General features: G+C 39.1%; 4 protein-coding genes and 1 non-coding gene across 6 annotated transcripts; 1 reads left to right on the top strand and 4 right to left on the bottom strand.

Moving 5' to 3' along the window:
- Positions 1-50787: 50787 nt before the first annotated feature.
- Positions 50788-64741, bottom strand: C1D (C1D nuclear receptor corepressor). 2 transcript variants are annotated; one of them, XM_026668471.2, is made up of 5 exons: positions 64600-64741; positions 59930-60082; positions 57743-57809; positions 57190-57245; positions 50788-51016 (listed from the first exon to the last, which is right to left on the bottom strand). In XM_026668471.2, exons 2-5 carry the CDS (start codon positions 60059-60061, stop codon positions 50831-50833), a joined length of 441 nt encoding a protein of 146 aa, XP_026524256.1. In that variant the 5' UTR covers positions 60062-60082; positions 64600-64741; the 3' UTR covers positions 50788-50830. The 2 variants fall into 2 exon arrangements, with proteins under 2 accessions (XP_026524256.1, XP_087805005.1); XM_087948879.1 differs by lacking the exon at positions 50788-51016 and adding an exon at positions 54160-54986.
- A 1671-nt stretch (positions 64742-66412) lies between these two features.
- Positions 66413-80365, bottom strand: DNAAF10 (dynein axonemal assembly factor 10). The gene is made up of 8 exons (XM_026668465.2): positions 80094-80365; positions 76686-76786; positions 72787-72917; positions 70032-70133; positions 69128-69243; positions 68554-68688; positions 67471-67568; positions 66413-66941 (listed from the first exon to the last, which is right to left on the bottom strand). The coding sequence occupies exons 1-8, from the start codon at positions 80283-80285 to the stop codon at positions 66734-66736; spliced, it is 1083 nt and encodes a 360-aa protein (XP_026524250.1). The 5' UTR covers positions 80286-80365; the 3' UTR covers positions 66413-66733.
- Positions 80366-80639: 274 nt separating this feature from the next.
- Positions 80640-88435, top strand: PNO1 (partner of NOB1 homolog). Its single transcript, XM_026668466.2, has 7 exons — positions 80640-80917; positions 82858-83007; positions 83578-83661; positions 84607-84667; positions 85484-85601; positions 86874-86944; positions 87657-88435. The coding sequence occupies exons 1-7, from the start codon at positions 80732-80734 to the stop codon at positions 87722-87724; spliced, it is 738 nt and encodes a 245-aa protein (XP_026524251.1). The 5' UTR covers positions 80640-80731; the 3' UTR covers positions 87725-88435.
- Positions 88436-91994: 3559 nt separating this feature from the next.
- Positions 91995-128414, bottom strand: PPP3R1 (protein phosphatase 3 regulatory subunit B, alpha). Its single transcript, XM_087952793.1, has 7 exons — positions 128385-128414; positions 121941-122087; positions 110579-110618; positions 106065-106241; positions 102370-102429; positions 94436-94620; positions 91995-94049 (listed from the first exon to the last, which is right to left on the bottom strand). The coding sequence occupies exons 1-7, from the start codon at positions 128412-128414 to the stop codon at positions 94002-94004; spliced, it is 687 nt and encodes a 228-aa protein (XP_087808919.1). The 3' UTR covers positions 91995-94001.
- On the bottom strand, positions 99490-99596 carry LOC113412778 (U6 spliceosomal RNA). The gene has a single exon (XR_003370968.2). It is a non-coding gene; the product is annotated as a U6 spliceosomal RNA (small nuclear RNA).
- Positions 128415-144179: the final 15765 nt, after the last annotated feature.

The raw sequence follows: 144179 nt of genomic DNA, 5'->3' as shown, positions 1-144179 counted from the left end.
TAACAATGATATAACCTACTTCCCCTAGATCAGCCTTCTTCCATTCTTCTTGATGCAGGAGGGAAAAGTTTTCTCTCTGGGTGCCAGATGTATGGAGATTTTATATATATATATATATACACAAATATGTCTTCAGTCTGCAATGAACATTTGGTAACTGTTTTGCCAATACATTATGTTGAACTAGAAACTGATGGGCATTTTCATAAGATTAAGATGGAAACTATATCAAGAAGTTACCCGTGTAAGAATGTTGAAAATTGATGGCTTGCCACAGGAACCCATTTGATGCTTTCCTTTCTGCTATTTTGACAGACATTCAAAAATAGAACTGTTGAGAATAGCTTTTGAAGCTATGTCTTATTTTTGGGAGGTTCCAGTGTACAGCACAATTCTAGTATTTTAGCTATTGAAACTTTATGTAATTTTTATTTCATATTTTACTATGTGTGGTTTTATTTTAGTGTACACTACTAGGAATCTGTTGTGAGTGTGGCAGCATAAAATTAAAGCAAATAAATACATGTAAATAAAGTGAAATATAAATAATCAAGCTATCACATATCTATCAATTCCTTTTTAAAATATCCATTCAGTGTAAAATAAGGCCTTTTTTTACAGTAACAATGAAGAGGATTGGTCTGTAGGAATTCTGATATAATTTCAATTTTTACTTCATTTCTTTTTCTGTTAGGCAGTTGCTATAGCCAGAATTCCTATTGTTTCTTTACAACCTTAGAAGACATGAAATCAGCTGTAAACTTCAGATAGGAGACATCTGGGATTAAACAAGCAACAGAAAACAAGCCACAGAGAAAGTTCGTAGGTACATCAAGTACAAATACAGATACATACAAATGCTATTATTGAGACAAATTCATCCATCCTACACTGTTGGCATTATCAAGGTAAACTCCGGATGTAAGAATTTTGGTGGTCAAGGGCACTGACCAGCCCATAAATATGGTTAATGAATCACATTAATTTTGTTGCTCCCTATGACCTCATTGTTTTCAGATTCTTGTAATAAAAAACATTTGGGAATCAATGTGTTGCAAAAAAAACATTTGGGAATCAATGTGTTGTAAACTAAAGGACTATCTTCATCTTTATTTCTAAGAATGCCACTTTAGATCCCACCTTGGCCATAGTAAGCTTTAAAAATGTACTATTAATTTTAAAAAAAATACTGTGCTTGCGGCCCTATATTTTAGAAAAACCTGTCAAGAGAAAAGATGGAGTCAAACTGGAGTGATGCAGAGTCTACTGAATGTCTAGAAGGTGTGGCAACAGGCAAGTTAATCCATTCACTTTTTGGGGAATGAACATTTTATGCCCACCATGATAGCTCTTTTGTTCATCATTGAATTCCTTCCAGATGGCTGCCATCTTGTGAAGGAGCCTGTGATGTATTCTGACACCATCTTCACTACCCCCACCTCAATAACAGCTTTTCTCATCCCCCAAAACCTGGTCTCAACCATGTTTCCAATCTGAACGTGAAACTGATGCTTACAGATTCCTGATTTTAAAATGCAAGTGCAGAACAGTTCACAACCAGGCGTTTAAAGACCAAATATAACATTCTTTTTAGATGAATGCAACATTTTCCTTGAAGTTCCTATAGAAGGAGAAAGGTGAAAGAAAAGGAAGTAATCAAAATCCGAAAGATTTTGGAGAAAGAAAGTGTTTAATATTTCTCTACTTTTGCTTTTGCTGGCTTCCAAATACCAGTTAGCCCTTTTTATCCAGGAAGAAGGTAGGCAGAGGATGATTAATTGCTCAACATCCTCCTTCATTGTTTTCCCAATTACAACTTCCTTCTAAAAATAGTTTGTATTATCTAAAATGGGTCATAGAATAATCACTGATAGAATATTGAGATTTTTAAATGAGTCCTAAAGATAACCTGGCTTACATACCCAGTCAGCCCTGAAAACTGGCTAGGTGATCTTGAGACAGTCATTCCCTTCTGCAGTCCAAGCTCTCTGCAAGGTTATTGCAAGGGCAAACTAGAAGGGAATCATGAATGCTGGATATACAAATCCTTTCTCTAGCAGCATGAGGGATGATCAAGTGCCCTGTCCATGCATTTTTATATAACTTTTATTTTCATTCTAATAAATATTTCAACCCCCAACATCCTGTCAAGTGAACAAATCAAGTCTATAAAATTCGAGAAAAGAGGAGGCTGCCGTGTTTTCAGAGCTTGGATGTTGGCTGAATGGGCAGAGCTGAAAGGCTCCCACTGCAACAAGAATAAGGGAGAGGAAGACAATATCTTCTTTGCTTTCTGCCTTGCAACTGACCTTGAGGGCAGGCAGCAATTGTCTGGAAATGGCTTCATCACCAGGTCCCGAAAGCCGGCTTTTCATAAGAGGGTTTGGAAGGAGCTCGCCTTAAAATATGGACAGCTGAGTTTCTGCTCCAGTGCTTTGCAGCCAGGTTCTGAATAGTTACAAAGGGGGAATGGGCAAAGGCAGCTGGGAGAGCTCCAAAAATAGTTTTAATTACTATACAGTAAGACCCTTTGTCCAGCAAATAGATTAGATAATATTACTGATAACCTTTGCTGCATTAGTTCTCGCATAACACAGTGCCGTTCTCTTGAGCTAAGGACATTTTCTGAGGTGAGTCCTGCCATTTTTGCAATTAAATAATAATGACATGAAGCTTTTACAGAAGCTCAGGTGAGATTCTTCTGTTTGATGCCCGCCACACAATCCCGGATCCGATCCAGCAGGGCTCATCTGCAGAGCTGAAGAGGAATGAGTTAAATCAATCTTGCCTTCTGCCAAGTCCAGCTCATGGTTTCTATTTACCAGGCTTTGCAAAGTTGGGATGCTACTTCAACACTTCATAAGAACCAGATTGGGAATACCTTGCCCAATGCCCTTTGTGCAGTCATAGTTAAAAATGACACTCTGAGGAACTAGAGTATAAAAACTGGCTATGAAATCAATTCGGCAATAAAAATAATAGCAACAACAGCTCACTGTCTTTATTGACTATGTCCTTCCTTCTCCTTTTTCTCCCTCAAAGAGGGGTATGATTAAAAGATGTGGACCAGTGCAGAATATATTTTAAAAAATATTCAATGTGTAATTTTAGGTGCTCCTAAGGAACTGTGCCTTCATCAGGTTGTTGTTGTTTTTTAAGCAAAAATGTTTAAAGAAGGCCAACAGGTTTTATTTTTTTACTTTGATGAGAAGAGACTTTTAAATAAGGTCTTATATTCCAGTCAGTGGTGGGAACTATGGGAAATAAAGCCCTGTTTTGTTTTTTCACTGTAGAATTCATTTTATGTCTTGGCCAAATTGATAAAGGTTGACAGGGCTGGTAATTCACTCAAAGTCAGCGGGAAATTGATCCAATTCTATGTCGTAGAACATTTTGTTGTCTACCTTTAAAATGTGAGCAGCAAATTTTAGTCAAAATGTACAGTTTACATGAGTTTTACACTTTGAGTGCAGGTTGCTCTTAGAAAACTTTTCTTTCAAGAACAGAAGATTTACTTCAAACTGTGGCCCAAAAAAGAACCATAAATTTAGATTGCAAGTTAGTTGGAAGATTTTGTGGGAAGATTTTAATACAGCTGACTTTCTTCATGGGCTAAATGGGGAATTGGTCGGTGAAGATAAAGATTGGGACAAAGGAAATGGTGGTCCCTGACTGCAGGTAGAGGAAAGAATTGATTTTAAAAGCCACCTGCTTTTCTCCACTTTTGCAGCAGCAGGAATGATCTAAAAAAGAAATTGGATGCAATCCCCTGACATTAATTAGGAGGGAGGAATTCTCCCTAGGAGTCTGCCATTGTTCACAAAATGAAGTTCTACTCCTTACTTGAACTAGGTCGCACCATCTCAAATGGCAGATTGGGATTCATCCACATAGAAAAACTGAATGTCAAAGGAAATGTGCTCATTCGAAGCCTCTTCTTCAATATTTCATCTTCTGGAAATAAATGTCTTTATAGAGCAGCACTAACAACAGATAAGCGAATAATTCATATGCAAACTGAGGTGTCTCAATCAGGGCTCAGATTTACTACTGCAAGCATGGGCAAACAGATGTACGAAATCCTTTGCCATTGGTCAGACTGGCTGAAAATGATGAAAATTAAAATCCAACACTTCTGGAGAACACCGAGAAGTCTACTTTTGAACTATTGTGTGGGTCACTTTTTCTCCAAAAAGTTCTCCAGTTTTATTTAGCCTGTTGAATTTTTTCCAATTATAGAACTTCTCTTCAGATCAGATCATGTTTTTATATGTATGTTTTGGGACTGGCTAAACTATCATTTATGGGAGAGTACTTATGAATAGATATAGAGTTAGCAACAGAACAAAAAAGAGTGTGACTGTTCAGGGTCAAATGTTAGATTAATAGGGGAGAAAAAGAAATCAAAATGTTATATTTTAGTTAGTTGGCAAATAGTTCCCATCCATAATAAAGTTCATTCCCAAATTGACATGTTTTCAAATGTTAATGGTCTCTGGAGGAAGAAATTGCATTCTAATGATAGAAAGTATAGCTTCCAGGCTGAGTGTTCTACACAATCTGGATCCAACCCTTGGCATTCAACATGTGTAGATATTAGGTTTTACTTTCCACCAGAATGAAGAATTTCAGCTGTGTAGTAGAAATAACTATAAGAAAAAAAGGAATTATTAAGAGGATCTGAATCATGAAGGACTACTTCATCAGTGAAAAACAATGAATAATGAATAATGGTGGTCCATAATGTGGCTTGCATTTTATGAAAACTCACATATTGATTGGAGCATGGTGCATTTTGGAATGCTTTATTAAGTCACACCCAGGGTCAGCTGCACATTGTGTGTCTGCACTTCTCCTTTGTTCTTCTCTTTCTCTGTCTAGCTTTTGGGGTGAGGAAATAAAAAATAGGTTGGGGGGGGGAGAAGAAAAAAGAAATAACTCTGTAGGAAACAGTAAATTCTATACCAAATGTTGAAATTCTCAGATGAAAGTCCATGATCAAAAATCCACTCTTTTTTCTGGACTCCTAAGATATTAATCTGGTTACATGCTAAATATCCCCTCCTTGAGGGAAATTGATGGTCTAGAAACATGACAAAGGAAGTGTTCTGTACAAGTCAATTTACATACTCGTAGCCCGCGTCGCGATTGGCTAAAAGCGCGGCGACCGGGTTGGTCGAGCGAGCCGCACTGATTGGCCCGTTCACGAATCCCCGCGATTGGTGGAAACTAATCGCGGGAGATTCAAGCGGTGTCATTGGCGACGCCACCGCGGCTCGGAAATAAAAAGCCGCAGTTTTCCCTTCAAGCTTAAGCTGTATCCGGAGCCAATAAAGAGCTGAAACTAAGTCACTGACTCCGAGCTTCCTTTCCGCGACGGACACGACACTGGCGCGAAGGTGGGATACAGAGAATAACCACCGAGCACGTGTCGAGGAAGACAAAGACCGACGAGATGGCCAGCATGACCCCACCAGCACCCTTCAACCCCGCTACCGAGGAGTGGGAATCGTACACGGATAGATTCCTGATGTTCCTCGAAAGTAGCAATTTGAAGGATGGGAACGGGCAGAAGAAAAGGGCCGTCTTCCTCACACACTGCGGGCCCGCAGTGTTTAAGATGGCCAAAGCCCTCGCGAAGCCCGAGGATGTGAAGGCGATGGACTGGGCCGATCTCGAGCCACTCCTTCGGAACCACTACGCCCCGCTGTGCCCATCCTCATCCGGCGGGATGAGTTCTATCGGCGGAACCAGCGGCAGGGCGAGAGCATTAGCGACTTCACAGCCGCCTTGCGAGACCTAGGGGATGTGCGAGTTCAGGGACCTGGACGATGTCCTCCGAGACCGCGTGGTCCTAGGCCTCAGGGATCAGGCACTAAAAAGTCGACTGATGGCAAAGGCAACATCGACCTCGGGACGCCTGGCCGAAGCTTCCGCAGCCGAAGCCACCCGGAAGTCAGCAGCCAGACTTCGGAGGGCAGACAACGGGGACCGCACTGAAACCCCGAGACAAGCCGACGAGAAACCACCACACACCACGGGGACCTGGACTCCGCCTCCGATACCACGGACGAGGAGGAAGACGTCCACCGACTACAAACAGGATGGGACCGGCGAGATCAACGGGTCGTAAGTCGTGGGGAACCAGTGCGCCGGGTGCGGGGGAAATCACCTTCGATCAGAGTGCCGTTTTATCGACGCGATCTGCCGGCATTGCAACAAGAAGGGCCACATCGCCCGAGTCTGCCGACTCAGAAAGACACACAGCCCCGCCGGCGAGAACCAAGCAACCGGGACGACGACACCCCCCGAGAACCAGAGATCGCCAAGCCGACTATCGCTGGAACCGAGACAACCGAGGACGACGGAGCAGGGAAGGCCGCCAGAGAGAAGAAACCACCAGACGGTCACCATCGGCCATGCCGAAACCACGGATGCCCGGAAGGTCTACGTGGAGGTGAGCATCGAGGCGAGCCATGCCGGATGGAGGTAGACTCCGGATCCTACCTCTCCATGGTCGCCTGGAAAGAACTCAAGCGACTGGTGCCAAACATCCAGAAAAGAGGACTGGAGAACCAGAAGCTGATCATCAAGGACTATCAGGGGAACCGCATCCCCGTCATTGGGACCGGACAGTTCGAGGTGACTTTCAAAACCGCACCATGAAACTTCCCTGACTATCGTGGACCGGAACCGACCCAGCCTCTTAGGACTCCAATGGTTCGCGCCACTCGGGATCGAGGTCACGGGAATAAACCACACCACAGAGGCCGACTGGGAGCAGCAGCTGGCAAGGGATTTCCAAGAAGTATCGACGGCACCCTAGGCAAGTACAAAGGGCCCCTATCTCTTTCAGCCTAGACCCAAATGTCGCCCCATACGCCTAAAACCCAGACGGGTGCCTTTTGCACTCCGGAAGAAAATAGACGAGCAGATTGACAAGCTCGTCAAACAGGGGGTTTTGCAGCCAATCGACCACGCCCGGTGGGAGACCCCTATAGTCACCCCAGTCAAGCCAGATGGGTCAGTAAGGATCTGCGGGGACTATAAGGCCACCCTCAATTGCGCCCTGCAACAAAGCGCCTACCCCGTCCCAGTAGTGCAACACCTATTACACTCGCTGGGGGGCAAAGTCTTTGCGAAGCTCGACCTGGCGCAAGCCTATCAGCAACTGCCGGTCGATGAAGAAACCGCCGAGGCGCAAACAATAGTCACCCACCGGGAGCGTTTCGTTGTAACCGACTCCAGTTTGGAGTCAGCGTAGCCCCAGGAATTTTCCAGAGCCTCATGGAGAGACTGCTGCGAGGAATCAAGGGGTGGTTCCCTATTTTGACGATGTATTAGTGTCGGCAGCCAACCAGGAGGAGCTAGAGGGTCGCCTAAGGGAGGTACTAGAAAAATTCAAAGGGGTCGGGCTAAAGGTGAAGAAAGAAAAATGCCAGCTATGCACAGAGCAAGTCGAGTTCCTGGGGTACCTCCTAGACCGACATGGCATCCACCCAACCAGAAGCAAGGTCAAAGCCATAAAGGAAGCCCCCACACCCAAGAACAAAACAGAGCTGCAGGCATTTCTGGGACTGCTAAATTTTTACAATGTGTTCTTGCCCTAAAAGGCGATCGCGGCGGAGCCTTTGCATAGGCTCCTGGACAGGACGGCCAAATGGACCTGGGGGGAAACGGGAGGACACCGCATTCAAGAATACCAAAGACCTGCTCACCTCGGATGCCGTTCTCATTCAGTATAATGAGACCCTACCCATCGCCGCCACATGCGACGCCTCACCATTTACGCCGGCGCCGTCCTCAGCCATACACTCCCAGACGGAAAAGAAGCACCCATCGCTTTCTTTTCAAGAACACTCAGCAAACCCGAAAGAAACTACAGCCAATTAGATAAGGAGGCACTGGCCATCGCCGCAGCAGTAAAGAAGTTCCACGAGTACCTCTACGGCCGCCGATTCACCCTCATCACGGACCACAAGCCGCTGCTGGGCATCCTGGCGGGGAACAAGGCCACCCCAACATCCTATCCCCCAGGATGACAAGGTGGTCTGAGTTCCTCGCCGCCTACGACTACTGGCTCACACACAGACCCGGTAAGACGATTTCCCATGCAGACGCGTTGAGCCGCTCGCCGCTTCCCGACCAGACGACGATCCAGCTCCCACACGACGACCACCCTCAGCATAGAGACATTGCCGGACCTACCCATAACCGCGTCAGACATTGCCCGAGAGACTAATAAAGACAAGCGTCTGGCGCGGGTATTACATTGGGTAGAAAAGGGATGGCCAGAGAAAGACAACGATGAAGCATTCAGGACATTCCGAAACCGGCAAACAGAACTGTCACTACAGAAAGGTTGTTTGCTATGGGGGACAGGGTGGTCATACCGGAAAAACTGCAAGGGAAGGTATTAAAATTATTACACGAAGGGCACCCGGGATTGTGAGGACTAAAGCTTTGGCCAGAAGCTATGCTTGGTGGCCAGGTATGGACAAGGAGATCGAGGCCTGGGTAGCCAAGTGCTCGCTGCCAAGAAACCAGACCAAATCCCCGCAGCACCAATATTAGAATGGGAAACGCCCAGGGGACCATGGTCGAGACTCCATATAGATTTTGCCGGGCCCACAAAAGGGAACACATTCCTCATCACGGTGGATGCTTACTCCAACTGGCTGGAGGTAAGCAACATGAAGACCACCACAACAGATGCGGTAACCAAGGTCTTAAACAAACTTTTCGCAACCCACGGTCTCCCGGATGTCATCGTGTCAGACAACGGACCCCAGTTCACCTCGCTGGAATTCGAAAGATTCCTAGCGGAACGAGGCATACGACACGCACTGACAGCGACGGCGCATCCGGCGGCCAATGGTAGGGCAGAACGGATGGTTCAATTTACAAAAAGAACCCTCCAAAAGATCGAACACGGGACATACAAGAAAAATAAATAAAATGCTCCTAATACAACATATCACCCCAAACACAACGACAAACAAAAGCCCGGCAGAATTACTAATGGGAGAAAACTAAGGTCACCACTCGACAGACTACACCCCACATACAACCCGGAAAAACCCCGGACTCATCTAGCAAGCACCGGGTTTTTGCACCAGGCGACGCAGTCTATGCAAAAACCTTACCGGAGACCCACTATGGGTACCGGCAACTATAACCCAACTGACAGGACCCCACTCCTACCGCTACAGACAACCGACGGACAAACATGGAAACGCCACATCGATCAAATAAGATCAAGAACAAAAACACAACCGACACGCAACCAAACACAGACGACCCCGATAACACAAACCAAGAGGGGAGGGAAGATACAGGGGATCAAATAGGAAATAACCAGCAATACTCACCAGTCAACAGCCAGCCCGAAGTCTCACCAGGAAGGAACAGCCAGGCCAGCTCAACCAGCCCGGAAAGACCAGGCAGGAGCGGCGAAAGTCGCAGTTTCGACCAACCCGGGTAGACCGGGAGGGAGCTGCAACAAGAGGCCCAGCGACACCTTCCAGGGGTTCCATCGACAGGGCCAAGAGAACAGAAGTCCCGACCGAACCGGCCGGGAGCCAAACAACAACTAAGCTGCGCAAGTCAAGTAGACAAGTACGAAGCCCCGCCTACCTACGGGACTACGTTACGTAGGACCGAACCAAGAGGGGAGGGTGTTCTGTACAAGTCAATTTACATACTCGTAGCCCCGCGTCGCGATTGGCTAAAGCGCGCGGCGACCGGATTGGTCGAGCGAGCCGCACTGATTGGCCCTTGCAGAATCCCCGCGATTGGTGGAAACTAATCGCGGAGATTCAAGCGGTGTCATTGGTCAGCGGCCACCGCGGCCGGAAATAAAAAGCCGCAGTTTTCCCTTCAAGCTTAAGCTGTATCCGGAGCCAATAAAGAGCTGAAACTAAGTCACTGACTCGAGCTTCCTTTCCGCGACGGACACGACAGGAAGGAAGATAGGAAGGAAGGAAGGAAGGAAGGAAGGAAGGAAGGAAGGAAGGAAGGAAGGAAGGAAGGAAGGAAAATGAAAAGAAAAAGAAGAAAGAAAGAAAAAGAAAGAAAGAAAGAAAGAAAGAAAGAAAGAAAGAAAGAAAGAAAGAAAGAAAGAAAGAAAGAAAGAAAGAAAGAAAGAAAGAAGAAAAATACACCCTTGGCAACACAGATTACATAGTACTTTCTCTTTTACTGCCCAAAGTGTTAGAATAAATGTTGTAAATAATCTACATACCCAGAACTTTATTTCCCTGGATCATAGATTCCCTGAGGATGTGCATCTAAGAATGTCAGGTGCAAGGGTGGGGAATCTGTTGCCTGAATATGGCCAAGTGAAAGAGGTCAAACTGCACAGTTTTATATCTGGAGCTTTGAATCATCCTTTGAAAAGCAGAAATATAGAGATCACCTTTACCAGTGTTTCCCAACCTGAATAATCTTAAAATGTGTGGACTTCATCTCCCAAGTTCCCCAGCTGAGGAATTCTGGGAATGGAAGTCCATACCTCTTAATATTGTCCAGGTTGACAAATACTGATCTATAACATGGCTGTTTGAAGTGAGAGGGTGGGAGGGAGGATGGGAAGGAGGGCTGTATGGAGAGATAGCACTGATGAATAGTCTGCCTGATTTCAGACAGTTGGATTACTTTGTCAATTGAATGCTTTTGATAAAGTTTAGTTGTGCATTGTCTGTAGGCAAAAGTTAAAGCCTCGGTTAGTGTTTTGCTCTGAGCTACTTACTGAAATGTAAGTCTGCCTTGGAAAACACTTCACGGAGTAGGAAATTCAGCCTTTTAGATGTTAATGGTGACCAGTGTGCCAAAGCATATGATACCACTTCTTTTGCCCGTTGAAACTTCTGAATTTCTGAGCCTTATTCCAACTGTTAACTGAGATGAAATAGAAAGCTGTTGCATTACAAGAATGCAACATTCCCCTTATCAAAAAGGCCAGAAGAAATATTAAAGAATTTAGAGAGAAAGAAATAGCATTTAGAATTAGGGTTAGAAGATAAGCAGGTTATGTAAAAGAAAAGAAAAAATAATACTAGAAAATAATGGAAGTCCCTACCAAACTCATTGTGTAATTAAGTACTTTCTCCTTTTGACGCTCTGTAACCTGTTGGTTTTGTTGGTTTTGTTATAGGCTGTCTTTATATCCCTGCCTATGAAGTCATACAGGATAAGCAGCATGAAGACAGGGTCTACTCAGTGCGAGTCTACAGTTGTCACACTGAGAACATTCTTTCAAAGACAACAGTCAAAAAGACACATGAAAACTGTTTAAAATAAATATTGGTTTTTTTATGGATAGTGTAATATAAAGCAATTCTCTCATCTTTCTGTCTACTTCATGCTTAAATATGTTAATATCCATTCCTTATTTATTTTATGTCTATTGCTTAGTAAATATTTGATTGCATAAAGCAACTAAGAAGCATTTAATTAACTAATTAATTAATTTAATTAATTGTAAAAAGTACAAGCAAATACATCCAATTAACAACACGGTTATGTTGATGCTCTATCAGTGGGTCTCTCCAGATCATCTTAATGACTTGCCATAGGAGAACCTGAAGTTGGATCAGTTCAGCAAAGAAAAAGGATCTGTTCCTTTTCAAGACTACAAAAAGGAACTTTAAACTTGGACTAATGTAGTATTTTAATGATAAAAATGAGTTTACTTGGCCAAGCTAAGAAAATGTAATATCATAACTTGTCACATCTCTATTCTAGATGTCACTTCAAGTACAGCCAGTCTTATTTTCTTTGTGAAAATAACTAATAACATGTGATCTTGCCAGTGAACCTCTTGTATCACAGTTCAGATGTCCCTTCTGAAGTGCCGCTTAGCAATCAGACAGAGAAAACATATGCTATTAATTTAGCAATTTTGCAAATTTAGAAATACAAATTATATTGTTTTCAACCCAAATAATGAGCTACCAATTATTCTGCCAAAGAGATTGAATCGCGCCTTTTGATATTTTTTCTTCCCATTGGCCATTGTTTTTTTAGTTATTAACAGGGTTACAGTTGGTCTTTCTTGACCAAAGACTTTTTGCCACAGTTTCTGCTAAAACTTTTTAAAAAATCTCTTTAAACTGAATGCCTTCTGAAATCCCTTTGAAATTAAATCTTACCCCTCTTATAAGTAGAACATTTTTCTGCAATTATGTGAATGTCACATTTTGCAACACCAGGGTTTTTCAAAATCCAGCTTGTAGCCAAAAGATTTTTCCTATCTCTAACATACAAGTTTAATAAAAGATCCTTCTGAGTCATTAACCTTTGTAAATGAATTTATGTTGGGGAATATTCAACAGAGAATTAAAATGGTAAAGTTCAGCGGTCTTTCTCAGAGTACTTCAAAGGAAGAAAAGTAGATATGGAAATCAAATGAAATGTTTGTCTCAACTTTTCCCAACTGGATCGACAGCATGTTCCAATTGTAATCAGATAAGAGATGTTGGAGTAGGGCTGAGAGGAGAGCTCTCAACTTCAGCTATGCCTCTCCAGATTGGAGTTTTTCTACAACCTTATTTTCCCCTTCCCATTTTCACTTCAGCGTGTTTTGCTTTTATGAAATGTTCTCATGCAAGTTGTTCTTTTCAGATTTTGGCTTACAATGTCATCCTTTCTGGGTCTTCTCTAGTGATGAAGTAATAAAATATAAATAGCAAAATATGGCACTCACTCCCAGAATACTGTTCTGATACTATGGTATCTTCAGATTGCATAAAACGCATGAACCTATTTCTCCAAACTTGGTCCCAGATGAATCATAAGTGAGAAAGAAAAATAGAAAGCTAGCTGTCAGTCACTTCATAGTTATCCAATGGGCTCATCTATATATCTTTCTTGCCCTGGAGCTGAGATGGCCTCTTACTATTGTTGAGAATGTATCTTCACAAAGAAACTTCATCTCCTTGCCAGCATGCCAACATCTTCACTTCTTCATCCCTTTGAAATCTCCCAGCTGCCCGTAATTCTATTCAAAAACAACCAACTGGAAGAGGGTTTTTTTTTCTGATTGAATAAAAATATGAGAAACCAGGGAGGCTGCAGATCATTATACTGCATATTGTACAATCTTGTGTGCTATCAGAGGAAGCAAGGCATGGGTCAACAACCATATATCATGAAAATATTTATGCACATGTATCAGATACTTCATAAAAATGAAGTATCTGATACATCTGGTACATACAAAAAAAGACATTTTGGAAGCAAATTATTTTTCATAGTGTGGGAAATAAGCATAGAATTCTTAAGTAAAGCATTATACCAAATTATGAAACAGGTTGATTCAACGCCAAGCTAAGCTGTAATATGATTTGTTTGACTTACAATGTTGTGTGAACCCAGCTCCTGTCGTCTGTAGAAGTGAGACCCAGAGCAACACTGTCATGGAACTCCCAAAAGCCTTGGACCTAACCTTACTTTTGTCATTTATACACCTAGAACAAAATAAAATAAATTTATTTGAACAGGAAGGAAGATCAGAAGACAGATAGATATGAATGCACACGTAGTGTCTCTCATAATTAAAATCATAAAGTGAACATTGCTAAAATGATATCAATTCATTCAGAGAATATTGCAAAATATTATTTCATATTTAATAATATTCCATATCTTTTTTCTTTTCTCATTACATTTCTAATTCTTCTTTTTCTTGCTTTTCTTTTTTTAAGTTTTCTTTTACCTCTGTATTTTGCTAGTTTTTTAAATTCAATAGTTATATTAAAAAAAGAGAATATTTCAAAATAAAAAGTTTCTTTATACAAGTTGTATATTGTCAATTAAATCAAGCAAGGGCCTAAATAATAAAGTATATATTGCACATTGCGCAAACTTTTAATTAATCTCATGAGAGATTTTATATCTGTTTGAAAGTACTCAAGTGGCAAGGAGTAAAAAGCCTCAACATTAAGGAGGTCACTGGGAAGAAGTGAGAACTGGTCTTTATAGAGAAGAAGTGAGGAAGACTCTCTTATGCATTATCCCTGTCTATATTTTATCACTGAATTCTGAACTTTCACCTACTGGGTAATTGTTTTGCTTTGATCAGTTTGTAGAAAATGTCCATAGTACTTACTGAAATAAACACACTAGAAACAAGAAAGAAGATGAACATCTGGGAAGGCAGCCTACTGACTTTTTAAGGAGATACAATGTCTTGTCATGAGAAATGAATCAGTAAAGTTCAGAATGGAGAATCTGTGGTTCTAGAGATCGTTCAGCTACAGATCATTTTTGTTTGTTTGTTTGTTTGTTTGCATGTGTACACATGTGTTTATTTTAAATACAAATTTAAATACTAATATAGCTAATATAGAGCAAGGAAGAAAAAAGGGAAAAAAAATCAAAGAGAGAGTTAAAAATAAAGGAAAAATAGAAAAGAAAAAGATATACAAAGAAAGGTCTTCCAATGTATCTGTACAACAGTTATAAATGCAATTATAAATTTACCTCTCTCTCTCTCAAGTTACATCATGACTCTCTCCTTTCTATGATCTGTCCTGTCTAATCATCAAAATCATAAATTATGTTCATTTTTTCTGTTTTATGCACACACAAAAAGTCCATAAGGGGTTTGCAGTCAGCAATGAATGTAGATATGGTATTTTCTCCAATCAAACAAGTCAATTTGACTACCTAAGCACGCTCTATCGTGTTCACCAACCCTTCCCTTCCCTGTACAATGGAAATTGTGAAATGTTTCCATCTTTGAGCATAGAATAATCTTGCTGTGGTTATCCTACACAGCAATAGATATCATACAGGATCTATGAGAAATTAAGTCACAATTGGAAGAGAGCAATTTCCTTCAGAACAGTTTGTGAATGTGGTCAGTGGATATGCATTTATTTTATGATCATTGAAGATACTTCCTACCTTTCCTATGAAAAAACCCTCCTTACAGCAACAAATCCTGTAAAATGATTAGGCTGAAAGAAGGACTTCCAAGTCCTTGACTGGCCCACTGGTGTGAGTGGAACTCATAAACTTTAGAAAGTTAGCCAAGAGTCTTGCCTGCTTTCCGCATTTGCCCATGTGAGCATGCAAGGATGAATAATGATATGGTCAGTGGCAAAATTGTTTGAGGAAAAACAATTTCATATAGCTCTACTGTGCTGCAAATAGACTGAGGTAGAAAAGGAGACCAAAATACAGAGGACATTTTATAAAATTTATAATATAATTTCTGCCCTCAAAATTGATAATTTTTTCCTATATTTTTAACAAAAATCAGAACAAAAAATTGCCAGAACAGACATCTATCACTGAAAGTGGTCAGAGATGGAAATCCTTGATCCCTTAAGACCTAAATGTAACAAAGCAATAGCACTTAGACTTATATACTGCTTCACAGTGCTTTACAGCCCTCTCTAAGAGGTTTACAGAGTTAGCATATTGCCCAACAATCTGCGTTCTCATTTTACCAACATCAGAAGGATAGTAGGCTGAGTCAACCTTGAGCCTGGTGAGATTTGAGCTGCCAAATTGCTGGCAGCTGGCAGTCAGCAGAAATAGCCTGCAGTACTGCACTCTAGCCACTGCATCACCATGGCAAAGGGCCTTTGTTTATACAAATAAAAACATGCATTTTTTTTTTTTACCAAAGAAGCACTTGTGGAGAAATATTTCATCTGCAAATACTTTTGTCTGAGTAATGAATGTTAAGTATCCCATTCTGCAGTGGTGGTATTCAAATTTTTTTACTACCGGTTCTGTGGGCATGGCTTGGTGGGCGTGGCAGGGGAAGGATCCTGTAAAATCTCCAATCAGAGGTGGTATTTGCCGGTTCTCCAAAATACTCAAAATTTTCGCTACTGGTTCTCCAGAACTGGTCAGAACCTGCTGAATACCACCTCTGCCATTCTGCCATGGAGTGCTTCAATACAAAGTCTTCCAGTCTTCAATGTAAAGTTTTTCAGTTCCATGAAATAAAGACAAAATGAAAATCCTATCAGGAGCTCACCATTTGCCTCCCTTTCCCACATGTCATTCTGCTGACAAATGATATCCTTGTGTTTGTCACAAGACACAGCTCTGTCTTTCTCTGCTATTAATTTTAACTAATGTTCAAAGTGATCCATTTCTGGGGCAAGCAGACGTGCTTCCTTATAAAACTACCACAGACGGAGTCAAATTTTCTTGAGGTAGTGAATACATTAGACAAGGAAGAGCATTCAATACTGATGCAATGAAGCTGGCCTCTACCCAAAATGTAAAATTGAATGCTAAGAAAATATTCTTAACATCAAGAGCAGCTCAGCAGTGAAATCTACAGATTTCAGGGCTCCCTTTTGATAGATGCATTGAAGGGAAGGCTAGAGAGTGCTTTGTCAGGGAAGATTAAATTTAGATTCCTGTACTGAGCTGGAGATTGGACTGATTGGTATAGATGGATCCTTACAGCTCTGTGATTCTATGAAAATGGCTGAAATGGTGTAGCTTGGTTGTAAACAAAATGGCTGACTTTTGACTTCGGAAATAATCCTAGCCCCAATACGGGCTGATTGTAAGCTCTCCCACAATAGGATTTACTACCCATGAATGTTCCAATATATTTTGTCACTACAAATAAATAAAATAATAAGTTTCAGAACCTTTTGTTGCCTCAAGTTAATCATTATATTTTGCATTATGCACAAATATTATAAAAAAATACCTGATATGATCAAGCAAGAATTTTTAAAATGTGCTATATGTAACAAGAAAGGAATATGTTTTGTTTTCTCCAAGACAATAGATGCAAGATTCTTTCTATTCTAAGCATTCCCTTTCTTTATTGCTAATAAAGATAAAACAACCATAAAAAATAATTACATCTGCGACAAAGTACAATAGCTGCCATAAATCAGCATAAAGCCATTAGCTTTAAGGGAATTATGTTGTTGATTTACATCTGACGAGGATCAGATACTACAGCTTTAAGGACTTATCTACCTAATCATTAAAGACAGCTAGAAAATTATATTTAGCTAGAACCAGCAAGCTCACCTTGTATCATTGGGCTGTATTTGTAAATTTCCTGAACTCATCCATCATCGAGATTTAATTAACCTCCAATCAAAATTATATAATTTGAACATGGGTGGCATGCTTCTGACATAGACTGAAAGCTCCCCACCTTATTTTAGTGGGCCTGAAAATGTCTATAGGCACCTACCTCATGTTTGAGGCTAGCAACCATTAATTCACCTAGGGCAGTAATGGCTAACCTTTTCGTTGTCGTGTGCCGAAAGTGCCTGCACCCATAATGCAATGTGCACGCGACCCCCCAGCCCCTCTGCACATGAGTACATGACCTCCCATACCATGTGCCTCTGCACATGCTCACATGACCCCACTGCATGTGTCTCCCCTGTGCATGCGCACACATCTCCCACGTGGGCATCTCCCCTCACACATGCATGGCAGATACCAGACAATCAGCTGGCTGGCAGGGGACACACACACATGCTCAGTGGATCAGTTCCAGGCAACGGCTCGCATGCTGGCAGAAATGGCTCTGCATGCCACTTCCGGCATGCGTGCCATAGGTTTGCCATCACGGACCTAGGGAACTCACTGCCTTGAGAAACACCAAAAAGAGTCCTGTTCATATAAGCCATAACAAATACAAGGGGGAGGGGGAATTAATCAGAGATACACTATTGCAAAGCTTTGGTTTGCTGTAATAAGAGTATTATTGTTTTAATTAAGAGTCCATCTTGACTAGAAGGATGATAAAACTGTTAAAAATACTTTAGCTAACTCAACAGTAAAAAAAAAAAAAAAGATTGCTATTCTTTCCAATTGAAGAAAAACCCATCAGTGAATATAAAGTCGAGGACACATCACTGTGAGCTTTCAGACACAAAGAAGTTGTGCATATAAATGAGAACTCAAAGATGACTTAGCATTTGAAATTTCATTTAATTGAGAGCAACTTCTTCCTATGTTAAATAAATGGCAATTGATACTCTAATTTTAGAGTGTGAGAATGTGAAAAACCTTGCAGAATAAGACACTAAAGGAAACTTGGTTTTTTTTCACTTTCCAGTCCTTTCCTAATTTTGCAATAATAAAAACTAGTTTTTGTTTAATTGAAGCTGCAATTCAGATCTGAGACACAAAGATGCATTAAAATCTTGGGCATGCTCCTTTCAACTTATGTGCTCTTTCCTTAGGAATCCCCTTAGAATTTGTAAAATGCTGTTATGGCAGAACCAAAGAATTAACTCCCTCAGTCCTTCAGTTGGGCACCATCAGCAAGTAAAATCTTGTGCTGGATGGTAGGTCAGTCCCAGGCCAGATAGAATCTAAAATTCCTTTTCATGCCAATAGATTGCTCTACACATAAAGTAATAATCAAAGGATCAAGAACATTATTACAATCTCAAAGTTATTGCCTTCAGGTGTAGCGACAACCACCATTTTAGCAGCTTTTAAAATAGATCTAGACATCTTTCTGGACATAAGCTATTACGAGTACTGTTCTTATGAGTTGCTCCCTAGCTCCAAATTCAAAAACAGAATGCTTTAGACTTCCGGTTGAAGCTTCTTCGGCTACAGACCGAAGCCTCGTCTCTGCGAGGCTTCGATCCATGCTCGCCGTTGGAGCGCCCCGAGCCAGCTGGTTTTGGGGCTAAGCCACCCCGTAGAGGCGGTGAAGAAGGGGGAGACTGCCTGCAGGGTTGAGGAGAGCCGCATCTCTCCTCCCCAGCTGGCCATTACTCCCTTTCCTGAAGGCGGTTTTAGCGGTGGTCAGAAATGGCCACCACAAAGAAGAACTCGACCGGAAAAGAATGTGCAGGAGGGAGATAAGAAGAGAAAGTTTTGGTTTACCGGGTCAAACAGCAAAAGCAACAAATAAGGTACCCTGGAATTGAAACTATTAAAAAAAACCAATAACATTGTTCCCTAAGAAGATTTTTAAGCTGCGAAGGAGAGAGAAAAGGGAAAAATATTTGTTTTTTTTTCTCCTTTTCCTATACTGACAACTAAGAGACTTAAGCAAGAAATTGGAAAAAAAATCCACTTTGACATTAATAGGCATTTAATGCTGAAAATAAAAAGTCAAAGGGATAATAAAGATTTCTGGATAATTAAAAGTTTTTGAAAACAGGAAAGGAGAGAAAAAGAATAAAAGGGCAGGATCTGGAAGGGAGGAGACTGCCTGGAATTAAAAAGAACTTACAGCAAAATCTCAACACGACTTCCAAAAGATACATTTTAACTGAAATATTGCAACAAAAATTCCAGGAAGAGAAGGTGGAAAAAGAAATAAGAAGAAATATCTTGAGACTATTTGGATTACTTGATGATTTCTGGATTTTTGGTTATTGTATTTGAATGACTAAAATCAATTGGGTGGTTGTTGAAAACTATTTAAAATGGCTCCACTTTTAGAAGAACTGAAAATGGAACTTAAAAAGTACAAAGAAGATGCACAAGAAGGGAGAGGTTCTTTTGGCTTCGTATTTCAGTTCTTAGAAATGGAGATTTGGAATTATGAGAAACAACAAGAAATGCCTGCAGAACAAGAAGATTGCGACAAATAAGAAGCCATCTTTAATGAACAAGTAATCTTAGGTGGGGGGAAAAAGGAAAGGGGGGAAGAGAATGGAAAGTTTAAGATTGGGAAAAACAACTCCAAAAAAAAAAAAGAGTGAAAAATAAGTATAAAATCAGAAAGCAACAGAAGAGGGAAGTGCAGAAGAGAGAATTAGAAGTAGAGAGACAAGGGGGTAAAAAGGGGAGGGAGAAGATGAGAGGGAAGAAAGAAAGGAAAAGAAGTTATAAAGGACAGAAACAAACTATAGAGAAACAGGGCTATTTAGAGATAATGGGTGAAAATTTAATGGAAAAAGGGATTCTGCAAAGGTACATAAGATAGTATTGTTATATTAGAAACAGAAATAATTTTAGAAAATATGAAACAATGTATGATTAAAATGTCTGATAAAATAGCTATCATAATTCAGTGGAATGCTTGTCAATAAACAAATGCAACAAAATGAATATCTAATGATTTATAAAACATATGTGAAGAGAAATAAGGGAAAAATTAATTATGGAGATTATATGTGTTTTTAAGGAAGTATGATATTTAATTGAAAAGAAGTGTTAAAGATGTTAAGATTTTAATGATTATTAATGATAGAACTGAATTGGAATGGAATGAGGGTTTATAATTACATATATTTATAATCTTTTTTAAAAAAAATTTAAAAGAATATAGTGTGTACTATAAGAATGTACCAAGCAGAATTTGATTGGAAGTTATGTATTATGTATTATATTGAAGGTCATAACCTTAAGATATATATTGAAGTTTAAATAAGAGTTGAATGGATGTAATTAAAAGATATAAAGGTGTCATACTCCAATTAGTAACTACAGGAGAAAATTTGTTTAATGAGAAAAGATAATATGAAATTGAAACAGAACAGACAAAAGTATAAATATAATGATTTGAATTGAGATGAGATAATCAAAATAAAATTTGAGAAAATTAAAAGAGGGGAAAAACTATATAGAAAATGTAGAATAGTATAAGACATGTAATAGAGCACAAAAAGGAGCATGAAATTGAGGTTTGTGTAAAGAAGTTCAACCCGGGACCATGCTATTTTCAAAAGAGATGTTTACTTGTATTTTGTATGTGTGAAAACCCAAATAAAACTTTATTAAAAAAAACACAGAATGCTTTAGATGTCATCTTCTACAGAACAAATGGAAGAAATCTGTCATCTTCATCTCCTGCTCATGAATTTCCTGGATGGATGCATCTGGCTGATCTGTGGATGATCCAGATTAGGCATTTGTCTTGATTCAGCAAAATTATTGATCTGTGTCTAAGCAGTTTTGTTCTTCTTTCAGGTGCCACAAAAAGATGCAAGAAAATCCAACCCATGAATCATATCACTAATGGTTAGGACTTTAACATTTCCAAGGGTGTGCTTTTGGCTTCAACACAAAGCTCTGGAGACATATTTCCTGTGTTTCTAGTAGTTTGTTCCAGTCATCATAACTTGCAGATAACTTTGCTATGCCTCACTTTGCAAAGTTCATAACAGCCTGAACTGCACCTCCACTCTGCTATAACTTTCATTTAACCTATATTCTGATTTCCATTTATTATTTCTCATGATGGGAAAAATCTAACAGGCTCTCAAGAGTCAATACAAGATTTCTGCTCATTTCAATAGGCTACAAATCTCACCTGGAGCTTTCCTGACACTCCATTAGCAAAACTAAAATCCACCATCATGTTTCAGGATTGATAAGTGGTACATTTGTGACTACCTTATTTATATCTCTCACCCATCCATAGACCTACATTCTGCTTGGCACCAGCTCTTCAGATTTTTCATCAAAATGCTATTTGCTCTGGCTCACATTCCCTTTTATGTGAGGTTCCTCATAGTTCAACACTCTTCCTGTTTCTATTTAACATCTATGAAAGGTCTTTGGGTGAAGTCATCCAACAGTATGATATGAGATACCATCAGTATACTGGTGATACTCAGTTGTACATCTCTGCCCAGGATCAACCAAGCTAGACTCACAGCTGCTATTCAAGGAGCAATTAGCAGCCATGACCAGGAGGGCTTTTACACAGTTTCATGTTATGGGCCAGTTGTGCCCCTTTCTGGACTAGAATGTACTAAGCATAGTCACTCATCTCCCATCTGGACAATTGTTTTCCACTCTATATGGCAGTGCCCTTGAAAAACATCTATAGCTGCAATTGATCCAAAAGGAATGGTAAAAACAATCTAGGTATACTTTGAGAAGTGCATCCTAGGTGAAATTTAAGGTGCTAGTTATCACCGATAAAGCCCCTCATGACATGGAACCAGATTATTTGAGGAACTGCCTTTCTCCAACTGTTTCAATTATGTCAGGAAGTTCATGTTGTAGCTTCTATCTATTAGAAAACGTATCTTGCAGAATCTAGGAAGCATGTGCTTTCTGTTGCATGGCACACCACCATATTGCACATCATTAGGTTAGCCTCCACATGTTAGCTTTTCAGACAGCAATTAATACCTCACAGGCATGGAGGCTGGGAAGATTGTTGAATCCAGGTAAATTGATTACTGGTTTCCTCAGTTGCCACAGGATATTTCCCTATAGTTATTGATTTTATTTTGTTGGTTGTATTATTTTTCAATTTTGTTAGCTACCCAGAGTTGTACACTGCTCAAAAAAATAAAGGGAACACAAAAATAAGACATTCTAGTTCTGAATGAATGAAATATTCTTATTAAATACCTTGTTCATTACATAGTTCAATGTGCTGACAACAAAATCACACAAAAATTATCAATGGAAATCAAATTTAGCAACCCATGGAGGTCTGATTTGGAGTTACACTCAAAATTAAAGTGGAAAAAAACACTACAGGCTGATGTAATGTCCTTAAAACAAGTCAAAATGAGGCTCAGTAGTGTGTGTGGCCTCCACATGCCTGTATGACCTCCCTACAATGCCTGGGCATGCTCCTGATGAGGTGGCAGATGGTCTCCTGAGGGATCTCCTTCCATGCCTGGACTAAACCATCCCCCAACTCCGGACAGTCTGTGGTACAACGTGACATTGGTGGATGGAGCGAGACATGATGTCCCAGATGTGCTCAATTGGATTCAGATCTGAGGAACAGGCGGGCCAGTCCATAGCATCAATGCCTTCGTCTTGCAGGAACTGCTGACACACTCCAGCTACATGAGGTCTAGCATTGTCATGCATTAGGAGGAACCCAGGGCCAACTGCACCAGCATATGGTCTCACAAGGGATCTGAGGATCTCATCTCGGTACCTAATGGCAGTCAGGCTACCTCTGGCGAGCACATGGAGGGCTGTGCGGCCCCCTAAAGAAATGCCACCCCACACCATTACTGACCCACTGCCAAACCGATCATGCTGGAAGATGTTGCAGGCAGCAGAACGTTCTCCACGGCATCTCCAGACCCTGTCACGTCTGTCACATGTGCTCAGTGTGAACCTGCTTTCATCTGTGAAGAGCACAGGGCGCCAATGGCGAATTTGCCAATCTTGGTGTTCTCTGGCAAATGCCAAACGTCCTGCACAGTGTTGGGCTGTAAGCACAACCCCCACCTGTGGATGTCCAGCCCTCATACCACCCTCATGGAGTCTGTTTCTGACCGTTTGAGCAGCCACATGCACATTTGTGGCCCGCTGGAAGTCATTTTGCAGGGCTCTGGCAGTGCTCCTCCTGTCCCTCCTTGCACAAAGGCAGAGGTAGCGGTCCTGATGCTGGGTTGTTGCCCTCCTACGGCCTCCTCCATGTCTCCTGATGTACTGGCCTGTCTCCTGGTAGCGCCTCCATGCTCTGGACACTACGCTGACAGACACAGCAAACCTTCTTGCCACAGCTCGCATTGATGTGCCATCCTGGATGAGCTGCACTACCTGAGCCACTTGTGTGGGTTGTAGACTCTGTCTCATGCTACCACTAGAGTGAAAGCACCACCAGCATTCAAAAGTGACCAAACCATCAGCCAGAAAGCATAGGAACTGAGAAGTGGTCTGTGGTCACCACCTGCAGAACCACTCCTTTATTGGAGATGTCTTGCTAACAGCCTATGCTTTCCACCTGTTGTCTATTCCATTTGCACAACAGCATGTGAAATTGATTGTCAATCAGTGTTGCTACCTCAGTGGACAGTTTGATTTCTACAGAAGTGTGATTGACTTGGAGTTACATTGTGTTGTTTAAGTGTTCCCTTTATTTTTTTGAGCAGTGTATTTACATGACAGGTGGCTACATAAACCAATGAAATAAAAATAAAATAAAATAAAAGATACCAACAACTGACCTACACATGTGTTTGCATTTTGTTGATGGTTATAGATAAAGGTTTCTCTTCCTCACTTCTCAAAGTTATATAGCAAGTATCTCCAGTGTAGCTGTAGCTGCAATGTACAAGAATGAGGCAAAGCTGAATTTAAGAGAAATTTAGAAGTAGCATTGCCAAAAGCCTTCTGTGATATATTAGAGTAAAAATGAAATCTGGCATTCAAATCTTTAATGTAAGATTTCCACTTTTTATGTATCCTCTAGTCTTCTTTTCATTCAGATCAAAGCATCCAGTGAAGAGTGATATAGCCGATGATGATCTGTTTTCAAGATTGTTGATTGACTGTAGCCAGCATAAATTTTGATAGGGCATGATGTAAATTCCTCATGCAAAACGAATGCCTACAACCAACAATATAGTTCCTTTCTAGAAAAAGATATGATGGGATTCAGCATTCTCTATTTTGTGGATCTGCTACTCTTTTGCATCTAAAAAGGGGATGCATTCTGTACTATAAAGAGCTTTTAAAAACTATCCTCACGTTGTATGTTCCAGAACTGAGTCCCGACACTGAAATATATTTGAAGTTGAACTTAATGTAGAATACATCATCAATTAAAATGGGCATTGCTATTCAATATAAACAGTCCCTTGTTTTAACAAAATTTAGTCTCTAGGAACATTTGGGATTGTCTCAGAATTCATTGGTTTGAAGGAACAGCAGGATCCCATATCATAAGCTTTAACTTTCTTCATTCGGAAAAAGTGTTGGAGTTTCCAAGTTTAAAACTATGGGAAGATTTACATATCTTCCCATATTCTAATGTATTAATGTATTTGTGTTTCATATTTTAAACTCATGCTTTAATCCAGTCTTTTCATTGTCTCTAAACTTTAGAAATGTTCCCAGGCTAATCCTGTAGCCAGGGTAGCAGTACATAAAGAATTCCATGGCAGGGCATGGATGGAACCCAATTTTCACAAATATAAAGGAAACACACAACAGGAGACTCGTTCTTTTGAAATCAGGCATTTCTTCCACATGACTTCGGTAAGAAAAGGGAGCTATAGTCAATAAGTCGTGTTTATTTGTTTGAGAAAAATGAAATGGTAGTTATGTGCTATGTTGGTTGAGCTCCATTTCCTTCTTTTTGTTGGTGGGTTAGTGTCTGAATTGGAGTGGGGGTAACCTTTGGCAGGAGTATTATAAGATAATTGATAAACTTTGGAAGCTAAACTTTTGTGTTCTGATTCTGACGTTCACAGCATAAACAGAAAGCATTCTTCTTATATTTTTTTTTTTCCAAGAAGTGAAACTGAAATGGTTACATAAAAGAAAAAAAAAAAAAAAAAAAAAAAAAAAAAGAAAGAGAATGAGGACACGCTAGGGGCCCTTATACCCCCCCCCCCCGGCGGATCTTTGGAATGTAACCTTATCTGAATGAACTGTGTTGAAATGGAGATCTTAAAAGAGACATATCTTCTGATAATCAGCTGAGATAAAGTTCACTGATGCTCAGTGAATTGTTTGTTGTTATTTTTGAACGGTGTCTCTGAAAAATGAAGGGCATTGCCCTATATTACTTTGTACACAAACCCTCATTTGAGCTGCGTTAAGAAATCCACAACAGCTGTAAAATTCAGCCCAAGACACTATTCTCCTTATTTGTTTCTATTTGTTTCCACCTGTTATAGTGGGCATACTACTGATTTGCACCTCTTGGGTGAAAAACACAACAGGGACTTTACTTCTTCCAATATTTTTTTCAGAAAACCCATGAAACTGATGACTTTCATATTCAGACATTCAGTTTCAAGCAGGGGTCCCAAAATTCTTCTGTTCATTGACTCTTTCTTGAAGTTTCAGATTTTCATCAACCCCAAGCATTTACTTTATGAAAACAATTGCAATAAATATTTAATTAGTAGTACTGTGAATAATAGCAACAACAACAATGGACCTTGGGGGTCCATGGTTTAAAGAATGCGCTTCTACTACTTAGTTCGCTCAGGGTAGGGCATCTTTTGATAGTTTCAAAAACATCTCATAATTTGTAGTTCAAGCAAAAACACTTGACCACAACTGAGCCCAAAATTTCTGTTGCTAAGTGAAACACCCTCAAACTAATCTCTATTGACCTCACCCCATTCCTAAAAGGTCTGGAAGGGGCGTGCATAAGCACACAATCATGCCTACCGTCCTTGTCCTATTGTCCCCAATTATTAGTTCCTATTTCTTGTATTTAAACTTATGTTTATTCTTGTTTCTGTTGTATTGTAAGCTTTTGACAAATAAAATAAAATAAAAATAATAAATAAAACATTTGTTAAGTGAGTTTGCCCCATTTTACAACTTTTCTTGCCACAGTTGTTAAGCAAATCACTGTAGTTGTTAAATTAGTTAAACTACTGTTAAATGGCCTCGGGACACTGCAACCGCCAATTGCCAAGTGTTTAAGTTTTAATCACATGATGCTACAATGGTCGTAAGTGTGAAAACTGGTCATAAGTCACTTTTTTCCAGTGCCATTGTAACTTTGAACGGTCACTGCTGTAAGTCGAGGGCTACTTGTACTGAAATTTACTAGCAACAAAGCTTATACTGAATAATTAGTTGTCTGACATCAAAATTAAATTGGTACTCTGCTGTATTTCACATCCAGAAGCAGTCCAGAATGGACAGCTGAATTTTTCTTCAATTGTGGAATTGTGTTGTCAACTATGTTCAAAGGACAGGGTGTTACTTAAAGGACCCAGAAAAAGATATACAGTATGGTACACACACAGCTGTGGTTATGAACAACTTGCTGCTGCTCCTAGCATTTGCCATCTGAGGGGATCTGAGGATTTTTTAGTGGTAGAGATAGTTTATTCTTAATGATAATAAGAATGTCCACATTTCCGTTGATTTTGAAGAGCTCTACATAAAAGGTTTTTTTTTTAACTGCTCTAATTTCAATCTTACAGTCACAGAGGTGCTGAAGAGAGGTTTCATAAAAATTGGGAGAAGAGATTTTATATCTGCAGTTTAGGAGACTTCACATTATATAATTGCAATATACTTCTTAAGAAGAGAGGTTCTCACTGTACTGCCAAACAATCGTAACTGCCAGGAATGAGGCTACTGTTGCAATAGTAACAAGCAATTTTCAGAAAGCAATATAGTAAACACTTTTTAGGCAATAAACACCATGCAGACAAGTCAATTTAGGCTATATTGTAAAAGATATTTGATCATTTGCTGCACGTCTAAATTTTGTGTATTTATTTTTGGGTGCTGAACAATTAAAATGCTGACTGACTCACAAACCCTCTGGATAGAGATAGATAAATAAATATACTCACATGAGATATAACTATACTATGAACTTTTGTTGCTTTTATAACACACTAACTGTCATGGCCTTTCCTAAACAATTCTGAAAACTCTGAAAATGTTAACTTGGAGGTAGAGAGAGAGAGTTGCCAGATTGTAATAAGGCTATATTTTAGTTTCTGAAAACTGTGAAATATTGTCAACTCTTTCTTTTTTACAAAGACAGGGTAATATAAGAATAATATATATTAAAAAACCCAGGGCTATGTGTTAGTGATATCAGAAGAAATATGGGTACACAGTATACCTGTGAGTAAATAAGAAAATATACTACCCCACAAGCGTTTAAACTGAGCTATGCCTTTCGTTCACTAGTCTTCTTTCCAATGGAGAAAATGTGTTGAAATATTCTGGAAAAGCTTCCTTCCTTTCTTCTCCCGGATCTCTCTTCACAACCATACTTTACCATGTAAATTTCTAGGGGCACCCCTAGGTTGCTGGACTCTAGACCATTTGTAACTAACTAGTTCTTGTTGCTATTGTTGCTCTTATTACAGTTATTGTTAGGTTTTTATCCATCTTTTTAATGTATAACTCAAACTGGTGAATATTCCTGTCTCCTATTTTCCCCACAACAACCCTAGGTGTGAATTCTGCTGAGTGAGACCGACTGGCCCAAATGTAGGATTGCATAAGGGAAGATTTCTACAGTATAAAAGATGGCATACATTGATGAACTGTTTGATATTTCTGAAAACACCCATTCATTTTCAAATGACAAACCAAATAATAATAATAATACTCAATTTCATTGTAAACCCCCTAGAAACCTTCAGTTAGTGGGTCATTTAAAAATTGTAATATGTGTATTGCTGAGGAGGAGGAGGAGGAGGAGGAGAACACAGCCAGTTATTTAGACTAGATTTGGCATTTTTATTCACCTAAGGACCTGGGATAAATAGATGTTGTTGTTTTATGGTATTAGAGGTATTGTCGTAGAATATAAGCTGTCCTGAGTAACCTGTCTTTTGCAATTGATTGGTAGTGATTTTGTCAATTGTGATAGTGTTCAAGTGGTGCTCTAGATGTTTTGGGATTGCACCCAAGGTGCCTATCACTCTTGGTATTGTCTTTGTAGATAAAATTCTGCCTTTGTAGATAAAAGTCAGTTTAAAAATACCTGTTGAAAACATATTGAATAAAAAGAGCTCAGAAACTTTAATTTCAGCTATGATCTCATAAAAATATTATGGGGTTAGGGGAGGAGGTTGCTGGATTTGCAACTATAATGACCTGATAGGAATGGAAAATGCCTGCAGGTATCTCACATGTTCTAATTATGCACAAATTTCCTTTTTAGGTAAGTATTCTATCCTTCTTTTCTTCCCCTGCCTCAATAACGTAGGAGAATCTTTCAGCAATTTGTGAAGCTGTAGCCATGGCCTGAGCATTCAGTGTTCCTTTGCTGCCACCCAGTGCAAAATGGATGTATGAAAAATCCCCATCTAAGTTCCAACACATTTTCATAGTTTTTGATCTTCATATTAAAATATCTCATCTGAAAAGGCATTTTTAAAATTAGTTGCCTGCTTTTTTAAAAAAATGCACCTGCATTTCAAAATCATTTACCATTCCTATCTGAATTATCAACAGTTATGAGAGAAAGCAAAAATATTGGCTGCAAGAACTCCAGATTTCTTAAGTGTACACAGAAATAAAAACAGGAATAACATTTGCATTTGCTGCAAATGGTGGGCAGGTTTCCAAGCAGGGGGCCTCTTGTGATACCAGATGGAGCTGTTCAGTGGTGGGATTCAAAAATTTTTACTACCAGTTCTGTAGGCGTGGCTTGGTGGCCATGGCAGGGGAAGGTTACTGCAAAATCCCCATTCCCTCCCCACCCCACTAACCTGCTTTCCAGCTCCATTCTCCTGTGCAGAGCAACAAAAGAAGACCCAGACAATCAGCTGGGACTCAGGAGGCAGAGAATAGATGAGGGTGGGGCCAGTCAGAGGTGGTATTTGCCGGTTCTCTGAACTGCTCAAAATTTCCACTACCAGTTCTCCAGAACTGGTCAAAACCTGCTGAATACCACCTCTGAAGCTGTTACAACTTTTCCTCCATGGATTCTGCCAAAGCAGGGGAAAACTGAAAAAATGCAAGGAAAAGGAAAAGTGTTACAAGGGAGAGCTCATATCAGCCATGCCCATACTCCACAACACTTGCATATGAGGAGTAGAAATCAAATACATGTTTGTTTGGAAGACTTCTCTCTTTAAAAAGGAAAGGAAAAAGTTCTCCATTACAGACTATGAATGTGCTTCCTTAGTCCCATTAAAGGGATCACACATGAATTGTACTCTTACTCACTAAAGCAAGACTGGGACAACCAACGTCTTTCAGATAGTTTAATCCAGCCACCATTGGCATGGCAAGGAATTGTGGGAGCATTACCAGTGAGAGCTCCATTGAAAGGAATCTCCCAGTGGGATGAATGAAAAGTGAACTACCAGCGAAAGGCATGGTGGTGCAGAACATCTCGTTCCAGTTTATATTCCAGAGGGAGAAGAAACTAAGCAGAAGGACATTTGGGAGGTAGTGGTGGAAGGACAGGCCTGAGGGAATTGTAGCCTAGGAAAACCTCCATCTGTTAGGGAGACTCAATAAGAATGTTTAGTATTTAGTGCTAGGGAAGGCAAGCACTGACAAACTATAGATACCCTCTGATATTATTCAAAGCTATTGAAAGCCTTTTTTAAGTTAGTTAGCAAAGGTGAATTTACTTCTACATTTAAATGTTAACAAAGAGATTGTGCGATCCTACATCTTTCACATTCTACTTAACCACATCCTTCAAAGACACAGGAAATAGAGGGAACAACAAACGAATTTCTAAGCCAGAAAAAAGTTTAGTGGTAACAGCAAGATAAATAGATCCTTTTAGTGGGCTTCCTGAGTTAATGGGATTTTGCTTTCATTTGGAAAAACAAGAAAATAAGAAAAAAAAACCTACAAATGTCTGTGATACATTATTCCAGAAGGCAGGTGCCACAACAAAGACAGTGCGCCTCTGAATCATAAAAGATAACACTGTTCAATTGATGGGACACAGTTCCCACTCTGTTTGACCTCATCAGTTAGACAGAAATATTTGGAGATAAGCAGTTCTTCAGATAGCCACGTCTTATTCCATGAAGGGCTTTAATTGTATCCAGAAACTGACTAGTGTAACCAGTGTAGCCAACGTGGCTCACAAAGCAATGGAGTCACATGAGCATAATGTGATATACCCATCAGTGAATGTACTATCACATTCTGGATCAGATATAGATTCTGCATGGTGTTTGAAGACAATCCCATGTAGAGTGCATTACAATAATCCAAGTGTGAACTAACCAGGACATGAGTGTCTATCTGAAGGACCTCCCAGCGCAGGACATGCTGTGGCTGGCATACTAGCAAAGGTTCTCTTGGTCAGAGCTTCCACCTCCTGTTTGAGTGGGAACTATGAGTCTAAACATTGACAAATCAAAATAAATAAATAAATAATAAATAAATAAACAGTAGACTGCACACAAATTTCATATAGAGAAGAGGACTAGCAGCAGAATATTCTCAAAGCTGGCAGGCCTGAACAAACCTAGCCATTAGGACTTGTCAGGATGGAGGTTGAGTCTCCCAATCCAACCTCCAGATACTAAGCCAGGACTTCAATAGCTTTGCTTGAGCAGTCTGGTCTTGATATGTACTGTGCTATTGGGTATCATCATCATATTGATGGTACCTGACCCCAAAGTGGTGGATGACCTCTTCTAGACATTAAAGAGAATAGGACACCCCACAAATGAGGGATTGCAGGCAAAATCTCTTCCCACCTTTCAACACAATTCACCACAAGAAAAGAGATCTATGATCAGGGGTGGGATTCAAATTTTTTAACAACCAGTTCTGTGGGCATGGCTTAGTTGGTGGGTGTGGCTTGGTGGTCATGTGACTGGGTGGACATGGCTTGGTGGTCATGTTACTGGCTGGGTGTAGCCAACTCAATAACACATCGAGGCACGCATCTCCTCACCTGGCCTCTCGTGACTGTGGGGATGCTGCAACAGTGTGAAAAATGGTCATAAGTCACTTTTTTCAGTGCCATTGTAACTTTGAATGGTCACTCCACACAAGCAAAGAACCAGCAAAGGAGGAGAAAAAAAAACTCCAGAGAAGTTCCAGAGACAGGAGGTCTAGTCCTGCCAAGAATGTAATAAGGGTTAACGGAGAGGCAGTTTCTGTAAGCAACACCAGAATGTTTCCTTCCTGCCTTCCTTACAGGATTAGGCCAGTAATTTCTTCTAACAACCGGTTCTTCAAACTGCTTAGAATGTTAACAACCGGTTCTAGCGAATAGGTGCGAACTGGGAGAATCCCACCCCTGTCTATGATCAAATTGTGGGTGAGGACAGAGGTATTACACACCAACCTACTGTAAGAGCCACAGCCACAGCCCAGGTCCACCAAGGCTTGAGAGCCAGTTTGGTCTAGCAGTTAAGGAACCAGGCTAGAAAGTAGGGGTCCATGAGTTCTGATCCTGCCTTGGCCATGAAAGTCAGTTGGAGGAGCTAAGGCCAATTACTGTCTCTCAGCCCAGCTCACCTCACAGGATTGTTGTTGTGGGGAAAATAGGAGGAGGAAGGTGTGTTGAATAAGTGTGTTGAATTATTTGTAAAAATAATAAAGGCAGGATACAAATTTTTTAAAAAATTAACTTGACCTTGAGAAGAGATCCCAAAGATTGAATATTGAGATCACTTTTAAACAATGAGCTTGACATTCCCTAGAACAGCCCACTGTCAGGATCTATCCGTATCTCCCACTGCCTAGTCCTGATGTTCAGTCTGTTTCTAGCCTTCTCCCAGTTCCCTCCTACTCATTATCCCCTACTCCAGCCAAGGCATCCATTCACCACACTCAGTTACCACCCACACTAGATCACTAAACACACTTCGGTCATGCAATCAAACCCACTACAATCATCCCAGACTTTTACAGCCACACTCTAATTACATAACAAGTTGCATCTGCCCATGGAGGCATCACAAAGGAGACAGTTCTTGTGGCAGATGGCAGTGCTAGATGGCAGTGAAGCCCTGAAAAAAACTATATTTTTATTTATAATTTCCATTTCTAAGGCTGAGTATTCACCAATGAATCCCAGAGAAGGTGAAAGGGAAATAGCAGGATTCATATGTGTGTGTTTTCAGGATCAGAAACATGAGAATGGGAGGGGGGAATTCTAATTATGAAGTCAGGGAAGAAGAAATGACTTTATTGGAAGAAATTAAACATATTTTGTGTTCTCAAAACAAAAATAGAGATGAGGCACAGAAACTGCAGTTAGTTGAGGTACAGCAAGTGTGTTCAATGTTTTGGACTGAGTCCATATATTGTCTTGGGATTTCATTTCAAAAAAGAAGGAGAAAAAGAATAAGAGGGCCAGGAAGCAGCTTAATTTAATTTAGTTTAACTATAAGAAAATTAAATTAAGTTAATTAAATTCAGTTAATATGATTACTTATGAAGTATTTAAGAACTTTCCCCTTCTGTCACATTAAAATTAGAGTTTAGGAAAATGTTTTGGATATTCTCTGGAGGTTTGAGCTACAGTCAGAAGGCTCTGAGCCTCGAATCAAGAGTCACGAATAGTAGAAACAAAGAGGGACAAGAACATGAGACCAGGAACATATGGAAGTGAGGCAAGGTACTCTCCACTCTTAAGCATAAGCAAGTGAGTGGTCCAGGACATAGCTGATCCTGGATTCCATTAACTACATCAAAATTTTGATGTCTCCGTAAAGACAAAAGAGAAAAAGGTCTTATTGTAATAAGACCAAGTTTTACTCACCAAATAGGAGAAAATCCTAAAAGTTTCCTTTTTTCCCCCCTTCCTCCCTCTCTCAATAAATCTCATGGTACTCCCACTACCAAGTATACAAATGTCTCCCTTAACAATTCCATTTTGGCTCTAACCCCATTGGCACTTGACCAATAGTATTCATCAGTATCCAAATTATTGCCAGAATAAAATATCTTAGACCTTTCAGTCTGCAACCTCGGTATATTCATTTGGAAAGAGAAAATTAGATTTAAGCTAAAAAAACGTGTGTTCAATTGTACTCTTAACAGTCAAGATTAAGTTAGATTGCCATGTGATTTCTTTTTCATAAAATGTTTGAGAAATCATACAATTGTTCTAGCTATTTTCCCTCTCTTTGTTCTCCAACAGTGTTAATCCCTATTAGATTCACTTGGCTGCATAATGCATATGCAGTCTTTCAAATGCTGTGAGAAGAAAAAAAAAAGTTCTTTCCCAGATAAGTCACTACCCTTTATTTGATCTGCTATCTTCCACATTAAGAAAAGTACGGAGAAGAGCAACCAGGATGATTAGGGGACTGGAGACTAAAACATATGAAGAACGGTTACAGGAACTGGGCTCGGCTACTCTAGTGAAGAGAAGGACCAGGGGAGACATGATAGCAGTCTTCCAATATTTGAGGGGCTGCCACAGAGAGGAAGGGGTCAAGCTATTTTCTAAAGCGCCTGTAGGCCAGACAAGGAATAATGGATGCAAACTGAACAAGGATTTAACCTGGAAATAAGGAGAAACTTTCTGACAGTGAGAACAATCAACCAATGGAACAGCTTGCCCTCGGAAGTTGTGGGAGCACCATCACTTGAGACTTTCAAGAAGAGATTGGACTGCCATTTGTCAGAAATGGTGTAGGGTCTCCCACTTGGGCAGAGGGTTGGACTAAATGACCTATAAGGTCCCTTCCAACTCTGATTATCTGTTATCAGTTGATTCTTTGGGACTGAGATAGGCATCATACAGAGAAATCAAACATGTAGAGCTAGTTGTCACTAGTACACTAACTGTACATCTTGTCTATTTCTATAATGGAGGTTAAGCTATTTATTTGTTTATTAGCTTTATATCTTGCTATTCTAGCCATACAAAGCTAAAAGCATATTTAAATAATCAAGAATAAAAATAATTAATTGTAAAGATAAAAAGCAATACAGTTAAAATGAGAGACAAAACTAAAATCAATGTCCTTAAAATTCAGTCTAATTAACAACTGAAAGCTTGGTTTTGCCATTTTCCTGAATTCTGGGAGATTAATGGTGAAATGCATCTCTTTCCACACACCAGGTAGATAAGCCTCTGGCCCTGGGAAGAATTTCAGAAAGGCCTCTCTTACTGATCTAAGATACAGGGTAGAATCATAGTAGGAGCTGCTTGGGCGGGGGGGTTGAACTAGATGACCTACAAGGTCCCTTCCAACCAGTGGTGGGATTAAAAAAAAATTTACTACCAGTTCTGTGGGCATGGCTTGATGGGCATGGCAGGGGAAGGATACTGTAAAATCTCCAGTCAGAGGTGGTATTTGCCGGTTCTCCAAACTGCTCAAAATTTCTGCTACCGGTTCTCCAGAACTGGTCAGAACCTGCTGAATACCACCTCTGCTTCTAACTCTGTTAATCTATAATTTGAGGAGTGGCAAACCCTCAGGGAAGCCATTTGGGATTTTAAAGACCAAGAACATGTTGAATCCTCCCTAACAAGCAATTGGCAGCCACTGAAGTTCTTTCCATTCAGAATTCATAACATCTCAGTACCTTGTATCACTTAGAAGCCATCTGATTACTACAAATAATAGAAAAATAAGAGTGTTGAGAAAAGTAGGCAAGAGCCTTTATTATGTGAAAATATTCCCTGAGCTATGTATTTTTCAAACTGGATATTAAGTACACACTAACCAGTAGAACTCTGAGACATCAATAATTTTCTATGCTATGTCTTTAAAGACCAATTTTTATCCATGAAAGTGTCAGTGTCACAGGGATAACCACTGCCTGCACAGTTTTGTTCTCTATAGGTATACCTCTTGGCATCTGAATATGTTTTCCAAGACCTTCCAGGACTATTGGTTCCTTTACTGTTCACAGTTGATCCTAAAAGGCAGAAGCTATCCATCTCTTCAGTGTCTTCATTGTCAGTTCTAAGGCTGATTAATGTACATGTTGTCATTGTTTGATCCCCTTTGTATTTAATTGGGGCCCCATTGTTTCACAGAGTAATTTAATTTTCATTGCAAGAGTTTGCATATCATTTGTATTTTCAGTGATCAAAGAAGTTTAGCTATTAGAAGAACAAGAGCAACTTTATGGATTAACCATAAAGCCATATCAAAATACGAAAGATTGAATAAAAACATTTATAACAATACAGCAAAAACAAAATTTAAGCTCATATATCCTTATTACTTTTACAATTAGCATAATTAAATCTATGGATAGTTCTCAGTCAATGATAGAAATTGAGAATAGGAACTCTGTTGCTAAACAACATGGTCTTAAAGTGTGACATCACATGACTGCACCAACTTATGATGGCACTTTCATTTCAGTTGTAATTGTTAAGCAAATCCTGTGTGGTCGTTAAGTGTGAAGTCACATGATTGTCATATGCAAACTCTTGCTGGCTTCCAAATAAACATTGCTCGTCGAAAGCCAACAGGGAAAGTTTGAAAATGTCAATCACATGACTACAGGGTGCTGCAAGTATCGTAATTGTAAGCCAGTTGCCAAGCACGCAAATTGTGGTCATATGACCAAAGGAGCACTGCAACAGTCACATCTTCAGGGACCATTTATAAGTCTTCTTGTTCAGCACCATCATAACTTTGAACAATCACTGAACAAATAATTATTAACTGAGGACTATCTGCACATATGCAACTCTCAATTACATTGTTTTATTCAAAAAGATGGCTTGAGATATTTGAGTTCTGGCCACACAAAATGTCATTCTGAGGCATGGGGTCCCAGAGAGTTGTTCATCTTATATATGGTTCAAAATAACGATCCCTTTCTGTGATATAGAACTGGCACTAAAATAATATATGTCCTGTATCTGCGGTATCTGGTGCACCACAGCTAAATGCAAGTTCCTGATAACGGCCTTGATTAAATTTTCCATGTTTTACAGTTAAAATTTCTACTCAAATTTCACATGGGTAAACATCTTCCAAAGATACTTGAAAATTTGAATAAGTGAATACCTTTCAGTTTAAATATTACAGTTACAAGTGACTCATTCATTTCAACACACCAGCCTTAATGAAAGTAGCTGAAATTTTTTGAGTTCTGTGCCAAGGATTCTTTGTGCAACAATTTCCTTAACTTTTTGTCCAAATACTACTAAGCAAGAGGCAAGAAACCCAAATTCCTAATGTAATTTGTAAGTCGTGCTACCTTTGGTATTGTATGAAGACTGACCTCTTCCAATCTGTAGGCTACTGTGCATGGTTTTCTATTCCCTGCTTGAGGAAAGTTAGGTTTTGTAAGCAATTTTATAGGTTCCCAAGCAGCCTTATTTATCCAATTTCTGCTAACTCTCAGAAATCATTATGTACCTTCCTGGGTTCTTTTTCTTTCTTGACTCTGGCTTGGCTTTCCTTCTCTTCCCTCTTCTCAGCAATTTCCAGCTGTCAGTTTTGGCACTTAGTTTGCTTTCTTCTTTCTTCATTCTTAACAACTTACTTAAGTTCATTTCACAGGTCCCTATCTGGATCCCTATCATTAGAATTCACAGTGATTCCTGATGTTGAAAGTAGTAGAATATTGGTCAGGGAAACCGGTCAGTTTTGTTCTTTTACACACAATTTGTACATGGACTACTCTCTATTCTATAGTCAGCCCCCATTCACATCTTTACAATTATAACTGAGATCTTCCACCTCCTTTTGCCAATCATATAGTCAATTGATTTCTGGATGCTTTGTTTGGTGATACCCAAATATGTAAGAATAAATTTCATTAGAAACATGTGTTAGGAATGAAGAAATAATTGGATTGGCAGAAATTGATATATTATTCTCTCGCTTCATTCCAGTTTCCTAGGCCATTCAATCCACCTACATTTTCCTCCTTACTATTTTCAATTTTGGCATTCCAACCACAGGCAGCATGTATTGCTTGCATGTTCTGCTGATTTCAGATTGAACCTCATCATAATATTCATTAGCTTCCTCTTCTTCTGTATCAGTATGTAGGTTTGGATAACCATCATACTTAAGGGCTGTTCATGAACCAAATCGGTATTATCCAACTATGAAAAGAATGCCATTCCTTGTTTTTTATGCCCTGAATAAAAACAGTATGGCTTTCTGACATAAGTGACTATTTGTACTCCGTTTCAATCCAATTCAATGCCTAAAATGCCAATTTGTGGTTAATTCATTTTATCCTTCACGGTGTTAAACTTACACATGTTCATGCTTCTTACATTCCATGTACCAACTGTAATCCTGCTTTTATAGCTTCAGATTTTCTTTTGCTGCATGGCCACATCAACAATTGGATGTCTGAAAGGCTATCTCAGGGGTGTCAAATTCAAGGCCTGCGGGCCGGATCTGGCCCACAGGGTACTTAGATCTCGCCTGCAGGCCTGCCTTGGAAACAGCAAAGGATTAACCTGCGATGCCTCTGCCAGCAAAAATGGAATTCAAGAGGGCTGCACATGGCCTCCACGAATTCCATTTTCACTGGCAGAGGGTTGCAGGAAGCCATCGCAGTCAAAAATGGAGCGTTGATGTCTGATGGCCACACTCACCCTGGCCATGCCCCCCCCCAGCCCCCCGAGTTCAAACACAATCCTGATGCGGCCCACAATGAAATCAACTTTGACATCTAGGTGCATCATAAACACCATTAGCACATCAGCTCTTCCTCTGTAGAGGTTTGAATGGCATCCAACATAATCCATTATCTGGCACTAAATCATCTATTTTGTTTATCCATGTGGTTTTCTTGGTAAAACACATAAGTGATTTACCATTGCCTTCTGCCACACAGTACAAATTAATGCCTTTGCCATTGTCACTGAATGATCGTTTGCCTCTATCATCTCTCATGTAGCTGGTCATCCCAGCTTCCCAGCTAAAGGAAGCAGACCACTATATTGGGCAACTGGGATATCTTTTGCACCTTGTACATCCACAGTGTTCTTCATTCATTCCTCCAAGAACGTCCCCTCCAATGATAAAGCAGCATTCCTCCTTGGGAGAGAAGAATGAAAAGGAGATAGAAAAAAAAATCAAAGTAATTTAAAAGGTCAACTTTTCCTGCAACTAGTCCTTCCAAAAGAGTGCTGGAGGACATGAGAGATATTTTCCTGGCTTTTCAGAAAAATATAAGCAGGTCTCTTAAGGAAAAGCAAAATGCCTGTAATAAGGTATTAAATTAGGCTTGGTGACCTTACATACTACATTTAGTCTACTTTTGTCTGATGCTAATGTTTTGGATCTCCTGTGTTGGTAAAAGAAGGCATCCTAATAAAACGGATTAAAAATAAATCATGCCTTGTGCATAGACACATAGAAAAATTGCTCAAACCAGGTCATAAATAGGAACTGAGAATGAGGGAGTTCACTGTGAGAGTCAAGCAGGCTGGGACGTTAACGGGTGTGATGAAAATGTCTCTCCATGGAAACACCATATGTTCACTCCTTCTTTCTTCATGAAGGAGGTTTCATCAGCCTGAGGCAGCAAATTAAAAAGGCTGTTTATGTCCTCCCCGACAAGGTTCACCAGCAAGATGCCTGGATTTTTCATTTTATAAATAAGACAACTACAGGAATTTGAACAGTGACTAATTCTTCCTCACTGGAGATGAAATGTAAGAGGGGATAATAAAAACAGGTATTTAAGGAGAAGGGACAGATCATCACATGTAGGAAAAAGATAAGGCCTATAATAGTTATCCCCAAAGTTTTCCTCTTTCTGGTCTATATTTTTCATTCATGAACCAACTTTTATAAACAGCATTACACAGGATGGTAGAAATAGAATTCTCAGCATAATCTAAATTCACATTTTTAGACCATATTAATAAAGCAGTAACACAGGAGTCAAACAAAAATTATTAGAAAATTTTTCTTTTCTGCTACTCCCGATCACATTGTTGTTGGGTTCATGATTTTTCTTTCTACAATTTCAGCCTTATTTCAAAATTCATAATTATAAAAACAGTACAGGTATTTACATCCCATAATTAAGGCTAAAAGATCGATGTGATTGGAATACACGGTTGCTAATCTAGTCTGGTTTTTTTGTTTAAAAGATTTTGCTGTGAGTCTGGAAAAAGCCTGATTCAGAAAACCATGAGATTTATACTCCATAAATATACCCCATAAATTAATGCATCATTTGAGATTTATAGTTTTATTTATATGTTCAAGCCAAAATGAAAGGAGCTTTTGTAAAATGATGAATTATTCTCTATAAACTGACATCAATATTTTCCTTTCATCACTGATCTATCTATCTTAATGGAAAATATGCTTTTGGATTGCTCAAATATACAACTATTCTAAGAAAGAGCTCTTGCTCTTCCTGTCATACAGATTAGGAATAGAAACTGAGGAAAGGTGAGAGATTATAGCTCTGCAGCCGAGTATGGTGTACACTTAGCTGTCAAAGATTCCAAGTTGAATCCCAGGTATGTCTGGAAACATGTATTTATTCATTTATTTATTTAGTTAGTTAGTTAGTTAGTTAGTCAAACAATTATTAGATAACAGGTATAAGTATAAACATGGTTATAAATACATGAAATGGATACGAATAAGAAAAAAAGAAACAATAGGACAGGGACGGTAGGCATGTTTTGGTGCACATATGCATGCCCTCTACAGACCTCTTAGGAAAGGGGTGAGGTCAATAGTAGACAGTCTAAGGTTAAAGTTTTTAGGGTTTGGGGAAGAAACCACAGAGTCAGGTAGAGTATTCCAGACATTGACCACTCTGTTGCAGAAGCTGTATTTCCTGCAATCAAGTTTGGTGTGGTTTACCTTGAGTTTGTATCTATTGTGTGCTCTTGTATTGTTATGGTTGAAGCTGAAGTATTCATTGACAGGTAAGTCATTGCAATGTATGATTTTATATACTATACTTAGATCGGACTGAAGGCATCATAGTTCTAGGTTGTCTAGGTCTAGAATTTCAAGTCTGGTGGCATAAGGTATTCTGCAACAAGTAGAGGAGTGGAGAACTCTTCTTGTGAAATATTTCTGGACTTTCTCAATTGTATTAATATCAGATATGTAATGCGGGTTCCAGACTGATGAGCTGTATTCAAGTATTGGTCTAGCAAATGTTTATATGCTCCAGTTAGTAGAGTGATATTACCGGAGAAAAAGCTACGCAGGATTAGGTTGACAACTCTTAATGCCTTTTTGGCTATGTAGTTACAGTGGGCTCTAGCACTTAGATCATTTGAGATTAGTACTCCAAGGTCCTTGACGAAGTTTTTGTCATCAACAAGGTCTTGACTATTCAACTTGTATTTTATTTTTTATTTTTTTTTGGCCAATATGTAAGATAGAGCATTTATTTGTTGAGATTTGAAGTTGCCATTTGTTTGACCATTCTGACACATAGTCGAGGTCTTTTTGAAGGGTAGCAGGATTGTCAGTGGTGTTGAATAGCTTTACATCATCAGCAAAAAAAAACACAGTTGCTCTTAATATAATCACAGGACTCATTAATATAGAGTATGAAGAAAGTTGGTCCTAGAACACTGCCTTGGGGGACACCACTGTTGACAGGTACAGGATTTGATAGGACACTCCCAATTTTGACCGTTTGTTGACAGACATTCATCTGTCAGACAATGTTGGGCAAGGTCCACCTTTCATCTGATGTAAAGAGTAAGTTCACACATGTTAAACTCTCTTCTTTTGATAGTGGCTTGTGAATAAACCACAGTTTCTGTGTCAAAGCCAAAACCATATACTGTACCCAGCATTATGGATTTCATTATGTGAACCTAATGCTGAACCTGATTCATGAAACCATGGTTAAAGGAAACTCATTGAGTTCTTAGATGGGGAGTCATTTGAACAAACAGCATTAAACGTCTTGACTTCTACTGTGTAATTATGTTATCATATGGAAGGAAAATAAAACTTCAATCTGATGAAAAATAATACATACGGTATATGCTTTTGTAGAGAAGAATAATGCAAATGTACTTGTGTCAGAGAAATTGACCCTTGTGTTTATCTGAAGGTTTATGATCTTGATCTTGTCCTCCACAGTTTTGTCATGTTCCATCATGACAGGGCTGAGATCACCTTGGGCAGACTGAAAGCCTATGCTTATTCTGACTATGATCCCATTCAGATGCGAGCTGCTCAAGTCAACTCATATTCTCATTATGCAAAATTGAGTTGTGCATCTCCACTGCAAATTAATCCAGGTGGCTGCTAGGAGTCTAAAATGACTTGATGGCACGTAATCAATGCATCAATCTTCAGCTACAAATTCTTTCTATATGCACAGTGTTATGTGCAATTATGTTTGAGAACTTTGCCTTTTAAAATATTTTTAATGTAAAAACATTCCATGAATACTGTACAGGCAGTTCAGCTTTAGTTTTTAATGATTTCCAACATGTAGGTTTTTTTAATCAACAGGTAGATATGACCCTGATTTCCACCAGGACTTGCCATGGTTAAAAGTGACTCCTTTAAGATATTCATATGCTATTTGCTCAATTTCAGAATTATGAACCAATCCTTCTTCACCCTCAGTGCAACTAATAAAAGGCAAATCAAACAAGCTCTGCTTCATTTATTATTAACATTCCACTGCAGAAAACATTCATGGATGGAATCTGGATTCTATGAAAATGTCATTTTAATGTTTGAATGGCTACACTATCATAATCAAATATATGTGCAGAGAAGCAAAAATTAGAAAATTCAATTCAGGAGGCTAGCAGGTCTTTAATTTGTCTAAAATCCCGAAATAACAGTAAAGGAAGGCCTAGCTATTACTCAATACCAGTTTAAGACTATAATACGTAATCTACCTTACTATACTATACTATAATCTACCTTAATCTTGCTTACTTGCTTTCCATTGTGGGACAGAAAAACAATAACATCCATTACATATACCACCATAATTTCAGGGACCTTGAATTGTAGTATAGAATTATTATGGGACAGCAAATGCCTAGGTTAATAGATACATTTTCGGTACATATCTGGATTATATTAATCCCGTGATCTTTACTTTTAAGAGAAGAATATTAGGAAAAATGGTGGCTATAGCAAAACAAAAAACAAAAACCCCACCTCTTCCTGATGTATGCCAGATTAATTGAGATTCCACCAAAAAGGCCTTTAAATCATAACGATCTCAAATTCCTTGAGTCCAAGTGATTTGGATGTTTATAGTTAATTATAAATGAATACATGGTCCATAGCAAATGTGCAGCAAATGTCCTTTCTTCTGTAGTAATGTTATATGGCAGTGACTGGCAAGAAGTCTAAGCAACAATCTTTCTTTTTGCAACATTTCTTTTTTTTTTTGCACCAAAGACATTTCCCAAGCCCACCCATACAGTATATTAAAACAGTTGGAAATTACAGAATTAAAGAAGTGATTACAGTTGTTACCCAACAATCTAAGTCTGCATAAGTACACCTGATGCCAGCTGGTCTTTTTCATTCAGCCCAAACACTCAACACATGGTCACATTCCAAGCAATTGCAGTAATGTGGGTGCACAAGGCTACTGGGCATATAGATTTGATTTGTCTGTCTCATCCTTCTAGTTTAGTTCTCTTTTGTTTTTCAAATAAGGCTACTTGTGCACCAAGACTTTCTGGAGCAGTGATGGTGACATGCCACAACATTTTGGATAATGTACCAGCATTTACCAACACTCAGAAACAACTATTCTCCCTATTTGAGTTTCCAAAGAAATTAAACAAACACAAATATAAGAAATATACAAACCTGTATCATCCAAAGCGTAAGATGGATTCTCACCATCAGTATCAACAAGGGATCTGTCTTCAGAACTGTGTTTGGTAGTGACATGAAAGGGAGAGCAACTTGCAAAATGCAATAGGAGCATGGCAGATGCACAATTAAGTGGACAACCAGTGGTTATTTGTGTAGCAAAACTCATTTTCAAGGTGCAAGTGTAGAAGATATCTGGGACCACAGTTTCCAAAGTGAACGCACCATCAGGGATGGTGTGAAATCAACTTTTGCAAGAAATATGTTGAATTATACATTAATATACAGCATAAAGAATTGTTTTTCTTTTGTTCAGAACATGGGGGTGACACACTAGCAGAATCAAGTTCGTCATTTTCCAAACTTTCGACACACAACAAACACAAAATGTTCAACATCACTGTCCTAGAGTGTCCTGTTGTTAGAAAAAAAAAGAAAGCCATTTATACACAAGAAGGGGAAAATAAGGTTGGAGCAGGGATTTACCTTTATCTCATTAATCACAAAGCCTTCCAGAAGAACTCCAGTGTTCAAACCAGACTGGATTCAGCTGGTTAAAACTTGCTTTTCTAGGCATTCACTCTTAGTCATTTCTGTCTCAGGAGGTGGCAGTTCCTAGCCTGAACATGAGTAAATACTTCTTGGATCCTTTTGGAAGTTAGGAATGAAGGCTAGAAACAAAAAGCTTGAGGTCAGATTCAGTGGTTACAATCCAATAACATGCGCAGCAAAGGTGAGAAAGTTTTAGTCTGTTATACCACAGAAGAGAAGAGACATAAAATTAGAACTTCAAAACTGAAGTTAGTGTAGATATTAATAGTATGGATGGATTGTAGCAGAGGTGGTATTCAGCAGGTCCTGACCAGTTCTGGAGAACCGGTAGTGGAAATTTTGAGTAGTTTGGAGAACCGGCAAATCCCACCTCTGACTGGAGATTTTACAGTATCCTTCCCCTGCCAGGCCCACCAAGCCACGCCCACAGAACCAGTAGTAAAAGAAAATTGAATCCCACCACTGGATTGTAGCTATTAACTACATTGGGTGGGGGGGAGAGATAGAGTGAGTGAGAGAGATGGCTTGCTTTTTATACTCTGAAGCCGTTAGATTTCTTCTCTGATGGCTTTTTAGCTCTTGTAATCAGCATTGCTTATCCAACAGTTGTGTCCTCCAATCATTGCCTGTGAGACTCCTAATTCCTGTAGCAATCAAGGTCACCTACATGCTAGATTGGGAAGCAAAACAATCAGCACCACAACTTCCCAAAAGAAAGTAAGGGCAAACCAGAGGTCTCCTTGGGATCCTACACTTTCCTCAAAATCACAAAAGCTGCCAGCACACTTTGGCCCCTTTCATACACACATATAGCAATAGCACTTATATTTATATACCACTTTACAGTGCTTTACAATCCTTTCTAAGCAATTTACAGAGTCAGCCTACTGCCCCCAACAATCTGGGTCCTCATTTTTACCAACCTCAGGAGGATGGAAGGCTGAGTCAACCTTGAGCCTGGTGGGATTCGAACTGCCAAATTGCAGCCAGCAGTCAGCAGTAGTAGCCTCCAGTACTGCACTCTAACCACAGTGCCACCATGGCTCGTATACAGTATGTATTATCATGCACTTACAAAAGGGACAGAGCTTGAATTTCATCAGCATGACCTTGTTTACATAATTTGCCTTCCTTGACACCCTACACATGGATGCTTCTGCATTTCCATAATACTTGCAAAACAGTTGCATGGATGCAGTTACTAGAAATCAAACTGGTTTCTACTTCTATTCTGGTTTTTCTTCAGTTCAGAGAAACTCGTCTGACTGATGTTTTTAGAACTAATTATTATGGGGAAAAGTTTGAGTCGATTAAAAAGCAAAATGAACAAGGACAATGTCCAACTCTTAATTTGGATTCTCCAAACCTTGTCTTCTTCAGATATGTACTGTAATTCTTAAGCAACTATCATTATGAAAGTATTGTACTCCTTTTCTGAGAAAGCACTTCCTTTATGGTTTTTTAAAAGCATGAATTATGATCTGAATAAGACTTACAGAGCCTACAATTCAGTTTTCTAATGGACTTGGGCAAAACATCCAGCTGGCTATGAAAGTTCAAAGCGCAGGAAAGGAAATCAGTATGATGATCCTGAAAGCGTGAAAAACAAACCAGTGTGTGTGACCAGTGTGTGAAAAACAGATCTTTGTAAACATTTTTATCTTTTTAACGTTTTTCCTCAAAAACATTGCCTTCTTAAAATTAGTGTTGGGCTTGATTGTATTCATTCATTTACCATTTTTAGTTCTATACCCATGGAGCTCATTATTTAGGGTCTAGCCACTTCTTAAAAATAACTGGGAAGATTGATTGGGTGTGATTGCCGATTTCTCAGGCAACAATCCCAATCTTCCTTGTGATTCTCTCCACCACACGTCTTGAAATCACACTGCAAAGCAAACAATTGTGACATTACATTCAACCCTTCTTTTTCCTGTTGAGCAAAACCCCATCCAAGTCCTATTATGCAACTGTGGGGATTAAGAAAACCAGACAGATGCTCAAAAGCGCATCTGTTATTGAGGCCCACATATTTGGAAAAAGTCATTTTTCCTTCCTCAGGGGAAATTCAGAAGACTAGACTTGTCATTCCATATCAACCTTCCTAATCTGGTGCCTTCCAGGTATGCTGGCCTCTAATTGTCATCATCTCCAGCCAGCATGCCTTTGGGAAATGTACTGCACCATACCTGGAAGGCAACAGCTAAGGAAGGCTGACTTACCTTCCATCCCTCAGAGTCAAACTAGGACAGCTAAAAATGTAAGAAGAATCACAAAGTCCCAACATATTGGATTTAATAAACTTGGGTCGTCCTTTGTTCCAATTGTTCTCCTTCCTATCTGTCAGCTATTTCCTAGCCTCTGAGTCCTGCCCAGTTCAAGATTAGATCCCATATTGCAGCTTGAACCATTTGGATTCCTAGAATTTCTGCCTATATCCCTTTCAGCAAGATTGATGCCCTGTCAACAATTCATCATCTTCTTTGTCAAAAGGAAGTGCTATTTCAAACTGCTAATTTTTCTTTAGGAACATACATGCTCTTTCTTAACTTCAGGAACCTGAAAGAAAGAGAAGTGTCTGTAAATTATTATGAGAGGTCATTGATGCTCTCTGAGTTTGCTTGTTTTCTTGCAGATGTTTCTTTACCCAAACTAGATAACATAATTATTATACATGGAACATATAAAGGCGGTAACAGTAGTCCACTGAGCCTTTAGTGGAAACACTGTACAAAGTGGATAAAATGTAGCACTAATTATGCATGAAAAAATAATGCCACATCAATTATCTTGGCACACACACACCACACACACATGGCTGGCAGGAACATGTCCACAGGATGTTGCAAAATCCACCTACCAACTACCTGCATCAAGCTTGGCAGTTCGAAATTTACTTTTGTTGCTTCCTGTCCAAGCATTGATCAGTGTGCTCACTGCATCTAACAGAGTTTTTGATTACACACCTCTAATGGTCTGCAGAAAATCCAACACAGTGACAAACTTTATAATGCTGTATGTGTCCAGATTGTAGTGAATGGCACTAAATCTATACAGATGGCATTTTGCATCTACAAAGGGAGGATGTGGCGTTGGACTTAACCTCCACATGTTACATATTATGGGCCAACACTGCAAGCTGTTGTCTACCATCTTTATTTTTCTTTGGGAAAGACATAAAATCACATGTGTCAGTGCCAACAAGACATGGGAAATCAGAAAGCAGATATAATCTTGGTTTTCCAAGATGACCAAAAATGTCACTTATGCATTACACATTGCACATCACATGTCTATGTTTGCTCCCCCAGCATGAACCATCCCCCCCCCCATTTTTCATTGGTATAGAGTTCTCCCTGTTTAAATTCTTTTAAATTACATAGAACCAGCTTAATGAAGTGGCTAAGGTATCAGATTAGAAACTGAGAAAACCCTTTTTCCCAACCAGGTGAGATTCAATAATTTCTAACTAAAAAAGAAATCCAGCTTTGCATAAAGTAAGCTAATCCTGATTTATGTTTATTAAAAAGAACCTTTAAAAAAAGAAATCTTTGTAAAACATTTATTATGGTACACCACTGAAAAAAGAAATAGCCTCTTTGCCCATTCAGGGAAGGACAGGATATTTCAAGACATTAAAATAATGCAGAGAAGCGTCACTACATTATCTCTATGCAGTCATGGAGTTTTCTTAATATTCTGTATTAGTCCAGTTTTAAAATTACCTGCATTCTGTGCTAAGCTGAAATCTTATATTTTAGTTGTGAGTTGATCTCCCATTTATTCAGCAGTGGATTTTGAATTACTTGGGTTGATCTTTTGCAAATATGTTTGGGAGGGGATCAGGGGTGGGTTTCCACCAGTTCGCACCTATTTGCTAGAACCAGTTGTTAACTTTCTAAGCAGTTTGGAGAACCGGTTGTTAGAAGAAATTACTGGCCTAATCCTGTAAGGAAGGCAGGAAGGAAACATGCTGGTGTTGCTTACAGAAACTGCCTGTCCGTTAACCCTTATTACATTCTTGGCAGGACTAGACTTCCTGTCTCAGGAACTTCTCTGGAGTTTTTTTCTTCCCTCCTTTGCTGGTACTTTGCTTGTGTGGAGTGACCATTCAAAGTTACAATGGCACTGAAAAAAGTGACTTATGACCATTTTTCACACTTACGACTGTTGCAGCATCCCCACAGTCACGAGAGGCCAAGCGAGGAGATGCGTGCCTCGATGTGAGTGTTACTGAGTTGGCCATGCCCAGCCAATAACATGACCACCAAGCCATGTCCACCCAGTCACATGACCACCAAGCCACACCCACCAACTAAGCCACACCCACAGAACCAGTTGTTAAAAAAATTGAATCCCACTCCTGGAGGGGATACCTTATACATTTGGATAACTACTTAATGCTTATTTAACAGTGTTAAGATATAGTTGGCTGGAGAAAAGCTTGTTACTAAACAAGAAAAAAGATTAAAAAGAAAAAAGTGTAGGAAAATACTCAGAGACTGAAAGCTAAAGAAAATTAATACCAGCAGACTGAAGTACCATATAAATAAAATGTCCAAATATCTCTATTTGCAGGCAAACTCTGCTCACAGTCTTGAGTTTGATCCTAATGGGCTCAAGGTTGACTCAGCCTTCCATCCATGCAAGGTGAGTAAAATGAGGACCCAGATTGTTGGGAGCAATACGCTGACTCTCTATTCGCTTAGAGCTGTTAAGCATATGAATCGATATATAAGTTTAAGTGCTATTGCTAGTTTAAATATTGGCTTTCATTTAAACTAGAGAGAGGTTATTATATTGTGCTCCTATACTTGCATTGAAAAAGTTAAGGGTCAATTTTGTTTTATATTTTTGGTGTATTTTTTTTGGTCACTTTTTAATCTATTATTCCCCTTCTCTGTTTTCCTCTTTATATTAGTTTATATTTTAATGTTTATGAAATATATTTGTTTTAAAAAGCAACTTATTAGGCTGATTTCTAACAAGCCTCAAACAAAAGATGTGGCTTTTCCCCATGCTTTTAAGCATCCCAAGATCCTTTATTATTTATACAGTTCCTAGTCCTGAAGTTGCACATAATCTTAAAAATACTTAGATCATGAAAAACTCAGGAGGCAAGACAAGTTTCAGTGTTCCTGCTAGCTATTCCCCCAGTCAATTGTAAATACATATGAGTCTATTTACTTTATATGATTGGATTGCTGGCAATTGTGGTGTCCTGTGTTAATTATGCTTAGCATAAAGTGTGCATGGCCAGCTTTCCACAGCAGGTCACTGAAACAGAGCATCAATAATGGTACTCTTTTCCAAAGAAAATACCCTCCTAATAACAAACTTCAATTTTCATGGAGAATAGGAAAGGGAAACCTAATCTGACCTCTGAGAAGTTCCCTATTTTTTAATTTTAAAATGTCTAATATATGTATTCCATATAATGTTTGCATTTTACCTTACAGATGGAGAACATTGACAGTATTTTTTTCTTAAAATAAACAATCACATCCTGCTACGCAGCACTGTATTGTAAATCTCTAGCCCCAAGCAGCGTTGTATAATCATTTGTGATGGCCTACATATCTATCCTCCATGTTTGAAGTCTTATGAGTCAAATTTATGAGGTGTAATGTTGGAAGTGATTAGAGTATCCTGTGGGTACTTTGGCAAATACTTTGATCTTTATATGAATTGACAATTCCTGCATTTCAACTATTCACCAATGTTTAGAGATAATAAGTAACAGACATTGTTTATATTTTTTTAATCAGGGAGGGAGGGAGGAAGGAAGGCATGACAATTAGCTTTATTTGGAGGGGTATGATTTAATTGACATTTCAGTGAATGGGCAGAATGCAGTAACAGCCATCCAATTCATCTAGAACAGCAGGGAAACTGAATGGCTAAAGCCTTCCTTCCATTAGATTATTTGAAGGAACTTGATAAATACAGCTGTTTACATATTGCAATGTTAGTTTCTCCTCCAGAACACCCTTCCAACACCTCCTGCCAAGTAAGTGATGTGTTTAAACACTGACAGACAGCCTGCATGCACTGATGAATTTTCTCTTAACATACCTCCTTAATTCATCAGATTTATATCTTGACCTTCCTTCAAGCAAGACAGCATACATATCACTCCCTCATCTAATTTTCCACCCCCACCCCCTATGAATTAAGAGTTGCTCTGAAGTCAGGCAGCTTTAAATCTAACAAATGAATGAATGGGTTGACATTGTGATCAACCCAAAGCCACCCGGTGAGTTCTATGATTGAAGGTGGACTTTTGAGTCTTCTCTGTCCTAATCTAATACTTGAAGAACTATACTGCACTATGTACATGTTCTTTTAGATCCAAGATGGAAAATGATAACCATGTGAAATATTTCTAAAAATGTCCCAAACACAAATCTGGGTATCTATGGAGATTCTCAGTCATCCAGGTCATGGTTGTGTCAGGGTTCCAAGTAACATACACATAGCAAACAAAACTCTGAGGCAGGCAATTTCCTCAAAGAATAGGTTTATTGGATATGTCATATTGGCACAGGCTGGTGAAAACTGACTCTGAATATTCCCGCAGTTTTCACCTAATTAAAAGTGAAAGTTTGTCACTTTCTCAAAACAGTCAGTCACATGGTCCAATCAGGATACTGTCCAGTTGCTAGGCGACTCAAGTCCCCTCCTTCTGAACACCTGCAGGAATGCCCTGGGTTCCCACGAGAACACCCCAACTATCTCTATTCCCCCCTCCCCATCTCTCTTCTCTGGTGTGTCAGCACTGAAGTCTCAAAATGGCCTTAGTCAGGCCAACTTCAGGGTTGACAGGTTGTCCCAAAGGTGCTTTTTTTCCAAGAGGCAACTGGACTTTCTGGTTTTTCTTTGAAGACGTTTTGCTTCTCATCCAAGAAGCTGAAGAAGAGCTGAAGAAGCTTCTTGGATGAGAAGCAAAACGTCTTCAAAGAAAAACCAGAAAGTCCAGTTGCCTCTTGGAAAAAAAGCACCTTTGGGACAAATATGGGTAGATTGCAACACGATACTTAGTGACATATCTGTCTGTGAAATACTAAAGATTTTAAATTTAAAAAATGCTATTTTACCAATCATTTTGAGAATAACCTTTTCTGGACATCCATCATTTCTATTGGAAATAAAAATAAAGATCAGATTTTTTAAAAAAAAGTTATAGGAGGAAAAAACAGAAATAGCAAAGCCATTTTATTACATATAAAACTTTATTAAAATAATCCTAATTCATATCAAACAGGGAGATTCTCATGAGTTTTTTTCTTTTTGGCTGGAATGGGACTTTTCTTTGCAGGTTTGCTTTTTGGTTCGTACAGTGCATTTCGTAAAAATCTCGATGCTGCGCCTTTATCCAGCTTGGCAGCTTTTTTCTTTTCTTCCATCTCTTTTACTTTGTTCATGTATGTTCTTATTCTCTCCTGAAACACATGAAAATGTAAAAAAAAAAAAAAAAAAGCACATTTCCTATCATACCGAAAAGAGCAGAAATATTTTCAAACTCAAGTCAGCTGGGAAAAAAAGGCTAATGGTGAAGTTATTGAGACATTCAAGCAGTATTTCAAAATACAATAGAGAGTTTCGAATTATCAGGGATACGTTAAAAAAAATCCAAGTAAGAGGGCCTTTTCCTGAAGGAGGTTGCATGAGGAGGTTTTACTGGTTACATGAGTGAACAATTCTCTGTGTGAGCCCATATCCAACAGCAATCTCCTAACCAAGGGTGTCAAATGTGTGGTGTCACGTGGCATATTGTGACTTTTTCCCCCCTTGGTTAAACTGGGTGTGGGTGTGGCCAGTGCGTGACACATCCAGCCCACAGGGGCTGCGAGTTTGAAAGTCCTGTCCTAGGCAGTGCTACCTGTGAAATGCCCATGTTATTCAGCTACTCTCTTTCTTTCAGATCATCCAAATCTCAAACGTTATTGCTAATATAACAGATAGAAAGGCCATCTGACTCTGCTGTTTCCTTCAATTGAAGTTGGCCAAAATAATCAAAAGGCAGGTTTTAAAACTACCAACCGAATCAAATTGTTGTAACCTAAGCAAATATAATAAGTATCAATTGTTCTCAATTCCAAAGAAAAGGTTTAATTTTAATCCTAATAAAGTGTAGTTTGTGTAAAAATTTTCACATACTCCATTACAAACAGAGTCAGTGTGTTTTATATCTTAAGTTCTTCTGCAAGATTACATGAGAATGAGGACCCCAATTCACTTAGGTTCTTTAAAAGAAGGTGAAACAGTGGATAAACACCAAAATTTTATCTCCAAACTGGAAGAAATACACAAATTAAAACCTAAATCACTTCACTTTACAACATAGTGTAAAGTAATATACATTGGGTTGAAATAGACACAGACACATATATGTATATGTATATATTAATTAATTAATGAAAAAATAGATTTGGACATCACAGAGCACGTGACAGTTTCAATCTACTGAGCACCTATTAAAAAGCATGAAGTTGCAAATCTGAAGGAAGTAAAATTGTTAAAAGTGACTTGCTCCAAATCTATTGTGCAATTACATTTAGCATCTGTATACTGAAAAAGGATATTGTATTGCTAAAAAATACATGCAAACCCCCATGATTAAGGAATTGGAGAAACCATCCTAAAATAAAAGGCTATAGTAGACCTTCCTATTTTAGAAGAAAAGCAAAATAGAGGTAAAAATTATATTTGGGGTAAATCATTAAGGTAGGTTTCCCCCCCTTCCTCTTTTCTTAACACTACAAATCGATATTGTTTAATAAATAATGAGAAATTCAGGTTGGATAACATCGTACTTTCTTGACAATATACAATTTGCAAAAGGTGTAGTGAAGATAATACCAACATTTAACAGGAAAGAGACAAGGAAACAACATCAAGGTGAATGGGTTCAGTTACAATGGATATACCACCAGGAGCTTTGAAGGGCCAGGATGGGAAATATCTTTTTGGAGCATGTCTATCAACATGATTGCTAAGAATGACATTGAAATAATCAGTTAATAATCAGTTAACTGATCAATGGCTCCTTGCCACAGTAATAACTATGTATGTAATGCTCCACTAAGTGCCTTGCTGGATAACATGACTAGGAATCTTTAGCATCTGAACTGTCATTTCAGAATCAGAATATGCGTTTGCTGAACCAACATGGTTCTTCTTATGATATGCTAGCATGGCTGAAGTGTTGCTAAGTGTTGCTTTTACGAGCAGAACAAGAAGCAGCCACTTAGGTAAGCTGCTATGTGCAGTATAAAGCAGTGTGGCCCAGACAAAGCTCTAGTAAATCCAAGAGAACTCTGCTTCCTTTGACAGTTGTATGTCTAGACTAAGCAGTCATGTACAAAATAGGAAGACAGCTTTGACCTCCATTTTGGTCTCAGTTAATTTCCCCATGCTCTCAGCCATCACTTTTGCCCCAAGGCCAGACTTCTGAGGTAGCCCTCAGCATCTCTGAAAAGGATTGTTTTTGGAACGGGGAAAGAAATGGGAGATTTTTCTTCCACTAGAACAGTAGGACCAACATTTTATTTGATTCATACTGCATGCTTCTACTCTACTTTATCTCAATCATTCTGTCAAGGATATAAGAAAGAGTATGATAGGAAGTAGAACTGCACCACTAAAACTAAAAAATAATCAGATTTTTTGGGGTCCTTTTCTTCCTTTCAAGCGAGCTGTGAAAAGATGATCAAGAACTTACAATTGTATAATACCTGGTTATTAAAAATGGATATAAAATTAAAAACTGCTTCCTGATTGAACTTGTTCCCTTCCCTTTCAATCCTTCCTTTATTTCATCCCTTTTTAGATTTAGGGGAGGGACTCCTGAATTATCAGTAACCTAGTTTAGGAGACTCTCTGGCAAAAAAAAGGATGCATAAATTATAATTTTAACTCTTTGATCCAAGTCACCAGCATTCATTCCCTTAACACAGTGATCCCCAACCTTTTTTATGCCGCGGCCCGGTACCGGCATCAGCTGGGCGCCGTGGCCCGGTACCAGCATCAGCTGGGCGCCGCCATCTTTTTGATGAAAAGTGCTTCCGGTGACCTCACCGGAAGCACTTTTTATCAAAAAGATGGCGGCGCCAGCTGCTCGTGAGCTTTTCCGGGTAGAAATGGCTTTCTACCCAGAAAAGCTCATCGAAGGCTGGCGCCACCATCTTTTTGATGAAAAGTGTTTCCGGTGAGCTTTCTACCCGGAAAAGCTACCGGAAGCACTTTTCATCAAAAAGATGGCGGCGCCCAGCAACCAGCGGCCCGGTAGGACTTGTTCCGCGGACCGGTACCGGTCCGCGGACCGGTGGTTGGGGACCCCTGCCTTAACAGAGGAATGCCCTATTTCTGTAAATCTTTTTAAATATTTTAATAGCAATTAAAACCATCTTTTACTTCTCCTTCCCCAACATGCATGGGTGCATGTGTGCACGCACACACATACACAAAATAAATGTAAATTGATGGATTAATTATGGTTTTCTTTTAAGGGAATTTAGAGATTGCTAAATGTAATCACCCAATTGTTGCAACTCTCTCTGGAAAATTAAATGATTTCCGTTCATTCAATCAAAGCAATTGCTTTATTTTAAATTTGTCTGCTACCAAACCTTAGTACTACTGCCTTTTGTACAAAATGTGCAAATTTATTTTGACAAAATTACTTGTAAAAGTACATTCTTTTAATACAGCCTTTTATGTTACAATTACCTAAATAAAGATTTCAAAACTCAACCAAATCTGTCTGAATTCCATTTCATTTGTTATACTAATGACACATTAATCAAATAACAGAATAAGGCAGGAATGTTCATCAGTCATGCAATACTGCATCCTGAAACATCACTGCAAAGGTTGTTTATTATATTGCTTTTAACGTTCATAATGGTTAATTATAATATTACTGCAAAAGTCCTCATTTAGCAACTGTGTTGTTTAGTGATCACTCACAATTAAGATGGCAGTTAAAGTGCCATTTTACTTAGTGACCACTTCATTTAACAACCAACTTCCTTGTGCCAACTGTTGTCACTAGATGAGGAATATGTGTAGCACTTTTAAAGAACGGATCCTGTTTCAGAAGGGAACAGTCAGAAAAGAAATTCATACTCTACTCTGAGCACCAAAAGAAGACTAATTTTTCAAATAAGGTGCCTCAAATTAGGAATATACATAGGCACTGGATTTCATTAATGATCGGATCTTTCAGACTTCAGAAAAGTGGTTGGAAATCTACACTGTGCAGTGCCTTCCAAGATTATGGAAGCCACTGTTCACGCAAGTGTAAAGCCGGTTTCATTCTTCATACTAGGGCATGATTTATTTTGGATTAGGTTGTGTGGATCCAGTCCTTGTATCTTATTCAACAAAGTGTGGTCTAGTTAGTACAACCTGCAAACCAAACCAATATGTTAGTGACTACATTCACACTTAATCCTAAATCACAATTTATTAATATGTGGATAAGCCTCCATAAACTTGACCAGATAGCTAGGCCTTGAATTTCTTTATTGTCACTTTATTAACCCCAACTCAGTCACTAAATATATGACAAAATATTTGGCTTAACTTTACATAGACTGTTTAACTGAACAAATCAGAGTCTGATTTATAGCATGGTTCTTGATTCATATATAAATAACAAACCAAGATAAATGTTCTTTCTTGTTGCAAGGGGGAGTACAAATCAAGGCTTGTACAGACTTGTATACATGGTCCTGTATGTAGCAACCAGGTTAATTAAAAAAAAAAAAAAGAGCCAGCAAGAAATGATACGCAAAATGAATTCTCAGGCAACATGAAATAATTATTTCACTGAAAATATACTTTTCTCTCCAGGCAGATGAGAAGTCAGTTCTTAGAATCAAGCTAATAGCAAAATAAAAAGGACTAGCTGATTGGTCTTTTAGATGTACAACATGGATATTAAACTGAACTTTAGAAGGAAATAACACACATTTCACACTGCATAAGTTATCAAGTCTGTAAAAAATTAGAGAAGCTGAAGAATAACTGCTTTCCTCTTAAGAAGTTCAAGATAACAGCAAATATAACAGTGATTCACTAGCATGACATACTTTTCATACTGATGTGACCTGGGAAGGAGTTTAAAAAATTGAGTGGCAATTTGGTCAATCTTGAGCAAAAGCAGTTTTGCTTTAAAAAAAAAAAAAAGCAATTTACTGCCACAAACAAATATGTAAATATGTATATACCTATATTTCCCTATGAATTTTATTGCATAATTGGTTTTATTTATTACTTGTATTTGTAGTTACCATTTTATTGTCTTAACAATGCAGCATATCTGGATAGGTGTAATATATACACAACGTAACAATTCTGGTAGCCAACTGTAGATTTGATCTGTAGTTTTTCTATCTGCCAAGCTAAATCATTTGATCTGTTTCTTCCAGTCAGCAGAATTTCTACGATATCCAGCCTTATACACTCTACTCATGCTTCTAAATGGATTATAAGACAAACCTCAAAGATTTATTGTAGGCAGTAAATATGTCACTAATGCAGAATTACTGGACAGAACACATATAACTGGTGCCAAAAAAGCTTTTAGCTTTGTTGCTGAACTGGATTCTTTACTGCTGAGAAAATGAATTAATGGAGGGCTTGGAGTAGGGGAGGGGGAATCTTTCCCGTCTTTGCTAGTAAATCAAACACATGATACTTTTAAAGGCAGGCAGGAGTAAGAAAAGGTAGCCTTAGAGATTAACACCAGTCCAAGTATTTATAGGAAAACATACTGTACTGGAAGTTATAAATAATTATTAGACACGTAACATTTTTCCACTCCGCAAGGAAAGAGTCAGTTGGCACAAAATTCAAACTATTAAAAAAAAATGAAAAAGAAGGAAAGGATCATCTTATTTGAGAATTGAACTCAGATCAAAACGTCTACTTTGAAAACGACAATATCATTTTGAGCAAAACCTATGCCTTGGTATTACTCCTCAAGGTTTTGCAAGGTAAACAAATGAGATGAAGAACAGATTAGCTCCAATGGCAGCTTTGTCTCAAGGGCTACCATATCTGGTCTGCAAAACTGTGGATAACCGGATTAAAGGGCAACAAAGAAATACCGAAAGCTCCGTTTTGCTGCCATCTACAGGTCATCAAGATTTTTACAACCCAGATATATAGAAGCAGTCCAGCGTTTTGCTACAGGAACATTTGCAACAAAGTGATCCCTCAAACAAACAGCAAAAGGTGTGATTCATAGTACCATCTGTGTTCTCCACCACGAATATCGAAAGGTTACGCTAAGTGAGACACAGGTTTGTTGTTCTCCAATGCTACTCTGTTACCTTCACAGTTTTTCCTGTCACAATACTGACTGTCAGTTAAACCAAACAGACTTTTAGGGGGTGATTAACAATATGACAGAGCTGTACTGCAGTGTTTTCTTACTCTTGACAATTTCATGCTTTGTGGAAAAAGCAGACTGAAAACTGCATTTGTAACGTGCAATAATTAATATTTAATTAAATTATACTTTGTTTGGAATTCACAAAAATTCTGCAAACCATTTTCTCAACATGAGAAGAATTTTGCGTGGTAGTGAACATAAGAAACTTACCAATTCCTGTTTGACTGGATGTTCCTTTGGATTTATTCCTTGTGTAGCAAGGTACACTGCAAAGTGAATTTATGGTTATCAGAATTAATTAGAAAGATATAGCAATATATTGTTCACTATGTATTTAAACTACAGAAATACATTATCACTTGCATGACTGGAAAAGTCCTTTGCCAAATCCTTAATAATCAAAATATAAAATGTTTAAGACTTGGGGAAAGAGTATATTTTTGTATTACAAAACTAAATGCAGGTGTAAGGAGCTACACAAGAAATAGTTTTTTTGCTTATTTATTTATTTGCTAACATCTCACACAAGTAGCAAAATAGTTTGATATTTATTTAATTGCTAAGACATCATTCAGTTCGAGATTCAGGCAGCTGACATTCCAACAAAACTCATAAAATATCATAAATATCACAATAGCAATATAAATATAATGAAAAGGGGGAATTAAAACTTATGAGTACTAAAGATCATTCATGTTTAAATATGCCATTAAACACAATTCACCCATTATGTCATTATACATTTCTTACTCTGCATACTTACCCCAAAACATTGAATTCAATGTATAAGCAGAGACCAAATCTATTTTGGCTTGTCCAAGAGGATCCAGCTAAAATGAGAAAGATAAAATTATCTTTATAACATTTTATTTTGCACTAATAATCAGATTAAATGACAGCCTTGATGAAATCCAGAGAATGCCATTCCTTCCTCAACCTGAAGCTAGATGGACAATAGCATTTTGCAGGGGAAATCAAGCATAAGCATTTTTAATTTAATAGAAATTGGAAGGGACTTTGGATGTCTTCTATCTAGTCCAACCCCCTATCAAACCCTATGCCCGTGATGGCAAACCTATGACACACATGCCCTCTCTGCGGGCATGCGAACCGTCGCCTCAACTCAGCTCCGCTGTGCATACACGCAGGCCTCCCGCTGGCCAGCTGGTCTTTGGGTCTCTGCTGCGCATGCATGGGGGGTGGGGTGCATGCACATGGGTGGAGATGCACACACGTGCGCAGAGAAACACGTGTGGGGTGGGGGATATGCGCAGGGTGGGGCGCCTGCACGGGGACGCATGCGCATTGCATTTTGGGGGTTGTGTCATGCACACATGCTTTGGGCACTCAGTGACGAAAAGGTCATTTCCCTATACCATTGCAGACAAATCATTGTTCAGTCCATTCTTAAAAACCACCAGCGTTAGAGCACCCACAACTTCTGGAGACAAGTCATTTCACTGATTAATTGTTCTCACAGTCAGGAAATTTCTCCTTAGTTCCAGGCTGGAAATTTCACCTTCTTGTTTCTGACATCATACTTTCAAATAGTTTAAGAACATTGGGAATGAACAGAATTTAATCTCTAGCTAGGTGAGCAAGTGGGAGTTCTGACTTTGAGATGTCTATTAAAATATTCTGTATCTTGTATCCCATATAAACATAAATATAGCTATTCAAAATTCAAAAACACCTCAGTATATGAGTAAGCTTAATATCAGCTCTAAAATTAAATGGAAATAAGTTTGTTCCCTAGAGACCACTTGGACTCCACAGAGCAGTTCTAAAAGCATACATTTTGCATGCCTTGTAATGTTCATAATACATAGCTAAGGTAGGCCTTAATACTGCAGAACAAGACATTCATTCACCTAGGCCAAACAAATGAGTTTACAAGTCTTTGAAAAATATTCAGATAGGGATTCCCTAGCTGTAGTTTAGTCTTTTATCCATTATACTGCCCTTGTTCTCACCTAAAACAGAGTATATGTTCTTTCTTGAAAAATGAGATAACCTTTGTTTGAGTTGGTTCTCTCCTCCAATGCCTTCTAGTTGTGCTGAGCATGAACGCACAAAGCCCATCAGCCAGCTAAGGAATTATGGGAATAAAGTCAAGAACCTCTGGTGGGCACTGGTTGAGGGACCCTGCTCTAGACTACCTGCCACTTGTCATTTTTTGCACAATTCATGACTCTAAAATATCACGACCGTGCATTAAAAGGCAAACACAGTTTTGGCTGCCAATGCCAATCTATCATTTTGTTCCTCTAGGACTTCTAAAAACACAGCCTACAAGTTTGGACAGAGAACCTGTCAAAGAGCTGTATTGTAAAGCTGTTGTGCTCATAATTTATTTTTGACTGAAAGACTGAAGACTTCAGGGGTGAAATTTCCTGATATATGAGCTCCCTTTTTGCCCCAAAGAAACGACAAATTGGATGTACATAGGTACTTGTACAAAGAACTCAGGCAGCATCTGCATTGCTGCAGATTAAAAGGGGGAACAAAGGACGCCTTATATACTCCTTTACTTAAAAAAAAAAAAAAACTTTCTTTGATTCGTAGCACAAATCCATCTAAATTAAACATTTTTGACTTTCCATACCAGAATTCCCTTCTAGAGGCAAAGGAAAGCATGAAATATACTTTGCTGTTTAGTCACTATGCATAACCCACTCAAATGTTAAGAAAGCACCGAGCCCTGTCATTTTCATTTATTCTTCTAAATCTCTGTAACTGTAACTCTGTAATTGGCGCCATCCAGATATATTGTTCTACAGCTCCAACCCATCCATCAGAATGGATAACAAAGAATTATAAGAATCATAATCAAAGAAATATGCCTATGTGCAGAAAGTCAAGCTGGGGTGTCTCTCCAGGCAAGTTCATCAAGGCACCAAGCAAAAATTAAACATCAGCAAACTGTTTCTTACTCTCCTCCTCTTCTTACCTTCTGGAGGAGCTCACTTCTAGATATGGACATCATTGTCTTCAACATTGCATCTACTGAACCAACAGCTGTTTCAAAGGCTAAAAGGTAATCGTGAATCTCTGTGGGGTAGTCTTCTTCAGAAGGATCCATTTTCAAGAAGACACTGACTATCTGAAAAAGTACCAAGAAATAAACAAGAAAACAAAGACTGTTCACAAATGGTGCCAAACCATACTGAATAGGTCACAGCTGTCTGGATTGACATGTGCTATAGAAACAATATAAAACACGAGCTATACTGGTTCATGAAGTAGCAAAACAGTATGGCATTAGGGCTACCACTGCCCTTAACTTGTAGGATATAAATCAAAGAACTTTTGGGCCCTTCAGAGAAGGGTAGTAGAGGTAAGACCTCGACTTACAACAGTTAATTTAATGACCGTTCAAAGTTACAATGGCACTGAAGTTAAAATGGCACTGAAAAAGGTGACTTATGACCATTATTCACACTACGACCATTGCAACATCCCCATGGTTACAGGATCAAAATTCACACGCATGGCAATTGACTCATACTTATGACAATTGCAGTGTCATGTGATCATCTTTTGTGACCTTCTGACAAGCAAAGTCAATGGGGAGGACAGATTCACTTAACAACTGTGTTACTAACTTAACAACTGCAGTGATTCACTTCACCACTGTGGCAAGAGAGGTCGTAAAATGGGACAAAACTCACTTAATTGTCTGGCTCAGCCACAGAAATTTGGGGCTCAATTGTGCTTGTAAGCCAAGGACTACCTGTAGTATCAACAACTTTCATAACGAACTTGTTCTATTGCCAGGTTTAAGTGCGATATAGGCAGTGTGTTCATGCCTCTTAAATGCAGGAGGTCTGGTAACATTTGAGATTAACATCCAAATGAAGACTCAGTTACATGGTCAAACACCACTCAAGGCACAACACTCTACATAGCAGAACACCTATTCTGGAATAGGAGGTACTTCTTTAATAAATAATCAGATAGTACTAATATGTTGAGAAATAGTAAATACTGAAAGTACCATCGTTGTTTCACAACACTTAGGACCACACAGGCATATTAAGTTTAAATCCTAATAAAAAAATACCTTTTGAAAAATAAAGGTTATCTACCCTGCATCATCACCATCTGCTCAACAATAGTCATTCACAATGACACCCTGTGTGATCTGAATTCCCACCTTTAATACTCAAAAATGAAGTTTGCTCTGATCAAGAGTTATTTCATACTTTGAGAATCAAAGTGCTGGGTTCATAAAACAGACAAAACTAAAACTAAACATTTCATATTAAACTTTTGCACAATGTATGAACTGTGAATGATAAATCATGTTTCATGATCTAATATGATGTGACTTAAACACTGATGATGAATAATGTGATGTAAAGAGTTTTGATGGGAGAGGTTGGGATGTAACTTCAAAAATGTTAAAACAAATAATGACTTAAGGCAGTACGAACATGTTGCTGCAGTTATAGAAGAACAATTACTTAATTTAAAAAAAACTGAAATGGAGAAATGATTAGTTTGTCAATTAATCATTTAGAGTAGTTTCACGATATCTTCAGACAGAGAAAAATATTTCTAGTTAATTAGAAAGTCAATATATTTATTAAACATGCTCACAAAAATTGCCAAATGCACAGCTGATTGTTACAGAGTTTGCCAAAATATTTGTATCACTCAGCACAATATTTTCACATATAATGAAACAAATTGTATTTCACCAAAGTTCATGATGATTTCTCCCGAAATGGCAATCTCTCAACATCACGAGTCCTTATGGAGTCAGATTTACTTCCACCTACACAAAAAGTCCTGAACTTTCTCTGACCATTTGGATTCACTGAATCTTAATTTACTTAATGTGCATTCTATGTTATGGTATAAACTGCTTAACATTATATAATTGAATTGGCATAGAAGCACTGGTAATAAATAAGCAACAAACCACCTGAAAAGGCTATTCTACCAAAAACAGTAATTAGAAACCCAAAAAATATTTATGGGTTTCTAAATACTCCCAGTTATAAAGTGAAAGACAAACATATAATTAAGCTAATACCAAATGGAGAAACTAGGCTGAATAAGTTATCATTTGAATCTGATGCTATTCAATAATTGATAGATTTTGCTAAAATAAAGAAATACGATTCTGTAATTCTTGATTAGAGAAAAGACAATGTCTACATTTATTGGTGTCAGGAAGCCTCCTGTCTTTTGCACTTTTGGTGCAAAAGTGAACTTGTGATTTACTGCTATGCTTCCAAATCCCAATTGGAAGGGAGCAATGGAGGATGTTTCCCTCTGTTGCTTACAAAAGAGAAACTGTGAAAAACCAATACCCAACCAAAATGGAGGCTGGATTTAGAAAGGCAATTAGTCTATACTGCAGCAGGAGGCTTACCATCTAAATATCGGTAGTCATATCTGTGACATCCTGAAAACAATTGAACGGATGCCAATTAAGCAAAGTGACATGAGTGTGGTGCATACATAAAAAATAGAAAAATAATAGTACTACTAGTTCATAAAAACATGTCAAGTGAACTATGAGAGACACATGAAATTGTAAAACCACCAAGCATATTTCAAAATCATGAAACTGCACACAATTACAGTACTTAGGATACAACATGGAGACCAAAGAAATCTCTTGGTTTTTAAGAGACAAAGCAAACATTTAAAAATACATCTTTTTGTTTTCTGAGTTTGGTGATTCCTTAAATATTGGTTTTTGGAATATGAATAATGCCAACATTTAAAAAGGGTTTTCCCTTGCAAATTGCTATTTACCAAACATCAACTCCTGAGAGTTACTACACTGAATATATACTTCATAGGCTTTATGGTACTGTTTCAAATATTTAATACATAGGCCATATTTAAACCTCTGTTAAGCCATGATGTTTAACCACTGTATGAATAAGCCACAAGCTGGATGTGTATATACCATAAATCTTGGTTTACAAACTACAAAGGTTAGATTGCATAACTAGACTTATGAAACATTCAGAGCCCAATTATAAAAAAACACAACACTGAAATAAGGGAAAATCATGTCCTATTAAAACTCTTGAATCCTATGAAGCATAAAAATGTAAGCATTCAGGAAACTACCACTTAATCAATAGTTTCAAATGGCAATTGATGGACTCTATACAATTATGAAGCAGAACAAAAAGTATAAAAATTGGCTTTTCAATTGGATTCTGACATCTGGTAACTTTTGCTTGTTGAAATACACACGCACACACTCACACACCTTTAACAAACTGGGTTCACATATTACACTAAACGATGACTTAAACTAGGACTACCAAATCTGAGCTGCAAAAATCCAAATCACTAGATGAGAGCAGACAACTCTTACCATTTTGTTGCCATTTTGTGGCCATCCAGATTTGTGTACCCCAAATGTGTAGCCTCAATTAAGCATGGTTTATTGAATGCACCCAACTAATTAGCCTCCCACATTCTGCCATGCAAAAACCAGGTAAACAACATTATCGCATGTAATGCTGTATGAACCTAGCCAGAGTTTTATTTTGGAAACTGGTAAGTAAAACTGACCCAATTCCTCCACGTTGAATAATACTGAAAACCACCTTGGCATCTATTTTCAGTTATACTGTACAGGATAAAGCATCATGTTGGAGATTGGATTTGCTCTAGTGGACCAAAGTGCACCAGTTCCACTGATACAAGATGGGGTGCTTCTATTTTACCCATCAGTCTCTCAGAGATATTACAACGTGGTGCTTTATACTGGCATAGTCCAGATTGTTCCAAGATCCCCCCAAATCCATAGCAGCAGCTTTTCAAAGTGATACAGGGGATAAAAAAGGGGGCTAGAAAGTAGTTAAAATTAGGCATCCAGTCACCTGCCACAATCAGAGCAACTAACCAGAACTTCCAGCTAAAGCACTACCTTAGCAACTACCTTTGTCCAGCAAAGGCAGAAATGATGGCACTAACCCCGCATGGTGTAACCTCTCCCTCAAAAGTCACAAAGGTACTTTTTTTTTTTCTTCAAAAGGTAACTGGACTTTTTTTCCTTGAAGATATTTTGCTTCTCATCCAAAGAGCTTCTTCAGTTCCGGCTGTCAGAACTCATCCAAGGAGCTCCTCATCCAAGGAGCTTCTTCAGTTCTGGCTGTCAGAACCGAAGAAGCTTCTTGGATGAGAAGCAAAATGTCTTCAAGGAAAAAAAAATCAAGGAAGTCCAGTTGCCTTTTGAAACAATCACCTTTGGGACAACCATGACCTGGATGACTGAGAAGCTCCATAGACAAAGGCAGGGGTTTCTAACATTGGCCACTTTAAGACTTTTGGACTTCAACTCCCAGAATTCCTCAGCCAGCAAAGCAAAGGCCAAGGCCAAAGGCCCAAGCCAAGCCAAGCCAAGCCAAGCTGGCTGAGGAATTCTGGGAGTTGAAGTCCACAAGTCTTGAAGTGGCCAAGGTCGGAGACCCCTGCTCCTTAAAGGCCTGTTCAGCTGGCCCGTCCTTTGCGCGGCTGGAAAGGGACAGTCCGGCCACGGCTGCTCCCAACCTTTAGGGCCGCGCGCACCCCGTTCTGAGGACAAGATCAACGTGGCCAAACGAACCACCCGCGGCAAAGCGCCACCTGCCCTCCACCTACCCAGCCTTCTGCAACACTTCCGCGCGAAAGGAAGGGCGCAACCTACCCCGCACCGGCCTCGCCTCCCCTTGTCACCTCCACGTGACGGAGGCGAGTACGAAAGACGAAACGTAAGTAGGCGGAGCTACAGTCTTTGTTCCGGACCGGCGAGTCCTGCAATAGTAATGGAAGTTTCTTACTACATAGAAAGAAAAAAGATAGAAAGGCGATTCAATCCGATCCTTTTTCCTCTCCCCTCCCACCCCACTTCACGAGCCGCGAATGGGATCAAGCTGCCTTAGTAATACGGTGTCTCCCTCCGGGTTTGGCGCAGTAAGGAAGAAGCCTGGCAAGGAAATATAGCCGGTCGGCTTGCTTTGAAATGGTGATTATTTTAGAGCCAAGCACGGGAAGGTGATTGTTTCCCACTTTGTAGACCTGTGTGGAAGGCATTTCGGCAGGCTGTGTATTTTCAGCGGAGGAAAAGGAACAAAAAAGGTCGACAGGAAGCCTAAGTGCTACTGCTATGAAAGGAGCTGTCTCGGCTTAACGCCCTCCCTAAAAGCCTTCGGAAGTGGCTGCAATGCTCCTGATTCATTGGGGCTTGTGGGGCGTTTTCCTCAGGGATTATAGTTTTTCCCAAGCGTCCTGGTCTCTTTCAAGGTTTGTTCGGTCGTGAGAAAGCGTGTGCAATTACATAATTCAATCCGATCTTATTTCTCAGCTGCTAGGGGCACTCGGATATTACCTTCACTCCAAACTCCAGTAGCATGGTTAGTTGTGGCTGGGGGGAATCACCCAGGACTCTTGGGGGCTCAGACTAGAGTGGGAAATTGAAAACCCTTCCACATTAATGCTTAGAAAACTGCAGGGGTGTGCCCATTTAATTATCCATGCCAGTTTTATCACAAATGTGGTTATTACTTGCTTCAGACAAAAAAAGAGACACAAGTGTGAAAGGTAAGACACAGAAAGAAACCCCATCCCATATAATCAGTTTTGTCCTGCAAAGACCTAAAACCAATCAAGTGTCCCATTTAACATACCTAGCCCATCAACCTAGCCCAGGCTGCATTCAGTCAATTTAATAAATCCTTGAGTTGGGTAGCACAATAAATTATTGTTGCTGTTGTTGGATTTACAAGGCGCTCTGAATCATAAGCTAAACAAGCTGAGTTTGCCAGCACATTTGATTAAAATGCAATTGGCTAACTGTATTCAGTGTTATTATATCCATGTAATTCTTATCCATGGTTAATCATAGCTTTAATTAATCCAATTAATTACATTTCAGATAATGTGCTGTCCAAATATTTATAGGTATAGGGTATAGCTGTGATTTGTGGTTCAATTTGTCATGTAAACCGTTATATGTCCATACAGCCATACAAGTCACTATGATAACAATTTCTTAATAAATTATTGAGAATCCTTAGAAATTCTATAGCTTCTCTGACATCATTTTTTCTCTGGCTTCATTTTTTTTCAATGTATGTCACTCAAACCCTGTTTTATTTTGCTTAATTTTCTGTAATATGCCCAATTTGCCACTAGAGGACAGGATGACTATATATCTTGGCTGTTTCACACAATCTATCATTATACACTGTACTTAATGTACTTAAATAATCCAAAAAACATTTTTTTTATTTGACACTCTTAAGAATTATATATATCAGGTAAATTACATCTATTTAAATGACATCAATCTGATTACATCTATAATATCTCAATCACACATTTTAAGGATATTTCTTTTTAAAGGCAGAATATTTACTGATCTGAACACATGTTAATGTATAAACAGGTAGTCAAAAGAACAAATCTATTAAAACAGTTGTTCAAATTTTAATCAGTGTAATCTAAAACATAGTAATAAACAGTATTTAAAGTACTTACAAATTCAAAATAATGAAAATAATTCATTTAAAGAAAATTTGTTATACTGCAATAATTTTACTATAAGCATTAGGTAGTTTGGATTTAAAAGCATCTATAACAGTGAATAGGTCTTAATATGTTAAACTACAAGTGCATTTTCTAGAAAGGTAAAATCCACAGTTGATGAAAACTTTTTCACATCTTCTGACTTCTCATTAAATTTCTAAGTGTGTTCAAGGACACCCATGAAAGTTTTTTGTTGTTAGAAATCCTGTCAAATTTTGTTCAATTTTGTGACTATGAGTACCCTTACAGTCTGATCAAATGAGCTGCAAACACAGAGACCACGTTTGTCAGGACTCCAGTCTAGACTCGAAATTGGCTGGGTTGATAATGTCACATTCTGTAAAAGGCTAACTGAACCCGCTACTCCCATTTCTGTTCCTTCTGAATCCTTCTTAGAGCGCTGTGCAGGATACTCACTAAAGTAGGGAAAATAAAATGAACAAAACCACTTTATGAATATGTACAATGCAAATTGTTTTATTCTACCTTCCTACATCTTCTCCAAAAGTGACATTGCATTTTATCTTCTGAATCACTTTCTGACATGTGTTAGATCAAAAGAAAGAGCTGTGCTCAAAGAAAAGGCCTAGAGTAGATCTCTCAGTGGTAACTTGCATCTCACAAAGCTCTGCCTGCTTTTTCTTGTTTTGATTTGGGGGGAGAATTGGCACCATATTACCTTGTACTATTTTTACTCTCTGATGAGTTTATGTAATTTTAATCAATGTTTTGTTTTTTAACGTGCTGCTGTTAGAAACTCTTTATTCCAACTGCTGCTTTTTTGTTTTGCCTTTTAATTACTTGTGTACTTTTACGATTTTATTCTATTGTAAATCTGTAAATATATAGTACTTGCAATGTAATGTTGTACGCCTGTACTTCTGTAAGAGGTACAACATTTGCATCACTCAAAAACATAACTTTGATGGAAAGTAAAATACTTACTACTTCCAGAGATGAAGGTTTCCAGCTCCTCCACTTGTCACAAAGACATCTCTGTTCTGTGGTAAGTGCCGAACTTGCCACATAGTGGATTTGTGAGCCTGCCAACAAAATTATGTAATAAAATGAGAGAGAAAATAAAGAGGTTTATTTTGTAATTTTCTATAACTGACTGAAAGCAAGATGCAAGAAAATCAGTAAAGTGAGTGATTAGAAATACCCAAAAAGTTATGTTCATGCCCCAGATTTAATGTGCAATAAAGAATGAGCACACATTCATCTAATCACTAAGCAGCACAAGCCCTTGAGTTCGGAAGTTGTTGTAATTCTGACAGTCACATGCCTGTAACTCTATAAAGCGTAAGAGATTTTCCCTTACATTTTCTGCTTGTTACAGAGAAGATGGAAGTTGGGGGAGTTTCATTTCATGCTTGGTGAAAGAAGACAGACTTTTTATACTGCCTAAGTTGTTTAATAAAAAAAAAGAAGTGAGACAGTTATGGAGAGGCAGCCAGAGCATGCAAAGAAGGGCTGATTTCCTGCCTGGGCAAACTCTGAAAAAAATAGAAGCATCAAAAGTCTCTCTTCCAATTCACAAAGTCCAGGGTGAATAAGAAAGCATTTTTCTCTCTACAGTTCTTCTGGAAATACTAGACAACTTAGGATTCATCACAAGCACAATTATTCCTTTTTAGCAATTTAGTTCAATATGTAAATGCATATTTGACTCTTCTTGGTGGCTCATTCAGTTGTAGCACTCCATCTGGGAGATATTCATCTTATTCAATGTACATTTTCCACAGAGAAGGCTAGATACAAATACAAACATAATCTCCTTTTTCTGGATTAGATGTGCATCTTGAGATAAATTGTTCTCCACATCTCAAAGGGCTTTTAACCTTTTAGCTAAATGAATAATATTCCAATCCATTCTGAATTTAGCTTTGCAGGAGAGAAATGTTTCAAGGATTAGGGCATGAGTGCTTTTGAACTACCCTCTACCTCCATCCCCTCCTTCAATGGTATGTGGCAACAGAACATCTCCGAGTATAAATTAGCAACCTCTTTTTAAACAAAACAATTTACCTTCTCTGAAACAGAAGCAAAACCTTTAGTTGGATGCTGAGTTCTCATATCAAAAACATGAAATTTTCCTTCAAGCGATGTAGCTACCAATTTGTTCATATTTATATCTTTCCTGTCAAATTCAACACTGCAGACCTAGAAATTTAAAGTAAGCAACCAATAAATTACAACTGAATAACACACTGCAAGAAAGAACTATGATGCAGTTTATTTAGAAGCACATTTTATCAAGGTTGCATAATCTAGACAGAGGATAGCTAGCTGGATCCTTTTCTAGTTCTCTGCTTAGCCCTAATGGAATCAAGAATTATGCAACAAGATTTCACAAAATTTTTGCACTTCAACAATATTTCTGAATTTCCCATTTAATAGTATCACTGAAACTACAATTTGTTTTTATTTTCATGTTTATTTTAAAGAGTATTTGGTCTGGCATAACACTCCATTATAGATTGACCATACTGATAATCTAATCGTCAGATAAAACAAACTGATTAACTTACAAAAAGAAATTCTAAAATGGTACCTATCCCCACAGAACTTTGAAGACTTGTGAAGAAAAAAAAAGTCTAACCCCATTCTTAATGTTGGTCTCCCATCGTAATGTCATATTCCTAAGGTCAAACAACTTGATGTCCCCATTGTCATAGCCAGCACATACAACCCGTTCTTCTTGATTATATGCATTGCCTAATTAAAATAAGATGAGATTATTCAGATAAAGAATCAACAATAACCAAAACATTATTCTAACAATCCTGTATTTGTACACCAATTTTAAGGAAATATACTGTATTTCTAGTAAAACAATTTTGTAATGAGATAAGACAAATCATTTCATTTCAGAAAACATAGAATTAAAGCAAAAGAAGTAGCGATTGCAGAATTTATATGTTATTTTAAACAAGACATTAATGCACATATTTTTGCCTCTGAATAACAAGATTTGGAATATTTAAGCTGGCTGTTTGATATAAAATTGGCTGTTTGATATAAAATTGGCTGTTTGATACCGGAGAGGATTAACGGTAATAGGTTGATGCCTAATTTCTGGAGGAATAATTTTACAGGTTGCATTTCAAACAAAATTTTCAACTTTCCCTAATAATTTCTATCTGCTTTCTGTGTCAGAGCATCTGAAAAAAGGAATATTGTGATATTCAATAATACCGTGGGTGATTTGAAAATTATTCTGAAGAAATGCTTTGGACCATGCACAAACAGTTTATTTCAATATAGCACAAATTCTGCATACAAATGTCTGCATTTCAACACTGCTCAACAGAGTTTTCAAGTTTTGAAGCCTGAAAACAGGCTGTTTTAATGAATATTAGAGAAATATTACATTCTAAAAACTTTTTCCATTTTTTTTTTTTTTAAAGTGCAAACAGCCATTCAGAGAACAAAGTAATGGAAAGCAAGATAAATTCCATGATCAATTTCTATATGGCATGAACAGGTTAGAAACTCAGACCTACCAAAGGCAACTGTCCAACAGTCTCTTGTACTCTCTCCTTGTGCTGGCTCCATATTGGCAACTGGAAAATCTTTTTGTCTTGGGTCCCAGACTTTCACTGTCCCTGCAACCATCAAATGAATTTGTATTTATTCTTCTACGTGACACTTTCAGTTTGCTTTTAAGAAAACATTATGCATATATACGCAGTTATCTGTAGGTGTGTAAAGTATGAGTTTAGTTCAGCCCCGGTGACTTCACAAATAAATCCATGTAATTTTCTTGGTAACAGTACAAAAGCAGATTACCATTTTGCTTTCTACAACTTCTATGCCAAGTTTATGCAAGTGAAAAATGTTTATGGAATGTCAAGCATGAACTGAAATGATCAGCAAATTTAATCTGCTTAGCTAGAGTTGTAAGATTGTTCACTTTCAATCCTTCAGAATTTGCTGGATTAAAAATAAATCTGTAGCTTCTTATCATTGATATTCCATAAAATATTTGCCTGTTTAATAAATGTGATAATAGTGATAATTCAATTTCAAGAAAAAAAAACCTTTATAAAGTAAGGTCATACTATTAAAATTCTCTAAAATACAAGTATTCTTGATTTACAACCATTTGTTCAATGATTGACATTACAACAGTGATGAAAAAAGTGACTTATGAATAGTCCTCAAACTTACAACTATTGCAATGTTCCCACAGTTCCTTGATCAAAATTTGGCCGCTTGGCAACTGGCATCTATTTACAACAGTTGCAGAATCCCAGGGTCATGTGATCATCAATTACAACTTTCTCAGGTGCTTTCAACAAGCAAACTCAATGAAGGAAACTAGATTCATTTAACAATCATGTGATTGACCACAGGGGGAAAAAAATATCATAAAATATTTAACAACCACTGTTGTTATGGAAGTTCTGGTCCCAGAACTGTTTCTGTTATGGAAGCTCTGTGATTGTACATCAAAGACTACTTACAGATCTAAATCAGACTAACTTGGCTGTGGCTGGGAATAGTGAGAAATTAGTCCATCGTATCTATTATGTTCACAGTTTGAGAAAGCTGACCAAATTAACTTGCTTGCTCTAATGTTTGGATGCAATCCAGATCTATTATGTCATAGTTTCAATGAAATGTGAACTGTTCAGAAAAACTTGTCTTTTCTTTAAACTATATGCAACTAATTGATTCATTAGCTGACATGTGAAAACGTATTAATATCTTAACAGGAGGCATGAGCATTGAACCTCAGTGATCTTCTGATTATAGCAATACCTAGATTGATTTATTTCAAAGCTATGTATCATTTTACAAAACATGAGATATACCTACACATTAGATTTTTACAAAATATGAAAAAATAAACTAAGGTTCAAAAGATTCTTCAAAATAGCATACACAATTCTGAATAAAGATTGTTGCTTTTGCCTCCCAAAAGGAGAGTTACTGCTGCTCCATCTAGGAAAAAAATATACAGCAGTTATCAAATTAATTTGCCGAAGCTGCAGGCATACAGCTAGACAGGCCAGGAACAAAAGATTACCTGTAATTTGGGGGAATTGCCAGGGAGATGATGGTCAACATAGGAACACAGATTCTCATTCTTGTCTTCTTTTTACATGTTCTCTCCCATCCATTTTTATTTATTAGATTTATATTCCACCTTTACTCCAAGAACTCAAGATTGTTTGTCTTTCTTCCTTTTATAATTATGTATCTTGTTCTTCCTCTACTGAGAGGGTCAATCTCCTTCTAGCAGCTCTGAAGCTATTATACAGGAAAAGCTATACCAATGCTCTTGAAGTCAGAATCAACCCATCCACCAATCGCAGGCCAGAGAAGAGCTGGGGGCAGCTCATGCCAAATGAGCCAGGACAATGGCCTACTCCCCAAGGTATGGATAGTTAATACAGTAGCATAAGTGCCTGGGTTATAAACCATGTGTTTTTAACTCTGTTAAACCTTTGTAATGGGGATTAGGCAGAATATAGAAGTGAAGGGGTATTTTTTATCTCATGCTGTTTTTTTTAAAACAATGAGATGCCTCTTAAAATCTGTATTTTTTACTTTCTCACCATCAACATCATGGAAAATCTTAATTCTGAAACAGGTATTTAAATACCTTAGGATTTCTTATACCTTAATACCTATTATTAAATACCTAATTAAAAGCACTGGATATTTTAAGCATTCAATTATATGCAACTTATTTCTGAGTTCATAAAATGGACTTACATATACTACTTTTGCAAATGAAGTCTTTTAGGAATAGAAATAATTGTGTGGCAGTTTATTAGTAGGACTTCTATAACATCTAATGTGTCATAGCTTGAGTCATATATAATAATCACTTCTTAAATGGGCGGTGAATTCCATACAGTACATGTTATCTTAAAAACAAATTCTATTATGTTCACAGGAATTGTTCACTGAAGATTATATTGTTCAGCCAATGAATTGTATCATTTCCATGAGAAATCATAATATTTGACACTGAATGCAAACCAAATATATTATTCATTGAAACACATCTGAATGCAGATTTCCAGAACAAGATTTGATAGACTTGATAGTCTGATGGGGAAAAAAACCATAAGAAACTCATCAATATATATTTTCCATTCAATTTAAAACTAAGGTGATCTTAAATTTAAAATCAAAATTAATTCATAATATTGCAGATTTTTACAGATTTAAATTATCTGTATTCTAGTCTAACCTACTTCCCTTGTTCTCCCCTTTGAGGGCATTGCAAGAGGACTAACTTACCATCACGACTTCCTGTCACAATTTCTGGGGCTCCTTCACCAATTCCCAGACCACCAACTCCATCAATGCTATTTATGATTTCCTTATGCCCCTTCACAGAATATACTGGTATTTCTGGAGCTTCCAAATTCCTAAACAGCAGAAATGGAACTGTTAGTTTGTGTTTGTTCATAAACATCTCCTTCATCTAGAATTCATCTCTTGATGACTACATGGATACCAGAGTTTTCTTGATGCCAATATAGGAGTTTGTATCATTTTTTTTGAAAGTTTTACAATTTCCTAATTTGACCTATTGCCCATGACACTTCCTGGTAGTCCATAAAATCTACTTAATACCCAATAAAAGATCAGAATCTTATGTTTATATTTCTCAGTAAATTTACTTAAGAGATGTAACATTCAATACTCAAAATATAATTAGTATAGCTATGCATTAGAAAATAATTCTGGAGAAATGTTTCTGTCTTCCTGAGGTCACAGCACATCTCTATTATTCATTAAAATAGTCTGGGTTTTTTTTTTTTTCAGAATTTCATAAGCTCAGAGAAAAGATGCAGTTCCTTTAAGGAAAGTTTATTAAGGTTAATATCATTCTTGAAGTAACCACATTTTTAAGAATCATATAGAAACTTTCAAAAAGACAGATTGCTTTTACTGAATATCAGAGAAACATGTTTGCAAAAGATTCAACGTGCTTCTGAACTATTTTTAATGCGTAAGTCTAAAAACTAGGCTCATCTATTCATACTTGGCACACCAGTATATCAAATTGATACCTAGTGCCTACTTTATAAATTTTCTAATGAGAACCAATGGCAAAATAGTTACAATATACTCATTTGTCCTTTACTACATAGAAAACTGAATACTAACACGAAGCTTTTTCTTCTTTAAAACATGACAGAAGTCAAAAGAAAACATTTATTTTTATTTTATTTATTTATTTATTTTGTCAAACGCTTACAATATAATAGAAATAAGAATAAACATAAGTGTTGTGGTTCGCTGGTAGCATGTGCGAATGGCTGAGGTCTCCGAGACGAAGACTTGGATGAGGGGCCTACAGGTGATGCAGGAATGGGGCCAGGACTATCAGAGAGTGGAGTGCTGCCTTCAGAGCTTGTGGAGGCTGGCAGCAGTGATGCAGAGGACCCTGAGGAGCTTGTGCCCAGTGTGCATGCGCGCAGGACTGCTCGAAGGAAAGAGCAGCTGCAGCAGCACAGGCGACTTGGGAATAAGGCTGCAAGGTGATGGCCCCTCCCTTAAGGGATAAAAGCCAGCCCTCAGAGGTGGGATTCTTTGCAGGAAGCGAAGAAATTCTTGTACTTCAAGTCTTGTGGAAGTTCGGACTATCCTGGTTTGTGTTTGGAGACTTTTGGTTTTGATTATTTCCTTGCAATTTAATCTTGTGCTCTTGGCAGCCTTGCACAACCTTGCAAGACTTGTTCTTATCTGGGACAGTTAGGTGTTGTTGTTTTGAAAATTTGTGTTTTCACACAAAAAAAACCATAATACAAATAAAACATCTTTTTTTGAAAATAGCATGGTCCTGGCTTATCACTTCTTCATACAGACACAAACTCAATTTCATGCTCAGTTTTGTGTTCTATTCCATATCTTATTACTGTTTTACATTTTCTACATAGTTTTTCCCCTCTTTTAATTTTCTCAACTTTATTTTGATTATCTCATCTCAGTTCAAATCATTATATTTATACTTTTGTCTGTCCTGTTTCAATTTCATATTATCTTTTCTCATTAAACAAATTTTCCCCTGTAGTTACTAATTGGAGTATGACACCTTTATATCTTTTAATTACATCCATTCAACTCTTATTTAAGCTTCAATGTATACCTTTAAGATTACAACATTCAATATAATACATAACTTCCAATCAAATTCTGCTTGGTACATTCTTAAAATACACACTATATTCTTTAAAAAAGATTATATATATATATATTATAATCATATATATATATATTATAATCTTAACATCTTTAACATTTCTTTTCAATTAAATATCATACTTCCTTGGGAACACTTATAAACTTTCCATAATTAATTCTTTTTTCCCCCCATATTTCTCTTCACTTATATTTTATAAATCATTAATAATTAAAATGTTCCCATCCTTTCCTAATTTAATTCTCTCATTCACTTTATTTCATTTATTTATTAACAAACATTCCACTAGATTACGATATTTTATCCATCATTTTAATCATATTTTCTAAAATTATTTCTATTTGTAATATAACAATACTATCTTATGTACCTTTGCAGAATCCTTTTACAATTAAGTTTTCACCCATTATCTCTAAACAGGCTTATACTTTCAATTCTTATACCTTTTCCCTGTTTCTCTATATCTTGTTTCTGTCCTTTATAACTTATTTTCCTTTCCTTCTTCCCCCTCTTCTCCCTCCCCTTTTTACCCGCTTGTCTCTCTATTTCTAATTGTCTCTTCTGTAATCCCCTCTTCTGTTGCTTTCTAATATTATACTTATTTTTCAAACTGTTCTTTTTCTTTTTGGTTGTTTTTTCAAATCTTAAACTTTTCATTCTCTTTCCCCCCTTTCCTTTTTTCCCCCCACATAAAATTACTTGATCATTAAAGATGGCTCCTTCCTTGTGGGACAATTAGTTTTTAATAGCATTTTACTATGAATGAACGGAATTCACAGAGAAGCATTAAAAAGGTTTTGCTTTTATCTCTGTTTGGTGTGTTTGCTTTGAACGAGGCTTGGGTCAGAACAATAAGTTTAAATACATGAAATAGAAACTAATAATTGGGGACAATAGGACAGGGACGGTAGGCACGATTGTGCGCTTATGTACGTCCCTTACAGACCTCTTAGGAATGGAGTGAGGTCAATAGAAGTTAGTTTGAGGGTAAAGGAGTGGGGGTTTGAGCATGTGACAGTAGAATCAGGTAGTGAGTTCCAGACATTGACCACTCTGTAGCTGAAATCGTATTTCCTCCAATCAAGTTTGGAGTGGTTTATGTTTAGTTGATATCTGTTGTGTGCTCTTGTGTGTATTAATAACCTCATGATGTAAAATGGAAAGATACAAAATTATAATTTAGTTACAATGTGAAGTTTTAAAAAAATGTTTTTACATTTATTATAGATCTTCACATAGGATCATAATGGAGCTTGCTCATTACAATCACGTTACAAATAATAAATTGCCCATAACAATCACATATTCTAAATATCATAAATCAGTTCGGTCATGTCACCAACCCAATTTTACAACCATTTTTGCAGTGGTCAATAAGCAAACACGGCGGACATAAAAGGAACACTACAGTATTAACTGAACACTTGTCATGAAGCAAAGTCAGTTTACTATGGTTTGGAAGTTTACCATGGAAGTTACTTCTGGTTTTTAGCAAAACCATTGTAAAATGCATTTACCGTATTTGTATGTGATCCCGGATAATGGGCAAATGGGCAAATGCAGCCATGCTGTGGAGCACTCAAAGTATAGACATATGATGGGGAGAAGCAAGAGGCAGCTGTCAAAACTTCAGAACTTGGTCATAATTCCCTTTTGCAGGTAGGTTGCAATTTTGAATTATTGCTAAGTGATCAATCATAAATCAGGACTACCTGTACTGCATCACAGACTGGTCTAAAAATTTACCTGAGCTTTGAAACATATTTTATAATTGAGGCTGGAAGATTCAGAAAAAGAAAACCATAAAAGATAATACTATTAATTCAGTCTTCTTCAAAGTAAATGTTTTATTGCTGTCTAAAAACCTAACACTTCTACATTAAGAATATTTAAGACAGTGAACAATACTGATTTTACAGTGACTCTTAAGTTGTCCAATAAAAGATAAGGCCCTATCTTTAAAATTTGCAAAAAAAACATTTCTTACCATATATTTAAATTTCCACCAAAATCTCCGGTAGCTAAGTATCTTTGTTGCAAAGAAGCAGCCCCAAAGGTTGCACATTTAATAGGTCGTGATTTTTCAATCTGGAAGTAGAGATAAATGTTTACATTGAATGATTGTTATTTTCAATTTATGTCTTGTTCTACCTGTTAGATCATATTAGAATCAAACACTGACTAAACATATTTTTTTCCATTAAGGTTCAAATGAATGAACAGGTTTGACTTTCATACTTAGATTTTAGGATATAAAGATTGCAATTCTATACATACTTTTTGGGGGAGGATTCCAAATAAGTCAAAGAAACCTATCATTGCAGAGGCATAAAGATTAGCACTCCCATGCACTTTCTCCTTTATTTTCTGTTTGTAGAATGTATCTACAAATTATTAGCCTAGTTCTTTCTAGATGCATAATCTAAATAGACATGAAACAGAAAAATTAGAAGCTGCCATCCAAGTTCCATAATTAAAAAAAACAGGGTACATTTCACATTTAATTTCTTGAGAAACAAAGTATGTACTGCTTGCTTTTATAGATTACTAAATCTCTTTAATTTGTAAATTTGTAAAGAAAAGGTGTAAACCACACCAAAAGTCATTTCTTAATTGCAATTCGTATCTCAAGCTTCTAAGTCTTCAACTTACAATCATTCATTTAGTGACCATTCAAAGATATGCCACTGAAAAAAGTAACTTAGGACTGTTGCGGCATCCCTAAGGTCATGTGATGAAAATTTGGACACTTGGCAACTGGTATGTATTTATGATGGGTTGCAATGTACCAGAGTCATGTGATCATTTTGCAACTTTGCCAAAATCAATGGGAAAGCCAGATTCATTTAACAACCATGTTACTAACTTAACAACTGCAATGGTTCACTTAACAATTGTGGCAAGAAAGATTGTAAAATGTGGCAAATCTCACTTAACAACTGTCTTGCTTAGGAATGGAAATTTTGGGCTTATGCGAGTCCTACCTGCACACCCCTTACAAATCATACATGTATTTAAATTATGTAAATTTATACACAGAAAGATAGCATTAAATTCTGAATGACTAACATTCACATTTGCCAGAACAATAACATCCAATTTCTTTACAGAAAATCAAGTTAAGATGCTATATTTTTCTATAACTTTTGAGCCAAGATGAACTTTCTGTAAAAACATGCAATTTATTCTCTGTTTATATTGCCACTTCATATGGGCAACTTCATATATTTCTTTTTTTCCCAAATTTACATTTATTATGTTCTTGTAGATGATTTAATAAAAAAGTCCACAAAAAATAAATATAGATCCCTGTCCCCACATTTCTTATAAGGTATATTCTAATATACTGTGCTTTCCCACATACTTTTCTTCACAGCCAGTATATTTTGCATGCACTTCAGTTGCAAACAGAACATTAAAATATTACTATAATTGATTTAGCCCATCCAGCTAGTTTGGGGAAAGGATACAGTATGTAGATCTTCTAAAGAATGCTACATTTCAAAGTAGATATGCCCCATTTCAACTCACTGCCAACAATTCACCAATACCATTCATGGTGATCCTTTCATATTAAAAAAAACTCTTATAGATTAAATATGCTTCTTTTTGGAAAGTAACACTAAAACTAAAATCTAATTTCATTGTTCCCGAAGTAGAAAAAATGAACTGTTTGCCCCTTGTGAGGATTTAATTATTGTATTTTGTAGTCTACAAAGTCAATCTGTGCTATAGAAAAGGATTTTATTTCTCCTTAAAGCTTTTTAAGACCAATAGGTAGTGCATTTCTTGCACTGCTATGGCTACAGTAATTAACTGCACTGTGTTTAGTAGAGTGTTATGTATACAAGAACAGTTAATGCCTATTTCCATGGTGAGCACTGTGGCATTCTTTATTACTCATTTCTTAACATGTGTGACTCTTGAATATAGTGCTTTGCCAAATACTGGGTGTTGACATAGCTAAGAGGTATAAATGCCAATACTGACAGTCCTTGTGGACCTATGGCCACAATTGACCCCAAGATGTATGTTGCTAAGCAAGACAGTTGTTAAGTGAATTTTGCTGCATTTTCCCATCTTTCTTGCCACGGTTGTTAAGTGAAACTGTTGTTCAATCCACCTGTTAAATTAGTAACATAGTTGTTAAATGAATCTGGATCCCCCCTTGAATTTGATTGTCAGAAGGTTGCAAAAGGGGATCACATTACATGACATCACATGCAACTGTCATAAATATGAACCAGCTGCCAAGCATACAAATTTTGATCACATGACTATGAGGATACTGCAATGATAATAAGCATGAAAACTGCCGTAAGTCACTTTTTCAATGCCATTATAACTTTGAACAGTCACTAAATGAATGCTTTTACATCGAAAACTACCTATATATATTTCTTCACTATTTATTTTAAGGAACTGTTGTATGTATTCTGTTAATTGGAATTCAGCCTTCCAGTATTAAAAGGTTAATACTGAAATGATCAATAGTCTTAAGCCATTTTCCTGTTCCTCCTTGTGCATGTATTGGCATCATGCCTTTGACTCTACAAACGCTCCACTGCAATTAAATGCCACTGCAATTAAATGCCAGCGGAGGCAAACTCCAGGCATCTTACTTGTAAGAAAATGAATGTTAAATGCACCCAACATAGGGCAATCTTTACTAAGTACACAAAGAGTGATAGCCAATTCCTGCTGTTACTTCTTGATAAATTTATGTAATTCACACAAGACCTCAATCTTGAGATACCTCATTTGGTAAATGGTAAAAGGACTCATTAAAGGACTCTGTATCAGTATCAGACACATACAGAAAAATAGACAGACAGACACATTTAGATACAATTCAAGAGACAATAAAACAGGAAACAAAAAGACCATAATGCATTCTCTCCACTAACCCACTTCTAGATAGCAGGGATCAACACTAGGCAAACCATAAAGCAAAACAAACAAACAAACCCTAATCAGGGAACTATCAAAGAGAAAACCACATCCCACCAACTATAACAGGGCATGAAGAGGGAACAAACCCTACACTCAATAGCACTGATGGTGTTACCTAGTTAAGTAATGAAACGCCTGCGTGCAAACAATCAAGCCCAGAGAGCACAAAGAATTGGTAGTTCAACCCTGACCTATACATATTTTCTTCTATTGGAATTAATATATCAGCCCTCGATCTCAGGCGGGGGAAAAAAAACTAAGGGAATCTACGGTTGAGCTTCCACTTAAGCCCAGGAAAGTATCCTGAGGCCCGGGCAAGGGAGCAAAACTAACTAACACCGTGGGTGGCAACTGTATGGTGCTTGGGAGTGAGGCTGGTATTCATGGGCTGCTCCTGTGGGAAAACCGGGGCTGCAGCCCGGTGCGTTGTTCTCTTCCTTACTTCACGGAGGAGGACGAGGCGGCCGCCTTGCAGCTCGTAGAGCTGAATGACGCCGGTGCCGCGCGGGAAATTGCCCAAGCAAAGGAGGCGAGCGCTGCAGGGCACCCATTTGCAATCGAAGACGGTGTAATTCAAGCTGTGTTGTGTATGGGCGATGATCTGAGGCTTCTCCAACAAGCCTCCCGCAGACATGACGGCAAGAACCCGCCCCTGAGCCCAACGGCACCCGACGGGGCCAGAATCTTCGCCACCACTTCCACCCCCCCTCCACCGCCCCCGGCTTCAGAGTCTCTGCGCATGCGTAAGCGGCGGAAGGGCCACACATCCGGGACACTAGATCATAGAGATTCCGAGGGTTGTGATCCATGCTCCTTTCTTGCGCAGCACCACCTTTCCACCTGAAACTCCCTGGCAAGGGCGCGGGAGGAGCAAGGTTAGGTCTCCGGTTTTTGTCCCGTTCCTCCACCCCACCTCTCTTTCTCCATTATAGGGCGGGAAAAGAGAGCGCGACCTCCGACCATAGAGCGCGAACTGGAGGAACGGGAAAGGCTTCTATGGCAGCTGTCTTGCGTGACTCGAGACGCAGCTCCGCCTCTTCCTGTAGATATCGTGCTAGATAGGTCCGGCGAAACGTGGAGATGGAAAGCGCCGGTGAAGTGGGGCTGCCGCTGCCTCCGACGGCGATGGAAACGCAAACTCAGCCAGAAGGCTTCACGAAGGTCCTTAAGCGGAGGAGGCGTCGGGAGCCCCAGATGGACACGAACGAGAGCCCGGTGCCTAGGAAGCGGCCGGATTTCCCTCCTCTTAGCGGGGAAGCCCTCGCCGTAAGTGACTCACTCCAGTGGCTCCTGGCGTGGCTGGTCTGGCCGAAGTAGAAAAGGGTCGCCAGGAATCGTTTCTTAATGCCCGGGAGCAAGTTAACGTTTTCCGCTCCCGGCCAGGCGTTTCTCGTGGAAAGGCCATTGCGTTTTGAAACGTGAATGGCAAGCATTGACAAATGGTTAAACTGCGGGCGTTTCAGTACCACGTTAATGCTACATTCCAGTAGTAAGCCGAGCCAGTGTGGGCTTACTCTGGTTTTAAGCGCCGATTTTAATCTTCAGTTTGATTTATTATAATTATATATTGTGGGTGGGTATGTGTGAATGGAGGCATCCCCATCTTCCCATTCCTTGCTTTGGTGTTCATTCCGAGAGAAAAGCTATTTTGGTGGATTCCAAATCAGGTTTCAAGCAAGGGTGTAGTACTGAGATGATAAGTCTTGGTCGACCTTGTCAATGACCTGTGGCAGAGCCAGGATGGTGGTGGTGCATCCCATCCTTGTGCTCCTGTATGGGGGTGGGGAATGTGAGTGGGATGGATGTTCAGATGGCCATTCATGTTCTAGGCACCTTATGGCTTAGGTAATGCAATGCACTCTACATCTGAGAGAGAGAGAGAGTTTCCTCCTTTAAATTCCTGGGAGTCTACCTCAGCGAAGATCTTACCTAGAAAATCAATACAACCCAGGTGGGCAGAAAGGCCCAACAGAGACTCCATTTCCTTTGGGTCTTGCGAAAGAAGAAAGTGGAACAATGACTGATGACCTCCTTTTACGTGTCCACAATAGAAAGTATCCTCACATATTGCATTATAGTGTGGTATGCTGGCTTGACCGCCGTGGATAAACACTACAGAGGGTGGTGAGCACAGCACAAAACATCGTGAGTTGTTCCCTGATACCACTAGATGACATCGCTAGGGCTCGCTGCCACAGAAGAGTGAGGAAAATCCTCAGGGACGACTCACACTCCTGTCAGCACTTCACTTTCCTACCATTGGGTAGGAGATATAGAAGCATAGCCAGCCGCACCAACAGGCTGAAGAACAGTTTCTACCCGTGGGCTGTCAGACTTCTGAACGGAAAATAACTTCATGTCAACATAGCATGATAGACTTGCAGGGCCGGCACGTTGTGCAACAAGGTCACATAGTGTAATAAGATTGGGACTGGGTTAGGACTTCTGTCCTCACTGTTAGTTGTGCTGGGGGGGAGTGCACGAAGGGAGGCTCAGCCAATCTCACTGTACACATGTTGTACTCTGACAATAAAGGTAATAATAATCTGGCTGCCCTTTGAAAAACCTCTTGGAAGCTTTCAACTGGTCCAAAATGCAGTGGCACAAATAATGATGGCCCTGCCTCAATATACCCAGGTAACACCTCTGCTTTGTGAGTTGCACTGATGGCCAGTATGCCTCCCGGCGCAAGATAAAATGGTGGTTATTACCTGCAACACCCTGTGATTGGAAGTAAAGGGGTTTTTATCATTTTACGCTGCTTTAGCATCTTTTAACAAATTTCTGTTTGATCGTTAGTATACTGTTACTAGCAGTATTGTATACTGTTTGATCGTTAGTATACTGTTACTGAGTTGACTTGACGGTGACTGAGTTCATCATACATATTATTGTATGTAGAAATCAGGGTCTTTGTTAGATCTGTATAAGATGGGCATCAGTTTATAGTCACAAAAATCAGAAGGGATCTGATGCAGTCAGAATAATAGAGACTAATACTAGTATAAACTAACACAACTCTCTAATTTTGAATAGGGTAGAACTTTAAAGGCAAGAATCTCTGATATATCTAATATTAGAAAAAACTATTTACATCTCATATTTTCTGGAGTTTATTATATGTAAACAGACATAAATGAACTGAATACATGGAATTATTTTATTTGCTGAACATTTAATTTTATGATGGTTACTATGTTTTCTAGTGTGGAAAAGATGAATTGAGAAAAATTCCTGTACCAGCAAATAGATATACTCCTTTGAAAGAGAACTGGATGAAAATTTTTACACCAATTGTAGAACATTTGCAGCTTCAAATTAGATTTAACTTAAAAACAAGGAATGTAGAGATAAAGGTAACTAGTAAGTCTACTATTTCTGAAAAGTTAATATTGTCTAATATTTGTGTCTGCTGTTGGAAAAAAAAAATCACTCCTAAATTTATTTTTGGTATTAGAAATATTTTGCTAAAACAAGTTGTCATCTTAATGTTTTGACAGTAAGCCTTAATAAACCTCATTATTTTGGTCAATAAAAATTCCAAATAATCCAATTATGTGAGAATGCATTCCAATGAAATAAATAATCAAATATAAATAGATAAGGCAAATGTGTATTTTTTAAATAGGAGCATATACCTTTCTGCAGATTCTTCACATAGGGGAACTTTTTAATCTGGAATATGTTGCAGATTTAATAGTAACAAATTATATTGCAATTATACTTGGATGCCACTGGCATGGATAAACAGAATTTTCCCCCTTCTGTTTTTGTCCTTGGTAAATGAGGTAGAGTAGACCTTATAAATTAATATTTAGAATTAATTGAATTAAATATTTAGGAGAGTTGATTGTAGTGCTTCATGTAATATTTTATGAATCTCCCCAAGGATCACTTCCTAAATTTTAACTTATTTTATTTTCTAGACTTGTAAAGAAACAAAAGACATAGGTGCTTTGACAAAAGCAGCTGATTTTGTAAAAGCTTTTATACTAGGATTTCAAGTTGAGGTAAGTTCTTGTCTGCTGTAGTTCACTTCATTGTGTGAATATTGAATGAATGTTGCTGGTACTTGAAAAGATCTAAGAAGTGTCTTCATAGGGGGTTGAGGGAAGAATTTTGTTCTTTTTGGATAATTAGCTGTGGGATTTAATATTTTGTGATCCCAGTTGCTGAATCTGTAGAGAAAATGTTTACATTTATTTGTAATTAGTGTTTTTTCTGGTTTTTATCCTTTTGTACATTACCTAGGTCAGTGATGGCTAACCTTTTCAGCAAGTGCTCAAGGTGCGCGCGCGTGTGCGCATCCCCAAAATGCAATGCAAATGCATGCCCTGTGCTTGTGCAGCCGAGACCCAAAGATCAGCTGGCCAGTGGGAGGCGCACGCACACATGCACAGAGGAGCTGAGCTGGGGCAACGGTTCACGTGCCCAGAGAGAGGGATCTGCATACCACCTCTGGCACATGTGCTATAGGTTTGCCATCACGGACCTAGGTGGTATTGCCAGTTATATAAATTATAAATTATTTAAATAAATAAATGTCTCAGGGTTTCATATGCAATATAGATGAAGTGTTAAAACTTGCTTTTACTTTGCCTGGTCAAGTGTACCATGAGCATATGCAAATAAATTGGGAAACAGTCTGGAAAGTATTTTGAGATGGTAAAACCCATGGGATAAGAACATTTTAATTGGCAGGTAATTTCCTGCCAATTGATGACTTGCAGGATAATATGTAATGGTGGCAGTATGTAGCGGCATGTATTTGTTGAAGTATTTTTATAAGTGTGCATGTTAGGGAACTTAGTACTATTGTCCATTAGTTCAGATTTCTAGCCTATTTTATTGTTTTGGTAATGCGGAGCTAGAGAATCTCTATACTATGGCGTCTTACTAGTGACTGTTCTTGATCCTATATTTTTAAAAATCAGTTATTATTTACTGTTTTTCAGGATGCACTTGCATTAATCAGATTAGATGAGCTTTTTCTAGAATCATTTGAAGTAACAGATGGTAAGTATGAAAATCAGTATATCAAAAGATCAGAACAATAATGGGTATTAGGAGATGTGAGATGCATATAGTTAAGAACTGTTGTTCATTGATAGGAATACATCTGAAATAACCTCTGAAAATAATTTTGAAACCTGTATTCACCTTGTTTGGTCTGAAATATCATTTTCCACTGATTAATTTTTTAGTTGAACCATTCCTCAGTTAAATCTGCCAGCCTTCATTTCTAACTGTTAATTTGACTTGTGGATTTCAAAAGATACATTAAAATTTTAAAGAATCAACTATTGTGTGTTGTTACTGTTAGGCCTTCTGCTAAGTTATCATGAGAATCTTTAATACAGATTGAACAGCAAAAGCATTGTTAGAGGTAAATTGTTATGTTACTAGAGTAATGATTTGTGATTACAATTGTGGAATTTATTCTAGTTTCATATTTTTTGGTTCTTTATATGTATACAAATATATTTCTAAATGTTGTTACAGGCTTTCTATATCAACAAAGATTTGTTTCATTTCTATGAATTGCCTTGTTTCATTAGTGTGCCTGAAACAAGTGTTGAGAAAATGGTAGAATCCTGACATCTTAATTCTTGTATTTATCAGCATAGCCCATTAAAATGGGGGGGTAAATAAAGAGTAGAACTTTGGGAATCTTTTTGAAATATATATTTGGAAAAAAAATAACTGTTTCTCACTTGACTGTTAAGTGAAGTAAGTCGCACTTACTCAGTTTTAGCAATCATTGGATTCCAACATAGACAAATGGCCCAGGGAAATGGTAAATAAATAATTAAAACAGTATTTTCTCTTTAGTCAAACCTTTAAAAGGAGATCATCTTTCAAGAGCAATAGGAAGAATTGCTGGAAAAGGAGGAAAAACCAAATTTACTATTGAAAATGTAACAAGGACACGAATAGTTCTTGCAGATTCGTAAGTGTTATACAATTCCCAATTTTTTAAATTTTGATTCTTGGCTAATAAACTTCCAGGTTTTAGTGTAATAGCCTTCTGTGTTTTTTAAGCAATTGCAGAACCTCATAATTTTGTCGTGCTTATTATACATGCTGGATATATTAAAACGGAAGATTGGATTCTAGTGATAAATTTCCAGGAATAAGACACTACTAAGATGATCTTTTAAATACTGCCTTGAAAACACAAAACATATTTATTTTTCATGTTTCTAAAATACCTATATCCCTAAGGACTTTATGGTGTATCTTCTGGCTGAATGTAGTATATATACAAATTGATATGCTTGCATGCATCACTTGGACAGATGGATCCTCTAGATATGCTGCATTGTTATTACTCATATAATGATAATGCCTGGATTTGATTGGCTCAGAGATTCCAAATATATTCAAGCTGTCAAGATTTCTAGCCTTCATCAGTCAACATATTACGAAAAAAACCCATGTACAATAGAAATGGTTTATTGTTTAATATCACAATCAGATGTGTGTGTCTCAGTGTCTATAGCAGCTGAATCTATACTATTAAAACTCTCCTTTAACTGAATGAAACATCATAGGGTAATGATATTTGATTCAAGGTACCTCAAATTAGCTAACTTTTACAGAATACATACAGAATCCAGATCCATGATTCCCATGGAATTGAAATTTGACAATGTTTTATAAAACATGAGATAAAAATAATCATAAAGTGTTCTAGGATAATACAAAATTTCATAAAATATTTCCCATGAGCAACTTTTGATGTTTGACTATGCTACACAGTTCAACATGAGCTACTTTCATGTCCTATCCCTCTGAATTTTAAGAACTTTTTAAGTACTTTATAAAAGTTCTGCCATTATTGAAGACATTAAGGAATCTGGCAAGGATCTTAGAAATGACCCAAAGAGGTATGGGCTGTCTAACTATATTTAAAAGTAGAATAGTAATTGTATTATAATGCAATAACAATCTTAAAGAGTTAATGAGCCTCAATTAAGACATTCAGTGTGTTCCAACAGAAGGTTTCGGAAAGTAGATCTGAAATGAAATAAATGGGGATGACATTATATCATGAACATTTCTAAAGATTTGTAAAGGCATATCCTGTTGCTGAAACTTGTCCTTATGGAAATAAATTTAGCTTAGAGCTACTTTTGTATAAAATATAAAGTGCTATATAAGATTGTGTAGTGAATAAAATAATTCTTTCAGATGTTCAAACTTTTCATTTTAATTACAGGAAAGTTCATATTTTAGGATCTTTCCAGAACATTAAAATGGCACGGACAGCCATTTGCAATCTCATTCTAGGTAAAATTTATATTCCTTTTGTTAACATTATATTTTGACTATGCCAGTTAATGAGCAAAGATTTGCAAGTAGGAAGTGCTTTTGATTAGAGAAATATAACTTGACATTTCTGTGAGGCGAAGGAGCCATAATTACAGAGTTTCCCTATGCAACTCAGTTTTCAAGGATGGGTAATCAAACACAGAAAAACTGAGATGCACAAAATGGTTGCATTCCAAATATGTCACACTAGAAGGTATTTTTGGAGCAAGAAATGAAGTTATTTTTTCATATCAAATTGATGGCTCATTAGTGGACTTCATTGTTACTTTCGTTCTGCATCTGCCATTTAAATTCTAACCTAAATATATAGAATTTTGTATTTAATGTAAGCTAGCATATATTCATTTATGAGTATTCTAGTTAGAAAAAGGTCTAAGCTGTACTAATTTTAAATATATATACATATACATGCATGAGTGCATATACACACAGATGCACAGACACACACACACACACAATTTCATGTTTAGAATGCCCATCTCCCTCAGAAGTATGCATGACATAGCCTTATAAGAACTTGCATTGAGAACTAAAATACTATTTTTTAAATCAATACTTTATTGTTTTTATTATACTAATTATAACTGTAAATCTTTTGCTGTATTTTAAATATATATTGTATATCATTACCTATAAATCAGTTGTATGAATGCACTGTTTTCTTCTACAGGGAGTCCTCCATCTAAAGTTTATGGCAATATTAGAGCAATAGCAAGCAGAGCAACAGAAAGATTTTAAGACCATGGCTTTTGAAGTCACACGCTTCTACACAAGATACTGGAAAACACTTGAAGAAAGCAGTGTCAAAATACAGATTACAGAAAAAGTGTGCTTTTCTTTAAAACCCAAAACAAACACATTGTGCTTCAGAAGCTCTGCTAAACCATTTTAAGCGGGTGGCATTTCAGCCAGACCAAAATTTGGAATATTTTCTTTGTCCAGAGTTTGGGCTGAAACAAAATTCAGAAGGATTTAAGGGTGAGTTGGGCAAGGCTGATATGTCGTGCCTCTTTTTTTCCTCCAGGCTTGTGGCAGACTACCTATTTCCCAGTGTCCCTCTTGCCCTTCTTCCTGCTAGCTTCCAGTGGAAATACCCATCTGAAAAGCTCATTCCTCTGATCTTTGCACTTTGTTTCTAGTTGCCACCAGTATCCATGCCCCAAAACACTTCTTTCTGAATTAATTCATGCCTAGGTCACTCAAAACTAGCAGTTCTATGCATGGAATATTTTTCACATCCCTAGTAAACTTAGCAATTTTCAGTTCCAATACAACTGGCATTTAATAGAACTGCTACAGCAATGTTCTCAAGCAAGTATCTTATCAAGCATTCTAAAATGAAGTTATGTCCAATAAAAATTGGTACATGAATTTCATTCTAGCTAATATTATGTCAGTTTTTGAATTGAATGGATACAAGGTTAACCAAATACAGCTGTGAACAGAATACTTTGCATAGTATGCTGCGAAGTCATTATTGTAGACATGATATTCTTCCGATTAAAATCGGAATTCCGATTTTTTTGGGAATCCCCTGGGCCGGTGCGAGCGGAGCCCGGGCGGGCGGTGCGAGCGGAGCCCGGGCAGGCGGTGTGAGCGGAGGCCGCTGAGCGGCAGGAAAAGGGAGCTGGGCAGCGATTTCTTGGCACGCGGTGGGGGGTCTCTTTTGGCCGGCCCCGATTTTTTTTTCAGAGGGGAATATCATGCCTGTTATTGGATGCATTGTATTTATCTCAGAAATTCCCAACTGTTTTAAAATGCTAAAATACAAAATGTAACAAAGATGACTGGGAAAGGGGCTATTCCACTAAAAAAAAAAAGCAGAATGGGGCTGCTCATTGTATTTAGCTGACAAATATATTTATGGTTAAAGTTTACTAGTAAACTAGCAAACAAGGATCTAACTACATCTATCCAGATGTTAAAATGAATTGATTAAATGTTTCCAATCATAAATATTTTTCCCTTTTTGGGGAACATTTCAGATGAAGGGGGGAGGAAGCTGTTACAATGTTGATAATCTCCCTTCCTGGAAGAAGAGAAAAATAAGATTTTTTCAATATTGTGACATTATAGAGGGAGATATGCAGATCCTAGAGTTATTTGCTTTTCAATGAGGGCCACCTGCCTTTCTAATTCTGCAGCATAGACAGAATGCAAACTAGACTTGAGAGGGCACCAAAGAAATCGAAAGCAAAAATGGAGGGGAAGGGAATCTTACACCATCTAATTAGTCTTGACTCCTGACAATTGCCTGAATGAGTCTTTGCTGTTTTGTTGGCAGACATTTTAAGAAGTAGCTTGACTTTTCTAGAGCTGTGAGAATGGTATTGACCCAGAGTTACCTATCTGCCTTTCTACCTAAAGCAGGACTAGAACTCGGTCTCTCCCTTATGTCTTTAACCATTACCCCAAACTATATCTCAGGACATGAATATCTATCCATTATTAAAGAACTTGCAGGATCTCTTCCTGTTAATGTGTAATTTTTAGTAATTTGGTATCAAAGCATTTATAGATCACAGCCCATTTTGTATTATTTCATGGCCCAAATGTGTGGACAATTTACAGCTTTTGGAATAACTGTTTTTTTTGTTTTTTGCTGCACGATTCTGCAAAAAGCTAACAAAAGATGTCCTACCCCATGAATGCACATGCTAATAAGGACTTGCTAATAGCAAACTAAAGATCCTTTTATAGTAAATTTTTAATTTTAGTACCACCAACCAGTCCTTAAACTATGTAAATTCCCAATAAATTATTCAAGTTTAATGCCAATTTGTAAATCAGACTGTTGAGTATTTGACTTATATATTATATGTATGGTGCCAGTTCTTAGTTACAGCCCCCCCCCCCCCATGTTTTGTAATAGCTTCAGAAATAATACAGGAAAAGCCCACTTTTCAGATTTAAGGGGACTCTTAAATTACAGGTGAAACTCGAAAAATTAGAATATCGTGCAAAAGTTTATTTATTTCAGTAATGCAGCTTAAAAGGTGAACCTAATATATGAGATAGACTCATTACATGCAAAGCAGGATAGTTCAAGCCGTGATGTGCTATAATTGAGATGATTATGGCTTACAGCTCATGAAAACCCCAAATCCATAATCTCAGAAAATTAGAATATTGTGAAAAGGTTCAATATTAGCTCAAAGTGTCCCACTCTAATCAGCTAATTAAGCCATAACACCTGCAGCCTTTAAATGGTCTCTGTCTGGTTCAGTAGGAATCACAATCATGGGAAAGACTGCTGACCTGACAATTGTGCAGAAAACCATCATTGACACCCTCCATAAGGAAGGAAAGCCTCAAAAGGTAATTGCAAAAGAAGTTGGGTGTTCCCAAAGTGCTGTATCAAAGCACATTAATAGAAAGTTATGTGGAAGGGAAAAGTGTGGAAGAGAAAGGTGCACAAGCAGCAGGGATGACTGCAGCCTGGAGAGGATTGTCAGGAAAAGGCCATTCAAAAGTGTTGGGGGGACTTTCACAAGGAGTGGACTGAGGCTGGAGTCAGTGCATCAAGAGCCACCACACACAGACGGATCCTGGACATGGGCTTTAAATGTCGTATTCCTCTTGTCAAGCCACTCCTGAACAACCAACAACATAAGAAGCATCTTACCTGGACTAAAGAAAAACAGAACTGGTCTGTTACTCAGTGGTCCAAAGTCCTCTTTTCTGATGAGAGCAACTTTTGCATCTCATTTGGAAACCAAGGACCCAGAGTCTGGAGGAAGAATGGAGAGGCACACACTGCAAGGTGCTTGAAGTCCAGTGTGAAGTTTTCACAGTCTGTGTTGATTTGGGGAGCCATGTCATCATCTGGTGTTGGTCCACTGTGCTTCATTAAGTCCAGGGTCAATGCTGCCATCTATCAGGAGATTTTGGAGCACTTCATGCTTCCTTCCACAGACAAGCTGTATGGGGATGCTGACTTCATTTTCCAGCAGGACTTGGCACCTGCCCACACTGCCAAAAGCACCAAAACCTGGTTCAATGACTATGGGATTACTGTGCTTGATTGGCCAGCAAACTCGCCTGACCTGCACCCCATAGAGAATCTATGGGGCATTGCCAAGAGAAAGATGAGAGACATGAGACCGAACAATGCAGAAGAGCTGAATGCCACTATTGAAGCATCCTGGTCTTCCATAACACCTCAGCAGTGCCACAGGCTGATATCTTCCATAACATGCCGCATTGAAACAGTAATTGCTGCAAAAGGGGCCCAAATCAAGTACTGAGTACATATGCATGCTTATACTTTTCAGAGGTCTGAGATTGTGGATTTGGGGTTTTCATGAGCTGTAAGCCATAATAATCACAATTATGACAAATCACGGCTTGAACTATCTTGCTTTGCATGTAATGAGTCTATCTCATATATTAGTTTCACCTTTTAAGTTGCATTACTGAAATAAATGAACTTTTGCACAATATTCTAATTTTTCGAGTTTCACCTGTATATATGAGGCTCTTAATATTGTTTTTAAAAATCCTAAGATTCTGTGCTGAAATAGGCATAGACAAGTACATATATTCAATCCTGAATTCATTATTCCCTGATGTTTACAGTAAATGATATCTTTCAGGTGGAACTTTCTCTTATATGTGCAATGAGTCAAGATTGCAAAATTAGAAAAAATGCTATACTTAAAATAAAATTGGTGTTACCATGGAACTAAGAATAAAACTGGCCAATTCTCCCCATAATGGTGCCAAAAATTTCCATAAAATTACAGTTTAATGTGTCCTAAACTTACTGTTCCTATTCACTAATACAGGATAATTAACATGTCCACAAAAGAAAATTTACTTTGGGAACTGGTTATCCTTATAAACTTTGAATCTGATGTTACTTGATGTTAAATGAACTGTCACTGAGAAAAATGGGCAAATATTGTTACAGGTATTTAATTATACATAAAAGCATCAAATAATTTTAGTACAATCAGATCTGAAATTCAGAATATTTTTTTTCAACTGAAACTTTAACACCATGCAGTAAAGTTCAAATAGTTTATTTTTATTCATACATTATGAAGGTTCCTATAGTTCCAACAATGTATGGTATTAGCATGCAGAGGAAAAATCTAAACATTCAACATAACCCTTTTTTTTTTTGCGCACAACCTAAAAAAGCTCATTCCCCCAGTACGAAAGTAACATTAGCACTATTTTCTATTATGCCAGGAAGGATATGCCCAAGCAATTAAGAAATAAAAAGCAATTGCTAAAATATTTGTAACAAATATTTATGTACAAAAAAATTCACAAAAGACTAGTTCCCCCTGAAGCAGAGCACATGGCAGTTGACAATGGAACAAATACAACCACTGGCTGGGATTATAATCCACATACTGATCCAAAGGAAGAAAGATACATGTAGTGGAGATTTTTCTGTTTTAACATTTACCAAAAGTTTGGCAACATCTTTTTTAAATTATGCAAATCATGTAAACAAGCGGAACATTTCAAATCGATCTACATGCAAAACTTCATGTCATGCAAGGACACCAAGCACCTGGATTTCTCACAGAGCCCATAATGTGCAGCACTCAATCGAAGGAACAGCTATGGCTGGCTGGGAGGCAATCGATTTTAAGTTTGGAACAACCTGCCTTTCCACTGCGGATTATAAAACATTTTAAATAGCAAAAATTGCTAGAGAAAAGGGCGTGCTATCCTAAAAATCTAACAAATTTCTTCTAGCCAATAGTACCATTGCAGAAAAAGAATGATATAAAGTTGTATAACATGCCTTGCTACTTTTATATCACACATACATAAAGTTACTGTCAATACAAGTCATGATAAAAACAAATTTAGAAAAAAGAACTCTCCAACTGAAGATCAGGTTAAAAAAAAAAAGAAAATGTGAACCTTACCCCTTTTCCTATGGCAGAGGTTAATGTTTCTCCTGTAATAAACCTATATACACATATATAAAATATTACCAGGTTTTATGCAACTTAAATTAGTATATTAAATGCTTTAGAGAAACTATATAGTTGGAAAATATTTTAATGGCATGAGAGGTTTGTAATCTCACTGCACGAGGTATCCTAGGAAATGATTCCTAAATTCTTTTGTATTAAGATTAGTACTGAAAAACAAGTATGTTTACAACTGTTTTATCTAAATGGCAAGAGCCAATGTTTACTAAGTTTATTTTATGTAGTTGTGTTAAGTGAAAAAATGAAATGATCATAAGCATATTTTTGCATATACAACCTAGTTCTTGGCAATTAAATTTTTATAACATGCCTCACTATTTTAATACCCATAAATAGTATGTGTACGTACACATACATGCACATACTATTAAATAGTGTACATATATACACAAACTAATCTATATTCCTGTCATACAAAAATGTAATTAAGATAAATTAACAGGAAATGATGCTATTTCAGCCAGTCAATATATAAACATCTGAAACAGTCACAGGAAAAAGTTGACCTAACATCCATTAAAACATTATATTCTTCTAAAGTATATCTGCCTGTACGTGTATATCTGTGTGACATAAAAGTAAAGATGTATATTTATATGTGTTGTACTATATAATAATCTGCTTGGCACTTTTGTACTCTAATTTTATGCCTAAATCAAGTATATTAAATTAAAGCTTGCCTAACTACTAAATAGAAAGCACAACATATATATATCTATATATAAATACACACACACATATATATAGATAGATATTTTCTTGTTATAAAAGTTGAGAAAAATAAATTAAAAAGCCAACCCCCTTCCCTTTCTCCACCACACTGATATGCTCTTTCCATTTTGCTGTCCTTCAGACTTTTAAAGTGCTACACTTGCGTTATTGAGAGAATGAAAGTTCAACAACACTTAGTTGGCTTCATGAGGCTCATGTTGGAAAATGTGGTTTCACAGAGAAAAATACTTCCATTTAAATACACAGAGAGCATTGCTGGACGTCTTGAGCAGATCTTCAGAGATGGAGAAGAAAGCAAAAGTGTTGGGTAGTATCATAAAGAGTCACACATCTACCACCATCTTTTTGTGAATATCTAGGCCTCCTACAACCTGAAATATTAATAAAAATACTGTGAGAATTAAAAAGACATGAATAATCAGATTTAAAATAATAATAAATGAGTAGCATAAGTGTTAGATACAATTGATGTAATTGGCCTAGAATCCAATTATATAATAGGGAAAAAGGAACTATAGTCCTGGGTTTCTTTCAATTCTTCCTAATCAACCTCCTTATTTTGAACTGGGGATGGGTGGGTGTTGAAAAAAATGTTTTAGAATACTTATATGCATAATCGTTATGAAGCACACACCTTATAATGACACATATAAGTGCACATGCCAAATAAAGGTGACATAGCAGTAACATTCGTTGCTGAATAAACTACTGGATATCTGAAAATACTAACTGCAATGATAGGGAAAAATACACTTACAGCACAGAACTCTTCAAAGGATATTCTTCCATCACCATCTTTATCTGCATTTATTATGGTTTTGTCTACAATTTGCTGCAACTGGGTATCTTTGAGATTGTTCCCAACCATCATTTTCAAAACCTGGAAAAGCTCCCCATTGGAAATATAACCATCTTTGTCCATGTCATAGATGCGAAAGGCAACTATCAAGGGAAAAAATACAGTTCTGAATAAGACTTTTTAAGAGACTGGGAAAGCTGAGGATATGGCTTTTGAATGTTTATTTTAACAGAAGCAATTCAATTCAGCTACTAAGAGAACTTGGAAAAAGTTTCTAAAGAGATTTTGCCTTAGTGAATCAGTATAACTCAGCCTTGGAAATTCTTATGTTTTTCAAAATTCAATACTTATCATAGCATGAAAGAAATCTTAACTGAAATCTGGGTCATTTTTGCTTTTTTGGTCCTATCAATTATCTGTGACAAACTTGGGTAGAAAAGGGTTTTCTATTTATAACACCTTGTCAAGCCTGTTTTCCCATTCTTTCATACTCAACTCTTCGTCCATTCTGACTACTACCTGCAATAGAACTACTGGCTCAAGGTTGACTCAGCCTTCCATCCTTCTGAGGTGGGTAAAATGAGGACCAAATTGTTGGGGGCCATATGCTGACTCTGTAAATCGCTTAGAGAGGGTTGTAAGAGAAAACTTTGGTGGGCCGCAGAGAAATCTCATCCCCAGAGCACCCCCACAAAACAATTAATCCATGCTGCCTAGAAACACAAGGCTGTGCCGCCCACATGGCCCACAGCAACCCTCCCCGCCCACTCCTTATCCGGTAAACTTGCCTGCTAAATTGCTATTTTTCCTTCTTCCGACCATCATCTGTTCTCTTGTGCCCGGAGATTTAGATTAGCTAGGAAGCAGGAAATGGTTGGATTTCTTGCTTTCTAGCTAGTTTTTAGATCTTCGGCTCAGCCAAACCTCCCTTAGGACTGAAAGTTTGCTTGCAAGCGAATTCAGTGCAGGCTCACGGCAAACAAATTTGAGAGACTGAGCAAGCCGATGGCAGATAGATCACTGAATGATTTTGTGAGCAACTCAATCTGCCTGCTTTGCCTGATTTTGGGTAAAAGTTGCTCTTTTTTAAATAAAAAATTCAATATTTACATGCATGGTGTGTTGTGAGTTAATTTTGTGAGTTTGCTTGCAAGCAAATTTTATGTGACAAATTGAGCTAGCCAAAGGCAGATAGATAGATCTCTGAATGAATCGGTGATTCTGTGAGCAACTCAATCTGCCTGCTTTGCCTGGTTTTGGGTAAAAGTTGCTCCCTTTTATAAAAAATTCAATATTTATATAAATGTTTATATTTACATACAAGCCATGCCCAGCCAGTCACATGACCAAGCCACACCCACAAATTAGGCCACACCCACAGAACTGGTTAGTGGTCCCTGGGATCTAAAATTATGAGTTTCTGGTCCCTGAGGTCCAAAAGGTTGGCAACCCCTGCTGTAGAGTGATATATAAGTCTAACTGCTATTGCTACTGTGATAAAACTACCTGTGCAGATATGCCATGTGTGGTCATGTGTGATTCAGCAGCAGTCCCCAACCTTTGTGGCTTGGTGGCCGGGTTGGGGGGTGGGGGGAACCGGGCCATACGTTGCCTGCCACTTGCCTGAATTGAGCTGCGTGGATGCATGCTGGCCCACTGCTCGTGTGTCCCGGTTCCAAATAGGCCACGGCTCAACAGTGGGCCACTTAGGGACCCGTTCTTAGGAATAGCTTAGGGAATTAGCAGCTTAAATGGGGTGTTGGTACTTACCTGACATACCCTTTTTCTGTGAGCTGTGAAGAGCATCCATTGTTTGGGATGATGCTTTTGTTGCTCGTCTGATAGGCTGGGCTTTCAGAGGACGCTCCTCCTCCTCCACGGGACTCCTCCCTAGCATCCCCAGTTTTGGCAAAGTCGAAGTGATGAAATATTTCTTCTCCTTCACCCTTTCTAATACTTGGCTGGAATAGCATCCCACGAGACGAATAAGGGTGGGGATGGATGCTCTTCACAGCTCACAGAGAAAGGGCGTGTCAGGTAAGTACCAATGCCCCTTCTCCAGATGAGCTGTTCAGAGCATCCATTGTTTGGGACATACCAAAGCTTGGAGTGTCCTACGGGAGGGATTCCGTCTGGTTCGGATTCCCCTTTTTCTTGGTCCCTGTGGACCCTTTGTAACACTCTCCTGTCAAAGGCAGCCTCTGTAGAGGCAAAGACATCATTCTAATAGTTTCTAAATAAAAGGCGATGGTGAGGCCCATGTTGTCACCTTGTAAATTTCCTCTATTAGCACTTGTGGACCATGTTGTCAACATCGCAGCGCTCCAGGTCGAATGAGCAGTGATGCCCCTGGGTACAGGAAGAGACTGTGTCTCATAGGACTTGGGAATTGTGCTCTCAGCCACTTACTGGTCATTGAGGAAGAGGTCTTGCACCCAATGGTGGGTGGTTGAAAAGAAACCAAGAGAACCTTCGTTTCCTAACACACATCGTGCGGTTGAAATATATGCAGAAAGCTCACCTTACATCTAGATTGTGGCATTGTCGTGCCAGATTTTATGTTGGTTTCAGACAAACGTATGGGAGTATCAGTTCCTATGGTCTGTGGAAACCCAAAATTATCTATGGGTGAAAGATGGATCTGGACTAAGGACCACTTTGTCTGTGTGAAAAATACAGAGCTCTTGTCTAACTGACAAGACTACTAGATCCAAGATGTAACTGGCCGATGTAATGGCAACCAAGAGAATCACCTTGTACGTTAGGAATGGAGACTCATGGTCTACATGGGCTCAAAGGGAGTTTTCTTGAGTGCGGTAAAGACCTTGTTAAGGTCCCACGTGTGATATCAATGCACTACAGGAGGTGATAAGATTGTAGCCCCGCACAAGAAACTTGCATATGCATGGTTGATGAGAAATGGACTGCAAGTCTCTCCTAGTGATGACCGATGCTAAGGCCGCCCCTTTGCCTGTTTATATGAACAAGATAATAATGAAATGTCATTTAAATAACACCGTCGTCTAACAGGTGTTCCCCTGAGATGGACAGCCAGAGCCATCAGAACCTTCGTAAGAACCTTGGGCAGATGACAACCCAAAGGACAGTGCAACGTATTCAAAACGCTGAGTATTATAACAAAAACTAAGAAGTTTGCTATGTGAAGATCTAATTGGAATGTGGGGAAGGGCCTCCATTAAGTCAATGGAATGTAGAAAGCCGCCCCTTCTGAAGCTCAGAAATATGGAGTTCAGTATACTCATCTTAAGCCTCCTATAAACTAGGGACCGATTAGGTCATTTTAAAACTATAATTGCCCCTGCTGATCCGGTGCCACAGGTCGGTTGCCTGGATCTCCAATAAATGAACAATAGCTGTCTCCATCATGCTCCCTTTAACAGGATCCCCCGAGAGAGGGCAAGTAATGCAAAGGTTCCGGGGAGAGGATGGAAATTCTATAGCCAGGCCTGATCTTCTAATATCTCTAACCCAGGAAACAGAGGTAGAGGCATCCCATCTGTCCGTGAAAGGCTTGAGCCTCCCACCAATAGGGGCACAGTCGTGAGACCTATGTTGTGCCTCGGAGACCTCTATTTCATGTTCCTCAAGAGATTCTTTTGGTCTGCCCTCCACTTCAGTATCTATCTTCAGATCGGAAACTATCCAACTGTTGGTGATTCATGCGTCCAGACGGTCCCTGGAGTCTAGAGAGAAAAAGTCCCTGGTAGAGGGAACGAAGGAACCCTCCAAAAAGATGGGAAGGACTATTTTGGGGTCTATGAAAAGAGAGGAACTTATTTTCTGCTTCTAGTCTCTATCAGAGAGAGGTCAGGGGCACCACCAACCAAATTATCTCCCTATATTGGGGAGGAAGCAAGCTTCCATTAGTTGTGTGATATCTGCTTGCCAATGTCTGAGCCATAGCAGAAGGCGAGGAGAGATCTGAGATGCCCTAGCTCGAGCAGATAATTTAATAGAGTTTTGCGGTGTCCTTGTGTGCCCTGATACTGGAATTTGAGATAATCTCCCTCAGATGGCGGAGCTACCTGAGAGGCGATCTAGTAAAAAAAAGGGGGGGGGGATGTGGCTGACTCCGCTCTTATGGCCCCCACATCAGATCGACATGCCCTACATGGAGACAACTCGACCCTGTATATCCTTTAACTTGACAGCCTCTTCTGCTTCCATTGGAATTGCAGAGGAGGAGGATAATTGCCATTATTGTTTTATCTACTATCGTGGTGATGAGAAATTTAGCAGAATCAGAAAACCAAATTAAAATTTTTCTATCATATTCTGTAAGAGGGGTATACGCCACTGAAGAGACCCCTTGTTTCTGGACAAGGTCCAAGAACCTCTGTGGGACAGTTATGACTTCCTCTTACATTATTGGTTGGGAAAAGATTAAATCGTCTGACCCCCCTTACAGTAACGATTGTTGGGCCGAGGGGAATGGAATATCAAGGCAGGCAGTAGTTTTTTGTTTTTTGAAGCAACAGACTTGAAGAAAGTCTGAGGGCAAAACAGACCTGAAGGTTGGTGGTCTGGCTTAATGCCTTCAATATCTGACATGCCCCCCTTTTTTAGGGGATCCGCCTCTGACAGATTTTGGTCACTGTCGTGAATAGACTCTTCCTCAACCTGTTCCATCTGGTCTCTAGTTCTCCCTCATCCTGTGAATGTGTAACTGGATTATATAATACTCCCCTGAAGGAGGTAACTGATGGTAATGAAGGTCCGTTCTGCATAGTAACTAAATCGAGTGAGAACCGAGGTAAGATTGTGGAGGCTGCCTAGCCATCAACTTCTACTGTACCCCAGCTGCAATGCCTCTTCAAGTCTTCATATCCCTCCAGGCCTTCAATTTGTCAGGGATATCCTCTGGGAGGAGGAACTCTGGCGTGGTCCCACAATTGTCTGTCAGGCAAGTAGCGTTGCTGAAGGCCTGGGTTGAACCGGTCCCTCTGAGGCTCTCCTGGATGGCGTTGAGAGATCCAGGGATGGAGGCAAGGTGAAATATGGAACACTTCAGAAATTTGCATGTCATCCTTGTGCAGGGGCCATGCTAATCTTCTCTGTATCATTCCAATTTTAGTATATGTGCTGCTGAAGCAAGCACTCTGGAACTGGGACCAGCCTGGCTGGGGAAGAGGACTGAGACTTCTGTTCAACCTCCCTCATGCATTTTTTTAAAAATATGCTTATCTAACGCATTTTGGCATCTCTTGGCATCCTTTGTTGCCTTAGAGGTCTCTCTAGGACGTTTTGACCTACTTTGAGTTGGTTTATTGTCCTCTGGGGGGATTTTTGGTTGCCCTTGAAGATTCTGACCTAAAGCCCATGAGGTGAGATATCTATATCTATATATCTATATGTGTATGCGATATTAATGGACCGTTGACTGGTCCAGAGGCCTGATGTATACAGAGGCAGGGAATTCTCTTGATATTTGCTCCCCTCATTTTTTTGGTAAATTCAATTTGTTATTATGTTATTATTCATAATAATATTGATATCATTAATATTATATTATTGATAATATTTTGTTATATCTGTGTACAGCTACTAACATAAATTGTTGTGCTGTTACCAAACTCATAATTAGATGACTGAATATGGAATCAAATTGTGAAGCCAAATAGAGAACACCTTTCAGGACCTGTATTGCAATTGGGTGATCCTGCAGTCACTGGCCCTCAACAGCTTCCTGCCCAGGCGGACACAGGCCTTGGCGCTCGCTGTTACTGTGCTGCTATATTCTATGAGGGCTGCCAACTTAAAAAGGAAGCCCGATAGTCAACCTCAGAAAGAGGTCCGCAATCGGCATAAGTGTCCCCTGGACCCTCACGGAGAGATCCTTGTGAGGGGAAGTGGCCTCTCAACAGATAATGCCATGGAATTCTTATAAACAAAATGATGCTGGCGTTGTTTTAGTCGTCAAGATGTAGCATCAACCATCACCTCTTATTGTAAGCCAATGCGAATCTGACTAGAATTTGAGCAGAAGTCTGAGTCCTCTGGCTCCACCTGATCAATAGCCCTTGCTTCTTCTATATACCTTGCGGGAGTATATCTGAAACTACAGAATCTCCTGTGGAGAGATACCTGAGGGTAAGGATGCTCTGTCCTGCTTAGTGACTGGAGTTATAGGGAATTCCAATCAGAAGGAGCACTCTGTTGTTGGCCAGAGCAGTACACACACACACACACACACACACACATATATATATTAGGGTGATTTCCCCCCGGGTTCCAAGAAGGAGACCCCTGCTTGGGGAAAGAAAAGCCTCTCACAGTTCCAGAAATAAAATGAAGATCACTACCACATGGTTAGTGAGTCTGCATGGGCGCCAGCCGTTATCTCTTTAGGCACGTAATGAGTTAAATCGGCTCAGCAGCACTTCCACGCCTTGTGGGGAGTCGATACTGCAGTTTCTCCTTGAATAAAAAGGCACGGTGGGGCAGATGGGCGCTGATGCCCCCACCCCAGATGGTGTTCCCAGGGGAGAGAAAGAAGCCTTGGACCGTTTTAAAATGGAGCTTCTCCCATCGGGCGCGGGTGGCACTATCGTAGCGGCTTGGCTTGAAAAGATCGTAATGGTATGGGCTAAGAAATGTGAGTTGTTATCCATGCGGCTGAGGCATTATCGCCTCTGATCGTCCTGGGGGCAAGAGATCATTATCTGAAGCTACGGTGAGCTCCGCGGCTCGAGTTATATGCCGTAGGGAGCTGCTTGACTCACTGAAACTAAAAGCCTTAAAGGATTTGTTTAGAGTTTAAAAGCAAACCTTTTTGTTGTCTCCTTTTGAAGCCTTTGCTATTCCGGCCAAGGGAAAGGAAATTAAGCTGCCTATATCCACGAAGGCTGAGCAAAAACTGGGGACGCTAGGGAGGAGTCCTGTGTAGGAGGAGCGTCCTCTCAATTAAAGCCCAGCCTATCAGACGAGCAACAGAAGCATCATCCCAAACAATGGATGCTCTGAACAGCTCATCTGGAGAAATTCCTAGATATTTCTTAACATAGTAGAAATCAGCAAGTGAGGTCATTAATTAAATAAGATTGTTCATGTGTTCCAAACAACACTTTGTATGTTCCAAAACTGAAGTATGATTTTGAATATCACAACAGAGGATGTTTTGAAATTTCAGTCAGAATAACAGATGGAAGGGATCTTTGAGATCTTCCAGTCCAACCCCTGCAGAAGCAGGAGATCCTACACCGTTCTGAGCAAATAGCTACCCAATCTCTTCTTAAAAACTTCCAGTGATGGAGCCCCCCAACTTCTGGAGGCATCCTGTTCCACTAGTTATTTGCTCTCACTGTCAAGAAATTTCTTCTTAATTCTAGGTTGCTAAAACTAAACCAATAATAGTTAGTAATCTCATAGTCTGATATCACTATACAAATAACCAACAGCTACTTTATTTTACATTTTATTTTATATAAATCCCTACTTCCATGGGATGTATATAAATTATGATGTAATTTGCACCATCTAAAGCATACTTTGTATATCTTGTCAAATTCTCATTGCTAAAACTCAGCAAGAATAGTTACATCTATGGAACTGTATAATTTCCTCCTATATGTTATTGCTAAGGAAGAAGTTAAAAAAAAATTCTATGCACTATTTCTTAGCAAATATCTCACTGTTCAAAGTACCAAAAGGAAAAAAGAGGGATGGAGAAGTACTAGCATAGCTATTTTTATGTAAAAGCTGTTTACTTCACCTCAGAAATACAAAAATCATGTTGATGAATCTTCCAATTGTTATCTAACCCAAGGTATATTACAATTTATAATGGCTTATAAAGTAAGATTAAGTGAGGAAAGAACAGAAAAAACAATTTTCTAATAGAGCTTGTAGTTAACAAAATATAATATACTTACACCTCAACTTCTGCTCCTTGTCACCTTTGACACTGAACTGGGAGACTCCTTCTATAAATTCTACAGAATACAGGTATACAGAGAAGTTAAAAAATATTGTATACTTCCCAAACTTTGGAAAATACCCTCAAATTTTCTTCCATAGCAATCTTAAAAGTAGTAAGTTTGATTTATTGTTTTTATGACCCTGAGCTAGGTATTATGTACTTACATTTTCATATTTGACAAGTTCTTGGGACGCTCAGAAGACACATGAAAATGCAGCTTTTAAAGATAATTGTTGACTTACAACCATTCTTTCAGCAACTCTTTGAAATTATGATGGTAGTGGACCAAGAGACTTATGACCCATGTGCAAAAAGTTACAATCATTGTACATCAACCACCAATTATCATGCAACAATTCAGATCCTTTGCAGCCCGCCTCCACTTTCAACCATAGGGATACTGGAACTTTCTTCACCTGCCTATTTCATTGCTCACTTGGCCCAGAAGGCAAACAAGGCTACTATGACCTGAAAAGATTCACCGCCCACCCGGTTTGTCAGCTCAAGCAAAGCCTTCCTGAGTCTGGGCAGCTTTGTTTTTGCTGACAGGCTGGAAGGAGATGAGGCTTTCCAGGCCTAGGCAGCTTTGCTCGGGTTGATGGCTGGGTGAGCAGCTGAGGCTTCCATGGGCAACTCTGGTGTTTACATGGGATTTCATCTGCTTAACAACTGCAAAATCATTTAATAGTCATAACCAGGTATACCAGGATTGCAGGCATGTGATGTCTTGCTAAATGACTACTTCACTCAGTAACCAAGATTCTGATCACAACTGTATTCTGATTTCAACTATAAGTTGAAAACTAACTTATTTAATTGTTAAAAGTGTCATATAGTTGGATGTAGGTGTAATTAATGTTTTTGGTGTTGTTTCTCCCTGTAAGTGTTAAGGGGTCTTAAAACAATGCAACAGAATGCTTTAATTTTCATCTTCCTATGGCTCTCCAGAATTCAAGAGTCAAGGGATTCTGTGGAGTCAGCAATGGTTGAAAGGGAATGAATACAAAAACATAATCTCCTTGCATTTTAACCATATCAAACATCCAACTGGCTATTGGCTATCATTTACATTTTAAACGCAAGTATCTAGAGCCAACCAAAACCAGCTATGGGACATATAAAATAATGGTCTAATTACTGACAGAAGAAATCTTTGAATTAGGACCTAAACAGTGCCGTTCTGAAAAACCACTATAATTAGGCAGAAAGATGAAAATATGAAATGGAAAGTCAGGACACTTTATGATCTGTATTAAAGAACTGCAATCTGCTCAAAAATTATGTCAGTTGATCAGAATAGAGATACTCCTTTTTTAAGCAACTGCTTTGCTTTCACAGTTATGACAGTGATGAAAAAGTAACTTTATGACCAACCCTCACATTAATGACCTATGCAGGGCTGTAAAGCAAAAGAAAGCTGAAGTAAGATCATAAGCAGTTGCAGTTTCTCTTAGCAACTCCTTTACTTAATGAATTTGTTGCCAGTCCCAGTTGCGGTCACTAAATGAGGACTAATTGTTGTAACAAGTTTGATGCTCCAAGGTCCAATGATTAATCCTAGATGACAGTGAAAACTGGTGGCAGTTTTACCTCAAAGATTTTGAGACAGAGGCAGGGAGATTCCTGATTTGGGCAATCTTGGTGTGTGCAAGCTTGCTTGAGAACTAAGTTTCAGAAAATGCCTTCATAAATCTATCTAAAATGAAACTCCAAGCATAAAGGAAGACCTAAAGTAGACTGAATAATCCTCATCAGAAAAAGGAGCAACAATCCAGCAGAGATGGAAAAGATTGGCATGCCTTAGGAACTGTAATTGTTGGAAATATTATTGGGAAGGCCTAAATCCTTATTCATTTTGGCTGGACCAAACCTGAGTGGGGAAGAATTTTTTAGTCTAAATGAAGGTTGACATCATTTATGCCCCAATTCTTCCAGTGCCAACAGTGTGATTGAGATTTTGGGATTTTCTGGTGAAAACAGAAAGTTCCAACATGCTCAAGGTTCCCATGCAATTTGTAGGAGATGAGTTCTTGAAAAAGTCAAAGAGATTTGCAGGTTTGGAATCTGCCATTCTAAAATATTGCCTCCAAAGAGGGGCCTGGCAAATGGGATGAATCATTGTGATGAGCTGGTTATGTTCAACAACATCTGCAAAAAATTATTTGTTCTTTACTACCTCTTTCACCACTTTGAGCATCAAGGGAGAGTTCTGGCTCTTGCTCTTCTGGTGGCCTCAATCATTGTTAACTGATGTTGTTGTAGTATGTCTTTGATATTGTTTCTCCCTCTTCCTATGTTTTTTGACCTACTCCTCTTTTTGTATATGCTTTGTAAAGTATGGAAGCCACAACAAAAATGTATGGCATCTTTCTTTCAGGAGCTCAAGATGGCATATATAGCATTTCATCCAATTTCTCCCAACAATACTGTGGGTTCAATTTACAACCATAATTGGCATCAGAACTTCCATCATTAAGTGATACAGTTTTTAAATGAGTTGTGCCCTGTGAGGGTTCTTGGTGTTCCAAAGACTAGACACTCTAGAGTGTAGCAAATGTCATGTTCATTAAGTGACTCACATGGTTTTAAACAAATCCAGCTTCTCCCATTGACTTTGCCAGTCAGAAGTCCACTGAGAAATTGTAAATGGCTATCACATAAACCCCCCAAGCTGAAACTGTTGTAAATACATGCTGGCTGCCAAGTATCTGAATTTTGAACAAGTGACTGCAGGACACAAGGATTGCTGTAAGTCACTTTCTTTGGTGCCCTCATAACTGAACTATTTTTAAACGAATAGTCATTGAGGATTATCTGTATAAATATTCTAAGTGATACAAGGAACTTCCATAGTAGGGATGGAATAAAATTTGTGTCCCTCTAACCCAATTACAACATTTTAACTGTCACATCACATTAGGGCTATATGGAGATGCACCTAAAACCAAGCCTGGAATTTCTGGGCTGCAAATAAGCTCCGTGTAAGTACATATATTGGAATCATAGAGACCTGATAAAAAGTATTGAATGTGGAGGCTTAAAATCCTGTTTCTTTAGGATGATTATTTAAATATGCTCCTAAAAATACACCCTGGAGACTTTTATTTTACTTTTTGATACATTTTAATTTTTCAAATTCTGAAGTATTATGACTATCTCCAAGATCATTTCTTTTCACACTAACCCAACACAGCATTAAAACTTTGCATGGCTTTTTTTGTAATCTCTGTGCCATCTGAAATGATATCAGGGATAAGTAGGGTTTTCAGCTGTGGTACAACTGTCCAAGAGACTAATTTCTAGATGGGTTAACCTATGGTGATTAGAACTTTTAAAAATTGAATCAAATGCGGTGTTTCCACTGAAGGAATTGCAGGACCATTTCTTCCTTTCTCCAAACAGATTTTCAATTACCAAATTGTTAAATGCTTTTCAATATTTCAGAGAAACTATTTATTAAGCATTATAAATCTTTCCTAGCTCATTATACAAAACATTTCTTAACTGGAAAGCTACATTATGACATAAAACATGAATAACTGAAGCTTATAACTAATTTAGAAAAACTAAAAAAAATCTGCATCTTATTACATTAGGTAAAAGTTGACAGTTTGAATATGTATGTTTAACAAATTAAACTTTTCTTACCTTTGAAGTCTACTTCTCCATTTCCATCAGTATCAAATATATCTATTACTCGTTGTACCAAGGGATTCTGTTGTAACTCAGGCAAAGACATAAATTCTTCCACACTTAAAGAACCAGAGTTATCTAAATCAAGCTTCTTAAATCTCTTCCCCAATCGTTTAATCTCATCTGCATCAACTGGCAAAGGGGGATGGGGAAGACAGAGAAACATGAAATCCCAAATGGAATATATAATAGTTCTTTCTTCTAATACAATTTCTTGTTCAGATCCAAAAACAATGACTATTTTAGAATGTATATATCCCCCTGCTCTTATACACAAACAGCTTTTAAATGTAATAAATTAAAATGGATTACCTTTTACAGGACGGGCCATTGCACATTTTACTTTACAGCTCTATAACCTAATATACGCTGACTCAAGTGTTCAGAGGACTAACAGTGCTTAGTTAACTTCAGCCTTATGTTTACAAGCATCTGTCAGATACAAATCTCCTTTTAATTATCTAACCACGTCAGTTATCTTTTAAATAGGAGGTAATGAGATGAGGTCAGCTGCAATGCCTGCAAAAATGAGTTTATTTAAATCTTTAGTTTTAACCCCTCATGAAACTGAACTGGTGTTGATCAAATATTAAATTTATAACACTATAAAGAAATTATCAAAGGAAATAATTAAATATGCTATGTAAATTTTAGTCAATTCTTGATGTAATGGAGCACTTTCAGAAGGTTGCATGCATGTGTCATAAGTTGAGGACTACCTATACAGCAAATTGGAGAACAATTCAAAGTTAACATTTTTTCTATGCCACCAGCAATCTTGATCAAAACTTTGTTTTGTATTAAGTACCCATTGGATTATGAACACAAGGTTACATAATACAGTTTTTAAGTATATATTAGCATCTTATAACATCCATTTTTTTCTCCCCCAAAGAGGGCATAATATAGTAAAACACTTTCTGTGAAGATGACAATATGGAACTCTGAAAAATAAGAGTTCTCATCTAATTATACAATAGCCTTCTGGAGTAGGGGAAAAAGTTGTGCTGTCTCATTCCAATTTGGGAGCAAAAAGAAACAAAACCATACTGGGACTATTAGCATTTGTGCAAAACAAATTTGAAATCATATTAAAAGTAGTACTATCAATTTTCAAATATCATGCACTGAGATTCAATCTGTCTGATCACATTATTGCCTGGATGCTCGGAACAGCACACTAGAGAAACATCCATTAACTGTTGAACATATACTTATCAATCCTGAAAGCATGTTCTTCCAATATGATTTCAGGAACATCATATACATAACAAAATTTTAATTCTAGTGTACAATTAGAATTTACTAGAAAAAAATTCTTTAGAATTTTTTTTGAATGCAATATTGTTAATATAATGTTTAGCAAACTGAGAAAAAAATCAAAAGACTTAGGACTTGGGGATTCCCTTAATCATAAAGCAGAAAGTTATCAATGCATCTGGTTCATCCTGCGAAGAACATGACTGGATGAAATTGCTCCCACAAGGCCTCTTTTCAGTTATCAATCCCTAATAATTTTGAAGAGTATTGGGAGATAAAATACCGTGTTGCCGGCGTATAAGACGACTTTTTGCCCTAAAAACATGCCTCCAACTGGGGGTCAGTCTTATACGCCGGTCGTCACGTGTGGCCAGTCAGGGCTCCTCCTGCAACCGAAGCCCTGAGGAGACACTTGGCTTCAGACGCTCCCGTCTTCCCTTTGCTTTCAAGGTAAAGCGAATTATTTTACAAAGCCTCCCCTGCCCGAGAGGGCAGCCAATAACGATGGGAAGCTAATTTCCTGGGGCCTCTTCCATTCCTCCCGACCTCCCTACACTGCGCGCCTCTGACGCGCCGGTCCCTTCAGCCCAGCGACCTTTTCCACCTCAAAGAAAGGCCAGGCGGGAGCTGCTCCAGCGGAAACAGCCACCATCCTTAGCCCGACGCGGGAGAGCGGCGAGGTTAGCGCCCGCCAGCCCGTCCTTCCTGCCTTTGGAGGCACCTGCGGAGCGCCTCCGGCTCGGTTTCCCCTACCGGCGGGTCCTCCTTTCATGCGGAGGGCTGCGGGGGAAGGCGCTCGCCGAGAGGATCTCTCCCTCTCTCTCCCCGCAAGGTCAACATCTGCGCTGCAGAGGAGAGGGCTGCAGCCGGTTCCTCCTGCTTGCTGAGTGGTGGGAAGCGCGGCCCGCCCGTGTGCCATTTGCACGAGGGGCAGGAGGAGGCACGCACACACCGCGGCTCACTTTCCCAGCTCTGCCCAACCCTTATGGCTCTGGCGCGGCCCTGGCAGGATGAGCGGAGGGTCCAGCGGGAGGTGCTCGCTGCCCGCCAGGGCGCGCCAGAGCCATAAGGGTTGGGCAGAGCTGGGAAAGTGAGCCGCGGGTGTGCGTGCCTCCTCCTGCCCCTCGTTGCCAAATCTCGCACGGGCGGGCGCGGCTTCCCCACCACTCAGCAAGCAGGAGGAACCGGCTGCAGCCCTCTCCTCTGCAGCGCAGATGTTGACCTTGTGGGGAGAGAGGAGAGAGTCGTCTTATACGCCGGCAAATACGGTAAATGAAAAGTCAGTTTGACCAAGCAACAGTTCAAGAAGATTTTGGGATTTCACAGTAGTGATAAATGCAACTATTGGCTTTGCTATATCTGCAGATTCTAATCTAATCTAATCTAAATATAATCTGTAGCATTTTTAGGGTTTGGTTGAGTGGGATCCAGAGTAGCTAGATGTTTTTGCTTATTTTATTACAGATAAAGTCACTTCCATTAGCTCAAATCCAAACATCAATTGGACAGAACCATATGAAATGCCTAAATTCACTCATTCCTTCATGAACTTTCATTTCATTATGATTTTGGATTCTTTATAAAATGATTCCTCGTACTTGCTACAGAACACAGCATTCCTCATACTTTGTAGCAGGGCTCCTCGAGAGAATATGGGAAGCCTGCAAGGAGTCACAAATGGCAATCCCATTACTTTGGTTCGCTGCAATATCATAACTGTGAGCTGAGCATTCATGTAGAATACATACCTATACTCCATGTGGAGTTATTTTTTAAGACAATGCAGAAATTTAAATTGGTAGAAAATTTGATGTCCAGGAAGTTAACAGAGAAAATGTGTTACTTTGTATTGCACTCACTGCCTTAGTTGCCAGTAGATTTCTGGCCAGGATTCAAAGCACTATAAAGTCCTACTTGGTGTGGTTCCAAGAGGCTATAAGACACCACCTTACCAAGCATAGCTTTGCCTGTCCAGTGACAGCCTTCATTATATTTTTCAGAAGAGGATTATGGACTTTGAGGTAGACCTTTTCCATGATGGCTTCCTTCTTATGGAATATTTGGCCCTGATGTGTCTTTAAATTTCAACATTTAAGAAAGCAACAAAACCCATAAATTTTAAATACAGATTTATTGCCTTGTACTTTTCTTTGGACATCTTTATAGTGAAGGGAGTGGTCTTATTGTTATTTATGATTTGTACATACCTCAAGTCTTCTGAAAAGACAGGATTACAATGAAATATGTACATCTTTTGGATTAAAGAAGTTCAAAGAGACTGAGAATTATTGGCTTGTTGAAACTAATTTAAATCTTTCATCCTGTGCATACCTTTTGGGAAGAAAGACTAAATGACAGTGTTTATGTGTAACAAATCCTACCATCTTTTTTTTCCAACTCACAACCAATATTTCAATAGATGCTTTCATCACTTAGGAGTAGAGCTTTGCAATACATCACTTAGGAGTAGAGCTTTGCAATACAAGAATAACATAACTGAACACCATATAAAGATTTTGTATATACAAATTCATTTTAGCTAAATTCCACATACTATACTATTAGATTATAATTGAAGTTGAACTACTTCCAAGAATTATAATTGCCCTTCCTCCTTGTTTTAAAGCAGGTAATGAGAGACATCTGATTTAGGCACCACATTAGAAGCCAGGAGACTGAATTTTAATCCTGCTTAAGGCATGAAACCTGGCTGGATGTCTTTGGGTCAGTCACTCTCTCCCAGCCCACCTCACATCACTGGTTTGTTGTTTGTTGTAGGGAAACTAGGAGGAGGAAAGAATATTATGTTAAGTTATTTATAAAAATAATTAAGATGGGATACCAATAAATAAACAAAAAATAAGTTTAAAGAATGCAAATACATGCCCAACAAATACATTATTTACATGCCCAACAAAAATGTGGGGACATAAAGAACCTCTAATCCACTGATTTTTATCCTTTGAAGGTACAAATCAAATACTACTAATATATTGAGCAGTTATCCTAAAAACAGATACTATTCAATGGTGGCTCATTCTCAATTAGCAGAAGCAACTTATCTATGTCCTATGGAGAAGGGAAAAAATCAGCAAAGAACTGTTTTTGCCTTTTTATTATAAACTTGATCTAGTCTCTTCCATACTGAGAAGAGTATTCTCAGAACAACAGCTGCACTTTTGTTACAGTCTAAGTAAAGTTGAACTTACAGTGCGAACACATTTCCAGTGGGTAGCTTGCTTCGTTTCCCTGAAATGAGAAAAAAAGTGTTGTTTAGAAAAGCAGTTTAGCATAAAGGAACCAATGGAATACACCAAATATTTCCCTGAAATTATGTCGTTCTATTTTTAAACATTGTTACAATTATCACATTAACAAGTATGCATTATTGGCATACTGATTATATTTCCAGTATCAGCAATGAAAGTTTGCATTTATTAAGATAAATTACACACAACATGGATCAAAATGACACTTTCAATACATACAAAATTCTATATGGATTATTGAACAAAATATATAAATGCTAAATGTATGTATTCTGCTCCAATTTATTTCAGCATGTAATGCCTATTGGCAACAAAATTTTTAAAATGTGCATAGGGTTCTTAAATATTGGAAGTTAGTAGAAAACTATTAACAATAAAATGTAATTGAATCCTGGAAAAAATACAATAAAGGATTTATTTATTTTGCACAATGTATAATTAAACCCTGGAATTCGCTATTGTGAGATATGCTGGCTACAGCTTGTCTGATTCAAAAAAGGACTGAACCAATTCATGGGAGTCAATGGTTAGCAGCCTTGACAGCACTGGGATTGCCTCTGAAGTTCATCTTGCAAACCAGTGAGCCTCCTTATATAAATGGTTGGCAACTGTGAGAGGTCCAATCCAGCAGTGGAGCACTTATGTACTTAAGAATGAATAGACAAACCTGGATAGTATGGTAAAATAATTTTTGGAAACATTTCATTTAAGTCAACTACTAGACACATTTTGAGCAAGCACTTCTTTCCAAAACCAACCATGCTTCTTGAGTGTTAACTCAAGAACTTACAGAAGAGGTGTCAGCATTAAACTGACAAGTTACTTTGATCCTTCTTTAGAAATAAGACTATCAACTACAATTCTTATCTTTTGGAAATAGAATCTGCCTTTGTCCAATCACTATAAATATTAATTAAAACTTTTTTTTTAAAAAACTGTGAAGCCATTTAATTCTTCCAGTTTTTATCTACGAAGTCCATGTTACCTCCTTTTCTCCACCCACCTGTATACTGGCTCATACTCCCTCTTTCTAAACAAAGTAAATGATTAATTGTTGCTTACTTTTACCACAATACATCTGTTTCCTTGCAATTATATTTAAATTTCCTTTAAATTTCCTTTTTCCAATTCCAAACCAAAGATAGTATTTGCAATACAATAAAGACTGTAATACCTGTCTTGATATAAACTAAGAAAGATATCTATATCTTATTTATTCTCTAGTATATATTATTTCATGGACATCAACTGCGATTTTGAGAGTTCATCTATAGATAGTCCTCAGGATATGACCACAATTGAGATTGGTATTTCTCTTACAAGCCATTACAGCCATAAATTGAGCTGGCCTGATTTTTACAACAATTTTTCCAGAGGCCATTAAACAAATCACTATGGTTGTTGAGATGCTGCAATCAGTCCTAAATGTGACCTGGTTGTTAAGTGCCCAAATGTGATTGTGGGGATGGTGCAACAGTTTTAAGTGCAAGTACAGGCCACAGTAAGGCGTAGACATAAATATGACTATGGATAGATTCTTTGCATACTGTATATTAGCATATCTGAAAAATAATACTGTGTTTTACATTATTTTTCTTTTCTTTCTTGTCACACAGCATAGGCATTCCTCAATTTATGACCACAATTGAGCCCAAAATTTATGTTGTTGAGAAATTTGTTAAGTGAGTTCTGTCCTATTTTACGACATTCCTTGCCACATGTGTTGAGTGAATCACTGGTTATTAAATTAGTAACATGCCTGTTAAGTAAATCTGGCTTCCCCCATTGACTTTGCTTATCAGAAGGCCGCAAAAGTGGATCACTGGACCGTGGGACAATGCAACAGTCATAAATATGAACCAGTTATCAAGCATCCAAATATAAATTACATGACTATGGGGGTGCTGCAATGGTCATAAGTGTGAAAAATGTTCATAAGTCACTTTTTTCAGTGAATTGTAACTTTGAACAGTCACTAAACTAACTGTTGTTTAGTTTATTTTCAATTTCATTGTACACGTTATGCATCGTTTGATTGGTTGATTGTAAGTCTAGGACTACCTGTATGATTTTTTAACATTTCAGTTGTAAAAAGGGTTTACACCACAAACAGGAGTGATGTTCACATTCTTTTCATTTCTTTCTTTTTACCGTTGTGTAAGCCACCTAAAGTAGCCCCAGAGAGACAGGAGGCAAATAAATTTAACCTAAAAACAAATATGTTTGCAACTATGTAAATCAAAAGTATGTCTTCCTGGAATCAGGCATTAACTGCAATGAGGAACAGCACAAATCCTAGGAAAAATCATGGCTGCTTTAAAGAGATGGAAACCAGTGTAATAGTTTCACACTTATAGATACCAGAGCTCAATAACTCAATAAACTCAGCTCTTCTGGTATGTCTGTCTGTAATTTTTTTAAAATAAAGTTTTATTTGGGTTTTCACACATACAAAATACAAGTAAAACATCTTTTTTGAAAATAGCATGGTCCCGGGTTGAATTTCTTTATACAGACACAAAACTCAATGTCATGCTCCTTTTTGTATTCTATTCCATATCTTATGCTATTTTACATTTTCTATATAGCTTTTCCGCTCTTTTAATTTTCTCAATTTTATTTTGATTATGTCATCTCAATTCAAATCATTATATTTATACTTTTGTCTGTTCTGTTTCAATTTCATATTATCTTTTCTCATTAAACAAATTTTCTCCTGTAGTTACAAATTGGAGTATGACACCTTTATATCTTTTAATTACATCCATTCAACTCTTATTTAAACTTCAATATATACCTTAAGGTTATGACCTTCAATATAATACATAATACATAACTTCCAATCGAATTCTGCTTGGCACATTCTTATAATATACACTATATTCTTTAAAAAAAAAAAAAAAAGAAAGATCGTAAATATATGTAATTATAAACCCTCATTCCATTCCAGTTCAGTTCTATCATTAATAGTTATTAAAATCTTAACATCTTTAACACTTTTCAATTAAATATCATACTTCCTTAAAAACACATATAATCTCCATAATTAATTTTTCCCTTATTTCTCTTCACGTTTTATAAATCATTAAATATACCTTTTGTTACATTTATTTATTGACAAGCATTCCACTGAATTACGATAGCTATTTTATCAGACATTTTAATCATACATTGTTGCATATTTTCTAAAATTATTTCTGCTTCTAATATAACCATACTATCTTATGTACCTTTGCAGAATCCCTTTTTCCATTAAGTTTTCACCCATTATCTCTAAATAGGCCCTGTTTCTCTATATTTTGCTTCTGTCCTTTATAACTTCTTTTCCTTTCTTTCTTCCCTCTCATCTTCTCCCTCCCCTTTTTACCCCCTTGTCTCTCTACTTCTAATTCTCTCTTCTGCATTTCCCTCTTCTGTTGCTTTCTGATTTTACACTTATTTTTCACTCTGGTTTTTTTTTTTTTTTTTTGGAGTTGTTTTTCCCAATCTTAAACTTTCCATTCTCTTTCCCCCCTTTCCTCCCCCCCCATCTAAGATTACTTGTTCATTAAAGATGGCTTCTTCTTTGTCGCAATCTTCTTGTTCTGCAGGCATTTCTTGTTGTTTCTCATAATTCAAAATCTCCATTTCTAAGAACTGAAATACGAAGCCAAAAGAACCTCTCCCTTCTTGTGCATCTTCTTTGTACTTTTTAAGTTCCATTTTCAGTTCTAAAAGTGAAGCCATTTTAAACAGTTTTCAACAACCACCCGATTGATTTTAGTCATTCAAAACAATAACCAAGAATCCAGAAATCATCAAGTAATCCAGATAGTCCCAAGTTATATCTTCTTATTTCTTTTTCCACTTTCTCTTCCTGGGGTTTTTGTTGTGATATTTCAGTTAAAATTTATCTTTTGGAAGTCTTGTTGAGATTTTGCTGTAAGTTCTTTTTTTAATTCCAGGCCGTCTCCTCCCTTCCAGATCCTGCCCTTTTATTCTTTTTCTCCCCTTTCCTGTTTTCAAAAGCTTTTAATTATCCAGAAATCTTTATTATCCCTTTGACTTTTTATTTTCAGCATTAAATGCCTATTGATGTCAAAGTGGATTTTTTTCCAATTTCTTGCTTAAGTCTCTTAGCTGTCAGTATAGGAAAAGGAGAAAACCAAATCTTTTCCCTTTTCTCTCTCCTTCGCAGCTTAAAAATCTTCTTAGGGAACAATGTTATTGTTTTTTAACAGTTTTAATTCCAGGGTACCTTATTTGTTGCTTTTGCTGTTTGACCCGGTCAACCAAAACTTTCTCTTCTTATCTTCCTCCTGCACATTCTTTTCCGGTTGAGTTCTTCTTTGTGGTGGCCATTTCTGACCACCGCTGCAACCGCCTTCGGGAAAGGGAGTAATGGCCAGCTGGGGAGGAGAGATGCAGCTCTCCTCAACCCTGCTGGCAGTTTCCCCCCTCTTCACCACCTCTACGGGGTGGCTTAGCCCCGAAACCAGCCGGCTCGGGGCGCTCCAGCGGCGAGCACGGATCGAAGCCTCGCAGAGACGAGGTTTCGGTCTGTCGCTGAAGAAGCTCAAACCGGAAGTTCGGCTGTCTGTAATTTTGATGACCTTCATCCAATTACCTAAGATTACTTCATTACATTTCTAAAACCAGAACTTTAATTCTCATACTTTTTTTTCTGTCCAGTTAAATCAGTGGTTCCCAAACTTTTTCAGTCCACCGCCCCTTGGTGCTACAAACTCATCCTCGGTGCCTCCCACCCAGGGGTGGGATTCAAATTTCTATGGGCGTGGCCTAATTTGAGGGTGTGTCTTGCTGGTCATGTGACTGGGTGGGCATGGCTTGCTGGTCATGTGACTGGGTGGACGTGGCTTGCTGAGTGGGCGTGGCTTGGTGGTCACATGACTAGGTAGGCACGGTTTGGTGGTCATGTGACTGGGTGGGCATGGCCAGGTGACTGGCAAACCAAATACAAGTGGTCCTCACTTAATGGCTGGTTGTTTAGCAAGTATTCTAATTTATGACTGGCCTCCCCAGACCTTGACCCGTTTTTGGAGTTTTGACAGCCACGCGCGCGCACGCACGCACACACGCACACACACACTCCCTTCTAACCCTGCTAGAGCAGGTCATTGGGACTAGAATCGGCAAAGCATCTCTGATTAGATTCTAGTAGTGAATAGAATCTAATCACAGATGCTTTGCTGATTCTTGTTGATTTGTTTTATTTGTATTTCTTTATCTTATGTTGCTGAATTGCATTGACATTTGTGTCCCTTCTTGTGCACAGCCCAGAAGCTTTTGTGATTCTTTGCAGTAAAAATTACCAACATCTGGCTTTGCTCTACTTTTAAAACGTGCTGCCACTGCCATGTTCTAGGTGCTGGCCCCACAGGTCCACCCCCACTGGCTTTGCTCTACTTTCCCAACGTGCCGCTGCTACCACGTTTGAGGCACTGGCCCCGCAGGCATATTGGGAAAGTAGAGCAAAGCCAATCTGGCTTTGCTCTACTTTTCAAACGCACTGCCACTGCTGCATTCAAGGCGCCGGCCCCCAAGGTCCACCCCATTGAGCCCACTGCACCAGAGGGACCTGCCCAAGCAAGTCTGAGCGAAGCGGTGCACCAAGTCAATGGGATGAGCCCGAGAGGGAAAGAAAGAGAACTGGTAGAATCCCATCCCAAATTGCGCACTGTGAGGGGCCACCTCCAGCACCCCCCTTGCCTCGTAGCACCCCCCTAAGGCATCCCACCGCCCCCCAGAGTACCGCCCACTTTGGGAACTACTGAGTTAAATGGTACTGGTGTAATGCTATGGTCTTATTCTAACTTGCAATGAACTGAATTTATTTTAAGTCAACAGAAGGCACATCAGGAAACACAATTTTTTAATACAGCCATTACTGATTGTAGCTCCCTAACATTTTCTCATTTTCTTCTTTCTACTTTTATCTGTCATGGGATAGTTTAATTCAGCATGCATCTGTGAATAATGTTTTCTCTTTTTCTGTATAGCCTGTGGATATGGATTGTTTTTTTGAGATGATATTTTACTAAAATAAAGACCGTATGTCTAAAAGAAACCATTAATCTCTAAATTCTTATGATTTAGTTCTAAAACAACTGCAGAAATTAATATATCCATAAATATACATGCTGCATGCACACTTAAATTTATTTTCTTTTCAGCAAATGTATACCTCAATATAAGTAGATATTTTTCTGACTACCATTGTTTTTAGTTGAAGATTATGAAGTCACGACTGAAAGGCTAAGAGAAAGAGAAAATATTTCAGCTACTGTACATGTACTTTTAAATACTAAATCAATGCAGCTGAGCTATTCTCTCAAGGGGAGTGATGCAAAAAGTTAAAAATTATTTCTACACATATTTTAAATTTTAAGCAAGCTCTCAAACTGTCAAGCAAGGAGTAATCAGAAGAGAAATGAGCCTCATATATTTTTTTAAAAAGCTATCTAAAATAATAGTTTAAAATAAAAAGGCAAAGAATGAAAAGAGGAAGGAAGGTATATTTTCTGTAAATGTGTCTTCTTTTCTTTACACCTTTTTATTTGTTGGATCTAATCGCAGAGAACACTAATATTAACTATGACTAATCTGAACACACAAATCATACTACTGAATTATTTTTAAAAAATCTAGAAGCTGACAATTCTTTTGCTACAATCAATCACCAGGTCATAAAAGTAATTTCAGATTCACTCAAAAGCTTTCCTCATATTCTTCAACTCCTCACTCTTTATTTTTCTTGCCATCCTCTAATTAATCATTTGTAATCTTGACATAGGATTAGCCCTAGTACTGTATTTTATCTAAGATATGGCTATCTCTCCTGAATTCTTAAACTTAAAGTGCTATTTTTTACTCTTAAAACATAAAGGAATGTTTAAACCAAACTTCAGACGTCTGGAGTAGAACGTCAATGGAGATTCACAATCATCCAACTCATGATTGTCCCAAAGGTGCTGTTCAAAGGGCAACTAGACTTCCTTGATTTTTTCCTTGAAAACATTTCGCTTCTCACCCAAGAAGCTTCTTCAGTGTGGTATAGAATAGTTAGACAATCTATAATATGTATTCACTCTTTTTTTAAAATCAAACATCCCACCATCTCCCATTATTTTGAAAAGCAGCAACAAATAATCAGTAACAATTAGCTATATTTTCTTTTTATAACTTAGAGATAGAGATAGATAGATAGATAGATAGAGAGAGAGAGAGATAAAAAGCTCTTTAAGCATTTAAGAATTTTCAACCCCAATTCTTAAATGAAGCAAGTAATTGTTTAATTTGGAGTTAAAATTTTTAAGTATCTTAACACTGCTAGCTTTTCATCTGAGAAACTTATTTTCTTCACTATTCATCTTCTATCAAACATATCTTTCCAGATTAATCTGTGTACAAAATATAATTTTTATGTCAGAAGACCCTAATTAAAAAAATTTGAGGAAATATTAACAAGAAAATGTTCTTCTGCAGTGAAATTTTCCCTAATTTGATATTGAAAAGTTATTAAGGTAACTGAAAGCAGATGACTAGAAAGAAGATCTTCAGCTGACAGTCACTTAACCTGTGAAGCAGCTGTCTATGACTCATTAACTATTTATAGTCACATACAGGAATCAACTTAAGTCTTGGCTATAATGTACAGATCTAACCTAGAAGCAGACTGAAGAAACAGAAAAAACAGAATTTAAACTACTGATACATTTTAAAGACAAATATCATAATTAACAATTTAATGCATTACTTTCACCCCAAATTAAACAATTACTTGCTTCATTTAAGAATTGAGCCCAAAAATTCTTAAATAATGTATCCTAAGAAGTACTTCACAAGTATGAGATCAAAAAAAATGGGTAACAGCTTAACAGTTTGAAAATAATGAAAAGTCCACTGTCTATTGTGAAAAAGAGAAATTAAGGCCAGATGACAAATTCCATTGAAAAAAATAATTTTGTCCAACAAAGCACTGCCTGAAACAGATGAACAAAATTAAATTAAATTACTTTTTTTACAGATTCATAGTTAGATAAGATTTCTACTCTATCCAAGCATATTGCAGAGTTGAAAAATATTGCTAAACCAGAATGGAGCACTGCTGTGGAATGAGGCAGCATTCCTTATGGAGCTACATTCTTCGAGCTCAAAAAAAAAAAGGGGGGGGGGTGTTTGGGGTTCCTCAGGTAACCCAATCTCAGCACCATGAAGAGCTTTAAAGGTGACAACCAGTATTTTCAATTGTACTCAGAAGCACACTGGCAACTAAGGCAGCTCACAGCGTGTTACATGTGTGAATTAACTGCACCATTTACTATCCATGCAGGTACTCTGTACCAGTTAAAGCTTCCAAATGCTCTTTAAGGGCAGCCCCATATGGAGCACATTTAGTAGTCACAAGGGCATGAGTGACAAGAGCAAGCAGGACCTCCCTATCCAGGAAACAGCACAACTGGGCACACAACCCAAAGATTTCCAATGTCAAAAACAGCAAAGGTAACAGCCTCAAGGAAACAGTAATTTAAATATATATTAAAAACATCTTTTGAAGAAGCATGGAAATAATTATTTAATCCACTTCTATGTGAAGTATGCATGATTTTAACTTGTAGCGCAATTAGGAAGATGCATTGGATATGTTCACCACCTTATTTGTAAAAGTAATAAAGTTGTGATACAAACAAATAAAATTTTAAAAATAAAAAATTTGAAACTTTTCTCAGAGACTTAGAACCATTACTTGCAGTGAAAAAATTGAAGGGATCAAAGTGCTTAAAATGTAGTAACAAAAGGATGCTAGACATAAAATTGTAAATATTCTTGTAATGCCAAGTATGATAATTGAAATTAATTTCCTTTTTTCATACTGGGTATGTTTCATGTTAACTATCAGTAAGACTTCAATTAAAATGCAGAAAATAAATCTGCGGAAACTACAAATTCTTTGCTACTTATAATAAATTCTGCTCTTTAATTATTATTAGTAACGACTGGAACAAACAGTATGGAAAACACTGTAGCTACCATTAGTCATAACTGTAGAATAATTCCTCGAATAAATGGATTATTTTTACTCAAGGTAGGTCTGATTAAAATTGAATTGATTTAAATCCCTCCAAAAGGAGATTGAGGTTTAATGATTTCAGAAACCATCAAGAAGATTCTATCCAACCAATCTTTTTAACTGAAAGATACATTTTTGTTGTTTAAAAAGCAAATATTTTTCTTAATGTTTTTCAGATTAATTTTCATTTTAAAAATTGTTTTGTAATTTTATTTAATATTGAAACATATATTGTGAAATTATCAGGATCAAAACTAATTCCAGTCTATGGAATTGGTCCAGTCTTAACCATGGATGTTTGGAAAATATTTTCCTCATTAGACAGCACCACCACTAAGCTTTTATACTATCATCAAAAACAGATGCATTTCTTAACTTTTAAATATAAAAGCAACTTCTTCAAAGCTTTTCCATCCTTCCCCATTTTTTAACCTTTTGTTCAACAAAAAATTAAGAAACCTGCATATTCGCTTTCCAATTTTCCTTGTCCTAATAAAAATATTACCCAACTTCAAATTTCAAATTTTAAAACTTGTGCTGCTGATAGACTTAATTACAGGCTTTCTTCATTTTTGTCATACAGTACAGCATTTTGGGGGGGAAAAATACTAGTGTCCTATTATTGGATTAAAAAATATTTTTCAGTTTAAATCAATTAGTCTAAGGTAAGAAAACATATCTGGATATTCAGAAAAGCCAACTACTGTTAAAATCCAGCATAACACTAAAGTCAAGTGATTGGACTGCCACACAAAAAATACTTCTTTACTGAAGCTCCTTTTATAATCCCCTGCCATGAGAAATAGAATGGATAAAATAAATGAAAGGCACAAGACTGCTTTAGTACTGGATTGTTCTGTTTATTTTTGTTTCAGTTTCTATTCCTCGTCTTTATCCTATAAATACTAATTTCTATGAAGGACGTATTCAATGCCTTCTTTCCTCTTTACAGTTTCACTATGTACTATATATGCAATACATTCAGAATATGGCCATCACAATAAAAACTCTCCCCATACACTTTACAGTATTGGTGTTGATAAGCATAGGCCAGGGGTAGGGAAACTTGGCTCTTTTATCACTTATGGACTTCAACTCCCAGAATGCCTGAGTGAGCCATAAAAGGTTCCCCATCCCTGGCCTACTGGTTGTTCAGTTGTGGGGGAAATCAATTTTTGACTTGATGGGACTGTTTAATATACAAATGTAGGACAATTCTAGGTTGCTTCTCTCCTTGATTAGTTTCCATCCACTGTTTCTTGGCTTGCCTTCTGGTACTTTGGAAAATAGGTTGACCCACTCTTTTTTGTGGCAGCCTTTCAAATATTGGAACACTGCTATCATGTAGCTCCTAATCCTTCTTTTCACCAGACTAGGGATACCCAATTCTTGCAGCCATTCTTCATATGTTTTAGTCTCCAGGTCCCTAATCATCTTTGTTGCTCTTCTCTGCATTTCTTCTAAAATCTCAACATCTTTTTTATATTGTGGTGACCAAAACTGGATGCTGTGCTCCAAGTGTGATCTTACTAAGGCTTTATTCAGTTGAACTAATGCTGCATGCAATCTTGAGTCTATCATTCTGTTAATGCAACCTACAATTGCATTGATTTTTTTGGCTGCTGCCACACACTGCTGGCTCATATTTAAGTGATTGTCCATTAGGACTCCAAGAGCCATTTCATAGTTACAGCTATTGAGCCAGGTTTCTTCTAATTTGAAATTGGTCTAGAGCAGACAGGTGTGCTCTTACCATTTTCTTCCTTATTTTAATTTATGTTCCTAGCTTGTCCTTTATGGGTCTGTTTTTGATAGGTTGGACTATATTTTCTTTTTCATGAGCAAAAGTGTTTTAAAAAATGATGAAAACATTAATGAATTATGAAATTCTTCTGATACTTAGCATAGGGAAAGTGCTTGGTTATAAGTGTTAGTTCATCTGATTTCATATGAGAAATAGTCATACTATTTTAATAATATTTATTGTTATTCATTTGTTCTATACACCTAAAATGTTGTGCTAATATTCTAATGAAGTGTTCTGGAATTTGGGACATCTAGTCTGAATTCCAATGCTGTAACAACTTACTATGGAAGATTTTATTAGCTTCAGTTATTCATTTTTAAAATACAAATAATAGTCCTCTTCATAAAGCGTATGAGAGGATAAATGCAGTAGATTATTTAATTAAAATAAGAGGAATAAACTACTTCTGGTTTTATTTAACTCACTGAAGAATGTTGCGGCTGCTTGCTGGTGCTGCCTGGTACTGGTGTTGGACCTGCCTGGCGTCGCTGCTGCAGATGTAATAAAGATGTTACACTTTTTTCCTCTTTATAAAATGTTATATGTTCATATAGTAATTTATATGAATTGTGCTATCTAATAATTTATTGTGGCATGAGCTTTCTTAAGTATTACTTCATCAGAGTGTCCAGTGCCATTTAAATTATGAGATCATGCAAGTTAAATATTTCATAATTTTCCAGAGCTTTAAAAATAACCTTTTAAAATAAACACACTTATAAGGGAAAGAACCATATCAGGCATGCCTACATTATCATTTTTAAATAATTATTTTTCAGTAATTCACACAAGAAATGGAAGGTCTTAATTGAAGTCAAAGCCTCAAATCCTAAACTTATAGTTAGAAGCAAAGCTGCATAATAAACTGAATTTTGAAAAGAGTAAGATTTACTGTGAACTAAGTATGAAGTTTTTCGAAACCTATTTAATTTATTACAATGCTCTCTCTGTAGGGTGATTTCTACAGAAGATCTAGAAATATATATATACTTTCTAGCTACTTTCTTTGTATATATCAAAACTTTAAAATTTGTGCACTTTTGGGGGCCAGCTGAACAAATACAATGGAAAAAGAAATCTATACCTGGTTTGCAGCAAAAGGTTGTTTATATGCACTTGTCAATATGTACTTCCAAATATCTTCTGTAGTGAATTTACCATAAAAAAAACCTTGTCCCCTCAAGACAGAATTATTCATTCTTTGAATGGCAAATGCATTGTATAAAAAAATTCCTAGAATGGTTGGGTGGGCGGGGGGCAGGGCAATAGTCAGGTATCATTCAGGACTGCGATACTGTTTTATATTCAGCATTCTGTATTTTGCATCTACCTGATAAGGCTTCTTGCAAGGAACTTGCAAGGAAGATTTCATCCATTGTCTTGAAACTCCTTAAGTGTTGCATACAATCTACGCTTTGAAAATGTTGCCTAAACCCTTCTCTTCCACACTGCTGCTAGATAGTCCAGGATAGGAAAAACTCCTCCTTCATCATAGGGATTGAGTCTGTCAAGCTGATAAGACCTGCCTCTATTGCTATGGCACCCAGCTTTCGACTCAATCCCTCATCAGGGCAGGACATGTCTCAGCGAGCAGTAGCAAGTTTTGGCAACGAACAAACAGCCACCAACAATATTCACCAAAATTACATCCAGCTGCTCCCGGGGATCTGCTCTCCCTCAGCGCCGGGGCGTTGGCTCTGAGCAAAGCACATGTGGATGGAGTGAGTACTGGCATAAGAGCCTCGCTTTGTGCCGAGGATTCGCACGCTGGCCTCAGACCTTCATGCAGCCATTGCAAGGGCACTACAGCGCCTCTCAGCCGATTGAGAGGCGCAATTCAACCCGTTTCACTTTCCAGGCCTGAAATTCCACATTGACAGTGATCCCGCTTGCCTGGTCTAAGGAAGCAGGAAGGGAAAATAGATAGGCAGCTTCCAGCACCTATATTGATAGGCCATTAGTAAAATGGAGGATGTGCAGGCCCTGTCAGATCTTGTCATGCCCCTATCGGAGTCTGAATCTGAGGAGGAAGATGAACAGCTGACAGGGAGTGGGAGTGTGGCTCCATTGGCTGTGGAGGAAACTGGGGAAGGGCAAAGTCCAGCTGGGCAGAGCAGGGGAGAGGGAGAACAAGGGAGAGGGAATTAAGAGGAAGCCCCAGGCCCACCCCCTCTTCATCCAAGGGCACACAGGGAGGAACGGAGAAGAGAGCAACATGGGCTGCATGGCTTACAGGGGAGGAAAGGGCCCTGATTCCCTTCATAAGCCACAGCTGGAAAGAGTGTTTAAAAGAAATGCATGCTGAGTGCAGCAGCTGCTGGGAGCAAACGTGAGTTTATCTTGTGTTGACTTTGCTTATCTGTGTTCCTGGCGTCTTCACAACCGTGTTGACTTATTGCCATGCCTTCACATCTGGAATTCTTCCTTCTGCCCTGTTGGACTAATTACTTCATTTTGCCTTGATTGGACTTATAGTTACAGTTTTTGATTACCACATTTTGGACTTTATTCTCTGCAGCCAAAGGCTGTTCCTGGGAGTTTTTTTCTAGCCAGAAGGTAACCAGGACATTGGGGGCAATGTTGGAGCTAATAAAGGGACTCCTACTGATTATCTGACTGTGTTGCCTTTGTGCCATGCCCTGGGTCATCACAGATCGACCAAGCCATGCTGAGGCCCATCCCTCCAAAGCTTCTCAGAAGCCATCTAAGAGGAAAAGACATACTAGGTCCTATTCAGCTAAGCGAGAGGCAGTGGCCAAGATTAAAGCCTCAAAGACTGAGCTTAAGGCCGAAAAAATGAGACATGAGGCCTTGGAAAGACAATTTGCCAAAAGCCTGAAACAAATGGGTGGGCAGAGCCAACAGTCTCCTCAATCTCTTTTGTACAAGGCGCAAAATACTGCTCAGCTGGGTCCTGATGAAATTACAATGGAACCTTCTGGGAACCTAAGCCCCAGGGCGATTCCTTGTTTTCTAAGCTGACAGTTCAAACTGAGGTTCCTCCATCACCCAAGCTGTTCCTGGACCTGGTACACAAACAGTGTACCTCTCTCGGTTTGGGGCCCAGTCCCATGTCTAATGATAGACAGTTTTATAACATGGGTCCTAGCTTAGCCAAGGCCCTTCAAGTTCCATCAGTAGATGCCCGTGATTGCTTCTGTCTCCACATCTGGAACACCAACACAGCCTGAAGACGTGCTAAAGCCTGATGACAAGTGGTCAGAGCAGACTCTTAAATGGACTCATCAGCCTGCAGCCTGAGCGATCCGAGCCTCCACTGCAGCCTCCTTCTTCACAAGGGCATCACTACATTGGCTACATCAGTTGCAGGACTGCCTGCCAGCAGGTGATACCAACTCCCATCAGGATACAAATAAAATCATCGCAGAGGTGGCTTTTGGCAGGAGCGTGCTCCAAAAAGTACCTCTGGACTCGAAGGAGGGAGACTAGACTTAGACTCTCCCTTGGACACACTGGCTTTGGTATGTTCCTATCCTGGACTCTCACAGCAGCATGGGGAATGGGCATTGATCTTACCTGAGATGCCCCTTCTACACACACTGCTAGAGAGTCAAGGCCCCACCTGAATACGTCTGGTTGAGGTTTGGAAGGGTCCTTCTCATTTTTCTGTTTTTCAGAGACATGTCACATCTGTCAAGTTACTTCGCCGAAAGCTGGGTGCCATAGCAACAGAGGTGGGTCTTATCAACTAGACAAACTCAGTCTCTATGATGAAGGAGTAGTTTTCCCTATCCTGGACTGTCTTGCAGCATGTATACAAGGGGCGTCTCAGGTAAGACCAACACCCAATTTCTCAGAATTTTCCACTGTTATTGGATCAAAGACTTGTTATGAGGACAGGACATTTACATTTTTTACATTCCACATATTAAAACAAAAAGGTCCTCCTGCAGGAACATACACGAGTTACAACCTATAAATAATTGCTACTATTTCCCTTTTTACAAGAAGTGGGGAACTGGTTAAGAACTTTAGATCCTTGCTTCTTGTTAATATCTCTGCTCAACCCAAATATATTTCTACTCATTTAATCACCTTTCTCTGTTCAAGATTAATTTGGGAAAAGTCTGCATTTGCACGAGTGTAAAAAACAGCAATGTATAATTATTGTTAAACTAGATTTCCCATATAAGTATCATATTTCTCTTCCGAGAGTTATTTTACCACTACACAGGTGTTTTTTTTTTTTGTTTTTTTTGGGGGGGGAGGGGATCCAGATATTCTTACTGTTCCTCACTCATTTCCTTCCTTATCCAATTAGCTTTACTTAACAAAAAGGATTAACCTGTTACAGTGCTTATCTATGGACAATTTCAAATTAACTTTAGATGATTCAGTGACACAAAATCTACAATCAATGTAGAAATCCTAAAGTCAGTGGAGCTAAGATTCACATTAAAACCAAATTAAAGCTACTTAAAAAAGCACAAGCTCTTGTAATTTAAATTCCATGCCTATCAGTTGTTTAATAAGGAAGTTCCAATTTAGGTTGTCAAATGTCTTCTGGGCGTCTAAAAATATCAATGCCATTGTCTTGGTTGAGTATACTTCATAATATTCTAATATATCCATAATGGTTCTTGTATTTGTTTTTATTTGCCTATGGGGGAGGAAGCCATTCTGATCAGTGTGGATAATTCTACTTAATACTCTCTTTAATCTTTCCGCCAATATTGTGGCCATTATTTTGTAATCTACATTTAAAAGTGATATTGGTCTATAGTTTTGAATTTTTTGTGGGTCTGATTGTTCTTTATAAATAAGGGTAATATATGCTTCCATCCATGATTTAGGCATGTTAGCATTCTCCAGGGCTTCATTGTACAAGTCCACCAATATCTTCTCTATTGTTTCTTGGAATTCCTTATAGAATTCCAAAGGAATTCCATCTGGGCCAGGGGTCTTATTTGCTTTTTGTGTTCCGATTGCCTTCCTAATTTCTTCTATATTTTCTTATTCAAATTTTGTTTCTCTTCATCAGTAATTTCGGGCAAGTTCTTTTCGTTCAAATATTGATCAATAGATTCTTCTGGTATTTCTTCCTGTTTATACAATTTCATAAAGAACTCCTTAGCAATTTCTTTTCTTGGGTCTGCGTGCATAATTTCCCTTCCTGATCTTGGAGAGCTACGATCGTTCTCTTTTCTTGTTCTTTTTTTAATTTTATAGGCTAACCACCTCCCCAGCTTATTTGCATTTTCAAAATAATTTCGTTTTGTTAATTTTTCAGGCCAGATCTTCCTGTACATTTAGAATTATCTTATGTTTTACCAGATCTATTTCTTTCTTAATGTTTGAATTGTTCGGGTCCTTTTGTCTACTTGTTTCCAAATCTTTCAGTTTCTCCCTCCATACGTTTTGTTGCTGTCTTTTGTCTTTATTCTTTTTAATATTGTAAGCAATAGTTAGACCTCTAACATAGGCTTTGGCCGTACCCCCAAGGTTTTGTAGGGAGGTATGTTCTCTTTTGTTTATCTCAAAAAATACGTTCAATTCTTTATCATTTCAATATATTCTTTATCTCTTAATATGGTATGGTTAAATGTCCATCTTCCAATTTTTCTCTTCCTTTCCATTTAATTTGAATGGGATTATGGTCAGCCCATAGATTTGGCAAAATCTCGATCCTTTCAATATTCTCCATTAACGAAGGAGTTATTGTAACAAGGCAGATCACGTCAATGATAAAGATAAAGAAAAAAAATTAACCATTGCTCAATATATTCTGCAAAATGTATATATGGGTGTATGTATGTATGTATGTGTGTGTGTGTATAGATGTATATGTATACGTATATGTACGTGTACACATATACATATACATATACATATACATACATATACGTAGGTCTAGGTGTGTTCGGGTCTTTTCCCGTGTAAGATTAAGAGTATCTTGGCGACGTTTCGGCGAGGTCTCACTTGCCATCCTCAGGCTGGTGCTTTCGGCTTCATGCCAGTGCAAGCAGTGTGTGATCGGAGCTGCCGTCTCTCTATAAATACTGGTGGTGGGGGCTGGTGTGCTGGGCTGGTTGGCTGCGCTGCTGCCTCTTGATTGGTTGATGGAGTTGATGTTGGTATAATGGGCTGTGTGATGGCCTTGTGAGTTTTGTTGTGGAGATATCCTGGATCTTGTGCTGTAATCTCCTGGGTCATTTGTTTTGTAGTGATCTTTTTTCCATTAGCCCCTCGTGTTTTAACGGCTTGGGTAATGGGTTGTGTGATGTCCTTGTGAGACTTAATGCTGTGATATCCTTGGTCTTGTACTGTGATATCCTGGGTCATTTGCTGTGTTGCAACTTCTTGAGTTCTTGTGGTGTAATTTTCTGAGTTTTCTGATGTGATATCCTGAACGGGTGGCTGTGAATATAAATATAAATAAAATGTACTACTTGAAACTGGGTGTTGGTATAATTACCTGAGAGTGCCCTTTCTATCTACGCTACAAGAAAGTCCAGGATGGGTTAGACTCCTCCCTATTATGTCATAGAGCTGCGTCTGCCATATATAAAAAGCTCGCCTCTAGCCAGCTCCCCAGCTTTGGCGAAGATACTTGACAGACTCGGAGTGTCTAAGGAAGCAAAGAACAAGCATGTTAGAAATAATCCTGCATCCTACCAGCACCGGACATAACCAGGGTGGGGCTGGACTCTCTTACAGCGTAGATAGAAAGGGCATTCTCAGGTAATTATACCAACACCCAGTTTCAAGTAGTCCATTGTGTATGTGTGTGTGTGTGTATAAATATATGTATGAATGAGATTGCTTGGATATTTTGCATGGAGGGAAGTGGAATTATACCAATGCCCATTCTTATCCATGCTGCACCAAGAATCCAGGATGGGACATACCAAAGCCAACATGTCCACAGGAGGGCCCATGTCCGGTCTGTTTACTCGGTCTGCGGGATAACCCTCTGAAGTTCCCTTCATCCAAAAGCCGCATCCGCCGAAGCAAAGGAATCAATCTGGTAATGCCTAATGAAGGGTGATGGAGATGCCCAAGTAGCCAGTCTACAGATCTCCTCCAGAGAAGCCTGAGTAGCCCAAGCCGCCGAAGTAGCTGCTCTCCTGGAGTGCACCGTAAATCTGGTAGGCACCAGAAGGGACAAAGTATGGTAGGCTTTGGCAATACATGACCTGATCCACCTGCTTAAGGTAGAAGGGGAGGCCTTACAGCCCATCGAATTGTGGGAGAAAGATACAAAGCCTGTTTTCCAAAATGTGGACATACATTTGATGTATATACGTAAAGCCCTCTTAACATCCAGCTTATACCATTTATGTTCTAGATCGTGACTAGGATGAGGGCAAAAATCTGGTAGCACAATTTCTTGGGCCCTATGAAACCAGGTATTAATTTTTGGGACAAAGGTAGGGTCTAAACAAAGGACCACCCTGTTGTCATGGAAGGATCAGAGATCAGAGACTGAGAGAGCTGCAAGTTCAGACACCCTCCTAGATGAAGTGATGGCCACTAGAAAAACCACCTTAAGGGTTAGGAACTGAAGTGACACCGATCTAAGGGGTTCGAATGGAGACCCCCGTTAAGCACCTTGGGAAGCTCCCATGTGGGATACCAGTGGACTACTGGTGGGCGTATATTTTTAGAGGCCCCTTTTAGGAACCTACGCACAGAAGGATGATGGGACAAAGATGAAAAATGATCCCAGTGTATAACGGATGACAGGGCCATCTGGCAGCAGAAAGTGTTGGGCAAGAGCCCCTTATCCAACCCATCCTGAAGGAGAAGTAACACATCAGCTACAGATGCTGAAGTGGGCACATGGTTTTCCATCCAACACCAATCACAGAAAACCTTCCAGGTGGCATCGTGAATGGTGCTGATGACCCTATCAGGAATGTTAGAGTTTCTCAGACGTTGCCACTCAAGTGGCAAGTGGAACCATTGCGGGTCAAGTGGAACCATTGCGGGTCCGGGTGTAGCAGGTTCCCCTGATGAAGAGAGATCCTGTGATCCGGGATTCTCCAAAATTGAGCAATTGACAAGTTCACCAGATATGGAAACCAGAACCTCCGGAGCCAATGAGTCGTCAGGAGAACAGCTCTGCCTTCTCCTCCAACATCTTCCAAATGACTGCCGGAATGATTGGAAGAGGGGGAAAGGCGTAGAGGAGACCTGGGGGCCATCTGCTCTGAAGAGCATTGGTCCCCTCCGCTCCCTGAGAAGGAAATCTGGTGAAGAATCTGCTCACCTGAGTGTTCAGGGGAGAGGCGAACAGGTCTACTGAGGGAGTGCCAAACCTGATGGACAGAGATCCCTGAACAGAGAAGGGTGAAGACTCCATTCTGAATGGTCGACAGCACTCCGACTCAGCCAGTCGGCCTGAGAATTGTCGACCCCAGAAATATGGTCCACCCTGATGGACAAAAGGTGTCTCTCCACCCAACGCCCTAGGCGTTCGGCTTCCCTCATCAAGGCCCTGGACCTCGTTCCCCCTTGGCAATTGAGGTGTGCCTTCGTGGCCACGTTGTCCGTCATCACCAGCATGTGACCTCCCTATCACCCTGGTACGGAAGTGCTTGAGGGCCAAGAAGATTGCCCTGAATTCCAACCAGTTTATCGAGAAAGACCCTTCTGCCAGGGACCAACACTCCTGAGTCATCTCTCCCCCCAGAATGGCCCCCCAGCCCTGCAGGCTGGCATCCATGGTGAGCAGTAATCTGTCTGGCTCCTTGAACGGATATCCCCTCCAAAGGGCAGGAGATATGTCAATATGTCTCTCCTAATCAAACAGGGCTAAAGTCTCCAAAAGGCCACAAAAAAAAAACAGTAGAGAAAGACGATCTGATAAGTTTGGGCCAATTAAAAATGGCTGCCGTCCTCGTGCATTATGGCTGAAATGACAAAATGGCTGCCAGCACGTGGAGAGGCTTTCTGGAGATCATCTAGAGAGCTTCCATCACTCTATAGGCCACGAGAGCCCCGAGAGAAGGGAGAAACACAGGAGCGAATGGCTGCCTCGAAGAAACAGCTGAGAGGCGCCAAAAAGCTATTGCTGTAGCTCTCGGCAGCACAGAAACGCCTGGGAGGATTGCGTGGGAGATTTTTAAGCTCTTCCCTTGTTCGCAGCCTCCCGAAGGCAGCGACAGATCCCTGATGCTGCTGGAGCAGATCCCCGCTCCCCAGCTGGCACAGCTCAATCGGAGCCCCGAGAGCTATGTCAAAGGCTTTAAAAACCTTTCCTTGCCTTTCTACTGTTTTCTGTTGCCTTACGATGATAAACTGCTTCCAAGACACTTTAGCTCAATTAAGATAAGGAGCTAGTCAAAGCTGGGGATCTGGCTACAGGGTAGCTTTTTATATACAGCAGACTCAGCTCTATGATGTAATAGGGAGGAGTCTAACCCAGCCTCGATTCTCGGCGCAGTGTGGATGAGAATAGTTAGCTTCCCTCCACCCTTTGTTTTTTAAAATTTCAGTTCACTATCATGTAAAAAAAACTCTTACCTGTTATCCCAATACAATAAAACAGTCTTAACTATTCTGCTAAAACTCAGTAAAGTGGAGGTGTTCTGGGCCTGTGGGGAGACGTTATTCCACAAGGACAGTGAGACCATCAAGATCTTCTGGGTTTCTTCCTCATATGCTTCCTAGATAGGAAATAGCCTTCCATCTAAACACACCAAAGACGCATTCGGATCAAAGTAGGCTGTCTTTAAAATAGCTGTCTAAGTCTTTAAGATAGAGATAATCCACACAAGAGTTTTATAGTTAAAGTTATTATTTTGAATTGTACACAGAAAATTCCTGGAAGTCAGTGCACAGTCTGTAGAACCAATGCCACATGGTTGAGTTAGCTCTTATTTGTCAACCTGCAAACCATCACAATCTCCAATCTATTTTTATGTAGCTGTGAAAGACAGTCCCAAATAAAATACATTGCAATAATCAGTTTTCAAACTGATGACAGCATACATTAATGGCACGTGGTTTATCAGCCAAGGCCAGTGACCAAGCAGTAATTATAAGTTCATGAGGGTCTCCAAGTCACATACCTGCTGCTAAAGCAGGGAGGTGCAATCTGTTTTGAGTTAATGAAGGAGCAGACTTTGTGCCATTTGGTCTCTGAAATAACAGTATTTTCATTTTGCATAGGATTCAATTTGCTTGAGGACTTTTAGCAATCTCTAGCTCGGCCCTAGGTAAAGATACATAATTTAGTATCATCCTCACAATAATATCTTATATTAAATTGATGGAGAACCTCTCCCAATAGTTTCATATAAATATTAAAAACCATGATAGAAACAAGTCCTAAGACTACTTACTCAAAATTCAGAAAAAAGCAGAACCATTGTAAAATAGTGCCACCTATCTACCAGCATTGCATGGAGTTTAGGATACAATGTTAATGATACAGAATATCTTATACTCTCTCTTTCCGTCCACATCTTGACAAAGAACTGCCCCAGTCTTCTCAACTGAATCCACCCTCACAGACTCCAATCATAAGAAAATGGGTGTTGGTAAATTTACCTGTGAACACCCTTTCTATCTGTGCTGCAAGAGAGCCCAGGATAGGTAGACTCCTTCTTATGACATAATTAAGCTGAGTCTGTACTTGTATATAAAAAGCCAGCACCTGGGAGAATCCCCAGCTTTGGCGAAGATACTTGACAGACTGAAGAAGTGTCTCTGAAAACAAACAACCCAATACATTAACATGCCTTACCATCTCCAGACGAACCAAGGGAGGGGTTGGGCTCTCTCACAGCATAGATAGAAAGGGCATTCACAGGTAAATTTACCAACGCCCATTCTCCTCCATGCTGCAGCGAGAGCCCAGGATGGGACATACCAAAGCTTGCATATCCACGGTCGGGTCCTCGTCTGGCCAATCACTCCAACGGTGGAACCACTCGCTGAAGAACCCATCTGCCAAAGGCCGCCGTCGCCGAGGCAAAGGAATCCAGACGGTAGTGTCTGATCAAGGGAGACGGGGATGTCCACGTCTGCAAATCTCTTCCAAGGATGCCTGGGTGGCCCAGGCTGCTGAAGTGGCTGCACTTCTGGTAGAGTGCGCTGTTAAACCATGGGGTACCGGAAGAGCCACTGCTTTGTAGGCTTTGCGATGCACGTCCTGACCCACCTGCTAATAGTAGGGGAAGAAACCTTGCTCCCCAAGTGAGAAGGTGAAAAGGAGACAAACATGGCTTCTGTCTTTCTAAAAGGGGAAGTGCACTTGATGTAAATTCTAAGAGCCCTTCTGACATCTAGAGTATGACACTTGCGCTCTAAGTCATGGTGTGGAAGGGAACAGAAGTCAGGTAATACAATGTCTTGGGACCAATGGAACCAAGTGTTAACCTTTGGGATAAAGGAGGGGTCCAGACGGAGAACAACCCTATCATTGTGAAAGATGCAAAGATCCTGCCTGATAGAAAGGGCGGCCAGTTCTGACACCCTTCTGGCCAAAGTGATAGAAATGAGGAAAACTACCTTTAGAGTTAGGAATTGGAGAGACACTGTTCTAAGGGGTTCAAAGGGGGGCTTCGTAAGGGCATTAAGAACCAAGTGAAGGTCCCATGAAGGATACCTGTGCACCACAGGAGGGTGTAGGTTGGAAGCCCCTTTCAAAAATCTTCTGACCGAGGGGTGATGGGACAAGGAAGCAAGCGAACTCCATGAAAGAACTGAGGAGAGAGCCGCTACCTGGTGTCGTAAGGTATTGGGGGCTAAACCTTTCTCCAAGTGAAGGAATCTAAGAACCTCTGCCAACTGGGCTGAGGAAGGAAAGAGACCCTCCTTGAGGCACCATTGGGAGAAAACCCTCCAGGTGGCATCATAGAGGCGCCTCGTAGGTTTGTGAGATGCCTGGATGGTGAGGATAACCCCCTCTGGGAGGTTAGCCTCCCTTAGCTGCTGCCGCTCAAGCACCACATGGTCAGCTTGAGCCACTGGGGCTCCAGATGGATCAGAGCCCCTTGGTGCAGGGAGATGAGATGGGCCGGGATCCTCCAAGGGGAAGCTACAGATAGGTTGACCAGGTCCGTAAACCAGGGCCTCCTTGGCCAATAGGGTGCCAGGAGAATTAGCTCCGCTCGTTCCGCCAACAGCTTCCATATGACCGCCAGAATGATGGGAAGAGGGGGAAAGGCGTAGAGGAGACTTGTGGGCCATTTGCAATGAAGAGCATTGGTCCCCTCCGCTCCCTGGCAAGGAAACCTGGTGAAGAATCTGTTGACTTGGGCATTTTGAGGAGTGGAGAAGAGATCCAACTCCGGAGTTCCGAATCTGAGGGAAAGATCCCTGAATAGGGATGGAGGAATGGACCATTCTGACTGGTCCACTAAACTCCTGCTCAGCCAGTCGGCTTGGGAATTGTCAACTCCAGAAATGTGATCCGCTGAGATCGACAGCAGGTGTTTCTCTGCCCATAACCCCAAACGTTCTGCCTCCCTCATAAGTGCCTTGGATCTCGTTCCCCCATCTGTTGACATGTGACTTTGCGGCCATATTGTCCGTCAACACAAGAACATGGCAGCCCGTCACCGAGGCTCTGAAATGCTTGAGAGCCAGAGAGATAGCTCTGAGCTCTAACCAATTTATGGGATGGGTGCTGTCTGATCTGGACCAAACTCCTTGAGCTATCTGACCCTCCTTATGGGAGCCCCAACCCAGAAGGCTGGCATCTGTGGTGATTACTAGCGTGTCTGGTTCCTTGAATTGGAGCCCCTTCCAGAGGGACGAGGAGAACCACAAACTGAGGGACCGCCGGGCCTGTTGAGAGAGCAGGACCTTGATTGACGAGTGGCTGGTTCCTGCTCGTTGAAAGGGGAACAGGAACCATTGGAGCAATCGGGAGTGAAGCCGTGCCCACGGGACAATGCCAATACAGGAGATCGTTTTCCCCAGTAGTTTGGACAGCAGCGACAGTGGAACAGTCTGTTGTTGTTGAATTTGGCTGATGATCTCTGCAAGGCTTTTTCCATGATCTGGAGACAGGAAAACCTGGCACAAAGTCGTGTCGATGACTGCTCCCAAGTGTAGCAGTTTCGTCGTGGGTGAGAGATGGCTCTTCTTGGTATTGATGGAAAACCCGTGGCTTTGGAGGCAAGACAGGGTAATTTGTAAGTCCCGATGTGCCGAGTGGATGGATGAGGACAAAATCAACATGTCGTCCAAGTAGCATTGGATCCTCACTGGAATATAATGGAGTGAAGCCACCAATGCTGCTAGAATCTTTGTGAAGACCCTTGGAGCTGATGAGAGGCCGAAGGGAAGGGCTCGATACTGGAAGTGAGCATTCTGGTAACAGAAACAGAGAAAATGGCGATGATGAGGCAAGATGGGGATGCAGAGGTAAGCCTCCGTGAGATCAATGGAAGAGAGGAGGTCGCCCTCCCGAACGCTAAGATAGAATGCAGTGTCTGCATTTTGAATTGCCTGTATTTGACAAATTGATTGAGAAATTTTAGATCAAGGATGGCTCGCCACCCCCCGAGGCTTTGGGAACAACAAAAAGATGAGAGTAAAATCCACGTCCCCATGGTAAGGTGGCAATTGGTTGAATAGCCCTTATGTTAAGTAGGTGTTGAATGGCCAAATTCATAAGGGCTCTCTTTGAAGTGTCCCATGAAACAGGACAAATCAAAAAAATTTCTAGGGGTGACGATAGAAATTCCAATTGTAGCCCTGACCTAACAGTGTTGAGCACCCAGGCATCCGTCATTGACTCCTCCCATTTGGAGGCAAAGAAGGCTAAGCAACCTCCAATGGGTGGGGAGAACGAGGTATTACTTGGAGCGACGGAAGGCACGACCCCCTCCCCCGTGAAAGGGCCGTTTACCAGCAGAAGGTTGTTGTCTGCTAGGTGGTTCTTGACGTTGGTCTTGGTGCTGAGAATACGCCCTCTGTGGCCAACGAAAGCGGGAGGTGGACTCTGCCCGAAAGGCAGGTGGGCGATAAGGAGCTGGGCGATAGTCAGCTTTTTTCCCCGAGGAGGAAAGAATTTTACATTTATCTCTGGTCTCGATGAGATGCGGCTGTAGACCCTCGCCAAAAAGCTTGTCTCCTGCGCAGGGGGCAGAGGCCAGCTTCCATTTGCGGCGTGACTCCGCCTGCCAATTTCGGAGCCACAGAAGCCTTCTTGCCGCCACCGAAGATGCCATGGCCCTTGATGCAAATTTGGCAGAATTGAGGGTGGCATCCTCAGTGAATTCTGCCGCTGCTATAATTTTGTTCAGATCCTGATGAGACCTGAGGTCAGAGGCAGGCAATCGATCCTGCAGTTGGTGCAGCCATCATAGAGATGCCCTCGTGAAAAAGGATGCAGCTGTCGAAGCCCGAACAGCCCACGCAGCTGCTTGGTGGTTGCGCTTGAGGGTCTGTTCGGAACGCTTGTCCTCTGGTTTAAGGACATCCTCTGGCTCGGTGAGAGTGCCAGAAGAGAAGAATGATGCCACATCCGGTGTGTCTACTGAGGGCACTGCAAGTGCGTTGGCTAGGGATGTGCTAACATTGTAGAACCACTTGTCCAAAGATGATGGACGAGGACCTGCCAAAGGGGAAGCGCACTGTTCCTTGACCATGTCGAGAAACAAAAGGGGAGAAGGCAAAACCTCCGTGTGTACTACTGTCTCCTTGCCCGGAGGGTTCCCCTTGTGGTTCAGGTGCTGCTTCTTCAGGTGACAGCTTGGCAGTGACCAGGGCCTTGCTAAGTAGGGGTTTAAAGAGGACTGGTTTAAAGACTAATGCAGAGGGGGGCTGATCTGGACGAAAGTCTTCTTCCTCTGAAAGATTGTGATCACAGATTTCGCCCTCTTCGCACTCTGAACTAGAGGAGCAACTGTGTTCAGATGGGGAGGCACCCTCTTCTCCTTCATACTCCTCCCATTCTGCCTGTGAAGAATGGACCCTGAGGTCTTGGGGTCTGTGGAAATCTCATTGCGGAGGTAAGGAAGCCATAGACTGAGAAGGGAGAAGGGCCTGAACCCTTTCCAGAGGCGAAGAATCTGTTGAAAACCTTCAGCCAATCCCTGCCTAATGGCTAAGGAAACAACAACTTGGATCTCCCTGGGCCTGTTATCAAAGGTAGTGGAGGGCCGAAGACCAGCTGCAGTGGGCATGAAGGTGGCTTCCGGCCTGATCTGGGAGGCCTGAACTCTGGAGGGAAGAGAGGGGGCATAGAACCCAGAAGTTTGCTGGAAATATGGCCCAGACCTGCTGAAATCCTGAGGTTGTTCCTCAAATGCCTCAGGGGACCAGCCGGGGGGTGTCCAAAGGCTCCATGAACAACTTCCCCTCCCATAGGGGCTTCTCTGGAAATCCTGATGTTCGGCTGGCTGGGAAACCTGTTGCAGTTGCTCTCTCATTTGTTCAATAGTCTTGTTAAATTGTCTCTCTAGAGCCGCATGTCTGCGTTGCTCTGCCTTCAACTCAGCCTGAGTTGTCTTCTTAGGAGCTAGAGCCTTAGCTGATTTTTGCAGCCACTTCCCTCTGAGCAGTACGTTGTCTGCATCTTTTCCTTTTAGTGGGTTGGAGGGCCTGTTCCACTGGGGGGGAAAGCTCTGCATGAGCACTGTCCTGATCCATTTTAAAATAAGCAAGGCTCAAAAATGCTTAAGGATGGCAGAGGGTGGAATTGGGTCTTTAGAGCCCTGAAAATGGCCGCCCGGCCACTTAAAATGCCCGCTCACCTTGTGTCTGAAGAGACTGCACTCGAAGGTGTCTGCTGCTCGTTGATGGCTCAGAGAAGTGAATTTCACTCCTTAGGCTATTGCAAGCCCCGAGCGATCAGATCAGCCAGAGAAGGAAGAGATTGCCTCCCACGTGATCAGCTGGCTGGCTCTGTTATCAAGTTGCCGATCAGTTTTACAATCGGACAAACTGCGGCTATGGGGAAGTCTCAGATGCTTCCGCTTGCCTAGCAGCACTTGGGAAAATGTTTATCCCAACGTTGCAGGAGAACGGAGCCCCACTCTCCTGAAGTTGCAGCTACCCAGATCTCTGGGAGTTGATTGAAGCAAGGGTAGCTTCTGTAGAAAATCACTGAATAAAACACTAACGCTTTCAGAGACACAGCTTGTGACTTAAAGAAGCCGAGTCAAAGCTGGGGATTCTCCCGGGGGCTGGCTTTTTTATATACAAGTACAGACTCAGCTTAATGACATCATAAGAAGGAGTCTACACATCCTGGGCTCTCGCTGCAGCATGGAGAACATGAGCAATTTTATCAGTGAAATGTCTATCACAGTAGCCTATAAAATCATTCTTTCCAACAAGCCACTTTTAAACAGTGCCACCAGATGACATATGATTATGGCATTAAGAGCATTTAGTAATCTTAACATTACAGTACACTAAAGAGCCTGCTGGGACTGGTAAACAGAGAGAGGTCACTGGTGAACAATTCTACCCAAGGATTCTTGTCATTGCTGAATTCCATAGTTTAATGAGGTATGAGGAAGAACTGCACACCAGATTATTGGAAAAATCTTCAAATGTCATTTGAAATGAAGTATATCCATAATGAATCTATAATGACTCCCCATCTTGATGAGATCACCGGTGCTGATGAGCTATTTATTACCCAGGTAATGATCTAACCATGATAAAGGATCAATCATAATAACTTCCACTTTCAGATCATAATCCAACTGCTCAAATTAAATACCAGAATGGATTCGGCCTTTCATTATCTAGAAAAACCTCATGATTGGTATGAAAGGCATACATTTCTTTCACAGATTTCATCCAAAGATGTGGATGTCCTCCTATATCAAATGCTAGGAATAATTCAACTGCAGCTCTGTACAGTCCAATGATTGAGGAAAGGACAGTGCAGAGTACCACACCAAAAGAATCTTTAATTGTCTCTACAGCTCAGAGACAATCATATCCAGTTATCCAAAAGCCCCTAATCACTATCTATCTCTTACAGAATCATTGCAGTCACAGTATCTTCAGGAGTTGCAACTAAAGTATCTAAAACCTGGAGGGCAAATATCAGACAGCTTATCAAGACCCCATATCAAGATACAATTAAGGAAGCAAAAATTATACAAACCTCAGTAAAAATTTCAATGAAATGTTACAATGCAAAGATTAAGGGTAAAGTACAGAACCTTGGGAATGTTCTTTCAGCTCTCATTTTTTAACAACTACATTAAGGTAAGAGTTTCTTTCAACATTTTGATTCCCACCCACCCATCCCCAGGCTTGTTTCAGCCAGGGTTGAGCTGCCATTAAAGTAAGCTACTAACTTCTTTATTATTTTGATTACTTATATCTAGATATCCAGTATTCTCCCAGCATCCCCATAATCTCTCAACTGAACAACATTGCTACCTTGTCCTACTCTGTTTTAGTAATACATGCCAAGTCCATTTTCTCGCTGAATATAAGGTCATGGGTGAGAATGTTTTTTATTACATAAAAACTGACACCCACAACAGTAACCTGAGGCCAAGGCACTGAAGAATCCAGCCTCCCAAATCCAAGGTACACATATTCAGGCTGAAACTGCCAACCAATTAACCCTATCATATCTTCCTTGTCCATCAATGTACCTTCATAGTCTCCTAGCAGAAACTTTAGACACTCCAACTGTTCTCCCGTGTCATTTAAACCAGGGGTCCCTAACCACGGGGTCGCGGACCGGTACCGGGCCGTGGAGCACTCTTTACCGGGCCGCAAATAAAAAAAAAAAATTAAAAAAAATGGCGGCTTTCTTCGCCTTCGGTGAATGCTGCTGGGATCGGGATCAAGGACACAAATGAAAGAAGGGGAGGGAGGAAGCAATCAAGCCTGTCCTGCTCTTCTGCTCAGCTCTTCAGTCGCTTCCGCTTCCACCAGCCCAGGAAGAAACTGCTCAAAGAGCCGGGGTGGCTTTCGCCGCAGCTTCGAGCGCTCGCTTTCACCCCACTCACTCGGCCGCTACATGTTCAATCCACAGTGCTCGCTCTGCCTGCCTGCCTGTCTGGTTGTTTGGGAGCAGCTTCGCTGAGAATAATAACTATTCGCCTTTTATCAGCCGAAGCTGCTCCAAACGAAGAAGGCAGGCAGGCAGGCAGGTAGAACGGAGCACTGTGGATTGAACTGCGAGCGGGCGGGCGGGCGGGGTGGGGGTGAAACGGGCGCCGGGAAGCTGCGGCGACAGGAAAAGCCACCCCACCCCTGGCTTCTTTGAAGCAGTTTCTTCCTGGGCTGCTGGAGGAGCGATAGAGTGACTGAGAGAGGAACGAGGCAGACACCTGAGGGAGGGAGGGAGAAACCTGAGGGATGGGGCTGAGGGAGGCAGGGCCGAGGCGCTCTCTGAATCTTGGAGTTTGCTGGCAGACGTTTATTACCCGACTAGGTAACAACATCAGATGTTACCTAGTCAGGTAATGAAACGCCTGCAAGCAAACTACCAAACTCGGATTCTCCCCCACCCACCCCCACCCCGGTCCTTGAAAAATGTTTCTGCTTGAAACCGGTCCCTGGTACAAAAAGGTTGGGGACCACTGATTTAAACCACAAGTGACTATTAACTCCAATCCAGTTATCTTTCTATCCTAATCTTCCCTATCTTCAGCCTCTGATCTACAATTTTTTTATCAGTATCAAGGCCACCCCACATGGGGGAAAAATCCTTTGTCTTATGCCTCCAATTTCCCTAAACTCCCAACACCAAAATATCCACAAAATACAACCATCACCAATGATAAGCTATACCCGTAATGGTGAACCTATGGCGTGTGCGCCACAGGTGGCATGCAGAGCCATTTGTGTGGGCACACGAGCCCCAGCCACTTCATAAACAGGTTACTTCACTCTCCCCCGATCATTAGCTCAAACTGCAAACTCAGTAATATTTACCAAGTTTTGGTACAGTATGCTGCCAAAGGACCATATTCTAAAACCAAAACATAGGAGGGCTATAGTAACCCCTTCCTCTCTCAAGTGTCTCTTTGATGAAAGGGATGGTGCTATCTTGAACTGTACCCTTTCTTGAAGAAGCCTTCTCTCAATCCAGCTATGTTAGACAATTTGCACCCAAGCTCCAACATTTTTCCCCTTGGGACAAATATTGGAACGTCAGCCACAGAAAGTCCTAGATGAATCTCACAGTTGCTCCAATATAGGGCTCCGTAGGATACAATTCACTCCCCAAGTTATTTAGTTTCTATGTAAAAGTGCTGGGGGAAGTAATATTTTACCACATATTACAATTATGTAAAATTGAGTCTGGTCACGTGATGACCTACTTTATGACCATTGTGACTTACAACCAAAATTGTGAGCTCATTTACATTTGTAAATCAAGGAATACCTGTACTAAAATTCAGAACAGACAAAAGTATAAATATAATGATTTGAATTGAGATGAGATAATCAAAACAAAATTGAGAAAATTAAAAGAGGGGAAAAACTATATAGAAAATGCAGAATAGTAATGAGATATGGAATAGAACACAAAAAGGAGCATGACATTGAGTTTGTGTCTGTATAAAGAAGTGCAACCCGGGACCAAGCTATTTTCAAAAAAGATGTTTTACTTGTATTTTGTGTGTGTGAAAACCCAAATAAAACTTTAATTTAAAAAAAAAAGAATCATTGCCTTCCTACCCAGTTTACCAGTAAAGGTGAAAACCTGGCTCTGGAAAAGAGCATTTGAGGAATATTAGGTTTTTGTTTATGATCCACTTATGATGGCTGTTGCTATTATTAATTGGTATTGTTACTGCTTTGGATTGATGTGTTTAATGTTTATTTCTGTTATAATGCTTCCTAAAGACATTTTCTAGCAAAGCAAATTAATATTTATGTTTCAAAGCACAACTTAGATTTATAAAGCAGCCAAAAATGGACTAAATGCCATAGGAACCTACAAATAATATATCAGAAAATATGGTGCTGATTTGGACAAGTGAAATAAAGCAAAATTATTACCTCCCTAATTACCTATATGGGGATATGAGAAGTATTGTTTTGTTCTGCACTAACAATCTCATGTGTATATTTTAATCCATTTAACACTACATAAGGGGGTTGTTCTTTTAAAGTTAGCCTAGCTGTCTCCAGTACTAAAAGAAAGAATCCATACTTCAATTAAATGGTATCTAATTTCATTTAAAACAATTTAGAAAATTTATTAGTACTCAATTGTATAGTAGCAACACAAGGAATAAAGACTGTATCCTTACTCCAATTTTTACACATTGTCACACAACACCTCAATAATGGCAATTTCCCCCCACCAAAACTATCCGATACACCCCTTTTCAGTTTTCCTGTGTGCTGACAACATGGTTATTTTATCTTATCCACGACAGGAATGCAATGAATCCTTATGCTCAATATTGTGAAAGAAGAAAAACTGATTGTAAATTATACCCTCCTCCTCCAAATTCTGACCTGAACAAAAAATCTAAAACTCATAGTTGATTATTATATGGGATACTAGTGGAGCCTTACAGTAACCTAACTGCAAGTGAGAGGGTATAGTTCAAGTTCTTTTAAGATTGATCAGGCAAGTCTCTAGATCAGGAGTCGCCAACCTTTTGGACCTCAAGGACCACCAAACTCATAATTTTAGATCCCAGGGACTACTAACCGGTTCTGTGGGTGTGACCTAATTTGTGGGTGTGGCTTGGTGGTCATATGACTGGCTGGGCATGGCTTGCATGTAATTATTATAAATATTTATATAAATATTGAATTTTTTATAAAAAAGAGCAACTTTTACCCAAAATCAGGCAAAGCAGGCAGATTGAGTTGCTCACAGAATCATTCAGTGATCTATCTATCTATCTGCCATCAGCTAGCTCAGTCTATCAAATTTGCTTGCCATGTGTCTGCACTGAATTTGCTTGCAAGCAAACTTTCAGTCCTAAGGGAGGTTCGGCTATGCTGAACCGAAGATCTAAAGACTAGCCAGAAAGCAAGAAATCCAACCATTTCCTGCTTCCTAGCTAATCTAAATCTCCGGGCAGAACAGATGATGGTCGGAAAAAGGAAAAATAGCAATTTAGCAGGCAAGTTTACCGGGTAAGGATGAGTGGGCAGGAAGGGTTCCTGCGGGCCATGTGGGCGGCACAGCCTTGTGTTTCTGCGCAGCCTGGATTAATTGCTTTGTGCGGGTGCTCTGGGGGTGAGATTTCTCTGCGGCCCACCAAAATTTTCTCACGGCCCACCAGTGGGCGGCAGCCCACCGGTTGGCAACCGCTGCTCTAGATAGGCATCTAACACAACTTTAAGACTACAACTAGGAATCACAAGGTTGGAAACCAGGATTTGGATCATTATTTTTAATTACTGCCTAAATTTCTCTTTAACCAAATTGACCTGACATCTCTTTAACGGAGGTAACTTTCAGTCTACTTAGAAGATATTCATTAAACAAAAACTGGCAGCCTCTGGTTTCCCTAGTGAGGCAATACAAAGGATGTGATATGACCAAATGAAAAGATTACTATATTTATTAAACAAATGTATATGACCCCTAACTCACACATGGCGACTCCAGGAATCTCACAATATTAAAAAAAATCAGTGTAAAACCCCCTTAATCTTCCTATCTGCCCCAGTGATGGTGATCACACATTCACACCAGCCATTTGATCAGCTTTGAATCAACTAGGGGTCTCCAGGCCTGCTGACAAAACCACATCTTCCAGGCATTCTGGAAAAATAACAAGGTGGCAGTTAACCTTAATTCTAGGGGAATGATATTTCAAAGTGAAAAAACTACAGAGAAGGCCCTCTTCCCTGGTCGACAAGATGCACCTACCTAATAGAGGAGACCCAAAATATACCTTGCCTACCTGCTCTGGTTGACTGGGTAGACATAACTGGGGAGAGACAGTTTTTCAAATAACCTGGCCCCAAGCTATTTAGGGATTTAAAGATAACTACCATCCTGACTTGAACCCAGAAGCAGATTACTAACCAAAGCAGCCCCCGCAAGAAACATAACTCATCAATAAATCTCAATTTGCTCAGAACCATTCCAGCTGCTGCATTTTAAGCCAATTAGAGCTTCTGGATACTTTTCAAGGGAAGCTCCATGGAGAGTACATGGTAATACTTCAAATTGTAGGTGATTCAGCTATGGTGACTATGAATTGGTTCAGAAATGTATGTAATAGGCATACACCTCACAGTTGTGCAAAGGTCCTTATGACTATATTGAGGACAAGTCCAGACAACTCTCCATATTACACATCTGTCTGGTGGTAATTACCACAACCATTACCAACTATGTTAATTCTCCAAGAACCTCTGAACCCAACACTAGTCCATCTTGCCAACATTCAGTTTTAGCCTGTTGATCCCCATCTAGGCCTCAACATCCTCTAGGCATCATTAAAAAGGCAGTCATAGAATGGCTGAACTCACCATAAACAGAGATGTACAACTATCATCAGCATACTGATGATGTCTTACCCATGGTAATGGGTGATCTTATTCAGCGGTTTCATGTAGAAGTTAAACAGAAGCAGAGAAAGCACTGCCATCTGCAGAACCCTGTATATCAGGAACCAAGGATCCAACTTCTCACTGCCAATTAACACTGACTGAAAACAGCTTTAGAGGAAGGAAGTGAATCAGGACAATAACAGCACCCCATTCCCAACCCCTTGAGTCATTCTAAAAGGATACCATGGTTTATGGTATTAAACGCTATTGAGAGCAAG

Source organism: Notechis scutatus, chromosome 1, assembly GCF_049901735.1.
Source record: "Notechis scutatus isolate UNSWTSFEM ecotype Mainland chromosome 1, rNotScu1.2, whole genome shotgun sequence".
NCBI lineage: Eukaryota > Metazoa > Chordata > Lepidosauria > Squamata > Elapidae > Notechis > Notechis scutatus.
This window is presented reverse-complemented; position numbering and strand designations above follow the sequence as displayed.

Coding starts and splice junctions, on each gene's coding strand:
- C1D (XM_026668471.2), bottom strand. CDS start 60,061: ATGGATCCTTCTGAAGAAGACTACCCCACAGAGATTCACGATTACCTT. Junction 57,246..57,742: donor ATTGAATTCAATGTTTTGGG/GTAAGTATGCAG, acceptor TTCACTTTGCAG/TGTACCTTGCTACACAAGGA. Junction 51,017..57,189: donor ATCCAGTCAAACAGGAATTG/GTAAGTTTCTTA, acceptor CATGTGTTTCAG/GAGAGAATAAGAACATACAT.
- PNO1 (XM_026668466.2), top strand. CDS start 80,732: ATGGAAAGCGCCGGTGAAGTGGGGCTGCCGCTGCCTCCGACGGCGATG. Junction 84,668..85,483: donor ATCATTTGAAGTAACAGATG/GTAAGTATGAAA, acceptor TTTTCTCTTTAG/TCAAACCTTTAAAAGGAGAT. Junction 86,945..87,656: donor CATTTGCAATCTCATTCTAG/GTAAAATTTATA, acceptor TTTCTTCTACAG/GGAGTCCTCCATCTAAAGTT.
- PPP3R1 (XM_087952793.1), bottom strand. CDS start 128,414: ATGGGCCCTCCTGTGGACATGTTGGCTTTG. Junction 106,242..110,578: donor ACTGGAAATGTGTTCGCACT/GTAAGTTCAACT, acceptor CCCCTTTGCCAG/TTGATGCAGATGAGATTAAA. Junction 102,430..106,064: donor TGGAGAAGTAGACTTCAAAG/GTAAGAAAAGTT, acceptor TGTATTCTGTAG/AATTTATAGAAGGAGTCTCC.
- DNAAF10 (XM_026668465.2), bottom strand. CDS start 80,285: ATGTCTGCGGGAGGCTTGTTGGAGAAGCCTCAGATCATCGCCCATACA. Junction 72,918..76,685: donor GGTGGAAATTTAAATATATG/GTAAGAAATGTT, acceptor TCTGCTGTTTAG/GAATTTGGAAGCTCCAGAAA. Junction 68,689..69,127: donor AGACCAACATTAAGAATGGG/GTTAGACTTTTT, acceptor TTAAATTTCTAG/GTCTGCAGTGTTGAATTTGA.